This window comes from Cryptomeria japonica, chromosome 11, assembly GCF_030272615.1.
Source record: "Cryptomeria japonica chromosome 11, Sugi_1.0, whole genome shotgun sequence".
Lineage (NCBI taxonomy): Eukaryota > Viridiplantae > Streptophyta > Pinopsida > Cupressales > Cupressaceae > Cryptomeria > Cryptomeria japonica.
In genome coordinates, this window is record NC_081415.1 from 269,028,901 (window position 1) to 269,173,079 (window position 144,179).

Sequence of the window (144,179 nt, forward strand, 5' to 3'; positions counted from 1 at the left end):
AATGGATGGTTTGGATTGAAGGATCTAATCAAGGGTCAGGATCGAAAGTTATCAATCCATGTTTACAATTTCCACCAATGAAATGGTGACAACTGTCAACATAAGACTGCTTGAGAGGAGAGGAAGGAAGCATTAAATGCTTGAGAAGACCTCACGGTTACCTTAGAAGGTAAGGGTTAAGGTTAGGTTAAGGTTATCCATTGGATAAAGCTTTTACCCAAAGGATAAACTCTTGTGCAAAGGTTAAAGGGATAACCATGGTCAAAGCAATAAATGCTTGATGAGACCCCTGGGCTAGAAGAGGGTTGGGTTAGGCAAAAAGTTTCTAACCATGCCACTAAGGGTTAGTTAACCATTAATGGTTTGAAGACTTTGGGGACAAATTTGTAAGAGTCCTTCCAAATTTGGGACATTCAACAAGTTAGCTTGTTGAAGGCATAAAGGCTTTAATGCCTTTTGAAGACTTTACTCCAAATTTGAGAAGTGACCTCCTCAAATTTAGGGAAAGGGGATAATTGATGGGTTTAGGCTTAATTGATTAGGATTAGATAGGTTCTAGAAGAATTTAGGAAGGGGGTTAGGAGGCAAGTGGGAGATGTAGGATTTTGCAAGTGGGTGGGGAAAATAGAATTTAATTAAAATAAATTAATTTTTTTCAATTGTGGTTGCAACTTGCATTTGTAGGATTTTGCAAGTGGGGGGATTTAAATAAATTAGATTTATTTAATAGGGGTGAACTATTTAATAAAATGTAAATTTGATTAAAAAGTAGAGAGAAGGGATTTAATTAAATAAAATGATTTATTCAATTAAATGATATAAAAGGGCTTAAGTGAATTTAAATAAATAAATTGAATATTTTATTTAATTATATAGAAGAATGTGGGTGATTTAATTAAATTAGATTTAACTAAATAGAGGAATGATAATAAAATGAACATTAAATATTAATTTAGGAATATGGTCATTTTTATATGTCTACATTTTGCCCATCTTTGAAGTGACGTGTGTGCACATGTTGATTCAAAGAAAATGATGTGTCATCATGATTTGGTTGTGATTAGTGTGATGTCGTGTCGAGATATTCATGTCGTGCCCCAGATTTAATAAATGATGTTGATAATGCCCCCTTAGGAGATGAATCAAAAATTTGAAAATTTGAGTTGATAAATTTGATTGCATTTGAAATTTTGTCTATGTTGAATGCAATAATTTGATTCATCTCCCAATAATGATGTTTGTTAGGGTTAGAAGTGAGACCACGAGCAATTTTCATGTTCCACCATATAACCCTAATTTCCATTTACCCTATAAAAAGGTAAAAAGTGATTTATTTTGTCTCATTTGTTCTTGTTGACTTGGAGAAAGTGACATTTGGAGAGAAAGTCAAGATGTCGGTTCCCTTTGCTTCTCATCGTTTTGAGCGTGTTCAGAGGCCCGCCATGTATGGACCACCGATAAGTCATCATTTTTGACCCCTGTTTGATTTTTATTTTGTCATTTTTAGGCACGTTTTTGAATTTTTCCACACGGATTTAATGGTTTAGCGTGTCGGGTAAAAACCGTAGCACATACGATAAGAAGTTTAGTGCATAGTGTTTAATGAAGCAGGGTAGCGTCCGAGTAGGTTAGGATAGCTTGGCGGTGGGGTAGGGTAGCGCATCGAGGGCACAGGGTAGCACGTAGGAAAGTCCTAGCGCACAGGGCTAGTGGGGGCTCGCATGGGTAGTGTAGGATAGCGCGTAGGTATGACCTAGCGCTTAGGGTTAGGTTCGCAGCGTAGGGCTAGGGTAAGATAGCGCATGGGGGGTTTTAGCACTTAAGGTAGTTTAGCAGAAAAAATTGGGTAAAGCATGATTTTGGATGAAGAAAAATAGGTAGGTTTTTGCCAGTTTTGTTAGGATGGGTGTGATAGTTAGTCTGCGTGTCTGCTGTCATTATTTTGATAAGTCATCCAATATGAGTTCCAATATGGTTTTTGGATAAATAACTTGATTTGATTTGCAATGTTTCAAGTTGATGTTGATCTGATGTTGATTTGATATGATGTGGATTTTGATATGGATGTTTGACATGGATGTTTGATATGAACTTGATTTGATATGCATTGTTTCAAGTTGATATAAATGTGGAACTTGAGTTGTTTTACTAGTTGATATGATTATGGAACATGAGTTGTGTTACAAGTTGATGCGAATGTGAAACTTGAGTTGTCTTACAAGTTGATGTGATTGTGAAACTTGAGTTGCGTTACAATTTGATATGAATGTAAAACTTGAGTTGTGTTACAAGTTGATATGAATGTGAAACTTGAGTTGTGTTACAAGTTGATATTGATCTGATGTGGAACTTGATTATATTTTCAATGTTTCAAGTTGATATGAATTTGATTTTGGTATGAATTGATATGATGAGGTAGCTGATATTGGACATGTTTCGTTTATGACATGAGCGCATTGAGGTTGTTCAGTCGCGAGAGCGATTTCCGAGACCGTGGTCGTTGATACCATGATTAACATAGGCAGACATGGATATTATTGAGAGGTGTGGCCTATCCTCTTTGTTAGAGATGCCTCGTTCTATCATTAACCAGGTTTGTTGACAGCTTTGGCCGAGACGTGGCATGGTGACACCAACACCTTCCATTTGGCGACAGGTGAGATCATAGTGACACCTGAGGATTGCTACTAGATCCTGTAGATTCCCGTGGTAGGTGCACTTTTACCTTATGAGCAGATAGAGGAGGGCAGGATAAAGGCTCTTCATTGGATATTATAGGATGATACGGTTTGTGGATACAAGATTTCCTAGTAGGAGTTCATTGATTTGGATTACGCTCCTCTACCATCAGTGCTGGCAGGGTTCATAGGCGGTTTCTTATGTCCCGACCGTAGGTCGAAGGGACTGGCAGTAGGATGGGGGTTGGTCTTGGAGGACATGGTGACACAAGGTCGTCGATTTGCATGGGGGTCTGCTATGTTGGCCCACTTATACAGGGATCTGCATCAGGTGGTTTACTTAGGGTATAGCAGTCTATCCACTGGAGTTACACTACTACAGGTATGGGCGTGGGAGCATATCCCCGCAGCCAGGCCACTTGCGGACAGAGATAGGCCTGTTGGGTGTGCTTATGCCTATGGATACCGAGGGATAGTTGTCCAGTGTAAGCTGGGCAAACTAGAGCATTGGAGGCAAGTGCTAGATGATATCGATACGGTCGTCTAGAGACCGTATATAGATTGTGAGGTATGGGAAGAGGATGGGATGGAGATGCCCTATGTCTACATATCCCAATTTTTGATAGGGCGAACGCCCTTTGTGATTGAGAGATTCCTGCACAACCGAGTGTTGCGGCAGTATGGACGACAGCAGGGGGTTCCACAGGGAGCATGTTTGTATACTCGATGGAGACATGATGTACCTGAGTGGGGACCCACTATTGATAGCGCAGTGGTGGTCGAGGAGTTCTTACACTTAGCCGACTAGATATGGGACTACGTCTATGGAGTAGTGGAAGCAGGGATGACGGAGGAGTTCGCCACACTATTTGTGGCACATGCAGTGGCTCAGATCCAGCGGAGATGATTCCCGATTTTTATGATGAGGATGAGCAGCCCGAGAGGCTAGGGAGACGGGAAGAGGATGGAGAGGAGCTAGATGAGGGAGGTGGGGATGGTGGAGGTGATGACGGTGGAGATGATAGAGGATGTGGCCAAGGTCGGCGAGGGGATAGAGGGAGAGGAGATCAGTTTAGGAGAGGAGACAAAGGTGGAGATCGAGGGAGGAGAGGAGATAGGGGTGGGGATGGTGGTGATAGAGGGATTCAGGTGGAGAAAGCAGTGCAGCGAACTGTGGTGGATAGAGGGAGGGGAGGTTTAGCTATTGGAGCCGGGGGTGAGGAGAGGGTAGGAGAGGTGATAGCAGCGGTGGGAGGGACAGATGACTTCAAACGACCGGCCCAGAGGAGGAGGTCAGATGTTTTACCCCCACCATCACTGAGGACAGGGGAGGGATAGGGGGTACCACTTCACATGTACCCATCCAAATGCAAATTTCGACGCACCAGGAGGACGTGTAGATTAGATCTTTGTAGTTTTCAGTGCAACATCTGCAGACACAGTTGTTGGCGCATCAACGTCAGATTACTTAGCTTACCACAGAGCGGGATACAAAGAGAGAGCATCAGGGTCGAGCAGAGGAGCTTGCAGAGAGATTGCAGAGAGTGACAATAGGTACCCCGATGCGAGACACACTAAGGGAGATATGACATACTACCATGGCGGTCGAGTACTATAGGCAGTTGTATGAAAACCTAGTCTCTAGAGAGCAGAGAGCCCCTAACTTTAATGCTAGTCGGTCATCTCGGAGTCAGTCAGGGATAGAGAGTAGGGGTGTGACGGGGCCACCTCGACAGGATCCACCTGGAGATCCAGGTGCTGGGACATCTGTTGTGAGATTGTCACCCTCAGGAGATAGTCATACCTGAGAGACGTTGTCTCTATTGTATTTTGTATTTGGATCGTTTTGTTGCATTTTGGGACAGACATGACATATTTTGAACATTTGATAATTTTTGAGATATATATATATATGACACCATTTTCCTTGATCCTCATGTGATGTGTTATGGATGATGCTTTCTATATGATTTTGATGCTTCTATGATGATGATGATGATGCAATGCTTAGATGTATGTGATTTGATATCTGATGAATATAATGTGTTAATGCATGAGGTTATAAGATATATCTTGAAAATGAGATGTATGATATGATATGCTGTGAGATGTATTTTGAAAAAGAGATGTATGATGTGTTATGATGTGAGATGTATTTTGAAAATGAGATGTATGGTGTGATATGTTGTGAGATGTATTTTAAAAATGAGATGCATGATGTGATATGCAACTAATTGTAAAATGATATGCAACTAATTGTACAATGATATGCAATTAATTGTAAAATGATATGCAACTAATTGTACAATGATATGCAACTAATTTGAGCATCCTCATTCTTATGTTTGTCATATTTGTATAGTCACATGTTTTTGCTTTCTTTGTAGTTATCATCATTGAGCATTGATTTGTTGGGATATGTTGAAAATTTATACAAGCATAATGGTATAATTGAACCATAATGACGAGAAAAATTAACATGATTTTTCATTTTGCAAGATAGCACAAGCGTCAAGGTATAATTGAACCAGAATGACCTAAGTGCGGATTGCGTATAAATAGACAAGATTAAACCATTTGTATGCGCAAAGTGGAATCATGTCTTCAGTGATATACTTTGAATCACGTCTCAAGACAAGTATTTGCACAATACAAGTGATTGCCTCACAGACAAAAAACTAAAAAAATATTGGAGTCCCCATGACTTTCTCTATCTCGATGCATTGTTGAGAAAATGTAGAGGATCCAATAGTTCAAAAAGTTCAAGCGCAAAAATAGTCAAAACTTCATGCAAGATGCAAACATTTGATAGTTCAAAAAATCATCCATCATGCGTTGTGAATCTTTTTAAGTGATCAATGTTTGTTTTTGTGATTTGTTGATTTGTTTGCTGGATACGATGTTCCAAGTTTACTGCAAGTTTTGATCAATGCTGCCCCTAGCTGAGTTTTCATCTTAATGCGGATATGTATAGTGATTACCAAGCCATGGTGGGATATGATGAAATGATATGTGGATAAACCAGGATAGTGACTATGCTAAGTATGTCCTGGATAATGCGATAAAATGTCGGGCAATGGCTAATAGTGTTGGACTGTGGATAGAACGACTTGTTAGTAAAGATAGATAGAGGAGTTGTCCCTTCGCAGTAGCGCCTATTGCCAGGTTTTCACCAGTTGCTTTTATTGTACCTTTTTATTTTCTTTTTCTTGATTTTTGATATTTTTTGATATTTTGATATTTTTGACTTTTTTTGTGCATTAGACTGCTCAAGTGTAGTATTTCTTTAGATGGATGTTGTTAGTTGGTTCGTCGAGCACATTTCCTTCTGAAGTTGTTAGCTCATAAGCACCTGATCCATAGGCTGATACGATGACATAGGGACCTAACCAATTAGGTTCAAATTTCCCTTTCTTTTCCTAATCTTGCTGATTTCAAGGATTTTCCTTGAGTATTGGATCACCAATTTTAAAAATTCTAGGAATAACCTTGTGATTGTAGCTTCTGCACATGCGTTGCTGATATGCTTTGAGGTGAGTATAGGCATGTTGGCATTTTTCATCTAGAAGTTCTAGCTCTTACAATCAGTTGACTCGATACTCTTCATCTAGAATGAGGCCTTTCAAAGAGACTCTAAGAGATGAAATTTCTACCTCCAAGGGTAAAATTGCTTCTGATCCATATACCAATGAATATGGTGTAGCTCCCGTAGGTGTGTGGATGCTAGTTCTGTATGCCCAAAGTGTTGGATTGAGTTGTACATGTCAATCTTTGCCTGCATCATTCACTGTTTTCTTTAGGATTTTCAATATTGTTTTGTTGGATGCTTCGGCCTGACCATTCCCCTGTGTGTAGTAAGGTGTAGAGAAACGATGTTGGATTTTGAATTTTTCACATAGTTCTCACACATATTGGTTTTTGAAAGGTCGTCCACTATCTATGATGATGGAACTTGGAATGCCATATCTGCATATTAGATAATTAAGAATAAAAGAGGCAATTTGTTTCCCAGTCACTATGGTCATTGGGACCGCTTCAATTCATTTGGTGAAATATTTTGTTGTAGTTATAATGAACTTGTGTCCATTTGAAGATGAAGGATGTATTTTGCAGACTAAGTCCAGTCCCCACTGGCAAAAGGCCCAGGATGTTGTGAATGGTTGTAGTTCCTGTGCTGGTGCATGTATAAGATTGCCATAGATTTGGCATTTAGGACACTTCTTTGTAAAATGGTAAGAATCTTTTTCCATTGTCGGCTAGTAATATCCCATTCTTAGAAGTTTTTTAGATAGAGTAGGACCACTTGAATGTGTGCTACAGATACCTTCGCGAAGCTCTTGTAAAGAGGATTCAGATTCATTACGATCAAGGCAACGAAGAAGAGTACCATCTAGACCTCGACGATACAAAATATCAGTAGTGAAAGTGTAACGGGCGGCTTGCCAAATAAAGTTATGTTTTTGGTTTTGAGATAGGTCAATTGGTAGGATATTATTTTTAAGATAGTCATATATCGGTTCGTATAACAGAGAGTTAGAACTGGTCAAGGCATAGACAACATGGAATTCAAAATGGTCATAGGCTGGGGAGAACAGTTGCTCTACCAGAAACTTGTAACGACTTTGTTGCTCTGGAATTTATAGTAGTGAAGCGATAGTAGCCATTGCATCGACTGCTCTGTTGTCAAACCTTGGTATTTGATTGAAGGTGATGTGTACAAAATATTGTTTGAAATCATCCATCATTCATTTGTATGGTAGCAACTTGTCATCCTTCGTTTGATAGTCATTGTTGATTTGATTGATGACTAGTTGTGAATCTCTATAGACTTTTAATTTTGTGATTCTCCATTCCACGACCATTTTGATGCCTATAACCAGTGCCTCATATTCAACAATGTTGTTTGTGCATGGAAACATGAGCCTATAAGATCTTGGTATGGTGTCCCTGTCAGGAGTGATGAATAGAATGCCAACACCGGAGCCATGTTGAGTATAGGATCCTTCAAAGTACAGGGTCCATTTTTTGGTGGAAATAGCAAGAACATCTCTGTCCGGAAATTCAATCTTCATTGGTTGTTTTCCCGGTAGCGGTGCTTCAGCGAGATGATCTATAATTACTTGTCCCTTGATAGCTCGTCGCTTTGTGTAGTGGATATCAAATTCACTGAGAATCATGACCCATTTAGCCAATCTGCTTGTAAGAGCTGCTTTGCTGAGCAAATATTTGAGAGGATCAATTTTTGCGACTAGCTTAATTGTGTGAGCTAGCATGTAATGCCAGAACTTTTGAGAAGCAAATATCACTGTTAGACAAGCTTTCTCAATGAATGTATAGTTGAGTTCATATCTGTTTAATGTCCTGCTGATGTAATAGATACCTCGTTCCTTGCCTTGTTGATATTCTTGTGCTAATAATGCTCCTAGTGATATATCTGTTGTTGAAATGTAGAGAATGAGTGGCTTTCCTGCTATTGGCGGTACTAGAACTAGTGGGTTCATTAGATATTGCTTGATTTGATAGAATGATTCTGTACACTTGGCTTCCCATCTGAATGGTACATTTTTATGTAGCAAATGATTGAATGGTAGACATTTATCTGCTAGTTGAAAGATGAATTGCCTAATTGACTGGAGCCGTCCTTGTAGAGATCTGAGTTGGCTAATGTTCTTTGGTGATGGCATCTCCATAATGGCTTGTACCTTTGCTGGATCCACTTCAATGCCCTTTGTTGAAACTATGTAGCTTAATAATTTGCCCGATGTAACCCCGAAGACACACTTCTTAGGGTTGAGCCTGACTTGGAATTTCTCCAATCTGTCAAAAAAAATTTCTAAGATGCTTAGATGTTCTACTCAGGTAAATGATTTAGCTAGTAAATCATCCACATAGTCCTCCATGAAGGTATGCATCATGTCATGAAAGATTATTGTCATTGCTCATTGATAAGCTACCCCAACATTCTTTAAGCCAAAAGGCATGACATTCCACTAATACATTCCCCAAGGACAGGTAAACGATGTTCTATCTTGATCCTCTGGGGCTATCTTGATTTGATTATAGCCCGAAAAACCATCTATTAGTGATAGCATTGCATGGCCTGCTATGAGGTCTACAATTATGTCGATACTGGGCAAAGGAAAGTCATCCTTTGGATAGGCTTTGTTGACATCTCTAAAATTGATACAAATTCTGATACTACCATCTAGTTTAGATACTAGTACGATGTTGGAAATCCATTCAACATAGTCGATAGGTCGAATAAATCCGACGTCTAATAGTTTCTTCAACTCAACTTTGACCATGAGTTCTACATGTGGATTCATCTTTCTCAATTTTTGCTTGACGGGCTTAGCTCCTGGAGTAATGGACAAGTGATGCATGATTAACTATGGATCAATCTTGGGCATATCTGCATATGACCAAGCAAAGTTGATTTGCTTTTCTTTGAAAAAATTGACAAACTCTGATCTTTCTTCCTCTGACAGAGATTCTACTAGATGTATGTTTTTGGCTGCTTCTGTTGTACCAATGTTGATTGATTGAGTAGGCTCAATCAATATGGGCGATTGCTCTTGATATTGTTTGGGAAGAGTGTCAAGTCACCCATCTTTAGGTGCCTTAAAAAGGTTTTCACCCTCAGATGCGTCCTTTATTTTTACTTTTTTGTGATTTATTGCTGCCATTGACTGGTTTTCAGCAGTAGATCCTTTATTTTGTTCATTTTTGTGACTGAGAAACTTGGCACTCCCCTGATTGTAGATGTCGTTACTTCGTTCATTAGTAGAGTTTGTTTCTGGGTTGATGGTACACAAGTAATGGATAATGGATTCATCATTTGGGAAAATCGGTATGTCATGATTTTCAGGTTCGTCCTAGTCTATGAGGTCAGGAAAGATAAGTGGTAAAGAGTCATTAGGTGGATCAAGTTTAGCTGCTGTAAGTGTCAAGATGGAGGTATCATCGTGGTTGGTCGGGATATTAAATAAGTTAAGGATTTCGTCGAGGTCTTCGATGGTATCATCTTCTATGTAGACTTTCTCGTAATGTCACTGCTCATTTTCCTCAGCGTCATAGATATTTTGTGGACCAAATTCAAGTAGTCTAGGTTTTGTGTCGTGTTCTTCTTGAGAGATGGGTGTATGACTGTCATTTGTAGCAATATCTTCAGTAACATTAAAACAACGACCCCATTCATAGTCATTTGAATTAGTCTCGGAGGTATTATCCCAGATTTTGGCAATGTTGTGGACGGGTATGTTGTAGGGTGAAAACAAGTATTTGATGATTGATACAAGTCTGATAGTTTTCTCTGATTCTGTGTCAGATCCTGCTTCCACTTTTTGCATTTGTTCATATATTGTCTCTCCTCGGGGAGGAATGATGTTATCAGGAGGTGATTCCTCTTTGTCGGACACGGGTTCTTGAACATGATGTACTTCGGCAGTAGATGCTTCCTTCTTTTGATTGATGGGCTTCTCCTGATGTTGCTTTCTTTCTTGATATTCTCGTTCTTTACGTATTGTCTCTGTTGATTCAAATAGTGCTTCCTACTGTGAGTCCTCCTTGTATTTCTTCTTTGCTTTCCACTGAGGTTTTTGGTATTTGCTTGGTGTCTTCCTGGGTGGTAGAGTGTGTTCATAGCCTAATCCTGTTTTGTCTTTACTGAATTGTGAAGGAGGATCTAATGGTTTTGTGATGCCTTCCTGACCCTTGCCGATAGGTTCTTTACCATTGTATCCCATTTGTTGCATGATTAAGAAGCCTTTTCCATACAGGTGTGTTGGTATAGCTACTTCCATAGTAGTTGCTCAGTCTTCTTCCTCATCCTTGTATAGCCAACTAAGGATGTCCTTTTCCTCCGATTCATGTGCTAGAGTGCCTAGTTGGACAAATTTGCCATCAAATTTGGTGATGGGTTGTGTTGCTTGATGTGTTGATGTTGTAGGTAATCCATGAGATTTAGGTGATGCTGGTAAGTTGGCCAAACACAAGGGTTCCAAAGAGTATTCTCCCATGCCTTGCTCTTTTATTTTTAGTTTCTGTTTAAAATCCATAGATAGTGGTTTAGACTTTTCTTGCTAGAGATCTGGTGTTGAGGAACTTTGTTTTTCTCTATTATATGGAACCAAGCCATCTTTGGCTGCCCCCATAGCATTACAATGTTGAAAAGGGTTATGATTTGCTGATATAGAAATCTCTTGTCCATTGTAGGGGAACTTAACACACTGGTGATAAGTAGAAGGTACTACTTGCATTTCATGTATCCAAGGTTGACCCAATAAGATATTATATGTGAGGTCTATGTCTAAGACTTGGCACATAATGTCCTTTTGTATTGGTCCTACTTGAATTGGTAACATTACTATTCCTTTGGATGATCTCTCTTCATCATCATATGCTTGGATAGTGATCTTTTTGCGTGGATCAATAGATTGCTCGGAGAAGCCTAATGCACAAATAAGTTTCAAGGTACAGATATTGAGTCCATCTCCTCCATCTATTAATACTCTTTTAACTCGATGCTTGTAGACCAAGACTTCAATGTGGAGTGGAGTATTGTGTATATTATCATGCTCATAAAAGGTAAGGTTATGAGGCCCTGTAATATGAGCCACCATGGTTTGGAATTTGTCAGCATCCAGATCTTGAGGTACATTTGTTCCCAGTAGAGCTTGTTCCAAGATGTCTTTGTGTTTTGGCGAAAGTTTTAGCAACTCCAGTATAGATATTTGAGTAGGAGTTTTGCGCAGTCGACTGACTAGATCATATTGCATTTTGGGTAGGGTGTTGGTTGTTGACGTATGCCCCTTCAAGACATATTTTTGAGCTCTGGTGGTTACGTTGATGGATTCATGTTCACACTTATCTTTGATTGTGATGACATTGACTTGATTGTCCTCAGCTGATATATGATTGATGGTGTTATTGTATATGCGAATGATACGAGCTCCACGTGTATCGTTTGAGGTTGAAGCTCCATCCTTGTTGTAGTTTGGAAGAGGATTCTTAAAGGCTCCATGGTCACCATTTGTTTTGAGACCATCGACTGTTAAATCACCTCTATCAATCATGTCTTGAACAATGTTCTTCAATCTCATGCAAGCATTTATTTGATGGCCTTTGTTGCGATGGAAATCACAAAAGTGTGAGTCATCCCACCAGGGTGGTTTGATTTATGGTTCAAAGTTATTGATTGTTGGTAAGGAGATAATTTTGTTTGCCAGGAGTTCTTTGAATGCTGACTCCAATGATTACCCTAGCAGTGTGTAAATGCATTTTGGAAATTTGTTGGTGTTACCTCGTGAGTTTGTATTAGGTATTGTTGGTGTTGGTTGTGTTGAGATGATCTTGATTGGTATTTGGTGCATAAGTGTTAGTACATTGGTTAGCACCTGTTGGATTCTTTGTAGCTTGAGGATTTCCTGATAAAGCCAACACTGGTTGCTTGGATTTCGTATCATTAGGATCGTTTCCTCCTTCGTTTCCAGTGTTTTTGTTTCGGGTCCAGAACCTAGATTTGTCTAAGTTGTTGTTGTTTTGGTTATTGTAATTAGATGAATTTGCCCCTTCTTTGAAAAATTTCAATGTTCCCTTTTTGACACATGCCTCTTCTACTTGGATGCCATTCTCAATCAATTTAGAAAAAGATGGTATGCATTGGATTTTGAGCCTGTAACTCATCTCGCTATTTAAATTGTCGATTAAATTTTTCATCTTTTCTTTTTCGTGCACATCTCGAGGATATCTCGAAACCATATGTCACCAACGTTGAATGAATACCATGAATGTTTCATTGTTTGTTTGTTTGGTATTATAGACATATAGCATAGTGATAGCATGTTGAATGTTGTAAGAATATTGAGTTATGAATTTGTTGACTAATTCATCAAATGATCTTATAGGAGGTTTGATTTTGGATAACCATTCCATTGTTTGTCCTCCCAAGCTTCCTGGGAATAACCTCATCAACTAGGTGTCATCATGGGAAAATTCAAGACTTATGGTACAAAATTCTCAAACATGATCACGAGGATCGCTTTTCCCATCATATTTGTCAAATTTGGGAACATCTAAGTTTGGGGGAAAAGGTACCATGTTTAACCGTCTCTCAAAAGGATAAGGACAAATTTCAGTCAAGGAGTACCGTACTGTTGTCCCTTGTTGCATGTCTTGCATTTGTCTTTGCAACATTTGCATTTGTTGAGTGAGAGCAATCAAAGGTGCATTTGCCTATCGAGGGAAGAGTTCTTCCCTTGCATTATTTCTAAGCTGAAATGGTGTGTATTGGGGTATGTTTTGCTTGGGAAAATTTTGTTCTGGTAGATTTTGCTCAGGTATGTTTTGTTCAGGGTCACGTGCTTCCTCCTCTCTTTATCGTTCTTGATAATCATAATGTTGAGACCTTATTCTAAATATGTTAGTATCGAAGTCTTCAAGGAGTTTAACTCCTTTGCTTGTGAGCATGAGTAGATATTTTTCTTTGTCATTTTCCATGAGTCTTTCCACAAGTTTTTGGAATGAAACATTTTCTTGACACTCTTGGAGGAGTTCCTCATAAATATTGAGGTCTTCTAGATTTGGACACTCGAAAGGATTTGATAATCTTCAATCCATGCTGGACTTTGGTTGCATTTCGCTTTGTTTGTTTCGTTGAGAGTGAGTAACAATGGGCATCTAGTAGAAACTTTATGTGACAAAGAGAACGAACTCTTCTTCGATGTTTTGCTCAGGGGTTGGTGGTTCAAATTGAGGTATATCGTAAGTGATGCACACTTCAGGAAACAAAGTTAGGTTGAATTTTCTTCCTTGATTCAGGTGTTGACTGAATACTGATTTTTGACAGAATGCTCTACTCCTTAATGGTTCATTGTCAAATTTGTTTGTTTTATCTTGAAGATACAAGCACATATGACAGAGGAATGTTCGATGAGATTTGAAGAGTTGGCGATTGATGTATACAAATTTATTCCGTTTGACAAGTTTCAGAGAACTGGGTTGTTGTTTCCTTAACTTAGTGTTATGATAAATACTCTTTCTTCTCAGAATATGAGGATTAGTCATGCATAAGTGATCAATTGTTTCCTTTGATTTGTTTTGGATTGAAGATACATTGTTTGGAAACTTAAGTTTTTATTTATCAAATGAAGGTTTAGATGCCCCCTCATGACAAAGCGTGTCAAATGATATGGAATAAGAGCTTTCCCGATATGGAAACTCGATTTGACAACTTGGAGTTTAAAACAAGTATGTTTTTGGATAAAAATCCATTTGATTGAAGGACCTTTTGATACATGTGATGATGTTTCCTGATTTTGATAGGAGAGATGTGTTTTACCTTGCGACTAGTTTTCAGATTTTGACAACTTTGTTTTACGGAAAACTTGCTTTGGGAATAGTTTTCGATACTCTGTTTTGATTCTCTATTTGATGAAGTTCAAGTTGAGGAAAGAAAGCTTCTTAAATTGTTTTCATATTTTTCAAAAATAGCCTTTATTTTGCCCCCTTGTTTTCTTAGTTTATGCTATGCGCTAAGATAGAAACCCAATGCGCTACTGAATTTCCTCAACACGCTATAGAAAAGACTCCATGTGCTAAGATGCCCTTTGTGACGTGCTAACTGGTTGTTTTGAATTTCTTTTGGTCTAAAAGGTTATGTGCTAATACGGGTTGCCAATGCGCTAACTGCTGGTCTCTATGCGCTAATTCCTGATCCCCACGTGCTAAGTTGTTGCTTCAACGCGCCAGAATGTTTTCAAAAAATGCTAAGTTTAAATTGCTAGTGTTGGATTTTGATGACGCGTTAAAGTTCAGAATGAATGTGCTAAAGTGAAGTTCAAGTGCGTTAAAGGATGGTTTCTATGCGCTAAGAAGTTGTTCTTACGCACTAGACTGCCCTGATAGTTTGACTTGGTGGTTTTTCTGCAATTTTTGGAACTTTGTTTTCAATGATGATGGATGATTTTCTGAAGTAATAAATGAAAGCATGACACAAAAGAAGCAACCATTTTGCTTAGTCTAAACAATGAGTGTATGTTCTACGAGGATGTGTTCAAATCCCCAATGTTTTAATAGGTTTAGATACAACAACATATAATTTAGTTAGACTCTTTATTCAAAGGTCATAAGTAATATCATAGCCCACTAGTCTCGATACTCCGTCAGCTCAAACAACCTTGTCACCCCCTAGGGGGTACCCATTTTTTGCCTTTTGCCAGAAATTAACCCAAAGTGAATTGCTTCACAATTGAGTAGTTATCTTGGGAGATATATGGTGAGCGATCTTGGGGGTGGATTCTTCCCCACCCTTGCACTATGATATTACAAATGTTTGGATACTGACTCGGCTCAAAATTTCTATGCTAAAGTTCGTAATCAAGCTTCCTATTCGACTGTCAGTGATAAAATCCCTTAGGAGGCTTCCCGACCTTTAGAACAAAGGCTTTATGTATCTCAAGGATATTGGGGGAAGGATAATCGCTCCGCGCAACCGTTGAAAAGGACTTTCGTCACTTTCCACTTTTGATTATAGTGAGTCGGAACACTTGGCGTCAAAGCCATTTCCCACTTAGGTCGTTCCCTTCACACTGGCCAAACAATGACTTTAAGAGTTTTTCAACCCCTCGGGAAGGCAGGCCTGCTAAAGGATTTAATGCAATAAACACTGAAAGCGTAAGAGTGGTCTAGCTTTTTGATCACCCAGTTAAGGGGAGAGCATATTCCTTCCACTTTCGCAACAAAGCAAACAAGTGTTCTTTTTAACTTTTTATTGCAATGATTTGGTAAAATCTATATGGAGATGTTGCTCCACAAAAATATGGTGTTCTTTTTATCATTTTAAAGCAATGATTATCTGATCTAGTAAAGGAACTTGGTCAACCAAACAAAACTCCGATTTGGCGTCAACAAAATAAAATCGGCAAAAAGGGAAGAACTTCCCTCTTTAACTTTGAACGAATTTGGACAAATGAAGTTCTTTTACCTTGAAATTTTTTTAAAAGTCGATCCTTTTATGCACCAAAGGATGGTGAGGTTCTTTTTAAAGCTCTTTGTTTGCAAAAATAGAAAGATTGTCTTGTTCTTTTTAGAGCCCAAAATGAAAAATTTTCTCCTAAGAAAGCAAGAAAGATGTTTTTGCTGTTCTTTTTATTTGCCCAAAATAAAGATGAGTTCAATTTTATCCAAACAAGAATTAAAAGACTTTAAATTTTTAACTAACTTAGCTAAGTTAGTAAAAAAAATCAAACTATTGTAACTCTTAAATAAAAAATGAGATCCACCTTGCGAGAAATTGTCAGAAATCTTGCAAAATATCAATCAAAACAGTTAGAAAAACCTTGGCTTTTGAGGACTTCTACAAGTCTAAATTTAATCTCTGTTACAATTTAATTTTTGCCTTCTGTCTGTGATGTGCTACAGAAAAGACTGTATGTGCTACAGGATAACTGGGATGTGCTCTCGGATAGACCCAATGCACTGAGATGTTTACCGAATGCATTGCTATGTTAAGATATCGCGCCGAGACCTACAAGAAAAATGTTAAAAACTGTATGCGCTAAGGGATGGTTTGTATGTGCTAGGAAATGAGTCCCACATGCCAAACAGTAGGACGGATGCGCTGGAATGTTAGCCAGATGTGCTAAGGGATGTTCCCCCACACGCTGATTCCTGTTTCCCGTGTACCTGCAAAAGTGGTTAGATTCAAAAACCGATTTGATTAATGGGGTTGAGCCCCATGGTGGGTGCCAGAAATGTGTGCGGGAAAAGCGGGGCGATGAAACTCAAAATGTGAAAATGATGTTCAAAGGGCTTGTCCACACACACCCACATGACTTCTTGGTGCAAGTTATGGAGTCATGAGGAATGACTCAACTTCCCAAGGTAGGTTCCATGGTTCTCTATCTCACAAGGTCCCTCAAGCCAATGCCTTTGCTCTCATATCACTGAACAAAGTGACTTAGGGATGACGATTGCAAGAACGAGGGATGCTTTAGATTGATTTTAACATGAATGCATCCTATTTATGCATGATTCTACAAATGAGCTAAACTAGATTATAAGATGACAAGGTTAGTAGCAATACTATCCTAACATGATATACTAGTTATATGATTTAAACTAATGATAATAGAAATGCTCTAAAATGCTTATTACATCAATTCCTATTACAAAGAGAGGCTAGATGTATTGATAAAATTGAGCATAAATGAGATACTAAAAGCTTGGATCCTTTAAATGGAGGAATGAGGGCTCTATTTATAGAAGAAACAAGGCAATGGATGGTCTGGATTGAAGGATCTAATCAAGGGTCAGGATTGAAAGTTATCAATCCATGTTTACAATTTCCACCAATGAAATGGTGACAATTGTCAACATAAGACTACTTGAGAGGAGAGGAAGGAAACATTAAATGCTTGAGAAGACCTCATGGTTACCTTAGAAGGTAAGGGTTAAAGTTAGGTTAAGGTTATCCATTGGATAAAGCTTTTACCCAAAGGATAAACTCTTGTGCAAAGGTTAAAGGGATAACCATGGTCAAAGCAATAAATGCTTGATGAGATCCCTGGGTTAGAAGAGGGTTGGGTTAGGCAAAAAGTCTCTAACTATGCCACTAAGGGTTAGTTAACCATTAATGGTTTGAAGACTCTGGGGACAAATTTGTAAGAGTCCTTCCAAATTTGGGGGTATTCAACAAGTTAGCTTGTTGAAGGCATAAAGACTTTAATGCCTGTTGAAGACTTTACTCCAAATTTGAGAAGTGACCTCCTCAAGTTTAGGGAAAGGGGATAATTGATGGGTTTAGGCTTAATTGATTAGGATTAGATAGGTTCTAGAAGAATTTAGGAAGGGGGTTAGGAGGCAAGTGGGAGATGTAGGATTTTGCAAGTGGGTGGGGAAAATAGAATTTAATTAAAATAAATTAATTTATTTCAATTGTGGTTACAACTTGCATTTGTAGGATTTTGCAAGTGGGGGGATTTATATAAATTAGATTTATTTAATAGGGGTGAACTATTTAATTAAATGTAAATTTGATTAAAAAGTAGAGAGAAGGGATTTAATCAAATAAAATGATTTATTCAATTAAATGATATAAAAGAGCTCAAGTGAATTTAAATAAATAAATTGAATAATTTATTTAATTAAATAGAAGAATGTGGGTGATTTAATTAAATTAGATTTAACTAAATAGAAAAATGAGAATAAAATGAACATTAAATATTCATTTAGGAATATGGTCATTTTTATACGTCTACAGGTAATATTGTTCATGGAATTTTAGATGTAGTTCAAGAATATACAAAGCTTTGTGTTGAGAAAGTCTCACTTACTAACTTTCACATTTCTCTTTTTGATCATAGAATAATTTATATTTCTGTCAATATATATTTTCCCTAAACTATCAATGGTTTTGTATAATTTCTTAATACTACAATTACATAATCTTACGATGATGACAATGTCTAAGACTATAATGCTATAAGTTCATTCTCACCATCCATCAACATATATGACCAAAATGACCATTATTTATCACATGAAAAAAAAAAGAAAAAAAAAAAAAGAAGAAATAAATTGATAATTTTTTTTAATTAATATGAAATAAGATCACTTCCATTTACATACCCTACTTAAAAAATAAAAAATAAAAACTGAAAATAACACTATAATAAATATAAAACACTAACCTTCCCTCCGAGACCATCCCAAAAAAACCTTACTACCTATTGTTAAATAACGTATAATTTCTTTTTATGTTGTAGAATCGAAATATATTGTTGCTACAACTTTCAGCCTTTTAAACCTATATCGTGGCACCCTTGCCATTAGCCCCCACCTCTCCCGTGACCATGGCCGTATGGTTCTTTTACGAATTTGTTTTACATTTATTCGTCACTGTGAGAGAGGTTTATGCAGGGTCCAAGGCTCTGTAAATGACAGTCTACTCCAAAAAGTTAAATGGGTATTGCCAAATTGGCTCTTTTGCTCGCCAAAAATAACAGTAATCATCTGCTGAAGTCTATAGCAGCACCCTCTTATGGATATCTCACAAGAACAATTGCAACAAATGCTGCAGAAGAAAACCCACCTAATAATATACAGGAGGAAGGCTTAGGTGCCCGTTTGAGCTTTGTAGTACAGGCGTTGGAAAACATACAGAAGCAAAAAACAGATAAACTAGCTTCCCATGAGAAGCTCAGGGCATGGAGAGAACGACACACAGGCATCCTTAGTAGTAGTGACAGTACTAGTAATAATACGAGTATCGAGGGTTCCGTTGAAGGCCGTGTTCAAATTGAAAAAGATTTAACTGCAGCAGGTCAAGGCTTCGATAACCAGTTGATTGTTCCAGCTTCTTCTGGCGAAATAGTTCACCCTTGGCCAGAGTGGATTGACCTAATAGAGCGCCTTGCTAAGCAGAGATATTTTGATAAGACAAGATTCAGAAAGGAGGATGAGGATTATGATATTTTGGAGAATCTCTCTGCTGGGGAATGCAGTAGCAGTGTTAGTCATAAGGATGACGAAAATTTGGCTGCTCTTAATGGGGATTTTGATGTTTTTAAGGATATCAATTCTGTTCGGAAAGCTTTCCTTGATTTTGGCCGCGATCGATATGACATTCTTAGGTATTACTCGGACTCATTCTGATAAAATGTGTTTTTTAAAAGGTGAATTGTAACATTCACTCTGCTACTAATTAATATTGTGTCAAATTTTGCTTGGGACTTGCACCCAACCTCATCAAAAATTTGGCCCACCTTAACTAGGCTGGGTTGCTTTACCATAGGCAGTAAGCAGGACACGGCAGCGCTTGAACCTGGGTTATTTTTATGACTGTCATTCTGCACTGTTGCTAGATAATAACCAGTGTATCCTGGGGATGTGTCCTTGGGTTTTACAGGTGATCCGCTGAACAGGAAGTCCCGGGGACGGTGACATGAAAATTCCCCTCCGCTGTCCCTAATGCCCGACCATCTCCACATTTTTAGTGCTTGGTAAAATTTCTACATTTCTAGTTCTTGAAAAATGATCTCCAAGACCAAATCATAGTGATATAGTTCAATTTATAGTCCATTGGTCTTCTGATACTCGTATGGGATATCTTTTCCATTTTGCATTAGAATCCCTATAATACCATCAATTCATACTTACATACAGCAATTCATATCTGAGAAGATTACTGGAATTGTCTTAGCTGGCACCCACTCCCACACAAAAAATACTTTGGAATTTTATAGCGTCAATTTCACAGCGGAACCATTGATAAGTTAGTCTGGGGCAAGAAATTAGTTCTTCGGAAAAAAATGAAAATTATTGGAAACATTTTAGTCAGGTTGGAATTTTCTGGTTAGTAGAACAAGCAGAAAACAGATTTGCACAGCAGGAATGTTTCCCTCTACGTATTTGTAGGAGAAAAAAAAGATAAAAAAAAATGATTTATCATTTATTTACGTGGCTGTTGAATTTTGTTATTAAATGCTTGCTTTTGTATGTGGAATGCTTCTGGGAAAATAATTACTAGGAATGTTTTCATCTTATGGAAACGGTTCTGGCTGTTAAATGCAGATTTAGGGACATTTCTATAAAATATCTATTTCTATTGGAACCCTTCTACTTAAATTCAGGAACCGTGCCAAACTTGCACCCAAGCTATACTGCAAAATCTTAAAAGTTTCATTTGGTGAGAAACCTTCTTTATACTTGGTCTTTTCCCTTCCTTTGCGAAGACCTAATAGGATGGACTGTTTTTGAGAAAAGTCCTCAATTTTTTGTAGTAGATGGCAAGTCTCAGAAATGAAACTCGCATTTCTAAAACATTCTTCAGTGCGTGCTCTTCCAACATGGGTTTAATAGAGAATGCTATATTTGCCGAAGACATTGTTAACAACATGAATGTGGCAAGCGCATTGTTGAGGAGTTGGTTTAAATTTGTACTGCCTATATTAGTTGCGTCATCATCTTTAAAGTCTGAAAATCGTATAATACTTTAATGTGTCACCTCGTTGGGCGATAGGTATATTGCTGTGTGGATTTGCTTGGTTGCTTCTACGCAATGCATAACCTAAGAGTGCCACGCTTTTACTTGACAAATAACATCTGTGATTTGGACGTGAATCTCCGGAGTGTTTTTTATAGCTGCACATCAATTTATTTCAATTTCTGTACCTATATTTTATAATGTGCTCTTGGAGCTGTTTTACAAATGAACAGCATGCTTGATTTTTTTCCCTTGGTAACAATCATGGCTCTTGAGAATGTTTAAACGAATATATTGAGAAATATCGAAAAATCTAGTTTTTGAGCTTTAGCCTCCTCTAGATGATGAGATTTCTTAGGATTAATCTTGGGTTTTCTTTGTCATAGGTGCAATAAAATTTGTGTTTATGGTACTTAATTTGTCTTTGTGTGGTTATAGATCCTTAACTGTCACATGACATATTGTATCATCATGGGTTATGTAAAGTGGTGAAAAATTAGGTTTTCCACCACAAGAAGGATGAAAACCACTAATTTTTGCTTTGGGACCAATTACATTTAAAAGAGGGTTTGAATCCAATAGATTTAGTCACAAACCAGCAAGGACAAGGGCTGAAAATATTGATTGGATTCAAAGTGTGAATTGGTTTACCCTTTTTTGTGAGTTGAATTGCTGAAATTAGGGTAAAGTGCTGAACATGAGAATAAAACACAGAAACAGTGAGCTACAATTATCGGATTGAGGCACACACCTAGATCTGAGAAACATAAGCAGACTCGGATTTGATCCCTGAAGGAGCTCCTGATTTTTCGGGACTGTGGCGAAATTAGCCTTGGCCCTCCGAACTTTTCGCACACCAAAGGGGGATTGATCTGTCACTGTTAATAATGCTTGTTTTGAAGATCGCAACTTTGTACCTGTTTCCTGCACAAAAAGAAGGGGAAATAGGTTGGGAATAGGGGTTTGCCTAAGTCAAACCCTGGTTGAGGAAATCAACTTTGAATGAAATGTTGCAAATACTGAAATAAATAATGAAAAGATATACCTCAGATCTGCAATGACTGATATTGATGCCTTTCTTCTTGAATGTAATCACATATGATGTATGAAATGGAATGGATATGAAAAACCCTGATCACACACACATATGCTTGCATATGATTGATGCAATGTTGCTCCCTAATTGATGAATGAAGAATGCAACCTTGAAGACCTCTAGAAATGCTTGATGATGAATACTTGAATGCTTGAATGCCTTGTGATTATAATTTCGCCCTTCTATCTTCCTTGTATCTCTATCTATCTTCTCAAAATGAGGGGAAAGCATCCTTATATACTTGCCCGTCGAAAAACATGATAATTTTCTGACATAGGCCGACATGGGGCTAGGTTTCCCGCTCAAATTTGGAAATGCTCAAGGGGTTCAAAGGGGGGCCCAAATAGGGAGGACCAAGGTGTGGCACCATGGTCCCAATGAGGACCAAGGTGACACGCCCTGGTCCCACCCCATTTTAGGGCTGGAATTAAGGGGCCACGTGATGTATAAAGTGAAAATAAGGCCATATTTGCATGATGTAAGCATAATTAGGTCTTAATTAAGCATTGGGGTACAAACACTAAGGTGAGGGCTCCAAATGTGAACCAAATTGTAAGGGAGTACAATTTAGGATGCTACAAGTTAAAACTTAATCTGTTGCATTGCCAACATTTGGTGCTCTTTGCAAGTGTGAATTCCTAGTGTGCATATTTTAATATCCATGACCAATAAGCCTATAGACAAAGTGAGAAAATAAGTAATGCTTATTTGTCCGCATAGCCTAGACTGTGAATGCCAAAGCAAGAGTGAGTAGTATCATGACTCTATCATCATGTACACTAGTTACAGTTGAAGCTAATAAAACATGACGACCCTGGTAGCTCAAATGAGTTGGAACAATATAGTAATCAGTAGTTACCCTAGTCTATCCATGATATGCAGGGCACCTAAATAGAAACTAAACCTATGGATGGTGGAATGATTAAGAGAGAAAATAAAAGACTAAACACATTATTTGACAACAATCTGTGAGAGGAATAGCACAAGATTCCATTTTAGGTGTCACTAGTGACTTAAGCGGGAAAAAATGAACAAAATACTTGATACAGATACATAAACAAACCAGAGTAAAAAAGGAGATTTATTTATTTTGGCTATGACCACTGCATTATGCTCTTGAAAGTAGGAATAAGCAGCTATTATATTTTATAAAAACATGGGTAGATTTTAAGTTTTAAACCCACAAGGAGGCTGGCATAATAACGTAAAGTTATTCTATCACAATTTATCTGTGTGGATTCTAGATCCTACAATCCATTAGAGAACTTATATTTGTAATTGCAATTGGTGCCTATATGATACCTGTTTGAGGATGCCCTAAAACAGGTAGGCTAGGTAGTAGCTCATGACAGCCTATACTCTTATTTCATTTCTCTAGAGAGTTTCACATTGCGTTGCATGCCTTAATAAAACCTAACTACTAATATATACTTAATGATTTCTGTTTAGCAGTTTGTGCTGCTACGTGCCTCCTCCCCTTCTTGGTGAAAATTTTTGTGCCTCTCCAAGATTCACAAAACATTTTGTTTTGTACGTGTTCACTTTCTTTATAGAGTTGCAAGTTGGCTCATAAAATTTTACAATTTCTCACATTTCTCTACTCTACTTTTCAGCTAGTCAAGATTAATTTCTCTTGGGTCGATCAAATCAGTAATTTACTTTGCTTTTGCTTACATGATTCTACCTTTATTCATCTAGGCACGATTAATTCAGATGGATATGTTAGAAACAATGTACCATTGAGAGGGGGGTGAATCAGTGGTTTCCAAACTTTTCCTTTTAACTATCCTATGTGAGTATACCGGTTATCAGATCTAACAAAAAGCTAACTTACTGGTTAGAAGGGAGATTGACACAAATGCAATCACGCATGAAAGGGACATCACATAACACCAACATATACGAGGAAAACCCAAGATGGGAAAAACCTCGGTGAGAAATGTTGCTGGAGTCTACTGCTCCAATCCAGCCTCACAATGAATCTCTAATTACAATGTTTAGGGCACCAACCCAACGAGCACCAACCCTGATTTAGGGCACCAACCCAAGCAGCACCAACTCCTGATTTAGGGCACCAACCCAAGTAGCTACAACCCCTGCACTGAGCTCCAAATCAGTGGTCTACTATGAGAATATTCAAATGCAAAAGTAATAGTCTTGTTACAAATGAATTTTGTAACTCTTCTACAAATCTCTCTACTGGATCTTCTATCCAGTTCACTACCGGTTCTTTGCTCAACCTCTCACTGCTGCAACCTTACTCTCTATTGCATCTACACCGGTTCAGTTTCTTCTTCTTCTTTGCCGGTTCTCTCTCTGCTGGTTCTCTCTCTGCTGGTTCTCTCCCTACTAGTTCTGCACTCTGCCGGTTTTGCTCTCTGCCGGTTCTCTCTTCGCTCAACTACTCTGCTGCTCTCCACCGGTACTATCTTCTGCCGGTTCTCTCTTCGCTCAACTACTCTGCTTCTCTCCACCGGTACTATCTTTTGTCGGTTCTCTGCTTGCCTTCTCTGCAATCTTCTGCAATTCTTCTTCGTCAATTTGGTCACTGCCGGTTTACTCCTCTGTCAGACTCAATGGCTTACTGCCGATAGCTTCACGGTTACCGGTTGAACACTTCAACCCTGTTCTTCCTCACACTCAGTCTCTTCTTCTTCTTCTTGATGAGCACTTGACTGTTTTCTTCTCACATGCAGCAACACTCTCCCATTCAGCGGCACCCTTCTCTGATTTTGGCTTGCATATTTATAACTTGGTTTTCCTGCCAAAAGCCAATTCAAATTCCAGGCGGTTAGGGTTTCCTCATCGACCTCAAGGCAAACCAAATCCAATCAGATCTCATGAGATCTGATCACCTTGATTGATGAATTGTAACTCATCAATCAATCCCGCCATTGTTGTGCATTCCTGATCACGCCTTCTATTTTTAGCAATCTGCTTTTAACTTGTGGGCAGATATCTTGGTCGATCACCAAGAATGGCTTTGTGGTTTCCTTCACTTGCCTCAATTTGCTCAATCAGTCTGAGCTGGATCTCTGTTGTCCTCCTGGCCTCAACTCACAAACCTCTGCTATGCATCCCGTGAATCTCGCAGTCAACATAAATGTCGACCTGTCACCATCTACCTCACCACTTGACACTTCACCGACTCAACATGCCAACTTGTGCATGATGCCACTTCACCTCCACGTGGCCTCTGTGTCGGCATCCACCTTTGCAGGATCATCTGTGTCGATATGGATGGGATCACCGACCAACTCCATTACCGGGTTCATCTACCGGCTTACTAACCCTTCCTGTTAAACCCTTAACTGGTCTGTCATCAACCTTGCACCTCTCTTCTCTTCCGGTGGAACACACAACTGGTCAGCACATTTGCTAACCTACCTTATGCACATCTTCATCAGATGGGAGTCTTCTGCATCTGCACCTTGTTGCATTACTGGTGGACATACTTACCGGTAAAACCCTTGATGACACCATGTCATCAACCTTCAACTATTTCCATCTAAGACATTTGCAAGCCGGTTGCCCTCTCTATCTACAGTTGCTCAGTCTTGCCTTCTTCATCATCACATCGGATATCATCTCAACCGGTTTGTCAAAGTGACAAACCCATCACTCTTCATTTATCTCGACAACTCATCATGCCTTCTCTGTCGATCCAGTGCATATCCTTGATTTCATGCACTCGAGTCATCCTTTTGTTATTCACCAGTAGATCCGGTGTGAGCCTTCAAACACCTGCCCTTACCACTTTTGTTTTATATCACGGAACTATGATGCACACTTTGCATAATAGGAGATAAGCACCACTTACCGGCGGCAGTGGATCCTTGTCATCTACATCCTGTAGTGCACTCATGTGGCTTCCTTGCTTGTGCAACATATTTTCATACAGGCACATGTGATCCGGTTGGGGCACACTCACTGTTAGTCATCTCTTCACATGGTGACTGCATCTTTATTTGGTGGGAGTCCTGCTGTTCTGCATCCACACAGTGTACCGGTGACCTGTACATCCTTCTCCTCCTGTGTTGATGTGATTTAGGTAACATTCCGCCTCTTCATCATAAACAACAGCTCAACATCCTGCTCACCTTGCTTGTACACCGGTCCTAAACTTGCTGGTTTGTAACCACTCACTTGGCTGATTTATCTTCTCCATGTCAACACATGCTCACTGGTTAGCAACTATACATTGTCAACACATCACTTACCAGTTGACATACTCTCTTTACTGGTGATAGACTATGCTGGTAACTTGTCAATTTCTTTAACACAAGTCAAACACTAACTTGTGTACCGGTGACTCCAGTGGACATTGTACTGAATGACATTCTCTCTGGTATGCAACAATGACAGTGCTGCACATACATCTCTTATACCGGTAGCCTGCCTATACCGGTTGATATCAATGACAACACAATGCCAACAATCTCCCCCTTTGGCATTGATGTCAACACATGTAGTATCCGGTATACTATATAATCTCTCTTCCCCTTTGTATAATCCATTGGTTCTCACACATGTAGTATGCGGTATACTACATAATCTTTCTCCCCTTTTGACAACAATGGCAAAGGGCACTGTTAGGGTTTCACTCCTCCTTGTATCTACCGGGCACTGATATAAATCTTTCTCCCCTTTTTCTTTATCGGATACATCTCCTCCTTTGATAGCAATTGGTACAACTTTTCAAGTTACAACACTTGAGATGGAGGGCATAACCATCAACAGACAACAATTGAGCATACTAATCTGATACCAATTGTTGAAGCACTCAATTGCAGAAGGATGTGTTAGTGACTACTACTTACCTGCTGGTTAGACTGCCTCACTTCCTGTTTGATCCCAAATTTCTTTAGAATCAAGTGTGATTGTACTATGAATACAACCAACCAAAAGAAAAGTAGATACTCGTAATCATGAAATTCTCCTGGGTATTCCTATAGCAATTTCCATCATCTGCAGTTTAGGCAGTCAGTACCATCACAAGTTCAAGTATGCCGACTCTGCTTCATAAGCACTTGAACTCCCCCTAAGTCATACATCTTAGGTCCTCAATTCCTGTCAGGTCCAATACCGGGGCTCCAATCATCTTCGTGTACCGGTTGAGCTGTGCAAATGTGATCATTTGATGATCTTTCAACTCCATTATATCCACCATAGCCTATGACATGATCTTGGATGTACACAATGCCATACAATATCATTATCATGCCATAAATCAAACCGATTAGCCCAAAAACATGCATGCATGCCTGCATGATCAACAACTGGGCCAATCATATGTCATTCAAGTCTTTTCCAATACCACTCGAGACATAACTTCCTCATTTTATGCTACCGGGGCTAATGCAATGATCTCTAACCTCATTGTCTTATGTAACTTGCAAGTACCTGTTAGTATTCATACTGGTAACATCCTGTACATACCGGTTTCCTGTACCGGTCCATCATCACTATCGGAGCACCTTCCTGTAACTCCTGACATTTTGTGTCACTTTGCATCTGATTCCAATTGTTAATCTCCATCTATCAACACATGCAGTAGTTATCCATCTTTCATTTGTAGGTTTGTAGCCAAGGCAACCTCTACACACTTATCTTCTCATATCCATCCTTCATACCGACAACAGCTTGTTCTTCCATGTGTCCTTCACTGAGGGGGTGAATGATAAGTTCAGTGTACTACTCCCCCTAAGGTACTGCATCTCCTTTAAGCCTTAGAAGATATCACTTGTGCATTGAATGCACAGTGCCGGTCCATGGTTGCATCCTCTTGCTTCTTCCTCCATACCTGCTTGGTCTCATTCTTCTTCCCATTTTCAGTCTTGGGAGTAGGTTTTACCTTCTTCTATAGATTGGTCCTTGCTCTACCGGATTCTTCCACATGACTGGGAGCAGTGCTATAGTATCACATAGCCACCATCCCAAACTCATGATTGTGGAACCTTCTCACATACCGGTTTGACCATCTTCTTCTGGTCATATTGTTGCAATTGGCAACCGAAACCAATGGACCTCTTAATCTTGCAGGGACATTTCTCCTTTGGTTCCATGCAGGTCTCTGACTTCCATATGCTTTGTATCCATTTCTATGTTGAGCATAGCTGCTATATCGGCTTCCGTGTGACTGCAAGTCCTTCTTCTTGCATTCATAACTTCTATGGCCTGATCTATTGCAGTTATAACAAATACTATTTGCATAACCGGGAGAAGGGATATGCATGTATCTACTCCTTGACACATTTTCTCATTTGCATGAAATCTATGAGATCCTAGATTATTCCCTTTAGATCCCTTTCTACATTCTTTTGCCCTATGGCCATGACCATTACATGCAAAGCAATAACTAGGGAAGGAAGATTTATAACTTACAAACTTATTTTGCCATGCATGGGGAGATCTTACTAGTTTAGTATCTCCATTTCTGCTTCTCCGGGAATGGATCCTAGGTTGTCCAGGCTCTGCAACTCTTCCATCTGTTCTCTTCTTTTCCCACACTTGCTTTGTCTTGTGGGCGGTAGCATTTCCTTGTCCTCTACCGGTAGGGGGTCTTCTTTGCTGTCTTCTTATGTTCCTGCTTCCAGTGAAGCTATCTTCTCCCATCTTCCCTTTTCCTTTGGGATCTGCATTGTTCCTCCTTGCAACACCGCTCTTCATCCCTGTCTGCATGCCTTCACTAGATGTGTTTAGATCAACCTTCTTCCGGGGAGCATTTCTAACCGTGTAGGTTTGTCCGTTGTTGTCTCCATTTGAGGAGGCAAACTGAATGTCATTGTGGGGGACATTCTTGTTGGTGGAGTATTCACTGACACCACTTCCTAATCCTTCAGTGTCCTTGGCATGCTTTTTTTTTTCAACATTTTGTCCAAGGCATCACTGCTGCCATCAAATCGGATTCTCACCTTGAGGTCATCTTGACATTTCTCAAGGTCATTTTGGAGAATCTCCATTTCTTCAAGCAGCTTCTGATATTCTTTATCTTTTACTTCTAGCTCAGATGTTAGATCTTTGCACCGACACACTTTGTTGTCTTCTTCTTGAGTCTTCAACTCTGAGATACATTTCTCAGATTCTTCAAGGCATTTTATCAACCAGTTCTACTCCACTACAGCAGCATTCTTGAATAACTTGTATTCATTTCTCACTCTACTAAGCTCTTCAAGAGCATTTACAAGTTCACCTTCAAGATCAACTTCTGCTTCATCTTCTTCTTCACCTTCACTATCACTACTAAACACATCTTGCTGGTAGGAGTGATCTGCATGATCATTCTCAGATGTGTGCCTCTCATCTTTTGATTCTTGAGCCATGAAGAGGTGGGTTCCTTCTTCATCATTGCTGTAGCTGCAAGCAGATCTGCTTTCATCATTTGTAGATACATGAGATGCATTTCTCATTCTATCTTCACAAGCCGGTTTTGCAGTAGTAGGCTCATTTCCATAGAGCTTCTTCAGTTTGTCCCATAAGCTTTTTGCCGATCTGCATCTGTCCACCTGAGAGGAGATATCATCTGATAACCCACAAAGTATTGCCTTCATTGCTGCATCATTGCACTGGTTTCTTCTTTCTGCATCAGAATTGGTGGGAAGACTGACTTTACTAGGGCAACCATTTACAACAGACATTCACACATCAAACCCTAGGGAGGACAAGTAGACTTCCATTCTGCAACTCCAAATGGAATAGTTTGAGCCATCAAATACTGGAGCAGGGATTGATACTAAACAGACCATTGTGTCCTTAAGCTAGAATCTACCCAAGTTAGAGAAAGCTTATCACCCGGGAACCTAGGGCTCTAATACCAATTGTTAGACACAATGTACCACTGAGAGGGGGGTGAATCAGTGGTTTCCAAACTTTTCCTTTTAACTATCCTATGTGAGTATACCTGTTATCAGATCTAATAGAAAGCTAACTTACCGGTTAGAAGGGAGATTGACACAAATGCAATCACACATGAAACGGACATCACATAACACCACCATATACGAGGAAAACCCAAGATGGGAAAAACCTCGGTGAGAAATGTTGCTGGAGTCTACTGTTCCAATCCAGCCTCACAATGAATCTCTGATTACAATGTTTAGGGCACCAACCCAAGGAGCACCAACTCCTGATTTAGGGCACCAACCCAAGGAGCACCAACTCTTGATTTAGGGCACCAACCCAAGGAGCTACAACCCGTGCATTGAGCTCCAACTCAGTGGTCTACTATGAGTATATTCAAATACAAAAGTAATAGTCTTGTTACAAATGAATTTTGTAAGTCTTCTACAAATCTCTCTTCTGGATCTTCTATCCAGTTCACTACCGGTTCTCTGCTCACCCTCTCACTGCTGCAACCTTACTCTTTGCTGCATCTACACCGGTTCAGTCTCTTCTTCTTTACCGGTTCTCTCTCTGTCGGTTCTCTCTTTGCTGGTTCTGCACTCTGCCGGTTCTCTCTTAGCTCAACTACTCTGCTTCTCTCCACGGGTACTATCTTCTACCGGTTCTCTGCTTGCCTTCTCTGCATTCTTCTGCAATTCTTCTCTATTGGTTTGGAGACTGCCGGTTTACTCCTTTGTCAGACTCAATGGCTGACTGCTGGTAGCTTCACGGTTACCGGTTGAACACTTCAACCCCGTTCTTCTTCACACTCAGTCTCTTCTTCTTCTTCCTGATGAGCACTTGACTGATTTCTTCTCACATGTAGCAACACTCTCCCATTCAGTGACACCCTTCTCTGATTTTGGCTTGCATATTTATAACCTGGTTTTCCCGCTAAATGCCAATTCAAATTCCAGGCAGTTAGGGTTTCCTCATTGACCTTGAGGCAAACCAAATCCAATTAGATCTCATGAGATCTGATCACCTTGATTGATGAATTGTAACTCATCATTCAATCCCACCATTGTTGTGCCTTTCTGATCACGCCTTCTATTTTTAGCAATCTGCTTTTAACCTGTGGGCGGATATCTTGGTCGATCACCAAGAATGGCTTCGCGGTTTCCTTCACTACCTCGATCTACTCAATCAGTCTGAGCTAGATCTCTGTTGTCCTCCCGACCTCGACTTGCAAACCTCTACTGTGCATCTCGTGAATCTCGCAGTCGACATAAATGTCAACTTGTTACCATCTACCTTGCCGCTTGACATTTCACCGATTCAACATGCCAACCTATGCATGCATGCAACTTCACCTCCACCTGGCCTCTATGTCGGCATCCACCTTTGCAGGATCATCTATGTCGGTATGGATGGGATCACCAACAACTCCATTAACGGGCTCATCTATTGGCTTACTAACCCTGCCGGTTAAACCCTTAACCGGTCTGTCATCAACCTTGCACCTCTCTTCTCTTCCGGTGGAACACACAACTGGTCAACACACTTGCTAACCTACCTTATGCACATCTTTATCAGATGGGAGTCTTCTGCATCTGCACCTTGTTGCATTATCGGTGGACATACTTACCGGTAAAACCCTTGATGACACCATGTCATCAACCTTCAGCTATTTCCATCTGAGACATCTACAAGCCGGTTGCCCTCTCTATCTGCAGCTGCTCAGTCTTGCCTTTTTCATCATTAGACCGGACATCATCTCAACTGGTTTGTCAAAGTGACAAACCCATCACTCTTCATCTGTCCGGACAACTCATCATGCGTTCTTCGTCGGTCTAGTGCATATCCCTGATTTCATGCACTTGAGGCATCCTTTTGTTATTCACCATTAGATTTAGTGTGAGCCTTCAAACACCTGCCCTTACCACTTCTATCTTATCTCACAGAATTATGATGGACACTTTGCATAATAGGAGATAAGCACCACTTACCGGTGGCAGTGGATCCTTGTCATCTGCATCCTGTAGCATTCATGTGGCTTCCCTGTGTGTGCAACACATCTTCATACAGGCACATTTGATCCGGTTGGGGCACACTCACTGTCAATCATCTCTTCACATGGTGATTGCATCTTTATCCGGTGGGAGTCCTATTGTTCTGCATCGACACAGTGTACTGGTGACTTGTATATCCTTCTCCTCCTGTGTTGATGTGATTTAGGTAACATTCTGCCTCTTCATCATAAACAACAGCTCAACATCCTGCTCATCCTACTTGTACACTGGTCATAAACTTGCCGGTTTGTAACCACTCACATGGTTGATTTATCTTCTCCATGTCAACACATGCTCACCGGTTAGCAACCATACACTGTCAACACATCACTTACTAGTTGACATACTCTCCTTACCGATGACAGACTATGCCGGTAACCTGTCAATTTCTTCAACACAAGTCAAACACTAACTTGTGTACCAGTGACTCCAGTGGACATTGTACTGAATGACATTCTCTCTGGTATGCAACAATGACAGTGCTGCACATACATCTCTTATACTGGTAGCTTGCCTATACCGGTTGACATCAATGACAACACAATGCCAACAGGGTAAATGTGGTGAAGAGGTTTAGCAATTGTTTTAGCCCACTTCCTCCATGCATAATAAGGACTGCTATTTATTTCCACACGCTAGTCGAACTTTTAAAAGAACTAGATGTCCCGCTCCTATTGACAATGATATGATCAAGGTCAAAATAGAGAAAAATGAGTTTAAGAAAGAACAGGATAGAGCAAGCTTTTGCCCCAGTTGATTATGTTACATGTGAAAAATATGTTTGGTATCCTTGGCTTGTTTTGGAAGAAAACAATTTGATGAAAAATGGGAGGGGTGAGGCACCATAGTAGCAACTGTGGATCATTGGTGTAGACTTCTTAATGGTCTCTTTTTATTGGAAGCAGTAAAGACATAAGACTATAATAATCAACCCAATTCATTCTTCTAGCATCCTTTACAATACCATATATCATTATATGGTTCGGTTTTTATATGCTATAAATTCCTTTCCTAGGGTTTGCTAAAATAGATCGTGGCAATATCAAAAGCACGGTAAACAGATTTGTTTTTGATTAAGGCAAAAGTAGGTTTTGAAGGGACCCGAAACCCTTTACAAACAGATTTTGAATGCATCTGGAACCCTCAAGCAAAAGTTGTCACAACTAAAGAAACATGAAAGCACCAGACAACCAAGGACTAGAAGCCCTAAACATGGGTTTTGAAAGTAGGCTCCCACAACCTAAAACTAAAGCTGCATCAAAAGACAACTAACAGCCGGCCTAAGACCAGCCCCCACAATAACGAGGGTATTACAGGCACCCCCAGCCAGCACAGGGTTCTTCCAGCTCCCAACCGAGCTCTTGCCAAACCAAAACCAACAATTGGCCAGGCTGGGCCCTTTAAAACGAATAGCATCCAGACTGCCCGTGGGTTTTACAAGGCCCCCACAATCTTTCGCAGACCCTACAAGGTCCAACAAACTAAGCATTAAGAAGAAAACAAAAACAGGGGGGTTTTGAAAGGCTCCCCTAACCTTCAAGTTGGGTTTTGCTATGGCTCCGAAAACCAATAGAATGAAGCCACCAAACAAAAAGAATCTAATAGTCACTCCCCTTCCAGCAAAGCTCATTAACACCTCAATAGGACAGGGACCCACCTCTATAGGGGCTGAGAAGACGGATACCATCAGCAGAGAGAACATAAATTCAAACCACATAGCTTCAAACCTCAAGACAAAGTCCAGCCACCAAGATGCATCACCACAGCGCTTAGCTGGAACAGCAAACATGGGGTTTTTTCGGGCTCCCCCAGACCCCATGGGTTTTATCATGGCTTCATAACCATAAGAAGCCCAGACAAAACATGGTCCAGAAATTGGGTACCAACATTCACCCACCAACAAATCCCATTCTCCAACGCAAAGCCAGACTTCGCCTCAAAAGGAGAACAGTTATCCCCAGCAAAATCCATCTTCACCTCTAAAGAAGACAAAGCCACCTCTATAAGGCAAGCCAAAGACAACCAAAGCTACAGGGAGAGGGCCAACCGAAAGATGAAACTTGCAAGACCACAGTTGGAGTAGAGAAGGTAACCCTTTAACAAGTAATCCACAAGGACCAAAAGAGATGGGAAGCTCTATCTAAGACCACAAACGGTCTTTGAAAAAATTAACCCGACCAAATCATCAACAAAGCCCCCTAACAAAGCAAAAACCCGTTCCCAGCACATCAAGAGATAAGCAATAAAGCTTAGGCCGAAGGGAAAAAGAACAAAACCCTCAAAAAAGAGTCGATCTGCCATAGCAGCTCCATTGTCAGCAACACCGGGCACAGGAACTCCAGGTCTGCCATTAGGAACAGCAGCAATACACTCCAAAAGAGCTCACACCCAACCTCCACCGTCTCTTTCGCCACCCCTACCACAGATTGAGCGGAGGGGCCCAGAAAAAAATGGGGAAAAGAGGGCCCCGAAGCTAGAAACATATGATCCGATGCTCAAAATGATCCCCAAAAGCAACATCACCATCCTTCACCATCATACACTCGCCGTCCTTACTGACCCGAACAAGCTAGCGCCGAACCTCACATGCAACTGTGAGTGAGAAAGGGAAAGAGATGAGCCCCAACACACAGGGTGGAAGGAGCGAAGCAGCATCACCAAGCATCCGCCGAGCCCAAAAGGACGCCGCACCCACTGCAGCCGAGAGCACCACCACATCGCCGTCCGCCTCATCCTCCTCCCCCTTGTCTGCATCCTTTGTCGAGGAAACCCTACCTCCGGAAGACTTCCTGCTCCTCGTCATTCTCAATTAATCTATGTTTGTTGTTAATGTTAATATTTACTCTTTTACAGTATAAGCTCAGTTGTAATAGTAGATTTAGTTGTGTGTCAGATCCGAATTTTCAGGTATCCATGCTATGTGACTGGCATGGTCTTCCTGTTATGCAGTACGGTAAACAGATTTGTTTAGCATGCATAAATTTTTATTTTGAGGGCTGTCTATAATGCTAGATGCTAAGTATTTTGAAATAGCAATTTTAATGGAGATGTGAATGGAAACTGTAATAATGGGTACTTGTATGTAATGGAGTGGTGGAGAAGAGAGGAAAACAGAGCGTAGCAGAGCATAGGGAGAGATTCACAGATGTTTTCTAGGAGTAGAAATCAGAGAGAGGAGTTTGGTAGTTCCACATCTCTTCTCAGCGATTGCTACCTTTTGTTAGCTTTTTCTCAAACCAATAAAGTGGTTAGTTCCTATCTTCAGATCTGTTCTCTTTTGTCTGAATTCTATCTCCATTCATTCACAAGTCATCTTGTAATAACTCTGGAACCATGCCCATATCATCCTTTTAATTAACTGCCTCTATCTATAACACATCTAGGTTTGACCAATTTAGTGTGTTGGCCACCTGGTTGCCAACCAAATCTGGATCACTGGCATTATATCAAGTTTACTATTGTCTAGCAGTGGTGTGAGATCAAGCTACATAACCCACAGGTCCCACATTCTGCCCTGTGGTCACAGACTAAGTGACTACTCCCAAACGAATGATGAAAGTTTTTCATCTGCTGCAAGAGGAGAATCAAGAGTTGAAGGATAAGATTCAATGTCTCAGAGATGAAAATCAAGAGTTGCAGAATGAACTCCATACAAAAGACAACATGCAAGCTTATTATCTAGAATTATTAACAATATTCCAAAAATAAACTTTAAGCAGATATACATAAGAAAATAACCTGTACCAACACCCATGAGCTTTTTAATCATAAAAAAATTGATTACATCAAATAATCTTTTAGCCTTTGATTCGCCCATCACTCTTTGTTTTGTTTTTTTGATCAGTCAAGTGAGGGTTAGGGCCCTCTTCGTTTATTTTATATCAAAAAAGATAAAAGATTACAATTGAAGCCTTCCAGATTATGTCTATGAAGCATTGTTTCCACAGTGATACAAGTCAATCAGGGGGAAATAATCTAGGCTATCTAAACTGCATATGGTCCCCAAATACCTATTCCAGATAGGCAAAAATTCTGCAAAATGCCCGTTTACAAACTTTACCCAACCCCCCATGAACCAGACCATGAGCAACAGCTATTTCAAGTTTCAACAAATTATCAAAGTATTAAGACAGCCTAAGATTGGTACAAAGTTCATTGCCAAAAAAATTCCTCCACACGCCATACCAGAGACTCTAGAAGATTCAGAGCAGCCCGCAGTGAGGCCCAAAAGACCCATCTTCCACTTTTACCAAAGCAGCCCTCCTTGTCAGGAACTTTGCAGCTTTCTTGGTCTTTGCTATGTTAAAGCGCTCCTGCCTTGGTGAAGATTTTTCCACATGCAGGAGCTCTAGGATGTTATACTCGGGGCGGTATCACAAGTAACCAAACCTAACATGTAATATCCCTGCCAGATGTGAATGAAATTCTCAGTCATGAATAAACATGCAACGAAAAGTAATTGCCAGTTATACTAATGAATGAAGGCCTAGTCATAAGGATCAGGAATAACTACAGAAAAACAGAGCACAGTCCTCAAAACATTGAATTTAATCATCACCACCAGCTGCCTATATTAATAAAAGGAGCGATTTAGGAAACTGCGCCAATTAAGAAATCACATGAGATAATAACTAAGGCGATTAAAAGAAATAGGAGATAACAGTTAACACTTAAGGGAAAGTAGTGCTAGTTTCATACTAGCGATTTAGAATAACCATGGCTAGATTAAAAATTAATTAAATAAAAGGGCAGCATTTGCATGAGGAAAAAGTCGACTCCTTCAAGGGCAGCATAAGAAAGGTTTTGACTTCTTCAAAAACAGGACATAAAGGGAAGGACATTCAATGATAGGAAGGCATCAAATGATCAAAAAACAAGTATAAAAGGATTTAAGGAATCAGGAACTGAACTTAAGAGCAGAAATAAATATTTAATAGCAGCAAATAGATTAAAAGATAAATTCTGTGAATAGAGTAAATCATAGGCATATGTATATGTATGCGTTCATGCCATAGTGATACTTGCAGAAATGATTGATCTTTGTGAGTAATCTAAGCTTCTCTTCATTATAAATATGTGATAATAGATTCATATAATTATCCATTTTGAATTTAGAGAGACAAATTGCAAATAGGAAGGCTGGCCAGCCTTCTGAGTTCACGAGAGGTGAAGGAAGACCGGCCTTAGTACTCTTATCAAGTATGCCACCCCGAGTATGGAATGGACGACCAGCCTTACATGCTTGTGGGCCAGGAGGTGGAATGGAAGACTGGTCTTCCATGCTCTTGGGCCTGATCAAGGAGGACAACCAGCATCCAAGGTGGACTGAGGGATGTAAGGGTGACCCACCTTCCATGCTCTTGCAATACAAGGGTAACTGTAATGTCTTCTTTTGTAATGCCCTAGTTTTTGCCCAGATTATTTGACAAATGTTTCAAGGGCTGTATGCCTTAATCTGATACCTTATATCAGAACTGCTCTTATTTGACGCTTCTTCTTTTGGACGGACTGCTGTTTTTTCCTGACTTTACTCAGATCTCAGAATTCTCATTTGTTACTCTTATCTCTGTTTATTTATTTAATTCCTAGATGCTCAGGCTTTCTGATTTTCATTTCTTATTCTATTCCATGACATGCCATGCCCTCCCATTCCATTCTTTATTTCCCTTTTATATTAACATGTCTGCATCTAAGGGAGGCGTGTCTTTGAATGAAGGTGACTCTAAGAGGGACGTGTCTCTTTTGACATATCACTTACTGCTTCTAACATAAGCTTAATTGCTGCTTCTATTTTTAATGTTTATGATAATTGCTGCTTATTATTTATTAAGTCCTCCTTGTCCTAATACAAGTGCTGCCTTTACTTATACCCTTCACTGCTTATTAATACTTATTGTGTGCCATTAATCTGGGTGTCAACAATAAGGTCAGCTAGATGGCCCAGTAGTGAAGTTGGCCTAGAACTTATTTTTTTGTATTTTATTTATTCTAAACCTCTTTATAGGTGATTACATCCAATAAGTTGGCCCTAGGCAAGCATATATTTAATTTAACTTGATTGCCAATTAGGCTGGCCAGCAGAGATAATGAATTCAGTCGGCCTTGCATTTATTAGCCGACTAGGTCAGATTATTTACTTATTTACTTCTTATTATTTCTTCTCTGGTCGGCTAGGGTATATTAGGGACAGATCTAGGGTTATTTATAGATGTAGTTTGTGACTCGGTTTTGGCAGAGACATGACGGTCCACCCTTCCCAAAATTGCTTGTCCTCAAGCAATAGTGGAATAATCATGGAGTCGTATTCGTAACCCACCTTTTGCTGCGCTACTCTGATATTTCATAACTTGTAGATTCAAATTAAGATAGATATGTTTTCTCCTTTGATTCAAATGTGGGTTATAACCAATAGTTGGAACTGGCAAGGATTAATTTACGACAAGTTTTCTCTCATCTTCTAGGGAAAAGGATCAAGGCCATCTTGTAATTGTATTAGGTTGGCCATATGTTTTTAAGTTGTATATCCTTGTGAGTCAAAGCGAGGGTGAGTCTTTCCATATATTAAGACGAGGATTAGAAACATAACACACATTTATGACCTTAAATGCAATGTTCTTTCCTAAAAAATTCATAGTTCACTCTTGTTATTCTCATATTCTAGGTCAACCAAAAACAGGAATCTTCAAGATGATAGGAATACATTTATAGTAATCATAGATATTCATGGAGTGGACATGCCAAATGTGGAGTATACACAAAAAAACACGAAGTATACACATGCATACATGTGAATATATGTAGACACGAAGCATACACGAGAATACATGCATTGTTAGATCCCTTCTCTTTGACTAGAATGTATCCATAGATTTACCCTAGTATCCAAACATATTAGGGAGGAAACACGATAGGTCCCCCTGGAGCCATTCCTACATTAAGCTCAAGAGTGTGGAATCGTCCAATTATGGCAACTCACCTCTTTTCCCTCAAGTGGCAAGAATGCCCAACTATGACCAGCTCCAGCCCTTGGGGTAACCATTATTCCACAAGCGGTAGGAATACCCAACTATGACCAGTTCCATCCCTTGGGGTAATCATTATTCCACAAGCGATAGGAATGTCTAATTATGACCAGTTCCATTCCTTGGGGTAACCATTATTCCACAAGCGGCAAGAATGTCCAACTATGACCGGTTCGGGTAACCATTATTCCACAAGCAACAGGAATGTCCAACTATGACCAATTCCATCCCTTGGGGTAACTATTATTCCACAAGCGGCAGGAATGTCCAACTATGACCAGTTCCATCCCTTGGGGTAACCATTATTCCACAAGCGACAAGAACGTCTAGCAATTACCAATTCCATCCCTTGGGATAACCATTATTCCACAAGCAACGTGAATGTCCAACTATGACTAGTTCCATCCCTTGTGGTAATCATTATTCCACAAGTGGTAGGAACGTCCAACTATGACTAGTTTCATTCCCTGGGGTAACCATTATTCCACAAGTGGCAGGAACGCCCAACTATGACCAATTCCATCCCTTGTGGTAATTGTTGATTTTAGTGATCAGATTAGCAGTATAAAATGGAAAATCAGAATGCAAAGTAAATCATACGCATAACACACATATACCCTGGGAAAACCTCCCTCTCGAAGGAAAAACCCAGCAACCAAAGATCTCAGATCTGATTAGATTAGATATAGCAGCAGATTACAATTTAACCCTTCTAGGGTACACATCAACTATAGCAAAACTTATCTGAATCTGGAAGATAGAGTGTATATGCAGGTCACTGTCAATCTGAGACAGAATTCGGCATCCTTGACCTACTTCACAAGCCCTTGAACAAGTTCGGCAGTCTAGAATGGTATTCGCTCAACCTTGAGGATGATCGCCCAGCTTGAGAACTCCAATTTGCTGCCTTAGATGGATCTGCCAGTGCAGATATAATTCGCTTTTATATGCAACAGTTCACTGACCTTGATTGTACTTCGCTGATCATAGAAGTAGTTAACTGATAGGATATATTCGCTGAGTGAGAGATGTGTATGAATAATGATTGATGCCTTGTATTTATAGGCGACTTAGCCCTTTAACTTTCCCAAGTGGGCTTGCAAGAATATTATGCCAAGAGTTTTACACGTTACAATTATATAGGTCAAGGTCTAATTACAAGCTACATATTTGATAGGTCTTGCCCCATAACAATTACATAATACATAAGTTGGACGCCCAAATAGGGCCTGCCCTATTATTATAAGTTACAATGGGGCCCAACCTAATTACATGAATAACTTAAACTAGAATCCGATCTTAGCTACATATTTCAACACTCCTTAGCTAGAGAGGATTCTATGAATAATCAAGTCACATAGAGGCTACCACCATGGCTACTCCCATGGATGAAACACATGATACGTTCACCATAGCTACTCCCAGAGGGTGAACGAACCCATCATGAAATTTCTTCCATGATACCCACCATACCTACTCGCAGAGGGTGGGACCACAATGCCTACTTGCAGAGGGTGGAATTTCTTCGATGATACCCACCATACCTACTTGCAGAGGGTGAGTCCACCATGCCTACTCGCAGAGGGTGGAACGAGGGTTCTAACCTCAGACTTCTCCCAGAGAAGAATGCAACACCACCATGCCTACTCGTAGAGGGTGGAATGAGGGCTTTCACCTCAAACTTCTCCCATAGAAGAATGCATCAACCAAAGAATGCGGCTTCCTCTGAAGCTAAAAGAAACAGGCTCCCTCTGAGCCTAACAAGCTCCCTCTGAAGCTAAAATGTCAAGCTCCCTCTGAAGCTGAAACATCACGCTCTTTCTGAATGTTATAGCCTTCTTTTTCCGAGAAAACATCTTCAGCCACCAACTTAGTCTCATGGCAGCAAGCTGCATCTCCATTCTTCAGCCTGCGTGACTTTCCCACAGGATGTATCGAGTTCATCCACCCTAGAATGCAATCTCCGTCCTAAAAGCATTCGAAGGGAAATATTAATGCTGGAATCATACATGGTTTGCTATAGCATGAATTAATAACTATATGAAGAAATTCATGAACATTATTCAGCCATGGAAAATACTTATCTCTTTATAGGTTGGTCCACCAATGTTCTTCCTACTCTTGCTCAATATTGGAATTTCCAACCATACTTAGCATCTACTGATGATGGCTGCGTGGCCTTCGGCCCTCGCCATCACACATCGCCTATCTTCAACAACAATCATATTTACACTTAGGGATTGCTCAAAACTGAGAAGCTTTCCAGAGATCATAGAGTTCAGTTCTATGAATCACTAAAGAAGGGTAAACCTAAGGCCATCAGCCCTAGAGGAAGGACTCTCAAGGAACTTTGCGAGGCTCGTCATATTTCGCTCCATATCAATTTTTGGCAGGTCGGGCATATGTGCAACCACCTTGAAGCCAACATCTTTAGCCAAGCAAAATACAGTCAGTTACTACAGCTACAATGTGACCTCTGAAGGTGTCATGGGCAACATCCTCATAAGTGCTCTAAGATGGACTCTCCTTTTGCCATCTTGATGTGAATTTGCATGCTCCATCCAACCTATCTTCAACCTTGAGACTGTGCATCATCTTGAAGAAGTGATAAGAGCAGAAAGAAGATAAATAATTACAGTCAATCTGATTACACCTAATTCGAACCAAGCTCTGATACCATGTTGATTTTAGTGATCAGATTAGCAGTATAAAATGGAAAATCAGAATGCAAAGTAAATCATACGCATAACACACATGTACCTAGGGAAAACCAACCTCTTGGAGGAAAAACCCAGCAACGAAAGATCTCAGATCTGATTGATTAGATATAGCAACAGATTATAATTTAACCCTTCTAGGGTACACATCAACTATAGCAAAACTTATTTGAATCTGGAAGACAGTGTATATGCAGGTCACTGTCAATCTGAGACAAAATTCGGCAGCCTTGACCTACTTCACAAGCCCTTGATCAAGTTCGGCAGTCCAGAATGGTATTCGCTCAACCTTGAGGATGATCGCCCAGCTTGAGAACTCCAATTTGCTGCCTTAGACGGATCTGCCAGTGCAGATATAATTCGCTTGTATATGCAACAGTTCGCTGACCTTGATTGTACTTCGCTGATCATAGAAGTAGTTCACTGATAGGATATATTTGCTGAGTGAGAGATGTGTATGAATAATGATTGATGCCTTGTATTTATAGGCGACTTAGCCCGTTAACTTTCCCAAGTCGGCTTGCAAGAGTATTATGCCAAGAGTTTTACACATTACAATTATATAGGTCAAGGTCTAATTACAAGCTACATATTTGATAGGTCTTGCCCAATAACAATTACATAATACATAAGTTGAACGCCCAAATAGGGCCTGCCCTATTATTATAAGTTACAATGCGGCCCAGCCCAATTACATGAATAACTTAAACTAGAATCCGATCTTAGCTACATATTTCAACAGTAATCATTATTCCACAAGCGGCAGGAACATCCATCTATGACTAGTTCTATTCCTTGGTGTAACCATTATTCCACAAGTGGTAGGAACGTCCAACTATGACTAGTCCCATCCCTTGGGGTAACCATTATTCCACAAGTGGCAAGAACATCCAACTATGATCAGTTCCATCCCTTGGGGTAATCATTATTCCACAATTAACAATAAATCTCTTCCACAAATCTGCTGTAAAGTCTTCTAAAATCTGATCATAGGACTGTCATAAAGTATTCACAATCTCCTCTCAAAAGTTTGTTACAAATTCTTCACATACGTCACTTTAGATCTTCATATAATATTCTCTCTTAATCTTGTGTATAAATTATATACTTGATTGTCTTCTTCACGCACAATACACCCCCTTCTCTTTCATCATTCAACCTCACAAAATTAAAGTATCATTAACTGTGGATTAATATGGTTCGGATTTGGATCTGATTTCTATTAAGAAGACTGTGGATCTTCTTCAATTGCCTGCTCCTTTGATCTATTCCATTCTCTTTCTGCCTGTATTCCTTGCTGGATATGTTTGTCCGATTCTTCTTTCATATATTCAGAAAATTGTGAAGTCCTATAAATAAGACAATTTTCTGAATATATGAATGCCTTACCATATATGATTTCTACTTAATATTTCTATTCCATTTTCTCCCTGTATGCAGATTAGATAGGTTAGAGTTTCTGATTCTGCTGTGGGTAATGTATATAAATGTATATCTAAGTCTGTTCTCCCTTCTGTTCCCTCAGGCTGGCAGGAACTGTGCTCTGATACCACTTGTAGTGTCCCCTTTTGTAATGCCTTAGTTTTTGCCCAGATTATTTGACCAATGTTTCATGAGCTGTATGCCTCAATCTGATACCTTATATCAGAATTGCTCTTATTTGATGCTTCTGCTTGTGGATGGTCTGCTGTCTTTTTCTGACTTTGCCCAAATCTCACAATTCTCATTTGTTACTCTTATCTCTGTTTATTTATTTAATTCCTAGATGCTCAGGTTTTCTGATTTTCATTTCGTATTCTAGTCCATTCCATTCCTTATTTCCCTTTTATATTAACATATTTCCATTGAAGGGAAGTGTCTCTTTGAACGAATGTGACTCTAAGAGGGACGTGTCTTATTTGTCATACCACTTGCTGCTTCTAGCATAAGCTTAATTGCTGCTTTTAATGCTTATGATAATTGCTGCTTATTATTTATTAAGTCTGATTTTAACACCCTCCTTGCCCTAATACAAGTGCTACCTTTACTTATACCCTTCACTGCTTATTAATACTCATTGCATGCCTTTAATTTGGGCGCCTATAATAAGGTTGGCTAGATGGCCCATTAGTGAAGTTGGCTTGGAATTTATTTGTTTATATTTTATTTATTCTAAACCTCTTAATAGGCGATTACATCCAATAAGTCGGCCCTAGGCAAGCATATATTTAATTTAACTTGATCACCAATCAGGTTGGCTAGCAGAGATAATGAATTCAGTTGGCCTTGGATTTACTAGCCGACTAGGTCAGATTATTTATTTATTTACTAGTTATTATCTCTTCCCTGGTCAGCTAGGGTTTATTAGGGACAGATCTAGGGTTATTTATAGATGTAGTTTGTGACCCGGTTTTGGCAGGAACACGACAGTGACCAACCTTGAGATTGCGGTTTGCAAACTTTTCGATGAATTCCTAATGAGATTATTATAGGAATCCACAATTGAATGGCTGTTGCCCTAATTAGATTTTAATATGAATAATGTTTATATGATATCATGATACATACTAATGCTTAGTCAAATTAGATGTTATCTTTGCTTATAATCTAATGTCAATTTCCAGTGATTACTGTTGTGTGCAGGATTTAGACTAGGAACTCTATAATAAAGGGCATTCCAATTGGTAAATTTATATTCTAAAATGTATTACATTTCTTATTTTGAATTGGAATTGTCGTTTTAGGGCAAAATTTAGGAATATCCCAACAGGGGACATTACAATTGGTATCAGAGCTAGATCTTGCTAGCCTGTGAGATCAGCGTTAAAGTTATGGGTGTCTCAGTTGAGAATAGGGCAAATTATCCCAACAATATTTGGAGATTGAAATACATTATGAATTAAAGGAATTATTTTCAGGCCTAAAAATATATTAGTGAGTGCTCCATTGCCAATCGCCATGCAGTAGACAGACATCATAAAAATAAGAAATATTCTCTGTGCCATTTAACTCTTCTTAAGCAGTTCCTTTGTCAGAGATTGCTCAGATTAATTCATTTTCAAAACTGTGTCAAACTAAAATCTGAACAACCGTTGGAATTGTTTGCCAGCATTTTGCTCCACGTTTGACATTTTGACACAAGAATTTATATAAAACATCTGTACCTTCTGATCAAAAGAATGCGAATTACTAACTACATTTGGCAAAGTTTGAATTATGCTAGATGTGGACACAAACATATATAAAAGACCAATTTCTTCAAAATTAAAACAGGTGGGGAAGAGGCATTTGTAAATCTGATTCCAATAATATATTTCTTCCATTCTACTTTGCAACTGACCAGATACTCTATCAAATTGCCTTCCCCCTAAGACCCTGAAGTTGGCAACGGAAGGCTGAGTGACTTCAAAGCACATTACAAATCATGAACCTAAAAAGCCGTAATCTTGCATCCAAATTAAAAAATGGGGTGCATGTTTAAAACCAAAATTCAATATCTAAATCAACCAACTTACGGGCCTGGTTAGGGTGGAACCTCATACGGATGATTGTGATTTTGTCAAATTTCTCCCTGTGGAAAGACACAATTTTGAAAATGTAACATTATTCAAGGTAGGTTTCATAGAGTGGCAAACTTAGTGTAATCCCTTTCTAGGCCCATACATGAGATGAAACACTTTATCTGTTTAATTATTTCCCCTCCTTGTATTAAATTTCTCTATTCTAATTATATGTACAATGCTTATGGTCACATGTACACAACACAAGCGAGGGTATGCCATGAGATTGATTGTAGAGAGCCAGAATCTTGTAAGGGCAGCCTAGTCAGTACGTAGTGATTCCCAAATACAATCAGCTTCTTTGTCTTCGGTTGATAACTTGATAGGTCATTCTATACTTCTTTGTAACTGCCAAAATTTTGTAGTACAAAATTATCTAATTTTTTGTACTCAAACACAAAAGAACTCAAAAGCTATAGCTTGCCACTTGTTGGTTCACCAGTTTGATTCCTCTTGCGTGCTCTGTCACAAAATGACTGCACAGCTGACATATACATCTGTAAGATAAAAACAACAAAGTGTCACATGGTTACACCGTTTGAAGGCTTGCCTGAAATTAGAATGACATAACTATAGAAAGTGAATGAAGCCACTTTGGTCCAGTAAATGATATGTAAAGTTGTTTCATTGATACATAGTGGTATCAACAATTAGCAATAGATATTTACTCGAGGAGATGAGTTGGACAAGTGTTGGCAATAGTTTTCGATTCTGCAGAATTCTTGAAGCAAAAGATGGTTACTGATTGAGCTGGATCAACCAAAAGGTTGAAAATATTCAATTCTTGGTGGAGTTGAATCAAACAAGAAATTACTGTTGTAAAGAAAATGTGTGGAAAAATTGAAAACCCCCTACAAGCCTTATCAATAGTATTTAGGTATCAAGCTTCCATGTTTCCCTAAATTCTACCCTCAATTTGTTTGCTTAAAGTCTTAATCAATAACATGGCAGGTCCAGGTTCTTCATCTAGAAGAAATGATACATCAACCTAAACAACCAAGCAAAATAGATTGTTTGAAAAGGCCATGGCTATTTATGACAAAGATACTCCTGACAGTGAGGAAAATGTGGCTATCATATTCCATGGGAAATCCCCCACCGAAGTGAAAGGGGCATTATGAGATTCTAATAGATTACATTGAGGCAGGACAAGTGCCTTTCCCACATACAAATCTTCAGGTTCTAACAATGGGGAGTGTTAGTTTTTAGTGATCAGATTAACAAATAGGTAGCAGAAACAAAATACACAGTAATGCAAAGCGCACAACACAAATATACCTTGGAAAAACCTCCCTCTTGGAGGAAAAACCCAGCAACCAAAGTCTCAGATCTGAATATTATTAAGGGCAGAAACCAGTTACAACTTAGCCCAGCTAGGGCACAAATATGAATGTCAACTAAACACACTTATCTGATTTCCTGATCAGATCTGAATATGATCGAATCATTCAGAATATTGTGTGCAGACCCAGACCCTGAAGTGAAATTCGCTGGTCCTAATATGAATTTGTCAGCCTTGAATGGAAGTACACTCAGCCTATATGATGTTCGCCCAGCCTAGAAGATAGCTCGCCAACCTCATATGATAGTTTGGCAGCTCTTGAATGCCTTCGCTCAGCACATGAATTGCTTCGCTCAGCCCTTGAACAACTTCAGCAGCCCTTGTATAAATTCGTCACACTTGTAGATTCGCTGATGTTGCATATGCTGATCATGTAACAGACCTAGTTCGCTTAGATAGCAGACCTTGTGTAGCAGCAGTCATAAGTTCGCTTGCTTAGATTGTGTTTGTGATCCTCAAGTCTCCTTACATAGAGGAGATTAAGCATAACATAATACTCGGTCGGCCTTGTGTATTTTGCCGCCAAGTTACAATTATTCAAATGTATTTCCTATGCATTACAAATAGGCCTTGACCTATATAGTTTACAAGTTACAAGCTACATGTTCAATAGGGCCCGACATGTTGAGTTACAAGTTACATAAAGGATAGGTCTTGCCCCATAACCATTACAAGTCACATAAATTGAGCGCCCAAATAGGGCTTGCACTTTCAATGTTCACAAGTTACATTAAGTTCCATTTGGGCCCAGCCCAATTACATGATATAATTAATCAATATGCAAGTTACATAAGCATCCAAATTGGGCTTAGCCCTATACATTAAATTATTACATCAATATAATTAATTTTAAGGCCAAGGGCCACATTAAAATTAATTAAGCTAGGCATTCGACCTAGCTACATTTCAACACTCCCTCTTAGCTAGGGAGGATCCCTTGAATAATCAAGTTACACTGTGACCATGCTTCATGGACTCTTTCCATGATATCCATCATGCGTGCCTGCAATGGATGAATTCAATATACATCATGGACTCCTTCCATGATATTCATCATGCATGCCTGCAGTGGATGAATTCAATATACATCATGGGCCCCTTCCATGATATTCATCATGCATACCCGCAGAGGATGAATCCTAAGTACATCGTGGACTCCTTCCATGATACCCATCATTGTTTGCCCTCTCGGGTAAACGGTTAAATGCAGAAAGTAAATGCACAGAACATAATGGAAATATATTAAATAATCAGCCTCTGTATTAATTCCACAGTCCATGTACAATAAGTGCTTATAATATTACATATGACACAACTAACATGATCCTACTTCGAAGAAAAGGTACACAATATATAATACCCGAAGGGGTACGACACAACCGTCGCGACTCCAACTACCTACCCGTCGGCTAACTAACTGACCGCCGTAACTCATTATTACCGACGACAACATAAACATAATATAACAACATAACATAACGATTATTCTCGGCAACATCATCCCCCCCAAGAAAAGAAGTCGACTCCGACGACTTAATACAAAATAGAGATGAACGGTAGGAACTACTGACGCCAGTCAGGCCCGGATCTTATACACTTGCTGCGTCCTCGCCTAAAAACCCTTTTTTGCTACCATCCGATGCTCAAGTGCAGATTTCACCAATATTACTTCCTTTGCCATCACAGTCCTCCTGTGCCTAACCCAAACTTGTTTGCAAAACACGTTTTTCAATCTCAGCTTCCACCAACTGCTACTCAAATGATATTGTCTCCCTAGCCAATTTGTCCTCGATAGCCACCTGTGCTGCTCTCCCGGCATCCAACTCTTGGGTACGCTGAACTAAGTCTCATGCGACTATTGCCTCCAACCTGGTGGTCAGCTCCTCCCGAGCCCTCTGTGCATCCACCAAGGCAACCTCACGTCCAGCCGAGACACACTCCGAGTTCCTCAAAGCGTACCAGTCATGCTTGGAGGTGGCCACAATCCGTTGGCACAAATGCTAGGAGACACCTCAAATCCTCCATCATACTCCCCAAAGGCTAAAAACTGAACTGAATAACTCCTTGGTGTCATACAACTGCGCGGACCTGTAATGCCTTCCCTCAAACTCTGTTTGTTCCCAACCTCCAAATCCGTCTCCCTCTACAGCTTATGGCTTCCCTGCCAATGCTTAGCTGCAGGCTTCTTTCTCACAGTACGGACAACTACAACACTTCCCGTGGTATTCTGTAGCTCAAAAATAAACTAGGGGTCGAGGGGCAGCGCCCCCGCCGCCAACACCAATTTACAACCCTCAGAACCATACGAAAGTCCATGGCGCACAGCATTTCTGTGATATTTTAAGCTGTGATATTTTAAGATGCCAAAAACCCTTCTCCACTTTGAATTTCTAGGAAACTGGCTTCCAACTCCAGCGAATCATTTTAAATCTGGTCGTCGTCGTTTTTTTTTTTTTAATTTTTATTTTCTGGCACTATAATATCTCCGATGGCACCCTGGCCATACAACCTCCCTATACGGTCAACAACAGCATTGGCACCTCCGATCGTGCGGCCACCTTCCCATGCGGTCGACACCCTTCTTATCGTACGGACACACCTCCGGTCAACAACAGCACTGGCACCTCCAATCGTGCGGCTGCTTGGTCTACCTGTGGCGGTCGTTTTGCCCTTACGTGGCTGTGTGGATTGTGCGGGCTTGGTCTCTTTTTTTCTTTTTCCTTTTGCGGCTGTTGCGCGTTGGTGTGCGTAACCCTTGCTGTGCGTGTTGATCGGGCCGTGCGGTGCGTGGTCGGGCCGTGCGGTGCGTCTTCCTCCTCCTTTATCCCTTGCTGTGCGGCGGTGTTCGGTGTTGTGCGGTGTGCGGTGGTGGGTTCATGTCTCGGCAACAACCTTCGGTGGCTCCCATCGCACGGTGTGACCGCCGCACAATGGTGTCACCGTCGGTGGTTCCACCGCACGGTGGTGTCACCGTCGGTGATTCCACCGCACGGTGGTGTCACCGTCGGTGGTTCCACCGCACGGTGGTGTCACCTTGGTCCCACCGTATGGTGGCCATTTTCCCTTTTTTTTGGGTACCGTACGGTCGCTGTCGTACAACCGTGCGATTTTTTTCATTTTTTTTTTTTTTAAAATAAATTTTTGATCGTACTGTCGCCTGTCATACGACTGTACGTTTCTTTCTTTCTTTCTTCCAACCGTACGGTGGTGTTTTTTTTTGTTTTTTGTTTTTTTTTTTTATAATTTTTTTTTTCGATTTCCTAATTTAGTTGTCTAGAGAGTCTTCGGCTCGGGTCCCCTGTCTCTGGGATCGCCCTTCATCCTTCTCAGTTTGCCTCGCCCGAGAGTCTCCCGTTTTGGTCCTGTGCCTGGCGAGTCGCCTGCCCGGCCTCTCGAGTCCCCTTCCATCCTCTCGGGTCCCCCTCCGGACTCTTGGGTGTCCTTTCGGCCTCTCGGGTCCCCTATGCGCTTCTCGTGGTAGGGTTTCAATTTGAACCTATTGTTGGCAAGTTTATTTTCCATGGCCATCCGAAGACCTGGAACCACAAATTCTACAGGGACCATGGTCTCCTTCCCGTACATAAGAAGAAGAAGAATAATAAATATTTTGAAGACTGCGGTCTTCCACACAAGGTTCCAATCGTTGCCAACACTCTTCGGATTATCTATGTCGCTAGGTTTTGGGGCGTCTCCCTTCCAATATTCTTTGTATTCCGGCAGGTACACCTTTGTTGGTTGCTCTGGTTCCTCTACTTCGAGCCTGTAGCTTTGGAACATTTCGTAATCTTCCATCTGCTAGTGGAAGAGCCCGTTAAGTGAGCATACCTCATCTTCAGAACATCCCTCCAATTCGAGCACCCCTTCATTGTTCGGCTCCATCGCATTCTTGCCCTTGCTTTCATCGGGACCCCCTTCCCCTTTATTAGAGTCCTCCGAGTCCGAGTCGGAAGAGGCGAGCTCTTCGCCAACATCTTGGGTGTGTAGGTCAATGGTATATTTCCGCCCTCCCTTCTCCATGGAAAGTGTATTTTTCTTCCAATTGTGGTTTACCCTCGCGTTGATCAACCACACTCTCCCCAGGATGGCGTCATAGCCTTTCTTCTTCGAGGGAATAACCACGAAATCTAACAAGAATGGTTGCATACCAATTGTCACTTGTTGGGCCATCAACAGGCCGAGTGGCTTAATGCCGTGTTGGTCCGCTCCCACCAGTTTGAATGTGGGTGGCCATAGGGTGGGCTTCCCCAGCCGCTTCCATGTTTCTTCTGGTAGTACATTCACCCCAGATCCCCCGTCCACAATGGTGTCCTTCAGAATGGTCCCACGGATACCCATTTCTACCACAGCTGGGTGTCTACCACTACTCAAGGCTAGTAACATCGGGTCAGTCGAAGGGTTGACGGAAACCTCCACCTGTGGTGTACTCTTCGAAGCGGTGGCGGAAACCCCTACCTGTGGTGCACTCGACGATGCGGTGGCGGGAACCCCTACTTGTGGTGCACTCGACGATGCGATGCTTTGCACATTGGTGAGGATGGCAGTCCTCAATTGTGGCATAGAGTCTAGAAGGTCTTTTACCTTTATCGGCACCTCTATCTACAAGATTTGCCCAATGATGTTATTTTCCACTTCTGTACGGGATGATGTACTCGCCACCTCGTTGTCCCGTCGTTCGGTCGTCATCTCACGTTCAATATTGGCCTTTGCCTCCCGTAATCTCTCCTTCTCCGTACGTGGGTCGGGATAAGTGGCTTTTTTCATCTGGGTGCGGGTGATCGCCAGTACTTCTTTCTCACCAGTCTTCTCAGCCTTCTCAATGTTGAGGAGATTAACCCCTGCCTACGGGCAATTTGCATCCTCATGGTCGCCTGGCCCACACCAACGGCAAAGGTGCTGAGGGGTGGCTTCCTTCGTGCAATCACAGGCGAAGTGCCCCCACTGATTACAGGCCCTACATTGGATAATTGGCCGGCCCTTGGCGTCATACTCGATACGGCTTCCGTTATTGTTATTGTTGCTATTCCTTCCGCCGCCACGTTTGTTGTCCCGGTATCCTCCAGATGATGCCGTTGTGTTAGTATGTTGGCCGGTACCCGCTGGTGCGGATGTTGTGGCTTGCTCTGTGAACAGCACTTGGTTCATTTGCGTACCTCGGGTTTTCATGTTGTATGGGCACTCCTTGGTGGAGTGTCCCATCACTTGGCAAATCTTGTAGAATGCCTTCTTTTGGCAAGTACCCTTTGTGTGCCCTTCCTCTTTGCACTCAGTGCACCATATGTCCCCTTCGTTTCGACCAGTGCTTCTCATTATTTTGAATTCCTTTCTCATTCGCTCCATGTCTTTCTGGAGCGCTTGCACCCGTTTGCCAGCCTCTTCGTCACTGCTGCTTTCCTGTGAAGAGTCATCGTCCTCGGATGAGGATTTATTACTTTTCTTCTTCTTTGATGTTTTGTGTTCGCTCTCTAGGTCCATCGCCCTATTATAAGCGTCGTCATATGACGTCGGGGGTACAATTTTCATCTTCCTCCGTAGGGAGGATTTCAACCCTTCAACGAACCATCGTTTCTTCAATCCATCTGCGGGTTGGCTTTCCATTTTACCCAAGAGTTCTTTTAGCCTCCGACTGTATGCCCGTACTGTCTCCCTGGTACCTTGTTTGGTACTGTATATTTCTGTTACAATTTCGTTGTCATCACGGAGCAACCGAAACTCCTCCGTGAATTCCTTCTGTAGGTTGGCCCATGTGGCCACTTTTTGCTTGTCTACATCGGAGTACCAATCTATGGCGACTCCACGTAACGTGGCTGGGAACTGCTGTACCCAGTCATCCTGGTCTGTCACTCCATTAGCAGACCAAATGGTTTCACATGTACGGCAGTGCCGTAAGGGGTCTTCCTTGCCCTCCCCTGTGAACTTTGGCAATTTTTGTTTACTCGCCATCCCACCGCTGGGTCTCGCTCCTCTAATTCCTTGTGTGCTTCTCCCTGGCGATCCTCCGCCTCCTACAACTGAACCTCCACTCGTGGGTCCTCCGGAAAAAGTTGCTGACACCGAACTAAACAAATTGCCTCCCGTACGGTACCCTTGTGCTCCCTCGGCACCTTCAGTCGTACCGTCACCTTCCGGTGTCTCCCTCCGGTTTTCCTCTGAAATGGACAAATTCTTTAACAAGTCTCTGGTAGCGTCGATCAGGTTTAGACTTCGCCTTGTTTGTTCCACCAACTCTTCGCGGCTTCTTACCCTATGGTGGTATTCTGGCGAACTGTAGAGTTCTCCTTCGGCACCCTCCGTGACTCCTTCTGGCAGCCCTACAACAGTGTAGACAGTGTAGTTCTCTCCGTCTATCTCTGCCTCCGTAACCTCCGTGACACCTCCTGGGTTCCCTTCGGGCAACCCCTCGGTCGGTCGTCCCTCAGCAAGCTGCCTTAGCCTACGCCTTCGTTCTATCTGCTGTCTGAGATTCAACGCGGTTTGTGCCACTTCCCATTCGTCACTCTGTATCTTTTTATTTTTGTCCTTATTTAGTCTATTGGGCATAAGTCACTTCCATACATAGCAAACACACGCCATGTACACAAAAAAACTTTTATTATTTTTATTTTTATTTTGCCTTTCGGCCACAATTTATATCAGCAGTGTGTCGGGATTATTACAAGGTTCAATTTCCCCTTCACCTCTTCCCATCACGCTCTGCGTCCCACGACGATTGTTCCCTTTGCACGTCGTCGGCCTCACCGACGGGTAGGCCCGTTTTGTCCGTGCGCCATCCGTGTCTTCCGTTCTCGAGTTCGTCTAGGCAACGGCGCCAAATGTTTGCCCTCTCGGGTAAACGGTTAAATGCAGAAAGTAAATGCACAAAACATAATGGAAATATATTAAATAATCAGCCTCTGTATTAATTCCACAGTCCATGTACAATAAGTGCTTATAATATTACATATGACACAACTAACATGATCCTACTTCGAAGAAAAGGTACACAATATATAATACCCGAAGGGGTACGACACAACCGTCGCGACTCCAACTACCTACCCGTCGGCTAACTAACTGACCGCCATAACTCATTATTATCGACGACAACATAAACATAATATAACAACATAACATAACGATTATTCCCGGCAACAATCATGCATACTCGCAGTGGATGGATCCACCTTGGATTGCCCGCAGAGGGTGGAAGAGGTCTTTCACCTCAACTTCTCCCAGAGAAGAATACAACACCACCTTGCATTGCCCGCAGAGGGTGGTTCCACCTTGCATTGCTCGCAGAGGGTGGAGGATACAACACAATGTATCAAAGAAGCTGACACTCCCTCTCAGCCAAAGCACACTTTTGAAGTATTTAACCTCATTCAATCAAGAGACTTGCTGATGTACTTCAACTAAGTGGCATCTATCTTGCAAGAAGTCATATTGCTTCCTTCGAAGCCTTCCTTGATGCAACATAATCTACTTCAGTACTCAATGCAACTGAAAATTGTTACTACATATAGCGGATGCTTCTTCTAAGGAAGCACTTCAATCTATAGCCAATGCATAACAGCTATCTAGAGTTTATCAAGAGTCCCATCAATTACTAGAACTCAGTTGGATCTGCAAAATCAGAGTTAGTTGTAGAAGCACAGCAATCCATTATTCAAGATATCAATTCATTGGATCCTTGGCATACTTCTAACTCTAGAGAGTAATGCATTAGGCCTAGTTTTATTCCAAATTCTGAAACCAACTCTTTCTAGTTAGAAATCATATGTAAATCAGAATTAGCATTTCAACATTAAACCGATAGGATCAACATCATGCTTACAAAATCCTAAGCTTATAGAATATTGTCAATTCTTTCATCAAAGCATTTTACAGAGGATTGTAGGGAACATAGAACTCTCTCTTAATCCTTAATATAAAGCTGTGACAACCAGATCTTATGACGATTACATAATATAAGAATCCACTAAGGAAAGCAACCATCATAAGTTTTCATAAGTCAAAATGAGAAATGCTAATTTTTCTTTTCCCTTACTTTCACTTTCTACAAAAAGGACCCATAGCACAATCATTATGAACATGGCATACCTTCAACCATCTTCTCAAGTGAAGGAATGAGCTGAAAGCTTGTATAGGCTCTCATGTCTATTCCCAAGCTCCCTCTGAAGCTTGAAGCATAATAGTTCAAGACTATCTCGAAGAGAAACATCAATTAAACATGATTCAACATCCCAATAGAATGAATTAGTAATAACATAAAAATTCATGAACATTATTCAAATATAAAAGAACTTATCTCTTTATTGGCTAGACTCCCACACAACCCACCAACGTTCTTAAGCTGTTCCATTTTCAAGCCCGTGGATCTCCGATGGTTGCGTGGCCTTCAGCCCTTGCCATCACATATCATCTACCTTCAGCTCAGCGACAACATATTGGAGTTACACGCAAGGATCACTTGGAACTATTGGCATAACAAACTGTAATATTTCGATCATACACAAAGATTTCGGGGATTATGAGATACTAAGATTACTACCAAAATGTAGTCATGCATTTCATCTTGATTGCATCAATATGTGGTTGTTTTCCCATACAACTTGACAGCTTCGAGGTAAAGGGTTTTGGTCAAGAATGGATTTCATTTTCCCTCAACATGTTGTGACTATATACAATTTGAACTCAGGTTGGGTAATGACCAAATACAAATTGTGCCATAGATCGCTAATTCTAAAATCAGAATCGCCCTTACCAGAGTTATTGACTGTCAAACATAAATCGATGTGTCCATGATTAGTTTGCTATGTGCATGGAGATGAATGCGCAAATAACCTTCACCCTTCAACCTTGTGAATTGCCTTAATTCAAATTTGGTGGCTCTCTTTGGTTGATAAATTTGATATGAATTCAATGTTCGAGTCAATATATCCACTGACTTCTCAATGAGAGAAAACTGTACATCGCTAGTCCAAGGAATATGAAGATGCTCATGGTCATCAATCGCTCTTCCTAAATGAGGTCACTATGATATAATATGATCAATTCGCATAATTCGAATACCTTCAATCATAGTATAAAACTACACAATATTCTTTAACGGAATGTAAATTGTTTTCCAAATATTGAACAAATAACAGTAAGATAACCGTGCCTGTGCAAAGAACTGAAAATGTCATATGTTGATCACACTTGATCATATTATTGTATTATTGAATTACAGTTAAAATAATGACTAATCAGAAGAACTAAAACAAGTGTATGTCTTCAGTAAAACAGTTACATTAGCCAAGTTGTCTTTCCAGCCAATGCGTAAAACTAATCAGAAGGAATGCAGGATAATTATGTAAGCACCAACCACTCAATTGAAGAGACACATTGTGTAGTTGAGCACAAACATATGATTGATAAATACCTAAAAAAGAACCGAGGCCACAAAATCTCCATGGTGGGAGTGCCCACATCATTCTAACTGAATAATGTTTGTTCAATAGGTTGGATACTTCTATTTTGCATTGTTCTTAGGTTTCATCATCAAGAAATTGAACAAAGTCTCAAGTATATTCAGCTTTAATGATAAGAAAGCAAAAACTAATCAAGCATTACGATTTAATAAATGTTTACTTCAAAATGTAATAGGAAGTGTTCCCCATACAAACTAAATACCAAGCATATGTGCCACGATGAATGAAGAAGAATAGACCACTATATATTATATGTTTCCAACTTTATGATATATTCAGATCACCGCATCAAAGCATCATCAATATTCAGATCAATAACATCATTGATATCTGGATCATTGCATATTCCTCATAGCAAATCATGAATTTGGGTTAAGAATAATGTTGAGGTATGCATACTCAGAGTAACCGAATACCAACTTCCATAACTCGAACTAGTGTTGGAACAAATTCTTAACACAAAGACAAAGCTCGAACTAGGGTGATAGTCACAAACCCTAGGATGACAATTATACAAACCCTTAATAAAATACAAGGAATACTAGGGTTTGAAGCTAGAAGAAAACAAATGCACAAAACCAACATATCTTTGATGAGATAGTTAACAAACAAGAAAACCCTGTGCTCTAGTTAAGACCCCAAACTAGGGTTACAGAACAAAATGCTAAAAGAACTAATACCAATAACAACAAAGCAAACAGATACAAATCCTCAAACTAAGCGAACCCTTCTTAAAAGAAGTAAACAAATGAGAGTAGAGGAATAAGGACACTTGTATTCTAAGATTTTATTTGAAGCCTTCATACTCTTGTTACGGCCCCATCGATGCCCTCAATCTTCAAGCTGTTATGTTGTTGTAGAACTATCTGATACAATCGATTCCCAATCATTCACGCTAGACTTCTTCAGCCCCAGTCTGCAAAAAAGAATGCAGGATCTACCTTCAAGCTGTTAGGCTTTATAGAAAGAACCTGCCCTGATACCATGTTAGTTTTTAGTGATTAGATTAACAAATAGGTAGCAGAAACAAAATACATAGTAATGCAGAGCACACAACACAAATATACCCTGGGAAAATCTCCCTCTTGGAGGGAAAAAACAGCAACCAAAGTCTCAGATCTAAATATTATGAAGGGCAAAAACCAGTTACAACTTAGCCCATCTAAGGCACAAATATGAATGTCAACTAAACACACTTATCTGATGTCCTCATCAGATCTGAATATGATTGAATCATTCAGAATATCATGTGCAGACCCAGACCCTGAGTGAAATTCGCTGGTCCTCATATGAATTTGTCAGCCTTGAATAGAAGTATGCTCAGCCTATATGATGTTCGCCTAGCCTAGAAGATAGTTCGCCAACCTCATATAATAGTTTGGCAGCTCTTGAATGCCTTCACTCAGCACATAAATTGCTTCGCTCAGCCCTTGAACAACTTCAGCAGCCCTTGTATAAATTCGTCACACTTGTAGATTGGCTGATGTTGCATATGCTGATCATGTAGCAGACCTAGTTCGCCTAGATAGCAGACCTTGTGTAGCAGCAGTCATAAGTTTGCTTGCTTAGATTGTGTTTGTGATCCTCAAGTCTCCTTACATATAGGAGATTAAGCATAACATAATACTTGGTCGGCCTTGTGTATTTTGCCGCCAAGTTACAATAATTCAAATGTATTTCCTATGCATTACAAATAGGCCTTGACCTATATAATTTACAAGTTACAAGTTACATGTTCAATAGGGTCCGACCTGTTGAGTTATTAGTTACATAAAGGATAGGTCTTGCCCCATAACCATTACAAGTCACATAAATTGAGCGCTCAAATAGGGCCTGCCCTTTCAATGTTCACAAGTTACATTAAGTTCCATTTGGGCCCAGCCCAATTACATGATATAATTAATCAATATGCAAGTTACATAAACATCCAAATTGGGCCCAGCTCTATACATTAAATGATTACATCAATATAATTAATTTTAAGGCCAAGGGCCACATTAAAATTAATTAAGCTAGGGATTCGACCTAGCTACATTTCAACAGGGAGGGCATATGTATGTACACTCATTTCTTTGCAACCATTTTATATCTTAATGAACATCATTAAGAAAATCCAAGCTTATATGCGACCCTCAGTTATAATCAACCTTTGGAATGCATGGCATCATTGGAAGGGTTCCACATCAGAGGTAACATGTCATGCAAATAAGATTACAGGGTGCTAATATGAATTATAATGCACAAAAAGCCACCTTACTGAATCCTTACTGCCCAAATTTCAAATGCATAGCTTTGCAGGCTTATGCCCGGAAACAATATTTTATTATATAAAGCATCATGCATTGAATACAAGCATCTAATAGGGAAGATATTGGGAATTATTGAACTCTTGTAGCATGAGGTTCCTAATGCAATCTGGATGTTTTATTCCTAGCAAGACATCCCAGAAGTCGGATGGTAATCCAGTCATGTCCTAGATATCGACAGGGAATCCAAAGATCCCATCATGGGCAAACACTAGAGAAGTCAGAGACACTCTCCAATCATCTACCAATGAGTATCAAACATTACTATATTATGAAAGTATACAAACACAAAGAATCCCATGAACTCCCTGTGATAGTCTAATTACTACAAATTATTCTAAGTTACAGTCAGGAATTTTGCTAAAGGTATGTATTGTTAATGAGTAAACATTACCCCTTACACTGCTGAAATGAATTGACTTCATTTGTTTATACAAGGACATCATTCTTATAGAGTAGTCATGATTATCACCATTCTCAACAATCCAATCGACAAAGCCCAAATGCTCAAATGTAGGAAGCAACATTCTTCTGGATCATAAATCATGAAAGGTCACAACAGCCACAAATTATAAAAAAACACTGAGCTTTTTGGACCTGTCAAGAAGACACATACAGATTTCTGCACTCAATCACTCGACTCTTGTGAATCCCTAAAGCATATATGCTTGTAAGCTAAATAAAATGAAGTAGTCAAATCCATTGCCAAACTGATAACGTAGGATGTACTCAAATGCAACTTTGGAATGTCCCCAAAATCTGTATCCAATATCCCAATTACAAACTGGCATGTCCAATTGTTATATGCTACAAAACATATCCACAAACTGTTCACTCATAACCTCAAGATCTGGAAACATTTTATCCAATCAATAAGGACTGATCTCAACAGCAAAATTTGAAATGTGTCAACTCAAAATCTCTTTCCTAAGGTTCCTCTGTTAGATGAAGGGAAAAACCTCTTCATAGAACCCTCTGGAAGGAAAAGTGAGTCCAAAATACAAACACCAAATCAACAACTCGGACTTATCCCATTTGTAAATAAAATGTAGTTTGCATAATGATATAACTAGGGGATGAACTTTTGAGAAGTTTCAGTCAAGTTGCCCTTTGGAATCTTCAACTTAATAAAATGATTGCACCAGCAAACAGATCACAACTCTATGATCCAGATTACCATACCATGGTAACATGTCTAAGCTAACATAATACAAGATCTATCCTAACTGTAGATCATTTATCAAGGTACCCATTGTCAATTCAACTACGGTCCCTACTACAAATAAGGCAAGATTGAGAAACAAAAAAAGACAGTTCCCAAAACCTTCCTGACAGAGAACATTGCATAGATGCGTGTCATGCTTCTAGTCCTCATCTTAATATGTGGAAAGCTCGCCCTTGCTTTGACTCGAAGAGATACCTATGACATACAATTAATGCTATTACAAGTTGGCCTTGTTCCTTATCTCAGAAAGATGAGAGAAAACTTGTCTTAAAATGACAAACCTTGCAAGTTTCCAATTATTGGTTATGTTGTTGGGATAACTCACATTTGAATTAATGGAAAAAAATGTCTTAGTTCGAATTTGTAATTTGTGATAATATCAGAATAGTGCAGCAGAAAGTAAATTCGGAAATAGATCCTCATAAAGGCAAAGTTAGAAGTTGCATAGATCAAGCCTTTTTCCTATTGAAGGTTGTGTTGAATGATTTAAAATTGCTTGAGGACAATCAATCTTGGGAAGGGCGGACTGTAATATCCCTACTAGAAGTGAAGGAAAATCTCACTCATGAATAAATACGGAAGGAAAAGTAATCACCAGTTATACTAATGAATGAAAGCCTAATCATAGGGATCGGGAATAATTACAGAAAAACAGAAGCTGTCCTCAAAACTTTGAATTTAATTATCACCACCAGCAGCCTTTATAAGTAAAAGGAGCGATTGGGAAAGGGTGCCAATTAAGAAATCATATGAGATAATAACTAAGGCAATTAAAAGAAATAGGAGATAATACTTAATGGAAAGTAGTTCTATTTTTATACTAGCGATTTAGAATAAGCATAGTTAAGTTAAAAATTAATTAAATAAAAAGGCAGTTTTTGCATGAGGAAAAAGTTGTAACTCATTTAAAGGCAGCATTAGAAAGGTTGTGACTTCTTCCAAAACAGGAAATAAAGGGGAGGACATTCAATGATAGGAAGGCATCGAATGATCAAAAAACAAGTATAAAAGGAATTAAGGAATCAGAACTGAACTAAGAGTAGAAATAAATATTTAATAACAGCAAATAGATTAAAAGATTAATTCTGTGAATAGAGTATATATATGTGTGTGGATATTTTTTCATGCCATAGTGATACTTGCAGAAATTATTGATCTTTGTGAGTAATTGAAATGCTTCTCTTTTTTATAAATATGTGTTAAATGATTCATATAATAATCCATTTTGAATTTAGAGAGATGGATTGCAAATAGGAATGAAGACCGATCTTCACACTCTTATCAAGTATGCCACCCCGAGTATGGAATGGACGGCCAGCCTTCCATGCTCGTGGGCCAGGAGGTGGGGGGACTGTAATATCCCTACCAGAAGTGAAGGAAACTCTCAGTCATGGATAAACACTAAGGAAAAGTAATCGCATGTTATACTAATGAATGAAGGCCTAGACATAAGGATTGGAATAACTAAAGAAAAACAGAACACTGTCCTCAAAACATTGAATTTAATTATCACCACCAGCCATTAATATTAATAAAAGGAGCGATTCAGGAAAGTATGCCAATTAAGAAATTGTATGAGATAATAACTAAGGCGATTAAAAAAAAATAGGAGATAATACTTGAGGGAAAGTAGTGCTAGTTTTATATTAGTGATTTAGAATAAGCATAGTTAAATTAAAAATTAATTAAATAAAAGGGCAGTGTTTGCATGAGGAAAAAGTTGTGACTCCTCCAAGGGCAGCATAAGAAATGGTGTGACTTCTTCAAAAACAGGATATAAAGGGGAAGCATTGAATGATCAAAAAACAAGTATAAAAGGAAATAAGGAATTGTAACTGAACCAAGAGTAGAAATAATTATTTAATAGCAGCAAATAGATTAAAAGATAAATTCTGTGAATAGAGTATACATGTCTGTATGTATATGGATATGTTTTCATGCCACAGTGATACTTGCAGAAATTATTGATCTTTGTGAGTAATCTAAATGCTTCTCTTTATTATAAATATGTAATATAAGATTCATATAATGATCCATTTTGAATTTAGCACGACAGATTGCAAATAGGAAGGACGGCCAGCCTTTTGAGTTCACGAGAGGTAATGGAAGACTGACCTTCATGCTCTTATCAAGTATGTTACCTCGAATGTGGAATGGACGGTCAGCCTTCCATGCTCTCGCAATACAAGGGCTACCAACCTTGAGATTGTGATTCGCAAATGTTTCGATACATTCCTAATGAGATTATTATAAGAATCCACATTGGAATGGCTGTTGGCTTAATTAGATTTTAATATGAATAATGTTTATATGATATCATGAAGCATACTAATGCTTAGTTAATATAGATGTTATCTTGGCTTATGATCTAATGTCAATTTCGAGTGACTAATATTGTTTGCAGGACCTAGACTAGAAATTCTCTTATAAATTGCTTTCCAATTGGTAGATTTATATCCTAAAATGTATCACATTTCTTATTTTTAATTGGAATTGTGGTTTTAGGGCAAAATTTAGGAATATCCCAAAGGGGGACATTACACAACAGGCAAGTGTTTCTGCATGGCAGCCACCACCTTGACAAGCTTCTCCAGGTGATTCTCCAAATTCTGCACCATGCAGACTGAGGCCAGCCCTCTGAATTTAAAACCTATCATTGGAAGGGAGGAGAATTGTTCTATCTTTGCACTGTCAATTGTCTCATCGAAGCCAACTGCAAATTTTTCCCACACTAATTATCTTTCTAAAACATTTTGTTAAATCCCTTATCCCCCATCAAGACTGGGAGATTTTCTACGAACATTGAAGATATCTTGGAATTCACTCTGTGCCTTACAGCCCTCTATACAAAATCCTTTCCCAAGATTTCCTTGATGGCTTCCTTCACCTCCTGCTGGTAGGGAAAAACCTTCAAACAGGATGGATAAATTTCATGTGGAAAGGCCTTTTAACTGACGGTTGCACCTAATTGCAGGGATGGCTTCATGATGTCAAGCCTCTGGCTCAGTGAAAACAAAAGACACAAAAATGAAAATGTGGGTTTCGAGAAATTTCTTCCAACTATATGTACACCCCCATAATGGCAAGTACCCTCACATTGTTTGATCATGAATATCTGCCTGCTACTACCCCTAAGGAAATCAATTCTCAATGGGTTTGCAATCATTGTTTATAATTGTTTGAAGTGCTGGCCAATGTGTGAGATTGGTCTCAAATAATTCTCCGTTTGCTTTATTCCTTGATTAGATAAATAGTCTGCCACCTTGTTTACTTCACTAAAACAATGCATGATCGAATAGCTTGGGATGTCGTCCAGAATATTCAATGCTTCTTTTAGAACATTTGTTTATCTTCCAATTCTTTAAATTTCTATTTCTCAAGTGAGTATTACAAGTTACAACCATTGAATCTCCCTTAATGGTGATGTTCTATATATTGCAGGATTTGACTGATTGAACGTCAAATAAGGCCTTTGCTTCCGCTTCATTATTCGTCACTAGCTTTATTTTTTTTTTGCTGCCACTCTTTATCATTTCTTTGAATTGTGGATAATGCAGCCAGCTTTGGATTGGTCTGCATTTCTCTGCGACACACTTTCAAAATACAATTTCCAAGTGCCTTCATTGGGTGGGGTCCTTGTGATATGTGAATGATCAAATGCGGGATGAGTCAGATTGGAACACCCATGAACTTTGGGGAGGGAGAGAAAGCTTATTCCATTTTTTATTTTTAGTATTTTTTACCCCATGAGGATACCTGTTTCCAGGGTGGTTTGGATATTGCACAACACATTGTGACCTTTGTGATGGCAATCTGTAGCTTGGGGATTACTGTTTCTGAGCTTTTTTTCTATCCTTGAAAAATTCTGTGATTTCATTCCTACCAAATCATCCGTATCAACATAAGCATGAGAAAGCAACATCCGGTTATCTTTATGCCAATTTTTAAACAACAATAGCAGTGAATCAGGAAGGGGGAAATTACCATTCAGCTTATCGATTAACTATTCCCAGCATTTTCTGTGTGAAGGAGCATTTTATGAATAGATGCCCATTTGTTTCCTCCTGCGAAACAAAGAGGGCACTGAAAGGGTTCTAGCCAGTTTCTGAAGTCTATCCTTACCCCTTACTCTTTGGTGACTTAGTCTTTTTTATGTATATTGAATGTGCATGTGACTTAGACAGTTATACCCCAGGGAGAACTCAAGAATTAATTTGTCTTTAATCTGCTTCCTGGATCTTGATTTGCACATAACAGTTTGATTGTCAATACGCCGTTTCTTTCCAGTTAGTCTTCTTTGTATGTTTGATGTCTTTCTATATTTTTGCCATTTCCCTTAGAAAATTTTGATCTTGCTTGCTAAACTTTATCTGCATACTAATTACTGTCTATCAGATTTCTTGCTTTTTGCTAACTATCAACTTACAAATAAGTTCTACATTACATCCTTTTAAGTATATATGCTTGTCATATCTGTACTGTGTCGACTGATGATATACTTAATTTTAAAGATAAGTGGACTAACTAGTTTCCATGATATTGAACGCTTGCAAGACATGCATATATGCAAAGCTTCTGAAATAGGGAGACATTATGGTTTCAGGTTTTGCATGATTTTGTTAACTTGTATTTTAATCTAACTTTATTATGATTTTCCAATAAATGTGAAGGTTAATTTATCTTTTTCTTTTTTTGGTCAATAAACGGCTAAAGCCAAGATGTATATTAATAATGATGAAGTTAGATTTTACAGTAATCATCAGAAAAACTCTCAACATTTAAATAAATCCGTTATCTATACTGTCAACACTAAAAAGTATCAAATTCTTCACTAAACAAGTTTAAAAGCTTTAGATTCATATAATTTTTGCTTCCTTATTTCTAATGCACTGATTTTTCTTTTCTTATATGTGCTCCTATTATTTCATTCTTCTTTTCCTTGGCATGTACCCGTCTTCTGTCTGCACACTTCCTTTGCCTTGTCTCTGCACTTCCCTCTCTCCAAATTATGCTGCTTCCTTTGTTTTGTGCAACCCTTCCCTCTTCTCAATCTCACATTTATAATGAAAGGTGCATCTCTATGTGATGAATTTAAGACCCCTGAGCTGGAACATGTAACTCGATAAGGCAGACCCATTGCAGCAATCAAATTTGCCTGATAACCTCCCAGATTCTAATAATCAGCTTACTGTGAAATAATTACTATACCGGGCAACTTGTCCTTTCAGCTTTCTCCAACCATTCCGCCAAAATCTCTCCAGTTCTGCTATTTTTCTAATCATTCTCTTGTTAGCGATCTCCTTTTATTTCTAATCCAATCACCTTTTCATTTAATCCCCTTGTAATGACGCTCTTGCTTGCTAAGACTACTGTCCTCTTTAATGTTTTCTTCTAGGGCCCTTGTTATGAAAAATGCCTTTTTTGTATGTGATTATTCCTGATTTTAATGTGACCTTATTCATCCAGCTTAGCTTTACTGCCACCACCTCACCTCTTTATCTTCAGCTGCGAACTTTGATAATTCATCTGCTTCCATGTTTGCCTCCCTGTATACATGATTGATTGTAAAACAATCAACATATCCAAGAATTGCCAGTATTTTTTCCAATAGGGCTTTGAGTCTCCAGTCGGGTGTTGCATACGTTCTCACTGTATTGATAGTGATAGCCGAGTCTCCTTCAATTTCTACTTGTTTGATTCTTTTTTTTGGCATTCAGTCAGCCCTATTTTTAAGGCGGTGAATTCAGCTATATTATTTGTGTCCTCTTGAAGGGGAACAACAAATTTACTTTTAATGGAACTATTGCTGTCCCTGATTATACATCCTGCTCCAGAGGGACCAGGATTACCTCTTGAAGCCCCATCAAAGTTCAATTTCATCCATCCTTTCTTAGGCAGTTTTCATGTTATTTACTCTCTCTTCTTATCCCTTTCCCCCGAGAACATGGGAACTTTAAGTCCAGCCCAAGTAAACCTCATTTTTCCATCCCACTGAGTAAAATCTCCTTTAGTCATGAGTCTTAGTGCTATTTTTCTATTCATTGTTTCCACAATGGAGCTTTCTATCATATTAATCACTAATTCAACTGGTTTTGATTTGTTGTCAAAAATACCCCTGTTCCTTTCTTTCTATATTTCCCATAATATGGTTGAAGGGCTGATTTCCCATAAGCCACTGAGTAACCCATCCTTGGTTCTGATAGGCCAACTTTGAAATAGAGATATTATGTCATTGGGCAATGCTGTTACAAATCCTAACTTGGCACAAAGCCATCTCCAACATTTCGCTGAGTAGGGACAGTTCAAGAGTAGGTGGTCATTGTTTTCTTCATGATTTTTACATAACACACATCTTGAGGGGCTTTCAAAGCCCATTTTTCTAAACCTTTCTGCTGTTAGGATCTTTCCTCTAGTTGCTAGCCAAGCAAATACTCCTGTTTAGAAATTTGCTATATGCATATTGAAGGCCACTGATTTTGTACCATAGAATGTGCAAACTAGAGGTAAAAGTTTGCCTGAAAAATCCACGAAATGCCTATGAGTGGATTCCTATTTTATGAGTAAACACTGAAATAGTTCCAGATTACTGAAAATGAATTTTCTCTGTTTCCAGGATTTTTTGTTCTAGAAATGTTCCTGGTCACAAGAGTTTCCAAACCTTTGCTTTTTTGTATGAGTCAATGCACTTTCTAAGTTGTAAAAGTGAGGTTTTGCCTTGAACCAAGTTTTGGAGTTTTGGGATTTCAATATTTAGATATCAATTATTTTCAATTTCTGCTCACTACTCAATGCTGACAATGACTATGCAACTTGTGTGTATGGATTTGATTGGGAGTATGCTAATCTAATATGAAATGTCTTTGTTTCAGATATTCTTGAGCATTTTATAATTGGAACTCCCCAACTGCAGAAAGCATATAGATAAAGCTTTAGTATTGTCAGTGTACTATATGTCAAACATTTTTTGTATGGCTCAGAGAATTCCAATTAAATTTTTTTTAGCACCATCTGCTTACTAGATTTAGATGCAGAATTCATGACAATGACCATGTAAATTTTTTTTAAAGAGTCAATTCTATTTATTAAAAGTCTTCTAATTACAGAAGAGAATTTTTATACTGATATACATGCATCTTCTTTGTGCCATTCTTCTAGTAACATTTAGGATATACAAATCTTCATTGAAAGAACAAAGTTTAATAAGCAGTCCAACAAATTAAATCCAGCATACATTTCTGTCTTTCTATTACTCATGTTTTATGATCATAGTATCTTCTCTGTCTATGCTCATCAATTTAATTATTCAACTCCTCTACCACTTAACAGGAGTGCTTTCAATTTATATGTTTCATTTATTTAACCATAGTTGTCATAGTACAAGGTTCTATTTCATTTCATATTATCTTTTCTTGATATTTGAACTATTTAGATTTTACATTTATCTGAACAATATGTGCACTATTGCTATTCTAAATGATTGTTTGTTGAGCAGATCTTTGTCTCGGAAGGATATTCAGATCCTTGTAGGGTTTGGATGTCCAAGTTTAGACAAAAAGGTGGTTCTCTCAGGAAAACGCTTGAGAGCATATGTTCACCTTGATGAAGGAGATGTAAGTAATTTAGCGAAAACTTTTTAAAGTTTGAATTTTTATGGATAATGAGTTGTTAGATTAGTCCTTTAGAATGCAGTTGTTTTATGATCTTTTATCTTTCTTTTTACTCTTGTTTGTTCTTAAGAAAGTCAGCTACGGCCGCAAAAACAATGTATACTCCTGCTCCTCCTCCATTCTTCCTTCCCACTGGAATCTACTTATGCATCTTTAGAATCTGACTGACTATTTTTTAAGCTCCATTTCCCTTCTTGTGCCTCACCTCAAGCTCCTCTCTGTGGAGCCTGCACCTGTTCCCAAGAATACACACATACATTACATTCCCCTAATGCCATTTTTCATGTTTTCTCTGGCCTCGACTCCCCTAATGCCATTTTTTCATGTTTTCTCTGGCCTTGACCTTCGTTGTTGTCATGCATCTAAACTCCCCTAATGCCATTTTTCATGTTTTCTCTGGCCTTGACTCTCCTAATGCCATTTTTTCATGTTTTCTCTGGCCTTGACCTTCCTTGTTGTCATGCATCTAAATTGTTTTCAATTGTTGCTGCATTATTATCACCCATATTCTTAAATCAGCCATGCCAGAAAATTGTCTCTCAAATTCTATCCTTATTAAATTTCACACTGCCTCAATTGTTTTTTTCTTTTTCTTGACAAATGGTGTATTCTAGCTGATTATTAAAATGTTTTTCTACTTGCATCTATATTTTTTTCACTTTTTTGTCTTAAATCTCTTTTTTTCTTATGATCTTTGTGAGCCCAAATAAATTCTATTGAGGTCTGTTATGAGCAAATGAGTTATCTTTTCTGAGTGCAACTGATTGTTTTTCTATAAGAGCTGCCACCTGTGGCAGATGGCACCATGCTGTTCTGGTAACTTTCCCTTTTTTAACATATTTCTCAGGTGTGTAGCTCTTGTAAATTAAGAAACTCTTGTGTGTCTGCCTACATTTCTCCATCTCAAGAGGACTTTGAGGCTCGCACAATGGATGTCACGCGGATTTTAATGATTTATGGGTTGGATCCTCTAATTAATAAAGCGGAAAATAAGCTACACAAGAAAAAGGCAGTGAAGACAGCTATTTGCAGGTTGCTTAAAGAGATTTTCAGATTAAGTGCAATACCACTTGATCCAAACTTTCCGAAGCCAGTTTTTAAAAGGCCTCCTTCAAAGGTTAAGGAGCCCCAACCTCCACCAAGAAAAAGAGTGGGCCGTGATGATGTTGAAATGAAGAAAGGGGATTGGCTTTGTCTAAAGTAAGGATCCTTCCATGTTATATCATTTTTTTTGTATTGCAATTTTTATTCAAGCCTTAATATTGAAGAATTTATGGAGCTAATTTTATCTTGCTTGGTTATCTGGACTGGATTTTAGGTGCGATTTCTTGAACTTTGCAAAGAATAATGTTTGCCTGCAATGTGAAGCAGAGCGTCCCAAAAGGCTATTGAATATTGGGGAGTGGGAATGCCCAGGGTAAGTGTATAGTTGCATGACTGAATTTATACTATGATGTTTTATCAAGATTCAACAGCATAATTTGAGTTGACTCATTGAACCATATTTTTTGAGTCAACTTGTGACTGAAGTCATAGTTTAAGTTGATGGAGGTTTCTGGTGATTGCAAACTTCTCTTTTGATTTACTACTTTGCATTTTTGTTAATCATCTCTGAGAATAATAGCAAAAGATGGCCTTGCTTTATGAACTAATTTCAAATTCATCTGAAATGAATATATGATTTTGCAGGTGCAACTTCCTGAATTACAGAAGAAACATGACTTGTTATAATTGTGACCGAAAGCGCCCTGAGGATGAGTACACCAAAAATGTTGGAAAAGTTAGGGATGATAACAATTTTCAGCAATCTAGATATCCAAATGCAAGGTTGGAACGGACTTTTAATATGACAAACTCTATGAAAGCTTGGAATGATGACTTTGATGACGATGAGTCAGATGGAGCAGATGTTGCCGCCTTTGAATATGGAGATAGTTCTAAAAGCATGGAGGCTCCTCTTACTAATGTGAGTGAAAATAGAAGGGATAGATGCTATGATGATGACTCTTTTGACTTTGATAACTTACCCATGCGTGGGAGAGAAAGAGTGAAGGGACAGAAAAAGATGGAAGGTCGAAAGACAGAGCAGCATGTTAATGATTGGAAAATGGATGTGAGGCTGGTGTCACCCATCGATAGGGTCAAGGCCTTTAATGACTTTGGTGACTTTGATGAAGATGAGGAAGGAGATGCCGATCGCTCTAGCCTGAACAGAGTACAGAGTAGGTCATATAAGAGAGAAAACACATCTGCTACTTATTCTAGAAGAAATGAGAGGGACTACGATTCTGATGAACATTTGAAAGATCATAAAAGAATGGACTCTAAGAGTTTTAGGAGACCATTACAAATAGGAAGTTCCAAAGAGATCTATGACAGTTCTGTTGAAGAAGATGATGATGACTCATTTGAATCAGAATCTGATGATGAGCCAATGAAATGGAAGAACAACAACAAAGGAAGATCTGTGGGGAGGAGAGGAGGAGGAGCATGGAACAAAACAGCAAAGGGAGATTCTTTTGAAGCAGATCCTTATGATTCTGATGATGAAGACCAACATCTGTCAAGGAAAAGTCGGAACAGAGATGAGGTTACAAAATTTACTGGGAGGGATGCATCTGTTAATTCTAGGGGAAGAAAGGGGTTTAGAGATGATTTTGAGCATGACCATGGTGCAAAAAGGAATCTTGGGAATGCTAATGGACGTAAGGGAGTAGAAAGAAATTGGAATGAAGGAGGTCAGGACAGTTCTTCCAGAGAAAGGCAACATAATTCTAATCGGGGCGAGACAATGTTTGGTCCTAGAGTGGGTGGATTAAACAGTGATACTGGCTATGAGGATGAACGTCGTAATCAAAGAAACTATGGGAAGAATGATGGATTTATAGGGTCAAGGGGGAAACAAAATAGCCATAGTAGAAATAGACATGACTTTTCTAAAGAAAGTCCAAGATCTGGTAGGGAATCATCACATGGGTCTAGAAGAGGAAGGATGCAAAATAACTATGACTTTGATGAACCTGACAAGGAAAGGTATAACGGGAGGACTAATGAATCTCAAAGGAAAGGGAAAAGTGGGATGGGTCAACGGAAAATAAGGGGTAAATTTTAAGTGAGCATTGTGTATTTTTTTAAAATTATTTTGGTTTGATCCAAGGGTAACTATGGTTATTTATTGAAGAGGATCGTTGTAAGTCCCTTCTTTGTACCATATCTCATTTCAAGAAAAGGCTTAGAGGTTTGTATCTGCTTTGACGAGTTCCATTGAGGACCTTAAGTAGGTCCGAGGGAAAAAAAGCTTTGAATTTTGTACCTTCTTTAATGATTCCTAGGCCTTTTATTTCTGTCAATTTACAAATTAATTCTGCAAAATCTAGAAGCTTCAGTTGGAAAAATGCCCTAAAATATAAAAGATCTATACTTATGATTAAAAAATATTTGAAATAATAACAATGCATACCTATCAGTGTACGAGGAAATCTATATTTTCAATGTTTTTGTGCTCGAGATTTCAAAGACCATGATATATCTAAAACCTCATGGTGGGTTAGCTTTTCATAATTGAAGACCTGCAGTGTTTGTATAGTGCAAAAGTTGGAATTCGATGCCCTTGCATAACTGTAATATAAAATGTTGAAATGTGTTTGATTTGGTGAAAGCGATTGAGCTGCATAAATAGTATGCAAGAATTTTTCGACACATTAAATTCGTTATGCTAAGTAATTGTAAAACAACAATTCCAATATGGCCTACAATTGCATAATTGATCTTTGCATTTGTGGCTTTGACCCTAGATCTACAGAAGTGATCCTCTATTATGGCTCTGACCTATGCATTGGTGACCTCCAAAACTTATTTGCCTTAACATTTTGAAATTGGTGGCATCTTTAGATACTATTGGAGGTTGTGCAAGGAGTTTTTCTTTGATCAATCCTCATGGATCAGTTTTAACTCATGGATCAATTTAATAGTTTAAATAAGCTCAAGGATAGTAAAATAGTCGTGCAAGATAATGATGCATATGTTGATGGTAGCTGAAGATGCCATGCTCTGAAAGTGATAATGTGAAAGTTGAACAAGAGGTGGATTGATGCCTAAAATTGAATTTGAGTTTGTACTTTTATACAACACCTTATCTTGCAATTTTGAACATTGTGCTCAAATTGGCAATAACTTTTAGTTGGAATGGTTTTGGCATGGGTCCATGGGGATCAAATCTACAACAATGATATAATTAGGTTCAAATTTGCTATCATAAATTCAATTTAGATTAGGGAATGTGTAATTTACAAGTCAAATATGTATCCATGGAACATGTGAAGTCAATACGAGTCATGGCTTTGGTTAATTGCTGACTTTTATGTAGAATATGACCATTGTACACTATGTTGAAAACATTGTTGCCGTTGCACCAAAAGATTGACTTGTTAATGCTTGATACAACTACGAGATTCAATGAATCCACGAGAGGTGGTTAAGCCATGTTGCAAACCCGAGCGTTGTGCTAGACAACACAAGGAGATCAAGGGCGTACACCTTGCAACAATCCCGCCCCCAACCCCCCAAGCGCAAGAGGGGTTTGGACCCTTGATCCAGGCTCTAATACCACTTATTGCAAACACGATTGCCATTGCACCAAAAGATTGACCTGTTAATGTTTGATACAACTGCAAGACTTAATGAATCCATGGGAGGCGGTTAAGTGATGTCGCAAATTCGAGCGCTGTGTTGCACAACACAAGGAGATCAAGGGTGCACACCTTGCAACACACTAGTCATTACATATGGGACAAAATGGTCATATTGAGTTGTAAACTACTTCGAATCATGAATGGTAAAGTAAACATGTCAACATAAAAATAATTAACATGTAGTTGTCAAAAGGGTATAGATATAGATGAAGATTCCATATATGCTCTTTGTAAAGAATGCTCTTCATGAAACTTAAAGCACAAAATTCCATTAGTAGCATCTAATAACAATTTGAAATAGGCATGAATAACTACTTGATAGGGTCAAGGAAATAAAAACATAATAAAATGAGATATAGTTGTGAAGGATCTTGCAACAAAAAGGTTATGTGGTCGCTAATGAGAATGCAACAAATGTAAAGTGATATAGGGTTGTGAAGTAGCCATTATAACCATGAAATGGTCATTGTAATTGTAATCACTAAATAATGTTAATGCCATTATATGCCCCATTTTCAATCAGTTGCATACAAAATATGCAAGGAACCAGAGGAGAAGAGAAAAAGTAATATGCAAAATATATAATCATGTAAATCTCAATAATTATCTAACAATTGTCATGAAGATCATTGTGTAAGAACCATAGGTAAAATATTAAGACGTAATCATAAAAGCAGATGTAATAATAGACATCAATACACCCCACAATATTGAGGACAAGGATTAACTCATAATAATGATGATGGTAGAGAAAAACATCTAATCATAATAAGTATCATATGTGATATGATCATGTAATAATGTGTGATATAAGTATTTGAGATTGCACACAAAATGATCATCTAAAAGACAAGTTAACATGAAAGGGATGTCCCACGTGGGGAGACATGGCATATAGCATGAGAAATGGAACATGTGAAAGACATACAAGTAAATAAAATACAAAGTATTAAAGGTGAAATGACTACAAAAAGATAACTTATTAAAGCAAAAACTGAACAATGAAAAACATGTTAAAGCAGCACAACAAACATATCTCAATTAAAAAACCAATGGAAAAATGACATAAGATAATAGAAGCTGCAATGGAGGATGAAAAAAAGCATAGTTTAATAAAAAGTCAGTCAAAATACAAACAAACTATGCTTTTAGTTAACATTATGAGAGTGGTTGCTAATCACATTTTTATTTTGTGTTATCCCAAATTTAGAGGGAAAACACAAAAGAAAACGTATAGAACACAAGAAAAAGTGGCATAAACAACATAATATATATTCATAGTTGTGTCAATATGCACTACTAAAGAAGTCTTTGTATCATCCACATTCTAAATAAGAACATAGAAACAATTCAAACATAAAAGAAAAAAGCAAAGGATATGAAACTCAAAGCTTGAAGTCTCTACAAATTATGTGGGAAGATTATATCAACATAAAATAATCCTCATTCCAATCATGAAACATAGTGTTGTCATGTTGGGTCACAATACTAGATATCTCTAATCACCATCAATGCAGTGCTCTTAGTATATATGCCTACGAGAAGTTCAATCTCTTTTTGTATTTTTTAGCCATTGCTCTTTTTTTTTTTAAGGTGTTCTACATGTATATTTTGAACTTCAGGAGCATTTTTCATTTTTCCTTAGTATGAAATTTAAGGACTCTTTGAAGATAAAGTAATTTCATATCTTTCCTTCTTAATTCCTTTGTTCTTTCCTCTTTCCTTGGCACATGTGTAATTGGTTCCTTTTGTGAAAAATTTGTAGGTCCATATATAGAAAAACCGTTATGCTTAGGCACTATAGATATGCTATGCTACTTATGGTGCTTTAGGCCTCACATCTCCTTTAAGTGCTCTCTAATATGAAGGCAAGTTGGTAAATTTTGAAAAGAAATTTGTAACCATAATAAACTATTTCCACATAACTCAAGACAGAAAAATATGTAAACAAATATTCAAAATCCTCAATACAAAGGATAGACAAATACTCCATCACAATGACACCAAATGTACCTTAAAAAATTCCTCAAAGGGAAAATTCCAACCCCCAAAAGCACTTGTACATTCAATGTATTATCTTATTAGCCAAGATTATGCTACACTTGTAGAGTCTCCATGCAAGGATGAAACATTAAACCTCTAGCATTTTCCATTTTATATAAATTAGTGTAGGTTTTGCACTTGGTAACATAAGCTCATTAAATTGTAATATTGAAAATTGTATTCTTTATGTAATATCCACATTATAGTTTATATATATTCTAGGTGGTTCTCATATTTATCATGTTTTGAGGTTGCATTTAGTCAATGCATTAGCTTAAAGGAGTGCCAAATTATGTTAAAATTTGTAATCTTATAGTTCTCTAATGTTTTCTAACAATTTTTGTCATTTTCTCAAACATTTAATCATATTCCACAAATTTTAAAACTATCTCGAATTGTGACATGATCGCAATAGTGTCAACATGATCATGTTGGCATCCTCATATTAGACAAAATTAATAAAGATGGGGGAATCCATAATAGTAAATTTTAGTAACTTTTAAAATTATCCATTATGGCGATTTATCAACACAACTTACTAAGAACATTGCCCATTGGTCTATTACTTGAACCAAAATTTCCTTCAATTGTATTCTTCCATTCAAATATTCTACCTCCCTTCTTTTTAAAAACATAGAACTATGCATTTGAAATTTGAGATAACATATGTTTTTATATTCTAGACTTCTTTGTATATGCATTTGAAAAATAACTATTTTTAATTAGTTTCTCAAAAATAAGGGGGGAAAATGCTCAAGTCTTCCTTTTTAAAGATGTTTCCACTTTGAAATTTAGTAAAAAATATTATATTCACTAAAAAATTGATAGGAATAAATTATATGGCGTTTTATATTCTATAAGTTGCAAAACAAGGGTGTTGTGTTGAGAAACAAGATGAAGAGAGCTTGCAATATTAACTTTATTATGTGATTACAAATATAAAAAGATTATCAAATCTGAAACTAAATATGAAATGAACATGTGATTGGACCATTCAACATAAGTGTAAATCAATCAACACCAAAAGAGACACCAAATTTACGTGGATAAACTGTTTCGGGAAAAAACCCCACCAAAGAATGAGGGCAAGTATACTATTACTTTTCAAAAGAGAGACCACAACGATAATACACTTCACTTCACATTCTCCAAATGATTTTGGAACTACTTGAAAACCTCAAAGAACTATGATTAAACAACTATGCCTTGGCTCCAATTTATAACCAAAAGACAGAGGAAAAACCACTATCGTTTTTGCAAAACAAGGGGCCAAAACCACATGCAAACACTCATGCCTTGGAGAATCAATAACTAATCGAAATTATAAATTAATAAAACTCTTCAAGTGACTCCTCTTTGGGTGCCAAACCCAAAGCCACTTAGACTTCAAACATTCTAAGTGCTCTGTAACTTCTAGTGACTATTCAGATCCCCAAACACCTTTTCTCCTCCTGGAAACTTGGTCTTCTTATGCATGACCCTTCATGCCTCAATATGGATGTGGGAAAGAGTTTATTTTGTCTATTATAATTTATCTTTATCATATCTTCATGTTCACCTCTTGAAAATGCAATTACTAATAACCATAAAGTACAAATATTTAATATTTTTCTCACATGTCCTAGGGAACACTTTCCAAGGAACATGGAGACATATGAATGGCTAATATCACCTCATCCTAACATTCTCCCACTTGACATTATACATTGCAATTTTATCCTAGAGATACATATAATCACATCCTTTATCAATAGTACCAAAGATATCAAACTCATTGTAATTTGAATGCAAAATCCAAGAGCTCCACATGATAGCGACACCTATTCCAAAAGATCATCTATTTCTAATCAAAGACTTTCCATGGCTCACTATACACAACAATCAAAACAACTTACAAACCAAAAACTTGAACTAAAGAAGATAGAGCAGAATATGTAATTGCATAAAGATCCCATTCAAAGTGATATTGAGTTATACATGGCATCATAAACAACATCATTACTAAAACTCCACTAGAAGTGAACAAATCTTCTCATGCACCACAATTGAACAACAATATTGGGTACTCCCAAAAATTATTTTTCTCATTGAAGTCATACCAGTGCAATAATGGTGACCAACAACAAGGCTTACCAAAATGAGGGAAGCTATCAAAGTATTTGAAAGGTTCAAGGTTGTTTTGATGATTTGGGGTTAGAATGATTTGGGGTTAAGATGTTATGAGGGAAGCTATCAAAGTCTTTGAAAGGTTCAAGATTGTTTTAATGATTTAGGGTTAGGATGTTTTGATCTTATGTATACGTCAAATGACACATTGAAGGTGTGAAGGAATCTACTATTTCACAGATAACACATTGTAGAAACAAACAGGCTGTGAGAAGGCAGTATATCTGAATCTTGCATCAAGTTATCTCATCTCAAATACCCAAGTATTTCCAGGATGAAGGTTTCACGTGGTTGTAGCTAAAATATAGAGGACTATTCCAACAAATAATAATGAATCCAAAAAGTGCATGGGTATGTATTTCATAAACTAACTAATATAGAATCTGGAGCATACAAGAAGAATGGGTTTTTCCTTTGCATGTGTATTTGTGTAAGACCACCACAAAATGCAGAAATAGTATTGAAGTCTTTCAAAAGATTTTAGTCCTGCAGAAACAATGCAACTATGCCCGATAAGGAGAGTTGTCTACCACAAAATAAATACGTGTCTGTGAGTGTATATGAATGATAGGTGTTATTTTTTTTAGATCACTTCATAATTCTATGTGGAAACGTTCCTTGTTGGTCTCATGCTCTTTGTATTTTCTAATGTTCACATCTCAAAAAGCTATTTTGAAGGAGGCATAATCTTCACTAGCAAATAGAATCTCTTAAAACAAACTTCCAAATATGATTGTGTTCCAATTCAGCCATCCAACAGAGATGAAGAAAGTGGCCATCAAGAAAGGTTTTTCCAGTAATCATAAAATGTGGACAAGCCATGTGAAGTTTAAATCTATCGTTTCTTTATTGAACTTGGCAAATGACAGTCACTTGGTCAAGAATTCACTACCACAGTTTTCTCATCACTTAGTTTTCTAATACTAAGTAGTATTGTGTCAAACAAAATGTAGGAGGTTGTCCTTGTTTTTGATTAAAAAAGTAGCGTTAATTAGGGTGCTGATCCTTAACAAAAAGCAACATCAAGAAAGATGATGTTGGAAGAGAACCACAGCCCAAAGGTGGAAAGGAACAAACACAGGAACCTAACCAACCAGGGGACAAATCCCACTCGAGGGGGGGACGGGCCATCCAAACCCCCATGAGGGGGGTATGGGGCAGGGGGGAAGATTTCCCCTTATGCCTGCATGCAACCACAAACCAGACAATGCTAAGATCCATCGGAAGGTTGTCCTTATTGTGACAACTGTTTGATAGAAAAATCTAGCAAGTTTTGTCCTCTTGGAATGCAAATATAGCATGATGTGTTCAAAATGGATGTGGTATTGAGTTGAGAGAGATATAGGTACTTTGTTTCATTTATTTAATGGTTGTCAATTTAGGAGCTGACCTGACAATCAATGGTACATACAAATGCTCTTGGTATTTATTCAAGTTTTTTTACAATTCTTATCAGATAAAAAAATATATGGTTGAAAGATCTGTAAATGATCTTGTTTATGTTCAAACTCCTGAATTTGATGGAAATGATTCAAAGAATGTTGATGTTAGAGTTCCAGTTTTCGTTTGAGATTGACAATATTTCAAGGCAAACAATGGCAAACAAATGCTGTTAGTGATAGTAGAATAATTGTTTCAAGGCAAACAATGGCCAGTAGTGAGAAGCATGAAGAGCGATATCTTAAATTTGTGATGCATAATGCTGAGAAAATTTTAAAGAGATTGTGGATGAAGCTCAAATTGTTGTACTGTTTGGTAGAACTTATCAGATCAGAGCTTCTTCAAATTTTGTACGACTTGGACTTCTTCAAGCACATTTGACTCTATTTTTTTGGGAATACATTTCAAGTTTTTTAAATTAGGTAATCCACACCCCAAATAATATAACTGTTTCTAGAAGTTTAGATGGTACCAGTGGAAACCCTTTCATTACTACCGTATCAACAATACCAATGGATTCTGTATCTCCTTCTATTTTTCAAGGTATGACACAATCTACAGAGACTGACATATGGTTGAAAGATACATGGGGTGTTAGTGAGATCCTAGAAGATGAACCGCCATCATATTCAAGGAGAGAAGATCAGATTTTTCTTCCTTCCATCTAACTCTGAACTATTAATGAGAAAGTAATTGGAAGATACAAATGGATATTGACAAATCTAGCCTACTATCTAATGGAAAATGTATAAATCTGCAAATGGATATTGACAAATCTAGCCTATTATCTAATGGAAAAGGTATAAATCTTACAGAAGATCCCAGAAGATGAACCACCACCATATTCAAGGAGAGAAGATCAGAACTTTCTTCCTTCCATATAACCCTGAACTATTAATGAGAAAGTAATTGGAAGATGCAAATGGATATTGACAAATCTAGTCTGTTATCTAATGGCAAAGGTATAAACCTTACAGAATGTACCTCCAACACATAATCACTAAATGCTATCATTGAAAGTTCCAAAGCCAAATAGTGGTGTGATAATATTTACAACTACAAAATAGAGTAACGAATAAGGTCACTAACACCTTCAAAGAGACGAAGGAAGTTGTAACAAGAAAATAGGAAACGTGTCCTATTTTTAAAGCCAGATCAACTACCGAAAGAACAATTGTTATAACATGCAACTATCATCCACCTGTCTTGAAAATAGAGGACGACTGTTGGTCAAACATATTTACTTTTGTGTCGGAGTCAACAATCCGTAACCCCTACGCATCATGTGGAAGTTTGTTGAAGGATTTAAAGGAGATAATGAAGGGAGATGTTTTCCCATGCACTCAAAAGAGTTTTGACTCTATTGAAGGTAGTAAAAGCATTTTATTCCAAAATCACATGTCCTATTTTGATGCATGTTTGTTGAACACAACATATAGTACACCATAGTTTCTGTTTTGGGATGAAGTTCTTGACAATTTGGCTGAGTATTGTAATTGATATGAGTTTTTTCTAGCAAGATTATTGTCTTGTACTATTGGGAATCAGTCTTAGTGGCTGCAAATAAGTTATGTAATATTTTATATTCTAGAGAATGACAACATTTTCTAGATTTGTACCATTGTAAAGAGTACCTTTCATTAAAAAAGAAGAAGTCATATTATTGCCTTCTCGAATGCTTTGTTTTGTTGTAAGTAAACTTGTGATTGATATATTGTCTTGTGATTTGTGTGAAATTATAGTATGTCTCATATCAGCATTTGCAAGTAGGAAATATATGCATTTTTGTGCAGGTGGTAAGTTGTAAGGGTGTGTAAACAACTATTTTTTGTGGAAAACCTCTTTTCGTTCAAAATGGTGAAACAATTTAACCTTCCTATAGAATACTGATGTGTGAATATGCGTACAATTTTGAGTTTTGTAAGAAATGGTAGATATATTGGTTATTGTGTGTCAAAATAGTAGTATGAGCCTAAAGCATTTTGGTGCATCACCTTAGTAGAACGTAGATTTCATTTCAAGTTCCTCATTCCCTTTTCCAGTAAGTAGTAGTACAGGTGAAGTACTAAAAGAAGAACTTGCCTACTCTGGAGATTCACTCTAACCTTCTGGAAACCCACAGGCCCAAGAGTGTTTCCATGTGTCACCGGATAACTGAGTAGACAACTTGGTTAGGGTGCATATCCGTGTGATTACAAAAATCTTGCAATATTAATTTTATTATGTGATTAAAAATCTAAAACTAAATCTAAAATGAACTTTTGATTCCACCATTCAACATAAATGATCCCAAAACTACTTGGAAACCTCAAAGAAACTATGATGAAACAACTATGACTTGGCTCCAATTTAAAGCCAAAAGGAAGAGGAAAAATACTATTGTTTTTAAAACAATGGGACAAAACTGTCACATCCCATTTAATTATCCGAGTTTAATCAATGGATTATTGTATTGATCACAATAAATTTCAAAAGGCAATTAATTATGTTATACATGTCTATTGAAGTATAATGGTGATTATTGATTATATATTATGTTTTCATAAGTGCATTGGCTATTTGGCTATTTAAGAGAGAGAGAGAGAGAGAGAGAGAGAGAGAGAGAGAGAGAGAGAGAGAGAGAGAGAATGCAAATAACATTTTTTTTTGTTTATTTTAATTTTTTTTTAGGGGATAAAAGGCCGAAGCCCATAATAGTATATATTAATAATAAAGAGAAGTATTTACAATACAATATTAAGACCACATCATCAAAGTATGAGAGGCCCAAAAAGGTCTACCTATACAAATTTAGTAAAATACCTAGTGATACTTTTAGATACAATAATGCGATACAAAAGGGAGGGAATTCAAAGGAATTTGAGAATACAAAATATTCTCGTTTCTAGAACTTTCAAAATTGCCTTTTCATGAAAAAATGTTATCCAAATTTGAGGACCTAGAAAGCTCCATCTCATCGCTGCATTCTGATCAAAAGTCTTCGAAGCCCAAAATTATGTCTGTTATAAATAACACCGTCTAGACTGCTCCATTTGTGGATTTTGTAAAGGAGGAGATGTCCGCAAGGATAGGAAAAGATTTGGGAAATTTGGGTGGGTCCACACCGCATGAGAGAAGAGATCCCATAATGCTTCAAACTTGGACCACACCATCGAGAACAAAGGCTCTATTATGGAATTACAATGGGCTTGCATCCATGTGAAGAAAGGCAAGTAAGACTAATAACCCTAGAGAAGCACCAATTCCTCAATTTAGAGCACCTACCCCTACTTTGAGCACCCACTCAGAGAGATACAATCAATTACAATGTGAATTTTGAATACAATGAAATTTCTTATTTCAAGTGAGTCTTGTAACCCTTTCAATATAGAAGTTCACACATTGCTATTCTGATAAGAAATCTCTTGAAGTCTCTCTCCTACCTTCTAGTTTATGCACTTATTCTCAATCTTCTTCTTAATGGTCTTCTATCTTTCTCAAAGGCTTTTCCACTCTAGTGTCTTCACAAGCACCTCCTTCTTGTCATTCACTTAGCTTTGCACTTTTTACTCTTTTGACATTTCACTTGTCTCTGTTCCACAACAAAATTTCTTATTTCAACATGATCACCCTTTTGCATTCATTTATGTACACCCTTGTCCAACAAGTCCTCTTGATTTGATTTCACTCTATTATACTCTCTCCTACTCTCACCTGTTCTTCCACACACTTAGTTGTCCTTTCTCTACAAGATCTCTCATGAAACTCTGCTAGCACATCTGCTATCCTACACCTGTCACATTTCATCAAGATCTATCTAATCAGTCATCTCTATTCATATATTTCTTTCCCTCCAAAATAAATTCAATTTTTAATCACAATGGTCATCTGAGAGATCTAGTCAACAAGCTAATCAGATCTTTTGTACATTCCCTTCAACAATGCAGCCATCAAACATAAATGCATCCAGTTGGTTTTCTTCTACAATCAAATTTTATCTCTGAGTATCTATTTCTAGATATAGCAATCCTGGTTCAAACATTCTTCCTTGAGCTTTGAAAAGGATTACAATTTTTTCTTCATTAAATGCTGCTTTGAATCTCTATGTGACCAACTCGATCACCCCTGATTGGACTAAAAACTACTTCATTTATTTTCACCATTTCTTCAAGCAATATCTTCAGCCTCTTTGAATTTGATTTCATTCATTCTGATTGTTCCATATCATCAACCAATCCTCCAATGGCCTCAAATTAACCCCAGTCAATGCCCACATGGACTAATCCCCAATTGGGTTGCACTGGGAGCCTTAAAACCTTCACATTCAGACAAAAACCCCACTCAGGGTTTTATCGACAAGACTTGGTATTGCCTTAGCGAATTGAAAACTCCCTATTGACATGACATTAAGGGTCACCAAACTTCATATTAAGTCTTGTCGAACATAATAAGTCCCATCAAAAAGGAATGATGTGTCAACAAGATTTCTCTCTAGTCACACCGAAGAAAGCTCATATCGGCAAAAGGTTCACTTGGTTACACCGAAAGGATCATATCGGTGTATCAGTAAGGGGTCGACATGAAAGTTAATATTATCGTGCCGATACATGATGTCTTACCAAAAAGGAAAAGTGTCGGCAAGAGACCCTTGCAGGGTGAACCCACAATAGTGGGTTACACTTTTTTGGACGAAAAAAATTGACTCTTTTGTCCAAAACTCAATTTTAGCCATGTTCTATCGAAACCCCCTGGCGATCGAATGTAAAAAACACATTCGATCGAAACCCACTTCTGATCTAACCCAAAAAAGCATAAAATACAAAATCTGCATTAGGGGGTTTGATATAAGGGGGGTTTGATTGAAACCCCATATGTTCTATTGAAAGTGCTTGGTTTTGGACTCCCCCCAAACCTCTCATGGTTTTTGCAGTTTTTTGGCCTTCAAACCTCAAATTGGGGGCTGAAATGGATGAATTTTGACAAACCCAAATGCATGATAGTAGTACTTGAAGCAAGCTTTCTAATGAGTATTATTTTAATATATAGAGAGTTTATTATGATTTTCTTTTTTAGATTAACTAAACATAGGTTTCATACCTGAGCATCAACTTCCGAGTTCAACAGTTATGGAAAAATAGTAAACAAGTGAATTTTTTTTTTGAAAAATATCTGTGCACTAGGTATTGAAGTCCTCTTTCCAATGAAAAAATAAAATTGAATTTGGATACATACACAACAAGTTATGATAAACCAAATGAACACATGTCAAAATTATAACTAACTCGACTTCAAAACTTAATAAAATATGAAATATTGAAGATAATGTTATGAAACCAATTGGAAACATTAGATATGGATGTCACAAAACTAAATTTGAAAGAATCACATTCATATCTATTTTAGAAATTTTTTTATGCCATACCAAATGAGTATCACTCTTTAAAAATGTTGTTTTTTGTAAAAAACTAGTTTTCGAGGGAGATAGAAAAATGAAAATAAATTGATTCAAAAAATTTTCAAAAAAATATATTTAGAATCTACACGCAAAATGTTACTATCACTAGTTCACATTATCTGCAAATTCCTTATGGTTTAGCAGTAATAAGTGTCCAAATGTGAGGTTTTTTTTGAAAATAAAAATTTAAGTGCCAAAGTTGGCAAAAAAGTGTAACCCACTATTGTAGGTTCACCCTGCGCTCACACCAACACGAGGAACATTGTTGCCCAAAATCCAATCGGTCTCATCGAAACGAAAGCATTTCGATGTAGCAAGAAAGAGGTGCCCAAAGGGAATGAAAGTCTTGCCAAAAGGGCAAGTCATGGCGAAAATCCTTCCCACACTGCAGGGCCCACACATACTGAGAGACCCAACCAACGATCACCATATATTATTAAATTATTATTATTATAAAGAAATAAATTTAATGTTAAATAAATAACATTAAATTTTAATATTAATATTGGAATAATAAAGATATATGATTAATATTATAATTTTTTATTACCTTCCGATATTAGTATACAAGAAAGGAAAATAAAAATATAATCGAAAGTAGTTGTTGTGCATAAAAATTTTTCAAGTGAAGCATTTATACTAAAATCACTAGAGATAAGATTTCAGAAAAGTTAAAACGCGAGTTATTTTCCCTCCACGATCCTTGTCAATGCTTCCTCAATTTGAATGCTTGTCTTCGTGGATAGAGGCTGGAAGGATAGGGGAATTTGGCATTACACCTGTCAGTTGCATTTGTTTGAAGGTTTAGGAAAAAAAAGGATTTTTTGTCTATGTTGGGGTTTTTTTTTTTGTCGGGGAGGAACCTAGGAGGGAAAAGAGTATGGAGAATCCTTAGCACAACATTGATGCTCTTGCTCTAGTTGAAAGATCGTATTTGGTAAAACTAAATACCACCTATAGTTGTTGGAGAAATGTCTAATTCTTTGTCAAAACATTGACCTAACTTCTCTTTGCATACAATTTTGTATGCATATCTCTTATTTAAATAATGACATCCTCTAGGTATATTGTTGGTGTAAACTATGTCTTATAATTACAATTTACTTAAGTTGACTTAGGATAATGCATTCAATATAGTTTGCATATGAGACACTTAGGGAAGTATGCATCTAGGGAAGATGGTTGTAGGTGAAATTCCACCTTTTGTGGTGTTATCTTGTTATCACATTCCACCTTTTTTGGGTGATCCACCTCTTGTGGAATATTTTATTGTTTCTCCTACCTACCCTTGTATCTCATTGAGCCAAATGTCATGATTATGTTCTCTCTAGCCTTGCCTTTATAAGTAGGCTCATTTACATTGTATGTAATTTGAATCCAATTCAATCCAATCCAACAATCAATTCAGTTAGTTGGGTATTTTGCATTATTGATGAGAATACACTTTGTTCTTGTCACATATTTTGTTCTCTCTTGTTTGTGCTATCAATTGGACTCTAGATCTTGGCAAATTCTCATAAATACAAAGTATCCTTTGCACCTTTGTTTGGTATTGAATTTTTGTTGCACCAACACTCTAGTTGATAGATTTTGATTTGCAAGAATAGTCTTAATTTTTTTTTTCATAAAATATAGATTTTAGTTTTCTTACATTATCACATAAACACCCATTTTTATTGATCCATATTAAGTTTAGAGAAGAGCTATATTACTTCTTACATTTGATGTAAGTAATTGATAACTAAACCTTATGCACAAATATATTTGAAAGAGTAAAGAAAAAATAATTTTAACCATATGGTGCTATGAAAAATAGCAATGAAGCTTCATTTGTTGAAGTGTTCACATTAGATTTTACTATCCACTCTGCTTATACAGATTTCCTATGCAATTATTTCCAGCACATCACATTGGCATCTTTGATTGTCAGTGGATAGTCATTATCATTTTTTAGATAAATTTCCTCTCAAATTCTATTGTATGCATAGACTTGTTTACATAATATTACATCTTCATGTAGAATGACCAGGGCCGTCTATTCATGATGTTATAGCTTGCTGTTTAGAAATATTGCAACTAAAATACTATAATTATCCGGTTTAAAATCCCAGATAATCATTTTGATATGTTTATGCTATTATTGTTATTTTTCTTCTTCTTTTCCCCAAATTTAATTGAATATTGTTGTCTCATTAGTGTTTGTAAATTATACCCCTTGTTCATGAGGTGTAGTGGCAATGTTCTCAATTGATGCCTACACTACCATGCCATAGAAAATATTTTGGGGTTTTTTGCAAGTTTGAATCTTCTCTTTCTATTTTAGAGAATTCTTGAACTTCCCTTTAATAACTTTATAAACAATTTAGTGATTTCCCATTTGATGTTTTTCTTTTTTTACCTTAAGGGAATAAATTAGATGAAATCAAAGAACATAGATAAAGCTAACTGTGTAACTTGAATTGGTTGAGAATGTTTATCAAATTCATGTCATATTGATGCGATTTTGAGTTTATGACTGATAAATTAAAAGTATGAAATAAGAGTACTTAATGGTATTTTGGGTTAGATAGGATGATGGTCCATATATTCTATATTCTTGGAAGGATTATGTATTGCAATTAAAATTAGTTTTCTCTTTTTCCTCAAATAGATAAAACTATTTTCATGCTTAAAATTCATATGAGCTAATTAGGAAATAAGAACGATCACAGATCCTTAACTAATTAAACAAACTCAAACATAAACCAATAGAAATTAGATGCAAGAATTGAATAAATATACTATATAGAACTTCCTAATATGCATCGTGGCTTCCATTGTTCTTCTCCAAATTGCTGGTGTAGGTGGCTCTCAGGTATTGCACTGAAATTCCTGCATAAGATGGCAATTGTTTTGAAGAGTGTGATCTAGCTTGAATTGAGAAAATGATGATGTTTATATAGATTTTGATGAGAGAGGGAGAGAGATTTTGAACTCAAGTCTTGATTGGGAGTGAACTGATTTAGATTTATTAGTTAATAGAGTTGATTGATTTGTTAACTCATTTGATTGAGTTGTTAACTAGATAGATTGGATAGTGAATTGAATAGATTGCTCAGTTGACTAGATTGATAGATCAGATGATTGAATGGATTGGAGAGATAAGTGGATTGATTGCTTATTCAGAAAAGGTGATTTGGAGTGAAAAGGGGTGATTGAAGAGTTAAATGAGTTAATTGATTTGATCAATCAGTTATGATTTCAACATGTGCTGTAGGATTTTGAAATTGAATTTGATTTTTATTTTCAATTTTGATTTGAATTTGGAATTTCGAATCCTAAAATGCACATGAAATTAATTGAAATTTAGATTTAGTGATATGTGAATTTGATGATTTGAAATTAGACGAAATTATTTGAAATTTACATTTGGGGAATTGGAAGAATAACTAAATTAATTTAAATAATTAATTAATTAAAGAATAGAAATTAGATAATTAGAAATGTTGAATGATAATGATTGAGTCAATTGAGAAGAAATAATTAGCTTAATTAGATAATTAAAGAATTACTTAATTAATTAGGATGAATAATTAGTGATAATGAAAAAGACGTTTTTCAGTGTCTACATTTGCCCCTCTTTGAGACAATGTTGAGATGACGTTGTTTCAAAGAAAACTAAAAAAAATTCGGCCCCAGTATGCCTCGATGATGCTAGGGTATAATGCCCCCTCGGAAAAAGTAGTCGAAAAATTACGAAATTGAGACCATATTTTCGATACCGTGGTAATGAGAAATCGTGTGAAGTTTCATGCGATTTCAAGGTCGGTTGACTATGCTACAAGTGCATTGAAGTTCACGGGGACCACGAGCGTCAGAGAGGTAAAAAAAACCCTAATTTTGAGCTATAAATAGTGAATTAGGCCCTTTAATTAGCTCATTTGTATTCATTTGATTTTGTGGAGCTGTTCTTGCTTTCTTGTGATTTTGGAGCATGATGGTGGGCCACAGAGCGAGGTTGCACTTGTTCGATCGAGTGTGTTCATACTAGAGACCACCCGACACTGGAGGCATGGTTCTTATTTTGAATATTTTACTTTTTTTGGCCTGTTTTTCCATTTTTTTCGTTTCGATGTTAGAGTTACATTTTTTAACCTATGCGCAATTGTATATCAATTTGTGCACAATTGTTAATATTCATGCACAATTGTTTTAAATGATGCACACTTGTATTTTATGTACGCAAATGTCTTTACAAATTTGCAATTGTAAATTTTGATTCACAATTGCTTTAAATGGTTCGCATTTGTAAATTTTAATGTGCAATTGACTTAATTGATTCACAATTGACTGTTGTTGATGCACATTTGTAATTATCCATTCACATTGTTGATTGGGAATTTTTTTCCAAAATACTTGATTTGATTTTTTGTCGTGAGAATAAAGTATCTGATATTATCTCATGTTTTCGCTTGCAGGAGAACTTTTATGTGTTGATAGGCAGACATACGAGGCCTGATGGTCTTGATCGGCGAGATGAGTTGTCATAGGAAGAGGTTGCTTTGATTAAACATTTGGGATTATACCACATTCTCCATCTTCCAGAAGCTACAACCAATAGGGCCATGATCACTGCTTTGGTTGAGCGTTGGCACTCAGAGACTTGTTCCTTTCATTTGCCCACAAGAGAGGCACTAGTTACCTTGGAGGATGTGTGGTGTATTCTTCACGTTCTGATCTATGGTGCTAGAGTTACATTTGGTTGCTGGGATGGTATCCAGAGTTTATGCGATCTATTTGAGTGCATCGAGAAATATCTATAGATACGGGGAAGATATGATATCCCGTGGGATGCTTTGGGTTACGATGATCCAAATGTTGTGTTATGCAGTATTGTAGCCGCTCCTCTAATTCCTAATAGGAGGACACGTGGATTTCTAGTTGGTTGGGGTAGAGTTATCCATGATATGATCATACACAAACACATTTATGCTTGGATTCCTTTCTTATTGGCCACTTTATATCATCAAATGCATGAGGTTGTTTATCTTGGACAAAAGTCCATTGGCTGCATGATCACATTGCTCCAGGTGTGGGCTTGGGAGAACATAGCTATCTTTTGTCTGATGGTTCATGTCGATCTTGGTGCTTATGATCCCTATGCATATAGATACACAACTAGTATTAGGCATAGGGCATCAGGGAACACCCTTTACTGGAGACATCAAATTGATATTCTATAGTATTTTTCATGGAGGCTATATCTTAATTACCTCAGTTGGGCTGATGATGCACAACATTTGCCATATTGTCATCAGTAGAGATACTTGATTGGTCAGGATGTGGGTACTCATAGAGTTATTGACATTCATCTTCGTGGCCGTGTACTTCATCAGTTCAGGGAGGTACACGGGGTTACCGATGTTACTGCTTATTTTACTCGTATATGTCGAGAGATCGGATATTGGGGTCTTGTGTGTAGCCTCATGTTGCTATTGCAGAGTTTGATTCTCTTCGACCGGAATAGTGGGGTTGGTCCGAAGGGGTTGCAAATCCTAGTGCTACACCTCAGTATGATGCTTGGTGGGTAAATCATATGCCAGTACCATTGATGGATCCTATGATGCTTATCTCTCATCAGCAGATCCGACATAGGAGGGAGCAGGGAGGGAGAGTGAGAGGTAGAGTAAGAAATGGTGGAGGTCAAGATAGGGGCCGAACAAGGTGGGGGCTAGATTAGCTTGATAACAATAGTAGAAGCATCAGAGGCAGAGCGAGAGGATAGTGAGGCTGATGTAGACATCGGTGGAGACACTGAGTTTATGAGCAACTCTAGTCGGGATGGGAGTGGGAGTGATGATTCTGAGACATGATCATCTAGCAGTGGAGGGAGTGACAAGAAGGATGGTGGTGGGCAGGACATTGAGATGCCCCAGGTTGGAGATGTGCTAGCCGCATAGGGAGGTGGTGATGGGGAGGGTGAGGATGAGTAGGTTCTGAGAGCTTGGATTAGGAGCTTGCATGATCTTGTTGTAACATTGTGACAATGATAGATGAATGATAGGGAGCACTTTTGTAGATAATATGGTGCTTTAGAGGTAGAGTGAGATCAGATTGTGATAGAGAGGGATCGACTGTAGGAGGAGAGGGATGTGATGGTGCAGAGGTCTAGATTGATCCAGGATGCACAGGAGCAATACCTTGATCCTGCTACAGGGTCGAGAGATGAGAGACTGATTCATCTTGCTCATGAGTGTACGTATTGGATTCATGAGTACAAGGATGTCTTTCTGGAGGGACAACGAGTTTTGAGTTATAGGAGATATATCTCAGGTAGGAGATCTAGCATGTCTACTAGTCGTGATACTAGTACAGCTAGGGTCATGGGTCCACCTAGGGCATCATCAGGGCATCCTAGGGCAGGATTGAGCATACACCATCCACCTGGAGATATGGGAAGTGTCGGTTGAGACATTCTATCTTGTACTTGATTTGATGTATTTTGACACTTTTTGAGGTATATATGATATGCATTTTGGTGGCGTTCTACATGCCTTGTGTTATTTCTATGATGTATGACTCTAAATGATGTGTCTATTTGATGCGTTATGTGTGTGTTGCATTTGATGATTCTAGTGCTTTCTATTTTATGCAATGTGATGATATGATGGTGTAACTAATGCTTCTATGTGATAATGAATCTAAAATGATATGATATTTATCTAAATGAATATAATGCAATGCAATCTAGATACATTTAAACTTGAGTAATAATGCAATTGAATCTAAGTAACATGCATTTAAGTGATAATGCAATCTAAGTAATGGATGTAAAATGATATGCAACTTATATGATTCTTTTTGTTGTGACAAAATACATTGTTAGTTGTGCCTCTTGATTTAGAAGAAGTGTTAGTAAGAAATATAGACTTGGAAAAGATGATGAAGAGATAGGAGAAGATGAAAAATCAATTGTGTTAACTTGATAGCAAAATTGATATGATATGATAGGAATGATAGTGATGAGTACTCTTCTTTGCCTTATTCATAGTTCAATACATTATCATCATTGAGCCTTATTATGTAACAATGAAGCTTAGTACACCAAGGTATAAGGAACTAGGATGTATAGATATCTCATTGCAAGAAACAAACACACAACAGATAAGGAATGAACCCTCCATTTTGGGAATTACGCTAGGTGTCGAGGTATGTGTGGCATTCACAAGCTGAATACTCCTATCATAGACACCCACTAGAGAAATTGCCCCAAAACTTCATTTGTTCACACCACAAAACAACAAACAAAGTAAAGGATCATACCCATCATGGCTCCCCTAGTCACTTTTGGACACCCTTGAGTAGCATAGAAACATGATCTTCGCCAATTGATAAAAGATAAAAACCAAATTAGACAAAACTCAGCAGGTAAACTGATTGTGCCTTTTCTTTGATTTATTTGATGTGATGGTTGATAACGTCTAGTTTCAGAAGTTTTGGACCCCATTTAAGACTGATTTGTATGGTTTCGAGTGTATCCAATTCTGTCCAAGACATGATAATGATCACATTGATGTGGGTATCAGCGATTGATAAGACTTGATCAGTTTGGTTGCAGATTTTTGATAAGATAGTTATATGCTTTGTTTAACTTTGTGCGAAGTGTTTGTTGGATATCTACTAGGGTATTTGTTTCTCACGAGACATTTTATTACAAGTTTTGATTATTTTCAATTTTTAGTTTGTTTTTGAGTTTTAACGACGTTTAGGGTTTTTGTGGATCATATTTGAATGTTTTTGTTTGATTTTGTTGTTTTCCGATTGTTTATGGTATTTTTGGTTTTTTGATTTGTTTGAATTTTGATTTTTTCGGGTTTTTCTGGTTTTTTCAGGACTTTTTTTTGATTTTTAGGGTTTTTCATGACTTTTAAAGATTTTAAAGATTTTATTTTTGTGTTTTGCAAATGTTTTTGGATTCTTTCAAGACTTTATCCGAATGTTTTTAATTGATTTTTTTTAGGATCATTTTCCAATTTTTAAGATTTTTTTAGGACTTTATACAATTTGTAAGATTTTTTTCAAGACTTTTTATGATTTTTAGGATTTTTCAGTTATGCCCCCAAGTATGCAGACCTATGATGATGACATGATGATCTAGTTGATGCATATGGAGACAATGAATTTTTGATATGAGCTATGCTAATGCTGTATGCAAGATGAATATGTAGTTCCTATTCGAACAAGGATGATCATGTGTGTCTTTCATTCTGAAATGAACTAATTGAATAAAAGGTATGAAACATTTCAGAGATAGGAGCTCAATCTGTTCTCAGAAGACTTTAGATCATCCAATCTCAACACACTTTGTAATCAAGATTTATGAATAAAGGTGCATAAAAATTCTCCATCAATTCTTGAAACTTTGATCTCCTTTTGCCTATGTGTGTGCGCTTGAATTTATTCCGACTCTTATAATCATCAAAGATCCTTGGAATCCTATGTGGCTAGCTATGTGTGTTATTCCGACTTCAAAAGCAACCTGGATAGAGCCTTGCTACCAGCAAACGTTTAGGGCTCCATCGAGGTTATACACCATAATCTCTCGAATATTTCTCCATTTCTAGCAGACGTCCATAGCCCTAATGGAGTTACTCACATATTCCCTTAGACAAGTTTTATTGCATATTTTTGCATGATATTTCAGTTATATATTTGTGTTATTTTGCCTTGAGATGGATATTGGCATAACTTTTTTCTTTTTTGTTTTCTTGCCTTGACTTGTAAGTAATGAAACCCACTTGGGTATGATAATTACAACGATGCTGAAGTAGAATTTTGGATTTTTCACTAGCCACATGACCAACTACGTATCTGTAATGACTTAGAGCTATTGATTAATGTGTGAGATATAGTAATCGATAGATTTTGGGTAACAAGGCTCAATAGTGAAACCTCTACTCAACCATGGATAAAGTTGAATCACAAGGTGGCATTGAAGATGAATGATCAAAGACATCCTAAAGCTTCATGAACAAGTATCTAGGAAATGAGACTACCTTCTCTGCTTTCAGTGTAGATAGGTGAATGAATTAGACAATCTCCTTGCTTTATTGATGCAACTATATGAGAAAGCAATAATGATATGCAACTATATGCTGTGCAATTTGAAATGCAAATATGCGATACAATGTAGTAAAGAAATATGTAAATGTAGTATTAAAAATTTAAATGAACCCATCCCTTAGATGTTATATATTTTTAGGTGTATGTTGTTCATGGGTTTAGAGAGTGGATCTCCCTCCATTGTCATTAAATGATAAGCACTGTTTCCAACTACTTGTATTATGACAAAAGGGCCTTGCCAGTTTTCTTCAATTTTTTCTGGCTTTTCTCGCTTTGCTAAGTTCGTCTTTTTTTCCTCTAAGACAAGGTCTCCTATTTCAAAGTGACGTGGTCTCACTCTTTTATTATAGCTTCTGTGCATTCTATTCTGATAACCTTGTAAGTGATTCAGGGCAGTCTGTCTCTTTTCATCCAAGAGTTATAACTCTTACAACCTTGCAACTTTGTGATCTTCATCAGATATGATATTCTTTAAAGAGATCCTTAGTGATGGTAATTCCACTTCAACAAGAAAAATGACTTCTGTACCATATACCAAAGAGTATGGTGTGGCACCTGTTGCTTTGCGTACACATATTGTGTAAGCCCATAGAGAAGGATTGAGCTGTATGTGCCAATCTCGACATGCTTCATTGACAACCTTTTTCAGAATTTTTAAGATTGTTTTATTTGTTGCCTTTTCCTAACCATTGCTCTGAGGATAATATGGAGTTGCAAAGTGTTGTTGAGTATGAAACTGTTCACAAAGTTCTACCACTTCGTGGTTTTTGAAAGGTCTACCATTATCCGTTACAATGTGCATTGGTATTCCATATTGACAGAAAATGTAGTTTAGGATAAACTTAGCTATTTGCTTGCCTATATTATAGGTCATAGGGATTACCTAAACCCATTTAGTGAAATATTCTATGGCAGTGAGAATGAATTTGTGTCTATTAGATGAAGTAGGGTTGATCTTCCCTACTAAATCAAGTCCCCATTGTGAGAATGACCATGGTGATGTTATTGGTTGAAGATCTTGTGCTGGTACATGGATTAGGTCTCCATGGATCTGACATTGTCTACATCTTTGCACATATTTCTATAAATCTTTCTCCATTGTCGGCCAGTAATAACCTATTCTCAACATTTTTTTAGTTAGAGCTGTGCCACTGAAATGGGCGCCACAAATACCATCGTGAACTTCTTGTAGAGATGGTTGTGCTTCATCAGTATTGAGACATCTAAGTAAAGTTGTATCCAAGCTTATTCTATACAACATGTCTGCAATGAGTGTGTATTTAGAGGTCTGCCTTATGAAAGTCTTTCTTTGATTGGATGAAAGGTCAGATGGCATATATTGATCATGTAAATATGCATATATCTCTTGATACCAAGGATATTCAGGTCCTACTATTTCACAAACATATTATGAGGTTGGTGTTTCATATGAAGGTACCATCAACTGTTCCACTACGAACTCAAATCGAGTTCCATTGTTTGGCATGTCAAGGAGAGATCCCATAGTTGCCATTGCATCCGCAACTTGGTTATGTACTCTGGGGATTTGCTCAAATGTGGTATTGGTGAAATATGACTTTAGTTCATCTATCAACTATTTGTAAGGTGTCATATTCTCATATTTGGTTTCATAATAATCATTTACTTGATTTATAATGAGCTGAGAGTCACCATATACTTGTAGGTCCTTTATTTTCTATTGCACTGTTGTCTGAAGTCCTATGACCAAGGCTTCATGCTCGGCTATCTTATTCATGCATGTGAAGCTTATTCTGAATGACTTGGGAATAGAGTCACCTTGAGGTGTGATAAAAATAATTCACTCTCCTACTCCATGGTTCGTATGTGAGCCATCGAAGAATAAATTCCACTCATTGGACACTGTGACTGTAAAGACAAACTCATTTGGATAGTCTATCAACATAGGATGGTGGTCTAGCATTGGCTCTTCTGCCAACTGGTCTACAATAATTTTCCCTTTGATGGATTTCCTATACACATATTCAATGTAAAATTCACTAAGGATCTTACCCATTTGGCGAACCTTCCGGTCAGTGCAGATTTGTTTAAAAGGTACTTGAGTGGATCAAATTTTGCAATGAGTTGGATCTTGTGACTGATCATGTAGTGTCTTAACTTCTGGGAGGCAAATACCACTGCTAGGCATGCATGCTCAATACTAGTGCAATTCAATTAATAGCCTACAAGGGTTCTACTAATTTAGTAGACTGCTCGTTCCTTCCCTTGATCATCGTGCTATGTTAAAAGAGCACCCAAAGCTGAGTTGGTGGATGATATATACATGAGTAATGGTCTTCCATGGACTGGTGGTATAAAAAATGGTGTAGTCAATAGATAGTCTTTCAAATCTTGGAATGCTTCTTGGCATTGTTTTGACCATTTGAAAGTAACACCTTTCTTTAAAAGGTGTTGAAATGGTTGGCACTTATATGCCAACTGTGCTATGAAGCGCCTGATGGATTGAAGTCAACCTTGTAGACTTCTGAGTTGTTTAAGTGTTGTTGGTGTTGGATTTTATAAGATGGCTTTCACCTTTGCAAGATCTACCTCTATTCCTCTATTTGATACTATGAAGCCTAACAACTTTCCAGCTGTTACACCAAATACACACTTCTTTGGATTTAACCTTATCTTGTATTGTTCGAATCTATCAAATATTTTTGCCAAGACCTGTAAATGATTTGCTCTGGTTTGTGATTTTTTATAGGATATCATCAACATAGTCTTCCATGAAATCATGTATCATATCATGAAACAATGTGTTCATAGCTCTTTGATATGTTGCTCTTGCATTTTTGAGACCAAAGGGCATCACATTATAGCAGTAGGTACCCCAAGGATAGGTGAATTCTATTTTAGCTTGGTCTTTTGGTGCTATTCTGATATGATTGTAACTAGAAAAATCATGCATAAGTGATAGCATTTCATTTCTTTCTGTAAGATCTACAATTATGCCAATATTTGGGAGTGGGAAATCGTCTTTAGGACAAGCCTTGTTAAGATCTCTGAAATTTGTATAGATCCGGATGCCCCTATAATGTTTATTCATTGGGACTAAATTGGAAATCCACTCTGCATAATCGATAGGTCTGATGAAGATCACATATAATAGTTTCTGCAATTCAATCTTGACTAGTAAGGCTATATGAGGATGCATTTTTCTCAACTTCTTCTTGTATGAATTTACTCCTAGTAAGAGAGGTAAGTGATGCAATACCAACTCAAGGTCCAATCCTGGCATATCTACATAAGACCATGCAAAATTGATGGGTCTTTTCTTGAAGAAGCTGATGAAGTTCTCTTTCTCCATAGGGTTTAGAGATTTTTCTAGATGAATCTTTTTTACATTTTCTGAATCTCCAATGTTGACTTCTTTAGTTTCCTCCATAAGGAGTGCTGATTGTTCTTTATCAATGGGAAGATCATCCAGTCTTCCTATAGTCATTGTTTCTGTCTCTTTTGATTCATCTGGATTCAAGGATGAGCTAGCCTCGCCAAAGTATGTTGTTCTATCCAAGTCTATTGCAAATCCTGCCTTATGATCCCCATAGGGAAACCTTTCTCTAACACCAAGGAATTCTGCAATAGCTTCATCATTCTCAAACCAATCTAGATTTGGTGATTCTTCTTGCCCCCAGTCAATTAGATGTGAATGTACAAGGGGTAAATATTTTCTTTTGTCTACTAGAGAAGTGTCTAACACCATGCAAATCTGGTTGTTCTTTTCATGGGTAGTGTCATCATTAATGAGTGGTTGATTGTCACATGTTTTTGATTACAGGAAAAACAGGTTTTGAAGGGATCCCAAAACCCTTTACAAAAGATCCTTAAAAGACAATAGCATTAAGAAACAAGAAAAAACATTCTGCAAAAAAACCAACATAGTTCTGGGCAAAAACCAACATAAAAGCCCAACAAAACCAACAACATCCAGCCATAATAGAAAAAAGACAAAAGACAAATTAATTAATATTTTTAAGGGCATTATCCAAATTTCTGCTAATCCCTTGCAAATCTTTAATATTATCCCTGAGCATAGGGATTTCCTTGGAAGAGGCCAAAGCAAATTTTTTCATACTCGCCCTTGTCCTTTTTGCCGCACCACCAGGAGCACTTTCCACTGCCCCTGCCTCAGTAGCATCCTCATCAATATATAGGTCCACAACAGGTTTGGAAGTGTTGGAGCCATCAAAGAACTTGTCAATTTCCTCTATATTCCTAGTCACGGAGGTAAGGATATCCAGAATCATAACCAAAAAGTTTTTCATGGTAGTTTTTCCTTCCTCCAGTTTACTAATCCGAGCTTCTAGATTCTCCACTTTTTCCTCCATACCCTTTTTCCACTGCTCCTAGTTACTTTCATTTTTCTTTCCCTACTCTTCCTGTTGCTTATCATTTTTTTCCAGATTCTTGATTCTTTCATATACCCACCTATCAAAACCCATTCGAGCCTCAGACTGGTTTTTGAGTTTATCTAGAATAATCCCATCTCCAGCTTTATCTCATTCCCTTCTCATTTCCTCCTTATCCTTCGCTTGCTCAATTTCCATTTCCCTTTCCTCCTTATTAATCTGATTGTCCTGCTCCTCCATTGGCTGGCTGTTAACATTACCAATACTCACGTTGTGGGTAGGGCTATTCTGATCAGAAACATCCTCAACTCCTCCTTCCTCTTCCCCCACTTCCTCTTCTTTCCAGCTCTCCTCTCTGTCAGACTCATCGGTCTCCATCTCGCTTCCATCTTTTCCCATGTCCTCAGAATCAACCTCCATATCCTTTTGTTGACCCATGTCCACTTGAATTTTCTCCACAGTAGTTTTACACCCCTTTTGCTCTGTATCAACTCATCCTCGCTGGGCCCACCTTCCTCAATCTTCCTCTTTCCTTTCCCTGGCGACATCGACAACCTCTTGTTTTCATGGATAGCCAGAATCTTGCAATGCTCATAAATGAGCAAAATAAGGCTGTAATGAAGCACATGCGAAGAAGGGTTCTTGCTATTCTTATTCAAAGACTGCAATAGAGACTTGAAAAGGTAATAGGGCAGAGAAATCCTCTTCTCATGTCTAAAGTGATTTAAAAGCACAAAATGGTATGTGTGGACCCTGGTGAAATGACCCTCCACAGTAATATATTCCATAATTGCATTAAGCACACAACCCTAGATTTTCTTGATATTAGAAGCATCATAATACCCCCCGTAGCTTTTCCTAATTTCCCTCTTTCCTTCTCTTTATGCGGAAAAAGCTTTACTGCATTATTAGACACTTTCAAGTCCCTAAAGAAGTTAAGACCAGAATGGGGCATACCTGTGACCATCGAAATGAGGTTCGCATCCAGCTTAAACCTAACACCATGAATTTTGAAGGAGCCATTTATCCAGTTTTCAATAACTTTGGTGACCACTAGGTTTACTCTACCTTTATCATAGTCTACCAATTTTTCCATGAAATGCATCATGAATCCCTTCTCTAGCTTTGTCCATACCTTAGGCATCTCCCGCCATTTGGAAATATTATCAGGTTCCTCCTTTCTTAGATCCCCCCCCATTTTAGATTTCGTTTTACAATTTCTCTGCTTCTACAACTTCAGAGCTTTCTTTCAAATGACACTCGGCTATTTGAAAATGCACACCCACAAAGCGTGCAGAAAATTAATATTCTTGTTTAGGACTTTACCCTTCTGACGTGCCATCATCACCTTTCTAAAAATTTGAAGATTAATCATTAATACTTCCATGATTAACGTGCAATCCTTCTTTCCCCATAAATATGTCCTTTATAATGAGTTCTTCAATATTAAAATCAATATTAACTTCCCCATTCCATATACTTTGAGATTCAGAAATTACGCTAAGGTTCGCAAGGCTATCCGCTATGACATTTTTTTCCCTGAAAGCATGTTCAATAATAATTGATTTAAAGCTTGAAATAATTTCTCTAGCTTTAAAAATAATATTTTCTATAGTCCACGAAGGCTCAATTTCTCCCTTAAGGCATTTAATAATGTTAAGTGAGTCTCCCTCCAACCATAGATTATCATGATTGAGATTTTTTGCTATAATCAAAGTATTCAGAGCCATCGAGGCTTCAACATAATGATTAGTTTGGTTACCCAAAGGGCTAGCAACAACCACCAAACAACTTCCAGCAAAATTCCTGACAATGCCCCCATAACCAGCTTTCCTAGGATTTCCCTTAGAAGCCCCGTCAAAGTTGGCCTTAATCTATCCCTATGAAGGAAAGCACCAGAAAAGACCATCCCTACCCTTATCCTTACTGTTTCTGTTATTGGAGAGGTTCCAACTTTCATTAAAGTCTTCTTTAGCAGCTAAACCATTATCAATTCCATATAAACATTCAAAGATCCCTCTATAGATTTTATCCACAACCACTTCAGGGTTCACACTTTTATCCCTAAAAATCCTGTTGTTGCACTCCTTCCAGATGTTCCATATGACAATAGGGAGAGTTAGTTTACACAACTCAACATTCTTAGAATTGGAACTAGGGCAATACCATTACTCCCAGAACTCTTCCAGAGAGTTCGGGAAAACTCAACTCAACTTCCACCTACTAAAAATAATATTCCAAATTTCCTGACTGAAATTACACTGGTAGAGGATATGACAAGCAGACTCCTCCTCCCTGGAGCAAAGAGAACACCTGTTAGGAAAAACAAATCCATGCTTATGGAGATTATTAAGAGTTAGCACCTTATTTTGGATAAAAATTCAAAAGAAGATATTAATTTTGGGTGTCAACTTCTTTATCCAGACTTTATCCCACAAAGGGATATCTTCCAGAACTTTGTTATGGATAGACACTGCTGAAGACACGAAATATTTCCCATCAGAAGTTTCCCTCCAAATCAAACAATCCTCAGAATTGTCCATAAAGATTTTGAAAGAAAGCAAGATCTCTAAAAATTTTAATCCCGGACAAAGCTGGCTGAACTCAATCCACTTCCCATTTCTCTAGTAGTTTCTAACAAAGACTCCATACCTACTTTTAAACCAATCTTTCCATTCCTTAAGAATGGGGATTTCCTCCAGCGGCTTATTCGTTAGCCATCTATCCTCCCAGAATCTAATAATTCTCCCATTCCCCAATTTCCACTTTCTACTAGCTGTAGCTCAAGCTTTAGCGGTGTGAACTGCATTCCAAATTGCAGAGCCTTCCACAAAAAAAGAATTTTCCATAAATTCTTCCTCAGATGGTTGCATGTAAAGGTATTTATTTTTCCAAATTGAATTCCATTCCCTTTCCTCCCCTTTCATTCTCCAAATTTGTTTAGCTAACAAGGCATTATTCATAGTTATAATGTTCCTTAATCCCAAACCCCCAAAAGCCTTAGGAGTACAAATATTATTCCATGCAATAAGGGGGATTCTATTTTTATCTTCCACTCCTAATCATAAGAATTTTTTTTGAGTTCTTTCAATGGCCTCAACAAACTTCCTGGGGATTTTGAACAGACTAACAACATAGATAGGAAAATTTTGAAGGGTAGCTTTAAGCAACGTTACCTTACCAGTTGGCTAAGGATGGCTCCTTTCCATCTAGCCAGTTTGGAATTGAATCTATCAACCAGCTTCATCCAAAAATTCTTCGAAGGCTTTAAGCACAGAGGGAGACCCAAATAAGTAGATGGGAACTCAACAATTTTACATCCAAGGATTCTTTTGATCCTTCTTTGTCTATCCACATGGTTATTGATGAAGAACACAAAACTCTTATCCCAATTTATTTTTTGACTAGAAGCAGCTTCATAGGAATCCATAACACTCTTCATGTTTCTTGCTTCCCTTATGGTAGCATCTCCCATAGTGATAGAATCATCAACAAACTATTCATGAGTACAGGTTAAGTTGGACAAAGAAGGTTTAAGGCCTTTGAGTTTCCCTTCTTCCACACTTCTCATAATAAATCTACCCAAACTTTCAGCCATAATAGTAAACAAGGTAGGAGAGATGGGATCCCCCTGTCTTAGGCCTCTAGAACTTTTGAAGAAACGGGAAGGGGATCCATTAATAATAACAACAGAGGTTGAAGTGCTAGTCAACTGAGAAAAAAACTAAATGACCTTTTCCCCAAACCCAAAAGATTTCATAATTCTGAAAAGGAATTGCCAATTCACTCTGTCATAGGCCTTGGACATGTCCAACTTAAGAAAAAAGCCCTGTTTTTTAGCAGTAGTTAAAGAATGAATATTCTCATGAACAGAAATGTTAGAATCTAGAATTTGTCTGCCAGGGACAAAACCATTTTGCTGAGCCAAAATAATGCGAGGGAGAATATCCAACATTCTAGAAGTAAGAACCTTAGATATAATCTTGTAAACAGAATTACAAAGACTGATAGGTCTGAATTTATTGAGAGAGTTAGCTCCAGAGATCTTAGGAATAAGAATGGTAAAGGTAGCATTGAGTTCTTTTAGAAGCCGCCTTGAACCAAATAATTCTTTAGCTCCATTACAAATATCAATCTCCACAATATGCCAAAATTTTTGGAAGAAGAACATAGGGAATCCATCCAGACTAGGAGACTTGTCTCCAAGAAAGGAAAACACAACCTTTTTGATTTCTTGGTTCGAAGGGATCTGAGAAAGATTTTTGTTGTCATCCTCATTTAAAATGGAAGGGATAGCTTGGGCTAGAAGGTCTTGATTTTTGATATCCAGAACATCCTCACCTCCCAAAAGATTACTAAAGAAATCCTTAGCTTCCTTTCTTATTTCATTTTCATTTGACAAAATCCCCCTGTTGCAGGATAAACTGGAAATCTTGTTGGCCGCCCTATGCTTAAGAGAAGTCATGTGAAAAAACCGGGTGTTTTTATCACCTTCCTTCAAATACAATGCTCTTGATCTTTGTCTCCAAAAAGTTTCTTCATTAGAGATAATTTCATGGTATTTGGACAATAATCCATTTTCAACATTCCTCAAATCCTCAAAAAGCCCTTCCCCTTGAATTTTATCTTGAACTTCTTTAATATTTGTCTTAATGTGAGCTTTCATTTTAAAGATACCTCCAAAAGTCTTTTTGTTCCAGATTTTAATTTTGGCTTTGATGATATTAAGCTTTTTGGCCACTCTGAATAAGGCAGTTCCCTCAACCTCCAAATTCCACCATTCAACAACACAGAATTCCAAAGACGGGTGGGACAACCAAGCTTTTTTAAATCTAAAAGGAAAATTTCACTTTGCAGAAGTTCAATTGGCAGTGAAAGAAATAGGGTAATGATCAGAACCAATCTTAATGATAGATTCCAAAGAACAATTATACTTAGAAAGCCAATTGGGAGAAATCGGGGATCTATCTAACCTGACTTGGATAAGATCAGACCCAGTTCTTCTATTGGTCCAAGTGTAATTAATCCCTTGGAGATCCACATCCATCAAAGCTTGATCATTAATAAAATCCATTAGGTCTTGTCTTCCCTCCAACTGCAAAGGAAGGCCTCCCATCTTTTCATCCTCTTTTAAAGGGGTATTGAAATCTCCCATAATCATCCAACTTTTATCAACAAAACTTAGTCTATCTTTAGCTAGGCTCCTAAAAAATTTAGTTCTTCCAGCTTTAGAATTAAGTGCATAGATATTAGTGATAACCCATACAAAATTATCCTTAATATTCTCAAGCAAAACTGAGGTCCTATTAACCCCTGAAGCAATTTCCTTATCTTTAATAGTATTTTGATTCCAAAAGATAGCTGTACCTCCAGAGGCACCCTCCAAACTTGTTCCAATTACCCCATTACTTTTGAAAATTCTAATCCTTTCCACTTTATCCTTACACATCTTAGTTTCCTGAATAAGGACTACATCCGGTTTATGATCTCTTACAATATTATGCAACATGTCCCGCTTATGGGGGCATTCAACCCTCTAATATTCCATGAAATTATCTTCATACTTTAATCAGGGATAAGGCTGACTCAATGGAGCTCTGTGTTCCATTAGCTTGGTTCTTCCAACTTTCCTGTTCCCTTTGATTATTTAGAGAGGGTCTCCCCTGCTTTTTGCTATGACTTCCAACATCTGCCACCTTCTTATTCTTACTTTTGGTTGAAATACCTCCTTTGGGTCCTCCATTATTTGACTTGCCTTCTTTAATACCAAAAGTCCTAATATTTCCCTCAAGAGCCACCGTTTCCAAACTTTTAGGAGTTTTGCATTGGGAGTTCAGGATAATATTTCCAGTCTGCTTAGGGATTCCATTGGTTAGTAACAACAAAGGCACAATATTCAAAATATTACAGTCCTGCACTTCATTAAAGTCTTTCTCATTTTCCTTATTATTAGATGAAGCTGAAGCATCATCATAGGAAAACTCATCAACTTTACCCTGGATGATAGGACCTACCTTCAAATCCTCTGATTCAGATTTTTGAACCTTTTCTTCGTTCCCATACTCTTCCTCCTTGTTACTTTCTTTTTGACTGTTAGGACAGGCACAAACGGATTTTTCATTGTTATTATTCACACCCTTCTTTTCCTCTTTTTCCATCTCGGTCACTTCCTTCTCAGGGACAATCTCTGAGGGTGGATCATCATTCTTCCCTTTCATTTGCCATTTCTGCTTCAAGTTGCTATCATTTTCACCATTCTTACCCTTCTTGAGGGGACAAGATTTCACCCAATGACCCCTTTTTACAATGAAAACAAACAAACAAGAGAGAATCATATTCAATCACTTGGGTCCATTTCCCCAATTTGGACAAAATCTCAATAGTTTGAGGTATATCCATCATTTGATTAACATTAACACAAATATGAGCAAAAACCAACCTAGATTTAGCCGCAGTCATCGGGTCATTCGATAAAAGTTCACCAAATGATCCTGCAATCCCTTTAAAGACCTCCTCATTCCAGAAATCCAATGGAAGGCCAGGAAGATGCGTCCACACAAGTGCCGACACAAAAAATGAATCATCCAAAGGGAGGTTAGGAGCCCATTTCTGTAAAGCCAAGGTTGACTTTCCAAACATCCATGGCCCCTCATAGAGCGCTTTATTCATATCATCTTCATTGTTAAAAGCAAAGGAAAAACAACCCCTAGGCAAAGCCGCCACATCCACTTGACCTTTGAGAACCCATTTTCTCCTTATAAAGTTCCTTATGACACTGATGTTAGGTCTAAACCTAGCAAACCGTCTAGCTAAGGTCATAGCTAAGCCAAACATAGTGAAATCAACCAGCTTATCTAGTACAGATATAGCAAAAAACCCTATCACCGGATCAGAAAGATTTTTAACTTCCGGATGTCCAGATTGCACCAAAGGCCTGACTCCAAAAAGAGCCGACCATTTCTTTTCTTTACCTCTATCATGTGGGTCCCTAGTTTTGGAATCTTTATCTTCCACTGATTTGATTGTCGCCTTGTCCCCCTCAGTACCCTGAGAAGGCTGGGGACTTGCATGATTACTAGCTCCACCCGCAAAAAGACCGCCATCCCCATGAGTTCCACCATCCCCATGTTTGAAATTTGAATTTCCCGCTCGCCGCTCCGCTTGCGGCTCATATTTTCATATGTTGTATCTATTGTTCACAGGCTATTGTCTTGAATAGATAGAAATTCATAGTCATGAGAATCTGTCACACTTTCTATATATGTCCCACTGTCTGAGGCTGTGTCGCTTATCTCATCTTTCTCTTGTAACATAATTTTTTCTTGACTTGAGGATCTTCTTTGTGTGTTGGGAACTCTTCTTAAACCTGGTATTAGATGTTGCAATCTTTCTTCATCTGACTCATTAGGTAGAGCTAAGATTGTTTCCCTTGGTAAAAGTATTGACATAATCCAAGGATTAGGTGCATTTGTAGGTGGTGATCTAGTTTCTGCTACCATATTTGCTTGTGAAGTTGTTTTAGGTACCATACTGTTAGGTGGTGTCTCATTAGTTTCTTGCAAAAGACATCTGAAATCTTCACCGTTTGATTTTGTACTAGGATATGTTGTTGCTTGCTCACTTCTAGGGAGTACCTATGTTGATAACTGATTTTGGGGTATATATTCGGATGCTAGTCTTGGCTTCTTCAGTATGTCCAGTTTTTTTTGTCTTGCTTCTATTATCTTTATAACATGTTTATACCCCAACCCTTGATTCTTTGGGTTTTCCTGAGGTAAAACATGTTCTAATCTTCCTTGTTGCTGTAATCCCAAACCTGTGGTACCATCATACCCATGTTTATGTAGTATTTTAAAACCATTGCCATAATGATCTAAGGGTAAGTGGGCTATTGTCATGTCATCTTCTTCTCTATATAATCAGCGATTGACATCTTCTTATAGGGATCCTTCCTCTAAGTCTCCCCATCTAATGAATGAGCATGAATTTGATTATTTGATTATTTCATTTCCTTTATCTTGTCTCATCACAGTATTATGAGGTTTCCCAAAAGATCTTGGAGAAAGAGATACTTGTTTGAAATTTGATGTACTAGAGATAGAGTATTCCCCACAACCAACATCTTTAATCTATAAAGAAAATGTTGTAGGTGTATCTTTTTGTGCTTCTCTGATTGTCAATGAGTGCATTTGTGTAATAAATAGCACAACTAGATTATTTGGGACTTGATTGTCTGCGATTTCTCTTAAAGTATTGTAGTGTTGAAAGGGGTTAGGATCTCCACCCACAGTTGTTTCTACTCCTTTGAATAGGAATTTGATGCATTGATGAAATGTGGAAGGTACCGCCTTCATGGCATGTATCCATGGGCATCATAAGAGCATGTTGTATCCCAATTTTTTTGTCCAACATTTGGAATTTGATGTCTGTAGTAATTGGTCCAATTTGTATTGGCAATGTGACCAATCCTTCGGAAGGATGTTCCTCATCACCATAGGCCTTGATGTTGATTTTCTTGGTTAGGTCTATGTGAAATTGGGAATAACCTAATTCCTTGATCAACTTAAGGGTACATATATTCAATCCTGCCCCTCCATCTATGAGCACTTTTCTTATTCTCTTGTTTTGAACATAAGCTTCTAGATGTAAAGGATCATTGTGCCGGATCCTATTTGTGGGGATGTATTTCTCTATGAAGGCCACCCTGGATGAAGCAGTTATAGTACCTGATGAGCCAAAATAATGGCTCTATTTTGATAGAGTTTTGATATAATACTCCTCCCTAGGTCTTATGATTAGATGGCATTTGGATTATAATACTTTTTTAAGTTGATACCTTTTAAGTGTTTCTGAAACTAGTTTAACTTATACCTATGGATGTCATGTAATGATCTATCTATGCAAATATTTGAAAATAATTATTAATATGGTTTGCATTATGTCATGTTAGCATTAGTATATACACATGTTTGTTGTGCATTAATATCATGATGCAGGGTTAGCAAAGGCGAAGTAAGGACAAATGGCGGTTCAAAAGATCATCAAATACATAACAACAACACAGACCTAGCTAGAGAAATGCAGTAATGATCATAACCACTTGATCGGTTCTTCAACAAATTGATTTATGAACATTTAAAATTGTTCTTAGTGGAGCTTATATCTAGGAGGCTAGTCATGCTATATTTTCTCAGCTACAAGACAGATGTTGTTCTATTGTCCTACGCTGATTTCTTCTCTTGTTAATAAATCCTATTCACCTATTCCATAGGAATGTGGTCAATCAGTTAGAAGTTTGTTATAAGTTTTCCTATAAATAAAGGGATCTCTCTCCTCTCAGGGATGTCAGAGAATGACCTTAGTATCTTGTAATACACAGTCTTTTGATACTATTTTATGTATTTTGGATAATTAGATAATTGTAATATGAAGTTCTTGAGATACTCACTCAAGGGGGCCCACTTGGTGAGTAATCCTTTGTATGTTTTAGTTAGTTTTATATTTCTGTAGCAGTTGTTTCTGTAGTTGCCTCTTCCTGCAGCCATAGGAAATAGTTCCTGTGTCTGTTCCTGTAGCCACAACAACAGAGTAGTTCCTGCTGTCCGCCAAAACTTTATAATTTAAGAATAGTTGTTTAAATTAATTTCCAATTGTAAGATTAAAATATTAGTTCATTTGAGATTCTATGTGTTTACTTTGAGAAGAATTCCCTTTTCTACAATAAGAAAAGATGGTTGCAATATGAACTTGGTGCACATACAGTGCTGTCCCATTTCAAGTTTATGTCCCTGGTTGATAACTAAATGAGCCTTTGCCACAGGAAAAGTTAGCTATTTAAGAATATTCAATCTCAGAATTGTGATTTATTACCTAGTTACCATTCCAATTGTGAGGACCAACATTTTTGGCGCCGTTGCCGGGGATGGTGCCAAGCTAAGAATCTGTTGTAAACCATCAATTTTAAGTTTTATTAATTATCTCTTTGAATGTCCTTCATTAATTTGCATGCATAGGAGGAGAAGAGATGCATTAGGAAGATTTCTTCCCTTGCATTCTACTCAAGATATAAGATTAGATCAAGCACCTGAAGTAAACCCTTTTGCAGAAACCTATGTGCTAAATGGTAGTGTCTTTAATTTGTTAGAAGGAGACCTAGACTTCCTGAATGGATCCCTTGAACAAAACATTTTACCTCTAGTTATTTATCAGGGACCAATGGCAGCAAATCCTCCACCTCCACCTGTAAATCCAACATTTGAGCTCCCCATTCCTGATATGCATGATAATGCAAATTTGATAAATATACCAGCTTCTTCACTTCCAAAATCTCATGGGTTGGTAACAGAGGATACATACACCTTTCTGTTTGAATTTGGCTACCCAATTGGATACACTGTACGCAAAGAAGAAGCATGAGGAGGTAGAGGCTATGCTTGCTGAATTTTGTCCTCATTATCGACAAAAGAAGAAGGGCTATAGATGCAAAGTGTTAGCTAAAATTGATAGCCAACTGAGTTCCCCAGATTTCAAGCCTGTTTACGGAGATGATGAACAACTTTTTTATGTTGCACAACGAAGGCCTTGGCCTCTAAGACAAGGTATGCCATAGGATCCATTTTCATTTTCTAATTCTTATATGAATTTGAATGCACAAAACAATAAGTGGCAACCACCATATTCCCAAAATTTTAGAAATTATACTCCCCATTCTTAGAATAACTCTCAGAATCCTTGGCCTATAATCAGAATTCCCCATCTCAATGGAAACAACCACAAGGGAATTGGTCTCCCCCTCAAGGTAACTGGTAGGAGTTACCACAATGGAGGGGAGGACAATAATGTGCAAACCAGTCATCAGGTTTCCTACAACCACATCAACAGCCCCAACTACCAGCTTTAATGGCACCAACTCCTACTGCCACTTCATCTAAGCCAACCCAATTGCCAACTCGGCCTGTTCTAAATCCAAATAATAAACCACAACAAAAACAACAAGTTTTTTCAACCGATCCTAATAACTATCCTGCATACTCTCTCAACATAAGTTATATTGATTTGAGATCAGGGACAACATTGCCCACTCCATCTCCTCTAGTCATAACAGAGTTACCAGCAAAGGAGACTTCTCAGGAAAGCATATCTGATAAATCTAGAAACCCTGAGTAGGTTCAACATTTTGAAACTTCAGATATACCTGTAAGAACACCTTCGTTTCCTCAGAGATTGCAGCTAGAAATATCTAGGCAACAAAATAATATAGCTTTTGATCTTATTAATCAGTTAAAACATATATGTGTTAAAATTCTAGTGTTTCAAGCTATTAAAGATATTCGCATATATGGAAAAGCTATTAAGGAGGCATGTTTGAAGAAACCAGGAAGGAAGAAAAAAGATCCAAAAATAGTGCATGTGGTAGGACAGTTGGCTGATATTATGTTGGGAAAAATTGCAGGCCCTAAATACTCTGACCCAGGTAGCCCTATTGTCAAGGTAGTTATTAATGGAACTCAAATAAAAAATGCCTTGATAGAACTAGGAGCAACAATAAATGTGATGACTAAGGATGTCATGCAACAACTCAACATTACTAGTCTCAGATCAACTCCAACAGTCCTACAGCTTGCTGATAGCTCAACTATTAGGCCTGAAGGAATGGTTGAAGATATTGTTGTCACTTTAGATTCTTGGGAATATCTTGCTAATTTCATAATCCTCTCTCCCAAGGCAACATTAGGAGAATATCCAATTATTTTGGGAAGACGTTGGCTGGCAACAACTAATGCATATATAGGTTGCAGATCTGGAGATATGACAATTTCAGATGGTATTACTACTAAAACATTTGCACTCTATTCTCCAGCACAACCACAACTTGATCAAGAACGAGTAGTGTGGCCAGACATAGGAGAAGAAGCAAAGGAAATTAACTCTGTTCAATAACTAATGATGTTATCAAGGGATCCTTTCATAACACTTCAAGAGGATGATACACTACTCTCTAACATCATAAGGAATCATTATGGAGCAGCTCAACAGTCAGTGGGTATACCAGTAAGTCCTTTGCATACCCTTCTTCCATCTACAAGCTTACTAAATTCTCCTGTAGCCACAAATATGTTTCACACACTGCTATCATAGGAGATTCAAACCTCTTGTATGTTTGAAATATCTTATGCAAAATCAGTAATTCAAATAGAAGTTGTTGCAGGGAGAAATCTGAATATAAATAATCAATTGGCAGCAGATCAAAGATTGTCATTAACAAAATTACTCAAAGCCCAATAACAAGCTTTTGCATGGGATTATCAGGACATGAAAGGATTAAATCCTATATTGTGTACCCATAAAATTTATATCAAAGAGGATTGTCAACCAATTAGATAGCCTCAACAAAGGATTAATCCTACTTTAAGGGAAATAGTTAAAGAGGAATTGCAAAAATTGTTCATGCAGGATTCATCTCCCCTATTTCAGATAGTCAATGGGTTTCTCCTCTGGTTATAGTTCCAAAGAAAGGAGGAAAATGGAGGGTTTGTGTGTACTATAGGGAGCTCAACACTGCTACTAAAAAGGATCACTTCCCACTTCCATTTATAGATCAAGTGTTAGACTCTCTAGCAGGTAAGCAATAATTTTCTTTTTTGGATGGGTTTAGTGGTTATAATCAAATTAGAATAGCTCCAGAAGATTTGGAAAAGACTACCTTTACCTGCTCTTGGGGCACATATGCCTATTTAGTCCTTCCTTTTGGTTTATGTAATGCCCCTACAACCTTTCAAAGGGTTGTCCTTAGTATATTTTCAGACATATCTCATGACTGTATGTAAATCTACATGGATGACTTTACTACTTATGGAACTACATTTAAGGAGGCATTAGAAAATCTGACAAAAGTATTGTAGCAGTGTGAAGATCACAATTTATCCTTAAATAGTGAAAAATGTTTTATGATGATGCAAGAAGGTATAGTGTTGGGGCATCGAATCTCTCAATTAGGTATTCAAGTGGATCTAGCTAAAATAGAAGTAATACTTGATCTTCCTGCCCCTGTTAAGCAAAAGGATGTGAGAATATTTCTAGGCCATGCAGGGTACTATAGGAGATTTATCAAGGACTTTAGTCAAAAAGTAGGGCCATTATATTATTTATTGACAAAGGAAGCTGAGTTTGAATGGACAGTTGCATGTGAAAAATCATTTTCTCAATTAAAAGAAGCCATAACCCAGGCCCCTATGCTTAAAGGACTTGATTGGTCAATTTATTTTCACATTCACACAGATGCATCCAATTTTGCAATAGGAGCAGTTCTGGGGCAAAAGCAAGGAGTTTTGGAAAATGCAATTTATTACATCAGTAAAAATTTGCAAGGACCAGAACTTAATCACACTGTTACTGAAAATGAGATGTTAGCTATCATCTATGCCCTTAATAAGTTTAGACACTATATAACTGGATATCAAATATTTGTACATACTGATCATGCAACCATCAAGTACCTCATGAAAAAAAGATCCATTACAGGTAGATTGGCAAGATGGTTATTATTAATGCAAGAATTTGATATTACTATCATTGATAAACTAGGAAAAGAAAACGTAGTGGTGGATTTTCTATCAAGGATTCACACACCAGACAATAAGGAGGTCATTAATGATTCCTTTCCATATGAGAATTTGTTCTCCATCATTTTAGATAGTCCATGGTATGCTGATATAGCCAACTACCTTGCAACTAACAAGACACCCCCGCATTTCTCACCCAAAGAGAAAAGACTGCTAGTAGAGAAGAGTTTCAACTTCTCATGGATAGAAAATTGCTTATTTTATACAGGGCTAGATCAAGTGACGAGGCACTGTGTAAGGGAAGATGAGACATATGATATCCTTCATGCCTGTCATGATGAACCTTGTGGAGGTCATTTTGTAGTCAAAAGAACAACTCTCAAGCTATTAACTATAGGATACTACTGGCCAACCTTACACAAGGATGCAGTTAAATACACCATAAAATGTGATAGATGTCAAAGAATGGGCAGACCAACTTAGTCTTATGAAATGCCTCTCCAACCTTAGGTGGTTGTTATACCATTTGACAAATGGGGTCTAGACTTTGTTGGGCCAATTGATCCACCATCAAATGGTTGCTCTTATATTCTTGTTTGTACTGACTATGTTACTAAATGGGTGGAGGTCAAAGCCTTCAAGCATGCTAGAGACAATAAGGTGGCAAAATTCTTATATGAAGAAATCTTCAATCGGTATGGAGTTCCTAGAGAAATAGTGACAGATCAAGGAGCACGGTTCACTTCTACTATGATCACAGCCTTAGTTAATGAATACAACGTTAGGCATAGGAAATCCACTCCCTATCATCCACAGGCTAATGGTCAAGCAAAAGTTACTAACATAGAGCTTGAATCAATCTTGACCAAAATAGTAGCACTCAATAGGAAAGATTGGTCTAGCAGATTATTTGAAGCTGTATGGGCTTATAGAACCACCTGGAAAACTGCAATAGGGTTTACACCATTTGAAATGGTATATGGGACAAAAGCAATGATGCCTATAGAGTTTGAACATAAAACTTTGAGAACAACCATTTCTTTAGATATGAATTTGTCTATAGCACAAGAAGAAAGGCTCCTGCAGCTTAATGCTTTAGATGAGATAAGGAAGTTCGCCCTATAGCATACTGAATCTGTTCAAAACCAGTGCATGAAGTGGCATGATCGCTATATAAAGGACATATCATTCCAGCTAGGAGATTGGGCTCTACTCTATGATTCTAGGTATAAAGATAATTTGGGAAAATTACAGACACAGTGGTTAGGACCTTATGAAATAATTGAAACATTTTCTAATGGTGCTGTCAGATTATCTACCATAGATCTTGTTAAGTTTAAAACTGATAGTTAACGGTCATCGGTTGCACCTATACCATAAACCTCTGAGCAAAGATGACTTCCTGTGATAGTTTTCCACTGCCAAGCATGTCGAGATTACTGCAGCCACTGCAGATGGCCTTGCTGTCACCACTCCATCCTAATATCCTTGTTGCACGATCATAATAAATACTTCCTCATCTGGCGGGAGTACTTTTCTGCATCATAATTATTTCATTCTGTATTCACTCATTTCTTTCCTTTCACTCCATCCATTTCCGCATCATTTTCCATGCATGATGACTCAAATATCTTCAAGCTATAGTCATTCTCACATGATCTCAGGTATGCTCATGTGTATTTATTCTTGTTGCATGTATATAATTAAACCATATTAACTCTAATTATGATATTTTGCATACTGTCCTTTCTTCGTCCTCCTCTGCATGTGTAGACACCTGTCAAACCTTAGGTTGGGGGGGGGAGTACACTGATAATTACTCTAGCAGATAATTTTGATGTCCTCTCGGATTGTGTTTTATTTTTTTCAAATTTCTCGTTTGATGTGATATCTTGCATTCTGCTTGTCTGTTTGCTTAGAGTTATTTTTAGACTACAGCTAGGTTCCGACCAAGTAAAGACATTGAGTATGCTATAGTGTAGAATGTAGTGTAGAAGCTGAGCAGATTTACACCATTTTTAAGTTGAAAGTGTTATTGCTGTATGGGTGGTCCACCTATTCGACATGAGCCGACAGTTCATGAAGTTCTCCTTTCGGACCAGGATTGTGAACCAGTATTTAGGAACAGTGGATGGATGGATTATTTCTTAAAGTTGACGAAGTTTAATGAAGAAATTGCGAGGGAATTTACCCACATGCTGTCAAATGGAGAAGCTCAGGTAAAACGTTTAAAAGTGGTGGTTATAGAGGAAAGGATATCAGAGGTAACTGGGCTACCAACAAATGGGGAGAAGTACTCAGAGTCCAAGGATGCACGTAGTGCAAGAGAAGAATTTACACATCCAGGAGACCCTGCATTAGTAGTAGATAGGAAAGGAGCTAGGTGAGAATCCCTTCCGCCTGAATGGAGAGCAGTGCCATTGTATGTTTTAAAATATTTAACCTGCGAAGGAAGGTTTTCATGTCTGCATTCTCATCACTTCAAGCTCCTAAGTCATCTGCGCCATGGAAGAAGGATGAATGTTCCAAGCCTATTATACAACCTTCTTTCTATAAGTGTAATAGAGACCTAGAAAGGTAGGCCTCACTCTGTTTCTCACCATTGTCTAATTAAGCTTTTAGTTGAAAAATCCTTGAGAGATGTTTCTCCAATGCTCTGGAATGAATTTGTTGAAACCAGAATGTTTAGGGTAGAGAACATAGTTATAGAGGAACAAATTCCATCTCAGGAATAAGAAAACCTTGTAGAACTTGGTTCCCCACTTGAACCCTCATCCTCGTTACAATCCTCAAAACAAAATCTTCCTGTAGCAGAGGAACCCTTACAAAAAGAAGCTACCGCAGGGGTTCCTCCTCAAGGTTCAAGAAAAACTAGGGCTGCCACACGAAAGGAAAAGGGCAAAGAAAAAAAAATTGATATAGAGCATAAGGAGAAGAAAAGTAAAATTGAGAATGTACCCCCTCTTGCGGCCAAGAAGAGAAAAATTGTAAAACTAGTTCCTATAGTAACCGTTGAAGTAGTTGAAGAATTGGCTACAGGAAGTAGTCCTACAGCCGAAAAAGGGAAATCTCGAAGAAGTAGTGGGAGGCCTCGTGAAAATTTTAAAAGCCGAGACCAACCCACAAAGCCACATATTAAAATCCTAATTGACTCCCCAGAACAAAACAACACAGTCCACTCCATGATGATATCCCTCCTTCTCCACCAAATGAACCTCAGAGAGACCATGAAGAAGAAGAAGAACCACAAAATATTGAGGAAGAACATGAATTACAGTTTTAGGAAGAAGGGGAACTCCAGGATATCATGATGTCATATTTTGAAGAAGGGGAACTATTGAATCTTGCAATGCTTTGTCCAAAATCGCTCTATGAGTTGTTGAAATTCCGAGTAACTCAAAGAGTGAGATTTGAGCGAGAGTATTTTTTAACTGATCCACAACATTAAAGTTGCTTGCTTGATGAGGTGCCTGAGAAGCTACTCCTTGTAATGTGACTTTGGCTCTGCGGCTTACCACTACATAATATGTGTTTCTAGGGTTTATGGAGATGGTTGCGACCATTGTCTCCCCTTCACTAATTACATTGAGTGTATAATCATATGCAACCTTGGTGTAATTAGCCGTATTGTCCTTTCCTTTTGATGTAGATGCTTGTCCTTGATTATTATTTACAAAAGGATCTTTGTATATGATATGTGCCTGGTTTATTGATTCTTTATCTTTATCTACTATTAGATCACCTTGGTATATGAGGTCCTGGATGAGGTTCTTGAGCTTGTAACAACTAGATTTTTTGTGTCCCTTGGAGCAATACATCATTATCATTCCACCAAGTTAGTTTGAATGGGCCTTGTAGTCTTACTTCTGGCATTGTGATCATGTTTGTTTGTATCAACTTCTTTAGAGAAACATCAATAGGTTCCCCCAAAGTTGTGAAAATGTTTTTTGGTGCCACATTTCTTGGAGGTCTAACTACATTGGATTGGACTACATTGGTAGTAGCCATAGTTGCATTATTTGCTTGTGACTGATTTACATTTTGGTTTTGTCTTTGTAATGATAGTGTGGGTTGGGCTCTATTGACCACTCTTGCATCAACCACACCATCATTTGTAACATTCTTGTTCTTTGACCAAAATTTGGTTTTATCTGCATTTTCATTGTTGGGTGTTCCCGAATCTTAACCATTTTTAATGATACCTTGATCCAACAATCCCTTCTCACATTTGAGACCTTTTTCTGTGATATCCTTGAATGTATCAAAACATTTCATTTGTAAAGGATATTTGATTGGTGGAAGGAGATTTTCACTGAATATGTCCACTTGTTCTACCTTTGGTATATTGCTTGGATACCTTCTATATAATGACCTCCATCTTTGCAAGAACGTAGCAAAGGTCTCTGTTTCTTTCTGCTTCATGGTGCACAAATCTATCAGGCTTATTGGATTATCTATATTATGAGAGAAGTTTGAGATAAACAACTCTGCTAGCTCTCCCCATAAAGTAATTCTAGGAGGTAGATGTGAGAACCATTCCAATGCGGGCCCTCCAAGACTTTTGGGAAATAGTCTTAGTACATAAGTGTCTTCTTGTGTCACTTCTATGCAAGATGTGAAAAATTCTCTTATATGATCTCTTGGATCACCCTTTCCTTTGTATCTATCAAACCTAGGTGTCTCAAAGTGGGGAGGAAAGGGTGGCATGTATAGAGACCTATCATAGGGATAAGGTCTGAGATCTTCCATTGTGTAGCTTTTCTTGTCCTTGCTTGTTTGCATGCTCACCATTTGCTTTTGTAAGTTTTGGACTTGTTGAGTCAAAACTTTTGTTTGTGTCAAAGGTATGCCTGATGTGAACATGTTTGCAACATATGGAGAGGTGGTGGTGTATAATGGTGTGGTTGAAGATGCTTGACTTTGTACTGTATTGAAGCTACCACTAGGTTCTATGAAGTATGTAAAATGAGGTGCTATGTTAGCCTAAGTAGACCCAAAGGGATTGGTATGTCCATGTTGTATCCCTTGGTTACTAGTTGCAAATCCAACTTATACCGATGTAGTTGCTTGTGGAGTACCAATGGCTTGTGAGTTGAACATGGGAATTGATTGGAACCTTGTTGAAGTAGTACATGACATTGCTGTAGAATTTATATCTTCTTGTGTTGTGCTTAACTGAGTTGGGGCCACTTGTGTGCTTGGAGTAACACTTTGTGTAGTAGTTGTTGCTGTAGATGCATTGGGCATCTATGTCACATTTTGAATCAAGAGAGATAAATACTTGTCTCTATTGTTGTTGATAAGGGCGTTGATTATCATTAAGACTTGAGGGTCTTGCTGAGCTGCCTTGATTTCCTCTTGTGTTAACCCTGTTTGCATCTCCTTTATTGTTGGTAATCTATTGGAATCTATTGGTATCAAAGTTCTATTTCTTGATTGAGAACTTGATTTTTCAATTGTGTTCATGTTCCAAGTTGGGTTATAGTATGGGTCACTATTCGGATCCATCTTATTTTTTGCCTTTTCTGATCTTATTATTGTCATGTGATCTTGACACTCTATGACTCACTATGATCTCCTAAATGTAAATGATAGATTGATATGAATGCAAGACTTATGACTTAACTATGTATGCATTCTATGAATGAGGACACCCTAGTAAGATTACTAGCAAGAAATAGGACTATCTGCCATAAGTTTTTTGACAGATTGTTGAAATTATTTTTCTTCTCTTTGTTCCTTGATTTCTTTTGCTAGTTTTGTATCAAGGCGGACAGATTTCTAGATTTCATTATCTATGATAGCTTCTACTTCTTCATATTGTGGAAGATCAATTCTTACTTCCCAAGCAAGATTGTCCAAACCATCAATTATCTCTAATTGATCATTGTTTGGTCCAAGATTGGGTTGTTCGAATGGAAATTCACCGTCTCCTTTTAGACCCATGCAAAGGATATGTTCTTGAGACCTCTATGATGAAAAAGAATATGACAAATGTTTAATGAAGACTATGCAAAGATGATTTGGGTACCAAGATGAGATGTGTAATGTAAGGACTCTATTTATGAGGATTGTGAATGGTGGACTCTATCCTAATTTGAATGCAAATGATGGACTTTAAATTCCTAATTGTGAATACTTATGCAAGATGTGAATGAAAGACTTAGACTATGGATTTCCCATATGTGTGAGGACCTATTATTACTTGAAGTATAATTTTATTCCATACTCTTGAATTTTAGCAAAATTTGTTGAATTTGTTGGATATAAACACTTGGTTGTTCTCTTGAATTTTTGGCTCTTGATTGTAGAGTTGAGAAACTCTTGGTTGATGTTGGTATTCTATTTTTGTTGGTGATTTTTTGAATATTGAGATTGTAACAAAGACAAAGTAGACACAACAAAGAATACAAAGTCATAAAACAAATGCTTGTTTAAGGAACCTTTTTCAAATTCCCATTGATGTTGGACTCTTTTTCAAGGCCCCATTTTGTTTTCATTGTAATTAGTCAACCAATTCACAACAAGAAGATTCTCCTAATAGTCAAAGGTCACAAATATTATCACAACCCACATCTTGATACTCCATCAGCTCAAACAACCCTATCACACCTTAAGGTGCACCCATTTTTTTGCCTTTGTCTAGAAATTAAACAAAAGAAGATCGCTCTTCAGTTGGCTCGTTATCCTGGGAGATATATATGGTGAGTGTCTTGGGGGCTGATTCTTCCCCACCCTTGCACTGTGATAGTACAAGTGTCTAGTTACTGAATCGACTGAAAGATTCTATTTCTAAGGCTTTTAGTAAAGGTTCCGTTCGGCGTGGCAAAGATTAACTCCCTTAGGAGGCTTCCCAAACTTTAGAACAAAGGTTTTTCACATCACAAGGATACTAGGGAAAGGCTATCAATGCACACTGCCATTGGAGGGGATTTTCATCAACCTCTACATTTGATTATAGTGGGTTGGTAAACTTGGCTATAAAGTTGTTACCCACTTAGGTTGTTCCCCTCTCACCGACTTTATGGGCTTCTCGGGAGGACAAGCCTGCTAAAGGTGTTATCCTAATGCAAAAAATGAAAGAAAGCATGAAAAAGTGAGTCTAGTTTTTTGATCACCCTGAGAAAGGGAGAGCACATACCTATCACCTTACATATCAAGAACAATGATTCCTTTTAGACCTTCATTGCAATTTTTTCTAATCTATTGGAGATGTTCCTCCAAAAGGCATGGGGTTCATTTTGGCCGTCATAGTAATGATCTAAGTTGTATTATTCTTTATTAAAAGCACCAAAAAGAAATTTTTCAATAATCAAAGTCCAACTTCCTGCAAGAAAACATGAAAATGGTTAGCACATGGTGGGCTTTCTAGCCTACTCTTTTCTTCGGTCATAATTTTGACTTCTCTGTCCTGTGAATAGAAAACATATTTATGACAGAGAATTATGAAAAACTAGAACAATAATGCTTTGTTGACTCCTAAAAATTGCGCATCAACCACTGCACAATTGCAAACTAATTTAACTACAATTGCAAACTGATATGATAACAATTGCGAATTTTTGTAAACACAATTGCAAATTTTTGACTAAACAATTGTGCATTACTTAAACCTACCAACTTTTGGAAATTATTTGAAAATAGAGGAAAAAGATAGAAGCAAGAAGTCAGTCAATTCTGACATGGATCGAATCCATTATCAGGTTTCCCATGATCTCAATGTCATCAGATATGTTGAATTTTTTGAGATACTTATGCACAATGAGATAATACCAGGATAAGGCAACTGTTTCTTCAAGATTTTGAAGTCTTTTTTCTATTTCTATCCACTATTGGTGTGCTCTTTTTTGTCTCCTGTGTTCCTTCCTTTTTCTGGAACTTCAAATATTGAAAGCTACCCTTCTTGCCATGGGGTTAGGAACATTTTATGCATAGAAATAAGATTTTCTAGAATTGAAATTTTTTTCTGGGTTAGCAACGTAAATGTCAGAAACACAAAAGCGATAAAGAAAAATGAAATTGTGACATGTAACTATAATTGCGAATTAGGATTAAAAATTGCAAATTAATATAACTACAATTGCGAACTAATGTAATAACAATTGCACATCAAAATGAATAACTGTGAATTTCTATCAACACAATTGCGCATCATATTTTCTTGTTCCATATAGGACTTGCAAATCATGAAAAAAATAGATCAAAAAGTCAGTTTAGGCCGGGTTCACCAATTGTTCTCATGCTTAAAAGTCATATGAGCTAACTAGGAAATAAGAATGATCACATATCCTTAACTAATTAAACAAATTCAAACATAAACCAATAGAAATTAGATGCAAGAATTGAATGAATAAACTATATAAAACTTCCTAATCTGCATCATGGCTTCCATTGTTCTTCTCCAAATTGCTGGTGTAGGTGGCTCTCGGGTATTGCACTGAAATTCCTACATAAGATGACAATTATTTTGAAGAATGTGATCTAGCTTGAATTGAGAAAATGATGTTGTTTATATAGATTTTCACGAGAGGGGGAGAGATTTTGAACTCAAGTCCTGATTAAGAGTGAATTGATTTAGATTTATTAGTTAATAGAGTTGATTGATTTCTTAACTCGTTTGCTTGAGTTGTTAACTAGATAGATTGGATAGTGAACTGAATAGATTGCTCAGTTGACTAGGTTGATGGATCAGATGACTGAATGGATTGGAGAGATAAGTGGATTGATTTCTTAGTCAGAAAAGGTGATTTGGGGTGAAAAGGGGTGATTGAAGAGTTAACCAAGTTAACTGATTTGATCAATCAGTTATGATTTCAACATGTGCTGTAGGATTTTGAAATTGAAATTGATTTTCATTTTCAATTTGGATTTGAATTTGGACTTTCGAATGCTGAAATGCACATGAAATTAACTGAAAATCAGTTTTGGTGATATCTAAATTTGATGATTTGAAATTAGACAAAATTATTTGAAATTCACATTTGGGGAATTGGAAGAATAAGTTAATTAATTCAAATAATTTAAATAAAATTATTTAAACATTAGAAATAGAATTAATTAAATTTTTAAGATTATTTAATTAAGGAAATTAATTACAATTAATTAAATAATTAATATTTGAGAAAGGTGGTAAATGATTAATTAATTAAAGAATAGAAATTAGATAATTAGAAATGTTGAATGATAATGATTGAGTCAATTGAAAAGAAATAATTAGCTTAATCAAATAATTAAAGAATTACTTAATTAATTAGGAAGAATAATTAGTGATGATGAAAACGATATTTTTCAGTGTCTACAGAAACAACTATGGTTCATTCAAAATTTAGCTTCCTTGATTGTTAGAAGCTCAAATTTAGGGTGTACTAAATTAATTCATTTGACCTTCCATTCATATTGTCTTTCGATGCGAATCTAATTCCAAGAGACAACATATGTAAAGACTACTAGACTACCACAAACTTATTTAGATTTTGAGATCTAATCATTTAATCATGGAACCAACATTATTATTTGTTAGAGTAATATTTTATTAGCTAATAATTATTTATTTAATTATTAGTCTATTATACTTTATGCTTAAGCTAAACTTAGGAATCTTATAATTCTTTAGGTTTTTTCTCCTTTAGGGTTTTGAGTATCCTCTTATAAGGATTCTCTCTTTGTATTTTCATAACAACTGTAATTATTGAATTGCATTCTTGTTGCACAATCAATATGACTCCTCTTTTCTGGATCTTTGAATTCTGGCCTCAATAGCTTTTTTGCTTCTCTCTTTTTGTGAGAGGTTTTCATGCAGGTGATCTTTGGGAGATGTAGAATTATTTTTTCCTCAACTCCAATATGGTGTCAAAGCTCCAGATCTCCATTCCCCTGTTCTCTTCATGAGTGATTTTGGGCCTTGTTCTTTAGATCTGTGTATTCGGGGGTTTGTGTAATTGTTTTTTCCATTTTCTAGGGGTAGCTGATTTTTTAATAAATATTGGTGCCAAAAGGACCTCATAGTTGGATTTTGAAGGCTGATTCCATGAATTTTGATATATAATTTGCCTATTTTCGATGATAGAGGCATGATTTTTTATTAGCACATTTTTCGAGGCATGAAAATCTGTACAGCTATACTTGCAAATGCGTCAGAAAATTTTTGTCAAAAAAAAATTAAAAAATACCCTCTTTATGCCCTACAAGAGTTTTTTTTTCTTTTGGCCGTAACTTGGTCATACGAAGGCGCTTTTTCAAAAATATCATATCGTCGGAAAACTCTTTTTGAGTTCTATCCAAATCTTGAGGTTTAAACTTTTGATTTTGCTTTTTTGATGGTGTTTTTTGCTGTCAAAACCAGAGGTTCCTTTTTGCACTCCGAGAGACATCACTTGAGCATCCGAACTCCGTTTTACGAAAACTTTATATTGTTGGAAAGATTGTTTTGTGTACTTTCTAGTCACATGAGTGTTCTTTCTAGATTCTGCTCTAGGTATATTTAATTCAGTTTTTTTCTTTTTAGCACTCTGGTAAATATGTTGAATGTTTCAGGTCCTAGGATCTCTTTCTTTGAGTAGGATGTCTCGTCTTTGGCTTTTTGTTTCCAGTCTTCTGTCTCTTCTTATCATTGTAGCATTTTATTTATGCAAACACACTAAGTTAAAGTGCCACCATGCATTGTATAATTGGGATCTTGCACATCTTGTGCCTTATTGTACATGCACTACTTATAAAGTGCTATGGGGGGGTTGATGTTTGCTTTTGTTTTCCATCTACCTTTGTCACGTGAGTGTTCCTTCCATGACATTAGCCTCATGATGTGTGTCAAGTGAGTGTTCCTTCCATGACACTATGTACTTTCTCTGCACCTTTGATGTTCCTGGTTCTTCATCATGCAGTTCTTGTTGGTCGTTTTTTCCAGTGTACCTGTCCCTCTCCCTTTTCAGCATTATGGGGAGGTTTGTCCTGTTGGTTCTAATTATTCCTTGGTTCAATTGATTAGCTCTTCAAGCTTTGGTGTTTCATGCCATCTGTATCTTTGAGTTCAGTTGTTTGCCTTTGTTTGCCATCTGATTTGAGTAGTGTCATTTGAGGACACTCATGCATATTACAGTCTTCTCTACCTAGTCATGTTCTATTTCAGTTGAGGTTCTTCAGATCAGTAGTTACTCTTCAATAGTGTTTGTAGCTATTTCTTGCTTTAGTGCTGTTCTTCATGCTCTTCATTTTTGTTCCTATCTTCTGAAACACTCTTGTTTGGAGGCTTCGTAGTCCTTCACTTGAGCTTTCATCTCTTCTTGGAGAGGATTTTCGTTCCCATAGGGTTTTCTCCTTTTTCTCCACTTTACAAAGATTTTATTGTACTTGGGTACCTCATCAGGCCTAGTTGTCGGGACCCATTGTTGCTTTCCTACATTTTTTACATGTTTTTTAGTCCTTAGTTATTTTTAGCTACTCCCTAAGTTCATCTTAAAGGGGGGTGTTAGAGTAATCTTTTATTAGCTAATAATTATTTATTTAATTATTAGTCTATTATACTCTATGCTTAAGCTAAACTTAGGAATCTTATAATTCTTTAGGGTTTTGAGTATCCTCTTATAAGGATTATCTCTTTGTATTTTCATAACAACTGTAATTATTGAATTGCATTCTTGTTGCACAATCAATACGACTCCTCTTTTTTGGATCTTTGAATTCTGGCCTCCATAGTTTTTTTGCTTCTCTCTTTCTGTGACAGGTTTGCATGCAGGTGATCTTTGGGAGCTGTAGAGTTGTTTTTTCCTCAACTCCAATATTAATGAATGGTGCCATAAGATAAAAACCTTCTCTTTGTTGGAAACCAACAATTGATACATGTGGTGCTCAAACAATTGACAACTCATTAATAAGTTGATTGAAAAATATCTATAACTTTCAAACAGTATCACATTTTTTGAATCTGAAAGATGAGTCACATTATATGGTTCACATACTATATGATTAAAAAAAGAAAAATTGAATTTAATAAAGCTTTGACCAAGTTATGGTGGTCAAACATACAAGTTTTTATATTTTAAAAAAGTTGCAGTTAAAAATTCATAATTAATTAATTATTTAAAGAAAAAAAAAAATGTGTCACATCTAGACATGAGTCTTCTACTTATATCTAAAATCTTATAAATAAATATTATGATTTGATTATGGACAAGGTGGTTAGACAGACACCCACTTCTTATCTTTTTCTTGATATTTTAGTACTACTACATTGAAATTTGAAATTTTCCTCAAATATATTTCTTTTTTCAAATAACAACTAGTAGCCTAGAAATTGTAAGGAATTTAAGTAGCAAGACAACTTCCTACACTTACCTTGAGAGGAGAGTAATGCAAAAAAAATTCAGAACATTACAATAGTTACATAAAACATAAATTTTAATAATAACATTCAAACCATAACATAGTGATTTACGTGGGGAAAACCCTTTCGAGAAAAAAACCCCACACTCCAAAAGCCACCCAATATTTTGACAATCAAAATAGATTACAATATACTTGTAGAGAAATCTCTTTGAAGGAGTAACACTAATCAAAGATTCAGAGGTAACTCAATAGCCATAAGACTCTTTTACACAACCTCTATCTCACACACCTCATATAAATGAGATACAATACAAGAAATCGTCAAACGGTATTACAAAACCATGGGCTAAAACCACCCAATAAGGTGTAGCCAACCTTATCTCCCTTCTAGATGCCTTATGATGTGTTAAAAAACACATCAACACGTGTCCCTCCCTTTTACAACTCATTTATGTGTTCAATGTATTTTATATTTCCTATTTTAGGAGTACAAACTTCTGGAGGCCATAACTTGTGAACTGTGTGTTTGATTGACGAACTGTTCGAAGCCCCGAAAATCTCGCGAAGTGTTCTAATGCCTCATAAAACACCATACCATTTATGCCCACTTTTCAAGAAATTTTTGGGCCTCTCAATTCCTCAAAATAAAATTTAAACCTTTCATTGAACCCCTCCAAAACAGAAAATTTAATATCTTCAAAACTAGCTGTGATCTTGCGACGTAACTTTACCAGAATGCTTATCTAGCCAATTAGAAGCTTCAGGGAGAATTTTGCACCATTTCGTGCCCAAATGAAAACTTATTATAAATAGTAACCTTATGTAAATGCAAGGTTGAGACACCATTTTCCCAACAAATCTCCCACTTGTCGAACACCTTGCAAGAGTAAAGGGAGTATCAAAACAATAAATCAATTGCTAGGGGCCATGAGGCCCACAGAATCCGAACACCATTTGAACTTCTCTATGCTCACAACCTTAGTTAAAACATCTGCAACAATCATCAAAGTTTCTACCTTAACCAGCTTCACCCTCCCAGCTTCGACCATATTTCTGACAAAATGATACTCAACATCAATGTGCTTGGTCCGGGCATGAAATGTTAGGTTCTTAGCTAGGCAAATCGCACTCTGATTGTCATAATAAACTGTCACGACTCCTTGTTTTATTCTAATGTCTGAACATAGTCTCTTAAGACAAATGGCTTCTTTACAAGCATGAGTAGCTGCCATATACTTTGCTTCAGTAGTGGACAAAGAAACCACAACCTATTGCTTACTCATCCAACTAATTGCACCACCAAATAAAGTAAACACATAAGCACTGGTGGATCTTCTTCTATCAATATCACTTGCCCATTCTGAATCCACATAACCATGAATATCAAGGGAAATCATGTCTCCAACTGAATTACCATGATAACACAAAGAATACTCTGAGGTACCCTTCAAATATCTGAAGATTCTTTTGACTGCATTCCAATGAACTCTACTAGGATTAGACATAATATCAACATAACTCCCACTGCTTGGGAAATATCTAGTCTAGTACAAACCAAATCATAAATCAAACTTGCAACTACACTTTGGTAAGGCACTTTGCTCATGTCTTCCGTCTCCGATGGGGATGTAGGACAATATGCAACAGATAATTTTGTTCCAACTATAAAAGGACCACACAATGGTCTACAATCCTTCATGTTGAACCTCTATAACACTAATTTCACATACTTACTTTGGCCTATCCATAGATTTATGTTCACTCTATCTTTTCTAATTTCCATCCTAATAATGTGTTTCGCTGCACCAAAATCTTTGATTTCAAATTTAGCAGTGAGATGAGGCTTAAGTTCTGATATCATACCTTTCCCTTTACCAATGAATAACATATCATCAACATACAATGCAATGTACATGAAATGATCACAATCAGATTTATAATAAACACAATGATTTGATTTAGAACGCTCAAATCCTAAACTCAACACATATGCATCAAATTTCTGGTACCGTATCCTAAGACTCTGTTTGGGGCCATACAAAGATTTATTTAGTTTACAGACCAAATTACTTTTACCTTTCACAACATAGTGCTCTGGTTGTGTCATATAAATATCCTCCTCCAAATCACCATGAAGGAAATTTTTTTTCACATCCATTTGTTCAACCTCTAAAGCATAAGCAACAACAATAGAAAGCAAAAATCTAATGGATGTCATTTTGGCAACAGGAGAAAATATCTCACCATAATCAACACCCTCAACTTGAGAGTAGGCTTTTGCAACCAACCTTGCTTTATACTTCTCAAAGATTCCATTTGAACCAATATTTTTCTTGAACACCCATTTGCAACCAACAGGCTTCTGTCCTTCAGGCAATGGTACAAGATCCCATGTATCATTCTTTTTCAAAGCTCCCATTTCTTCTTCCATAGCAATCTTCCAAGATTTTGCATCATTCATACCTAATACCTCTTCTACAAATTTTGATTCATCCACATTAGTATTCAAAGAAAAAATACATCTCCAATCATCGGGTGAATACCTTTTAGGTGGTTGTCTATGTCTTGTGAACCTTCGAACAAGCTGAGTTGGAGGTTCTTTGTCTTCTAAAGATTCAGAGCTAGATGAACTCTCCTCAACCTCTTGCCTATCCAGGGGTCTCTATTCAAATCTTTCAGGTGTAGAAGGAAATTGAATCACATCTTCCTTTTTAGTCTATTTTGGCTGCAATGTAACAAAAGGAGACTTAATTTCTCTAAAAATAACACTTCTACTATGAATTACCTTTTGTGAAACACGGTCCCAAATCTTGTATCCTTTCACACCATAACTATACCTGATGGAGATACATTTCACAACCTTGTTCTCCAACTTTGTCCACTTCTCCTTTGGCACGTGCATATGCCTCATAGCCAAAAAATCTAAGTTGTCTCAATGAAGGCTTGTGACCTGACCATGCTACCATAGGCATTTTATCAACAAGGGCTGATGTAGGAGACCTGTCAATCAGGTAGAAAGCAATGGCAACAACTTCAACCCAAAATTTTTGGTCTGGACCAACACCACTCAACATACTCCTAGCCTTCTCCATTAGTGACTTCATTCTTTCTACAACTTCGTTCTGCTATGGAGAATACAGATTTGTCTTTTGTTTGTTAATGCCACAATCTTTATAGAATCTATCAAAATCATTAGAGAAAAATTCACCACCATTATCAGTCCTTAAACATTTAATTTTCTTTCTAGTCTGCAATTCAACCATTGCTTTAAATTCTTTAAATTGACTGAGAAATTCAAATTTACTCTTTAGAAAATATACCCATGTCCTTCTACTAAAATCATCAATAAATGAAACATAATATGTGGATTTTCCAATCAAAGGAACATCTACAGGACCAAACGCATCGGAATGAATAAGATCCAAAACACCACAAGTTTAATGAGAACTCAAGTAAAATTGAATGCGGTTTTGTTTTCGATAAATGCAATGCTCACAGAAATCACAGTCAAGATTAAAATCATTCAAACCTTCAACAAGGTTTTTATTTTTCAAGGTCTTTAGACCCTTTTCTCCAATGTGGCCAAGCCTCTGGTGTCATAACATAGTCTTCTATGTAGGTAGCTTTGCTTCAAAAGATAAAGCACCCATAGGTACCCAAAAACCATTTCCATATGCTGAAGGTTAAACCCTCAAACATTCCACAGATTTACTTTTTATAGAAGTGCTATTACACTTAATAATGTATGCGTCTAGCTTATACAAAGTGCCAAACTTGACACCTCTAGCAATTACCATAGCACCCTTAATCATCTTACATCCTGCTTCAAAAAACATTACCTACACACCCACATCAATCAATTTGTTCACCGCTAACAGATTTCATTTTAATCCAGGGATATGCATCACACCATTAATCCTTTTTATTCTACCATCAGAAAACTTGATTCTAAATTTACGTCAACCAACAATGTCTAAATGTGAATCATCACCCAAGTACACCTTACCTCCATTAAATTCTTCATGTTCAGAAAACTGATCTCTATTGGTAGTCATATAAAAAGATGCACCCGAGTCAATTAAGTAGGCATCCTTACCTGCATGAGTTGCCAAAGCTGCAATAAATGCATCACCATCTTCCTTCTCAGACTCAGAATCAGAAACAATCTTCTTCTTTTCTTCTTTGCAGTACTTACGGATGTGACTTGGTTTACCACAATTCTAGCAAATGACTTTGGACTTTCCAAGAGATTTTGATCTCCCTCTTGATTTGGACTTATCGCGCTCCTTATTCTTTTTGCCTTTCTCTTTAGGTCTTCCATGAATAGTAAGAGCTTCCTTTGAACTGACAGGTACCTTCCTCCGCATCTCTTCACCAAGTAGAGAACCCACCACATCTTTAGACTTCAAAACAACAGAAGTACTACCGATAGCCATAACAAGAGAATCCCATGAATCAGACAAAGATTAAAGAAAGATCAGACATTTCTTCTCTTCGTTCATCTTAATATTGACAGATACTAATTGAGTCACCAACATATTGAATGCTTCCAGGTGGTCTGCAATTCGTCCACCCTCTTCCATCTTTAAGAAATACAATTTCTTCCTCAAGAAAATCTGATTTAATAAATATTTCGCTTCATACATTTCACCAAGCTTAGTCCATAGATTCTTTGCAATGTTTTCTTCATGGACATTGATTAGAACAGATGCCAGGCACAGTCTGATTAGACCTTTGGCTTTTCGGTCCATAACATCATACTGAGTCATCGCAGTAGGATCTGAGGGCCTTTCGACATTCACATAAAAAACATCCTATAGACATCGATCTATTAGCAAATCTTCCATCTTTAGCTTCCACATCTCAAAATTTGTTCCATTAAATTTCTCCACCTCTATTTTCCCTGACGAACTTGCCATTTGAAAATTCCTGTAACAAGATCAAACAGTGTCTTCTGCACAAGCTCCCACTCAAATTTGGATTAGTTCAAAAAACCCAACAAACCACAACTGAAACCAAAGGTGATCAAGCTCTGATACCACTTGTAAGGAAGTTAAGTAGTGGAACAACTTCCTACACTAACCTTGAGAGGAGGGTAATGCAAAACATTTTCAGATCATCACAATAGTTACACAAAATAGAAATAGATATAATAACATTCAAACCATAACAGAGTGATTTGCGTGGGGAAAACCCTTTCGAGAGAAAAAACCCACACTTCAAAAGCCACCCAATATATTATTCAACAATCAAAACAGATTACAATATACTTGTAGAGCAAGCTCTTTGCAGGAGTACCACTAATTAGAGATTCAAAGGTAACTCAATAGCCATAAGACTCTTACACACAACCTCTATCTCACACACCTCATATAAAGGAGATACAATACAAGAAACTGTTAAATGGTATTACAAAACCATGAGATAAAACACACATCAACACGTGTCCCTCCCTTTTACAGCTCATCTATGTGTTTGATGTATATTATATTTCTTATTTCAGGAGTACAAACTTCTAGAGGCCATGACTTGTGAACTGTGTGTCTAATTGACGAACCATTTGAAGCACCAAAAAGATCACGAAGTTCTCTATTGCCTTGTAAACCGCTACGCCATTTACACCCAATTTTCAGGGCATTTTGGGGCATCTAAAGTCCTCAAAATCAAATTTAAACTTTTCCTTAGACCCTTCTAAAATAAAAAATTTAATATCTTCAAAACTAGCTGTGATCTTGTGACGTAGCTTTACCAGAATGCTTATCTAGCCAATCAAAAGCTTTGGGGATAGTTTCACACCATTTCATGCCTAAATGAAAACTTTCTATAAATAGCAACCTTATGTAAATGCAAGGTTGAGACACTATTTTCCCAACAAAAACTACATTCAATTTGCTACACATTCTATTATTACATATATTTTGAAATAATGTTGGCAACTTATTCATTTTTTTACGTCAAGTTGGCTAACTCCATTTCTAAATTTTCATTGCCACTTAAGGGCCTGTTTGGTCCACCATAATCCTACACATACCCATATACTGCCTTCTAGGAAGCATAATGTTCTAAGTCGGCCAAGACAGAGATTCAACATAGGTCAACACTAAATATTCCGATGGTGGGAAGGAATGTGAAGTAGACCATGCCACAACACACATCATCATTTAGATCAACACATTACATCCATTACGAATTTTAGACCCAAATCATGACTCACACGCTGCACCAATGCCGTGTTGGCATTCTACACTCTTATGAGAATATTTGATATTGTCATTGATGGCAACCAACTGAAAATCACCTGGCAACCCACCGATAGTTACCAACACTGGCAATAGACTTCTACATATAGTGGCAGGCACTTCACCAGCAATGACAACAATGCATACCGACACTCAAGCCAACATGGAATAAACTTTTGTTTATTGTTTTATAATGTAATTATCTCTTGTAAAGGTTGACATGGTATATTGTAAAAGACTCATATATGTATGAGATCTTATAGGTCATTTTGATATGATGTTGTATGAGAGAGAGAATATAGATGATATTTTTGTATAAGGTGATATAGTTGACAATGAAGGTTTTGGTTATAGACTGAGCTTAAACTGGTACTGAACCTGGCATAACTGATGCTGATCTGAAGTAGTACATTGTATTGGATTTTGATAATCCATTTTGTAAGTCAGTGAGACTTCCATTTTGTAGTTGAGCAGTGAGCTCTAGGCTGCTAGCCATCCTGCATGTGCAGGCCCCTCATTGTAAGTAATATTTATTCATTGGCCAGTGAGTGAATATTGTGGGTCACAAATCCCATGGAGGTTTTTCCCACACAGAGTTTCCTCGTTAATATCTTGTGTTATGGTGTGTTCTCTATGCTATCTCTGTTATTCTTATTTGCTTCCTTAATTCTTATTTACTAGTACACTATTTTGGGATACAAAGTTCTTAATAAGTTTAAATATTCTGCTAGCTGGTTAGACACTGATTCACCCCCCCTATCAGTGTCTTTTGGACTGTCATTGATTCTAACAATTTGTATCAGAGCTTGGTCCTCTATTTTCAAAAGTCTAAGAGCTTGAGGAAGATTCTGACACCGGTACAGATGGAGAACTTAAGAAAACAATTGGAAGGAGTTCTTATAGATTATGATGCAGAGAAATTGAAGAATATCAAACTTGAAGATGATCTAAGGACTGCACATGAATTCATTAAAGGACTTCAGGAGAACTTTGCTTAGCACAAAACAAAAGAAAAGAACTCCATGAGAAGATGCAGAAAGATAATGATGAAAAAGAAACTCTTAGAGAACTTGTAAACAAGTTGAGACAAGAAAACAGTAATATGAAGAATGGAATACAAGATATGACTATGAGGTTATGTAAAGATATTGAAGACAGGAAAAAGAATGAATAAGATTTGACTCAGAGACTCAATGATGCTGGAAATGAAAATCTAAGACTTAGTCATGAAAATGATATGCTGAAGACAGATCTGATTCACATGCAACATGATAAAATTGAGCTTATGAGACAAAAGGGAATTCTGGAAAATGAGTTGGCTACTCCAAATAAACACAAAGACAAATTCAAGAAAAGTTCAAAGGAGCTTGAGGACATGCTGAAAAGTCAGAAACCTAATGGAGATACTAATGGACTTGGATTTAAAGTTGGAGAAAGTTCCGGTACTACAAACAATCTAGATCAAAACAAACCGGCAAGACAACCTAATGCTTATAAGTTTAATGGAAAATGTTTCAATTGCAACAAATATGGTCATAGAGAAAATCAATGTAGATTTAGAAATAATCAGAATATTAATGCACCCACCGGTCAATGTTCCAAATGCAACAAAGTTGGTCATAATTCAGAAAATTGCAGAATGAATGTGAAATGCTATGTTTGTGGAAGATATGAACATTTATCTAATCAATGCATAACACAAACCATCATAGGATATGGAAAGGATATTCAGAGGAATAATGTGACTTGTTATTCTTGAAACAAAATTGGACATATTGCTAAATTTTGTAGAAGCAAGACTTCACCGACAAACAATAAAGGATCCAATTTGAAAGGCAAAGAAAAGGTAGATGAGGTAAAGCAAGAATTTTCAAAACAATGGAATAGGAAGAGAGATCAGATAGTTGATGAAACTATCTCTATACCGGTAGAACAAAGTAATCCTCCACTGACAAGAGATTCTTCATCCAACTAAAAAGTAACCCTTTGGGTGTTGCAACAAGTTGAAAATCATGCAGATTACCCTCGGTTGATGGTGAGAAGATAGATTTCTTCCTTACCAGCAGATGTGTTAAGTTTTCACTTAACCAATGAGCATTTAATGCGGTTGGTGGAAGAAATGTTATTATAAATCAACTAATTTCCCTCATTTTCAACTCACTGAGCATTCAAATTAGTAGAGAGCATGAAAATTGAGCGAAGGCATTCAAGGCGAAGGTGCGGAGTGATTTCTTCACACATTTAGAATATTTTCAAGCAAGTAAAAGGTATTTTTCAATGGCTTCTTCTTCTACTCCCGAGTTTATTCCGAACCCTACCATTGTGGAAAATGTGAAACACCCTAGGCCCATGTTTAAGATAATTCCCAAAATTACTAAGCAAGATGACTCTATAGGGGCATTTTCAAAAATTCCTAAAGGTGTAGCATTCACAAAAGACCCTAGGATTTATATACATTGCAATATAGAAGAACTAGGTTCTGAAGAATTGATGAAAATATTTACTAAGGTAATTTGTGATGAAAATGGTGATGTTAAACCCGAACACAAAATTATAGAAACTCTAGGTTTTGTGGAGATACTGAACATTCCCCAATTTCTAGAGGAAGTAGTAAGGATTGTACTGAGTAGAGCACATGGAGAATTCTTATGATTGGATTCTGTTTGCAAAATAACCAGACAAGCAATTTGGGCAATAACTGGTTTACCCTCAACCAACAACAGACCTGATAAGACTAAGAAGATTCCTAACAACAAAGTCATGAGCCTAACTGGAGCAACATCTGACAATAGATCACTGAGAGTGAATGATATCAAGGACATCAATGTGAGATTTGTAAGTATGGTGTTAGGGTACAAGACTACACATGCTAACAGGCTAAATTCAGTTTCTAGTCTTTGTATAAACAATGCTTATGAGATGGTTAACAACAATGCAATGATAGATGTGTGTGAATGGATAAAAGATGAACTCATTGAAAATTTGAAAAAGATTAAAGGAGATAAGAAAGGGATATTCCACTTTGGAAATCTTTTGGTATGTTTAATGTTGTATTTCAGTAAGGAGATCCCGGGTACAGGACTTAAAGACTTTGGATATGATATATCGGTAGGAAAGAAACTATAGGAAGCTTTTACTGACATGGGAATTGCTAGAGACAAAAACATAACAGACTACTTCGAAACCTTCCAAGCTAAAATGAGAACTAGAGAAAGGCTACCATAGAGTGTAGTAGACAAATATAACAAAGAAATCTATTTTGTTATCAAAAGAGATGAAACATGGATGGAGGCTGTACTTCCTATGACTATTTGGGTGACTGAAATGGGATATGAAGTAGATCTTACCATTTTGGAGACATATGCTAAAGCTTTACTAGAAGCACCAAGAGAACCATCAGAAAAAGTCTTTGGTAGTGCTGAGACTATTGAAGGAGATGTAAATTTGTTGAAGAAAATGAAGAAAAGAGAAAAATTCATTAGAGTTGCTTCTAAGAAAGTTAAAGAAATCAAGGAAAATGTAATGAACATTAGTGGCATATCAGCTAGTGAACTTGAAGGACTTCAACCAGAGGCACACATTTCACCGGTTGACACATCTTCTGGAACTGATAGTGAGAAACCAACAAAGTTTAAAAGAGTTGAAAGGAGGAAGAGAAAACCTTCACCGGTACCCTCTCCTTCACCTAAGAGAACAAGGACTTTGAGAAAGAAACAACAAGCAGTAAGGGGACCACCCAAGAAACTCACACCAAAGAAGAAACAACAACCTATTACCCCTTCTTTGAATGATTTACTGAATGAGATAACTAATGATGGAAATTTGGCTAATGTACACAAACTATATAACACATTTAATGATTCTGACAGGTAAAGCATTGAGAACAGTATAATTTTACATTTGGACATATATAAAAAGTTTTTAATTGAAGTTGTTGATGATTTACCTAATGATCTGTATAGGAGATTGGAAGCAAAAAGGATAGTGGTGATGGAATTAGATAAGAAACTAAAATTTGAAAAACTTCTAGCTGTACATCCTGTTAATTCAAAAGAAGAAAATGATGAACTGATTTCTGAGGCTAACTGATCTGTTTTTTCCAGTGGACACCGACAAGTAAGAAAGAGTAAAAGAGATTGTAGATGAGACTGCTGATAATTGGGATATATTTTTTGTGGAGAAGGAAAAACAAGAGGAAATGAACCGACCAAAAAAGACATTTAAAGTGTATTAGAAGGACAAGGACAAGGGCGAAGGAAAGATTGGTGGAATTCCAAAAATCAAGATTACTGACAATCTACCGCCACCACCTTTGGATAATGCACCGATACACATAGATGATCCATCGGTTATTGACACTAAAGGTGTTACACATGATGACACAAATCCTGAATCTGAGATACTTTTTACCATGAATTTGGATACTCAGGAAGTAAATATTGTTGTGGATAAGGATATTTCAGAGGTTAAGGAAGACAATGTTGATAGTGGCAACATGGCAGAGAAACCGGTAGAAACTGTTGAGGTTGAGATCCCAACCCAAACAGAGCAACCATTAGAAACTGAAAAACCTACTCAAGGTATAGATGCTGGCACAGGGCCACCAGAGATAGAGATACCGACAGTTGAACTTTTAGGAAAACAATCTGAGGCAGAGGTACACAGTGGAATAGAGAAACCAACAATCACTGAGACATCAAAATAGTTTGAGAAACCTTTGCAGGTTGAGATACAAACCCAGACTGATCCACTAAAGGAAAATGCAAGTAAAATGGTTACAACTGATGGAAATACAGAGGTAATAAAGGTAATTGGTCAGACATCCGACACATTAGCAAGTGAATTCAGACCTACCAATGTTACAGAGGTACTTTTGGATTCAATCAAAAAGATAACGGATTGAAATGCATTGGCCTACAAGGCAATTGATAACACTGTACCTATTCTTAAATTGATTGCACCAAATTGTAACATAGATCATATTAAGGGTTCTTTAAGTAAATTGGACACATTGTCCAAATATATTGCTGACAATGTAATAACCATTGATAAAGTGAATGAGGACACAATAAAGGAGAGAGTTGAAAAAGAGGACAAATTATTTGATGACACCATAAAGAAGTGTACAAAACACCTAAATACATTATTACCGACACTGAACTCTACAATTTTGGATTACAAAGAGCTATACAGGGAACATGCAAACCCCACCTTTTGATGGTGAACATAGATAAGGAGATCAGTAAAACACAAAAGGAAATCGATGACATAGCTGATAACATAATTGGTTCATCCGGTCACATAATAGTTTTTGAGCAAGAAATGGCAGGTTTTGAGGAAAAATTAGAGAAACTTGAGAAAGAAAAGGCAAGGATCAGGTCTAATGCCCAAGAGCTTAAAAATAAACTTGGTCCCAAGTTGGACAATCTTATTTCTCAGAGAATAGAAATATCTAAGGCATTACTTCAGGGAGAGAGATCACTGGAAGATCACATGCATTATATCACCGGCATGATCCAACAGATTGAGGCAACCTTGAATGACAACAAAAGGATCATGCAAAGTCTAACCAGATATCTTTCAGATTGTAACCAACTGGTTACAAACTTTGAGGTAAAAGTTTTGCACTCATTTGACTATTTTTGACAACCTTTGTCATTGATGTCAAAGGGGGAGTAGTAGAGAGAAAAATTGCTTATTCACAGGAGATCATTTTCATAGGGGGAGCACATCTTTTTGGAAACTTTTTGGACCTCTTTTTTTGGAACAGTTTTTGGATTTTTCTCATGAATGTTGCCATCAATGCCAAAGGGGGAGATTGTTGGCATTCTACACTCTTATGAGAATAGTTGATGTTGTCATTGATGGAAACCAACTGGCAATCACCTGGCAACCCACCGGCAGTTACCGTCACTAGCAATAGACTTCTACATACACCAGTAGGCACTTCACCGGCAGCGACAACAATGCATACCGACACTCAAGCCGACATGGAATAAACTTTTGTTTATTGTTTTATAATGTAATTATTTCTTGTAAAGGCCAACATGGTATATTATAAAATACTCATATATGTATGAGATCTTATTGGTCATTTTGATATGATGATGTATGAGAGAGAGAATATAGATGATATTTTTGTTTAAGGTGATATAGTTGACAATGAAGGTTTTGGTTATAGACTGAGCTTACACCGGTACTGAACCTAGCATAGTTGATGCTGATCTGAAGCAGTACATTATATTGGATTTTGATAATCCATTTTGTAAGTCAGTGAGACTTCCATTTTGTAGTTGAATAGTGAGCTCTAGGCTGCTAGCCTTCCTGCATGTGCAGGCCCCTCATTGTAAGTAATATTTATTCATTGGCCAGTGAGTGAATATTGTGGGTCACAAATCCCACTGAGGTTTTTCCCACACCGGGTTTCCTCGTTAATATCTTGTGTTATGGTTTGTTCTCTATGCTATCTTTGTTATTCTTATTTGCTACATTAATTCTTATTTACCGGTACACCATTTTGGGATACAAAGTTCTTAATAAGTTTAAATATTTTCCTAACCGGTTGGACACCGATTCACCCCGCCTCTCAGTGTCTTTGGGATTTTCATTGATTCTAACATCTCGCTACTCATCCTCAAATTTTGGACTTAATTTGGACCCAAAAACCATTGCCCAATACAACAAAAAATAGGAATGAAACTTAGATATATATGAATACAATCGATCAACACCATATCTAATAAACATAAATATCCAGATCACTATCAACTCAACTAATCCATATTGAAACACATCTTCTAGAGCACCAAAGGTTCGAGGGAGCACCAAAGGTTCTGGGGACACATCTTCTGGATCACCAACACCAAGATTAAATTTTGACACCAATGACAACCATTATGTTGACATCAATGGCAACCAATCATACTCAACAATAACAGATTTGTAACAATCTCCCCCTTTGTCATTGATGGCAACATCCATCAACAACAAATAACAAAACTCTCTCTGCACAACTCTACATCTCTCCATCTTCTCTACATCATCAGATAAACAACTATGCATCTCTCTCCCTTTGAAATAAAGGACAAAGGTGGGCATAACTCCCCCTATGAAACTCAATCCTGGCCCCCCAAAGAGGAAGCACCTAGACATCAGTCCAGATATTGATGTATAAGCAGTTAACTAGACAAATGCACACCCAAATATACTTTAGTTCAAACTAGGAAGGGGAAATACCCCTAACTTCTGCCAGAGATACTCAAAGGTATCTTTGCACAACACCTTTGTGAAGATATTTGCAATATGCTCTTTTGTAGGTACATACTCAAGATTTACTTCATTATCCAGCACCTTTCCCTCAAGAAGTGATACCAAATATATATATGCTTTTCTTTGGAATGTTGTATCGGATTCTTAGAAATTTTTATTGCACTAGTGTTATCACACATAATAGAGATGGGTTCATTGAATGTTATGCCAATATCCTTCAAAATATGCTTCATCCATATATAGAATCTATGTGCAACATGAGGATGCTGCAATGTATTTTGCTTCATCTGTAGATAAGGAGACAAAATCCCACTTCTTACTTGAGCAAGCAACTAACCGGGAGCCAAGAAAGAATGCTCCACCACTTGCACTTTTTCTGTCATCAACACTTCCTGTTGAATCTGCATCAGTATAAGCCATCATAGTGAAATTTAAATTTATGGGATACCATAAGCCAAACTCTTTTATTCCTTTTAGATATCTGAAAATTCTTTTTCCGCCACAACATGTGATTCCTTTGGTTCTTGCTGAAATCTAGCTGCCAAACAAACTACATAGATGATATCCGCTGTGGTTGTAGTAAAATATAATAGTCCTCCAATCATTGATCTATACTAACTTGCATTTTCTTTAGGGGAATTATCATCTTTTGTCAACTTGCATCCAGTGGTCATAGGTGTACACACCGGTTAGGAATTATCCAACCTAAACCTCTTCAACAATTCCTTAATGTATTTAGACTGAGAAATGAAAAATCCCTTATCATTCCAATTTACCTACAAAGCAAGAAATAAATTTAACTCATTGATCATGAACATCTAAAATTCCTTCTGCATTTCATTAGCAAATTTTCTGCACATGCCTTCATTTCCTCCAAATAAAATATTAGGAATATTTTATTATTTCTCCTAGCTACCCCTACCTACCCTTGTATCTCATTGAGCCACATGTCATGATGGTGTGATCTCTAGCCTTGCCTTTATAAGCAGACTCATTTACATTGTACATGCAATTTTAATCCAATTCAATCCAATCCAACAATCAACTCAGTTGCGTATTTTGAATTATTGATGAGAATACAGTTTGTTCTTGTCACATATTTTGTTCTCTCTTGTTTGTGCTATCAATTGGACTCTATATCTTGGCAAATTCTCACAAATAAAAATTATCCTTTGCACCTTTGTCTGGTATTGACTTCTTGCACCAACACTCTAGTTGATAGATTTTGATTTGCAAGAATAGTTTTAAATTATTATTTTTCCTAAAATTTAGATTTTAGTTCTCTTACATTATCACATAAACACCCATTTTTATTGATCCATATTAAGTTAAGAGAAGAGCTATATTACTTCTTACATTTGATATAAGTACTTGAGAACTAAACCTTCTGCACAAATATATTTGAAAGAGTAAAGTAAATTTTTTTTTAACCATTTGGTGCTATGAAAAACAACAATGAAGCTTCATTTGTTGATGTGTTCAAATTAGATCTTACTATCCACTGTGCTTATACATATTTCTTATGCAATTATTTTCAACACATCACATTGGCATATTTGATTATCAATGGATATTCATTATTATTTTTTAGATAATTTTCCTCTCAAATTCTGAGCTATATGCATAGACTTGTTTAGATAATATTACATCTTCATGTAGAATGATTAGGGCCATCTATTCATGATATTATGTCGTGTTGTTTAGAAATATTGCATCTAAAACACTATATATTATCAAGTTTAAAATCCTACATTTTGATATGTTTATGCTATTATTGTTATTTCTTCTTCTTCTTCTTCTTCTTCTTCTTTTCCCCAAATTTAATTGAATATTGTCGTCTCATTATTGTTTGTAAATTATACCCTTTGTTCATGCGGTATAGTGGTAATGTTCTCGATTGATGCCTACATTACCATGCCACAGAAAATATTTTGGGGTGTTTTGCAAGTTTGTATCTTCTTTTTCTATTTTAGAGAATTATTAAACTTCCCCTTAAGAACTTTAAAAGCAATTTAGTGATTTCCCATTTGATGTTTTTCTTTTTAACCTTAAGGGAATAAATTATATGAAATCAAAGAACAAATATAAAGCTAACTCTGTAACTTGAGTTGGTTGAGAATGTTTACCAAATTTACATCAAACTGATGTGATTTTGAGTTTCAGACCGATAAATTAAAAAAATGAAATAATAGTACTTAATGGTTTTTTGGGTTAGATATGATGACGGTCCATATATTCTATATTCTTGGAAGGAATATGTATTGAAATTAAATTTAGTTTGCTCTTTTTCCTCAAATAGATGAAACAACTATGGTAGATTCAAAATTTAGCTTCCTTGATTGCTAGAAGCTCAAATTTAGGGTCTATTAAATTAATTCAATTGACCTTCCATTCATATTCTCTTTTGATGCGAATCTAATTCCAAGAGATAACATATGGAAATACTATTAGACTACCACAAACTTCTTTAGATTTTAAGATCTAATCATTTAATTATGGGACCACCATTATTAATGAATGGTTCCATAAGATAACAACCTTCTCTCTATTGGAAACCAACAATTGATACATGTGGTATGATGTTGCATTTATTAATTTTTCAACAATCTTAATCTTTTTTTTTAGGGTCACCTTATCACAAGAGATTCAATCTAGTAGTTTATGATTACAATATTGACATTAGGGGCATTAGAAGTTACTTAAGATATTTTTACATTAGAAACATGTAACTATATAAGCCCATCTAGGTGAAGCTGTTAGTTCCTTACCAATCTTGTTCAATAACAATTAGCATTCAAGGTAGAAAGGTTGTCTTCCTTTGATAAACTATTGATTTGGTTAAAATTATTTGTAAATTTTATCGCACATGTTTGTAATTCTTCCAAATCCATTTACTAGGTATTTCTCTTCATTCTTTCTCCTTTCTGAAACACATTGAAGTTCTGAATTTGGTTGAGAAATGTAAAAGTTATGGCTATTTGAATGTTTACCCTTTATAGCAATCTGCAATTTGGAAATTGTTAGTTATGTTATGGATTTCTATTGTTGGAATCCGAGAACACTGAGAGGGGGTGTGAATCAATGTTCTATCGGTAAAACTAATTCTGAACTTGTTGCTTATGAACCGATTAACAACAAATAAAATTAAAGTGTATAAACCAAATAACACATAAAGAAGCAACACCATAACACCAATATTTATACGTGGAAAACCCTATAAAGGGAAAAACCACGGTGGGGCTGATACCCACAATAACTATTTGTTGGCCATTTAGTGGAATTGATTATGTGTTGTATTGATATTTTGTCATTTATGCCAACACTATCTGTTTGGATGCTTTACCGACACCCTTCTGGTCTCGGTAAGTTGAGTGGTTTCTGGTTGATTTGGATCCAACATGATCCGGTAGGCTCCGGTATAGTTTGGTGATGGAATTGGCTTGTTCATAATACTCATGCTCATATTTGGTCAGTTGGTTTTGGTCTGGTGATCGAATGCTATCCTGCTTGCTTAGAAGCTTAGTTTCTGGTTCCGGCAAGGGTTTCACCAACAGAGCTTTTGATGAAGATCTTTGATGAATTGCATAAATGGTGTTGGTGAAGCTTCTAGTGGAGTTTAAGGATGTTGTTGGTGATCATGTTCGAGACTTGGCAGATGGAGATCATTGTTGTAATGTGTGGACCTATACTGGGTCCCGATTGATCTAGGTTATGGACCGACTTTAATGTAACGTGTGGATTGGACCTCTCGATGTATTTCTGAGATGTCTTATGTGTTGGATATTATTTTTTTGGTCTAAGGCCGACATGGTTTGTAATTATGTAATTGGTTTATTATTTGGTGGCCAACCTAATTGTTTATGGTTGAGGGTTTGTATATATAGAAGTAAGATCTCATTGTAGATCATCATGGTTATGGTTAGAGGTCATGGTCAAAGAATGTAATGTGGAAATAATGTAATATCATTCAAGCAAAGGATTTGGTCGATGATTGGAGATTGAATTGGGTTTATGTAAGAGGATTTAGTCCTCTGATATTGAGCTTAAGCAGAACTATACTCAGGCATAGAGATGCTATCTTTTGCAGTTCAACACTTCTCCGGATTGTAGTCTAGATTTATATGTAGTCAGTGAGGCTCCTTTTGTGATGAGCAGTGTGCTCTAGGCTGTTGGCCTTCCTGCAAGTGCAGGCCCCTCAATTGTAATTTACATACTACAGAAGAATTATCTGACTGTGGGTAGGCTTCCCACCATGGTTTTTCCCTTTACCGACTTTTCCATGTATAAATCTTGGTGTCATGTGGAGGGTATTTATTCTGTGATTATTGTTTATGCTTAATTGGTTCAACTACTATTTTGGTATTAATGTTTTGGGTTCTGGTCTTAAAGTTTAAATTGTTAATAGTTTTGGTAATTTTTGACAACTGATTCACCCCCACCCTCTCAGTTGTCTTTTGATTATCTGAACTGTCTAACACTATATACTTGATCAAGGTATACAAATATTACATAGAGGGGATTGCACATGTAATCAGGCCAACTGCTTAGAGCTCACTGCTCAAACACAAGTCTCACTGAATTACATAACACTACAAAGTGATTACAATAAAAAATGAACTTATAAATTGCATCTGACCATGCTAGATAAGTTCTGGTTCACGCTCTGTTAACCCTCTCTGTCTATTGGTTCACTAATGCTCTGTTCTGCCCTGTTCTGCTACCGGTTTAGACTGCACACGTGAAACTGTGCACTAAAGCTTTCTATCGCTGACCTAAATGCATACCATCAATCTGTTATTAAGTCGCAACCATAATCGCATTCCAAAAACATCATCATATAATCCATCGCTAAAGGATCTCCTTAAATACCCTATTAACTTTTCACCATGTCGGCTTCAATGAAGGATATAATCCCGTTGGCTGCCAGATCACAAGGTATTTCATATATAATCCTGATGACCATGTCAACCTTCACATGCTAGCAAAAATTCTATTAAAAAATAAAATCGGGGCCACAAGATATCTTAGCCGTGTCCCATCCTTAACTAGGTTCCAAATACACGTTACCGGGAATTAGGTTCAGAAGAAATATTGAAAATGTATACAAATGTTATTTGTGATGAAAGTGGAATTGTGAAACCCAAACATAAGGTTATTGAAACTTTAAGTTTTGTGGAAATCCTTGACATCCCGAAATTTCCTAAGGAGGTAGTAAGGATTGTGCTTAGCAGAGTTCATGGTGAATTCTTTTGGCTAGACTTTGTTTGCAAAATCACTAAGGAAGTAGTTAGGGCAGTGACTGGCTTACCCTCCACCGGTAGTAGGCCAGATAAAACTAAAAAGGTTCCTAATAACATAGTGATGACATTAACAGGAGCAACCTATGATAGCAGATCCCCGAGAGTCAATGATGTAAAAGATGTGAATGTTAGATTCATAAGTATGATTTTAGGTTATAAGGCCATCCATGCAAACCGACTCAACTCTATTTCCAGTATTTGTATTAAAAGTGCATATGATATGGTCAATAATGATGCAAAGATAGATGTATGTGAGTGGTTAAAGGATGAGTTAATAGATAATCTAAAAAAGATCAAAGGAGACAAGAAAGGTACTTTTTGTTTTGGAAATCTCTTGGTATGTCTGATGTTGTATCTTACCAAAGAGGTTCCTGGTATTGGTAAGAAAGACTTTGGTTATGATATACCAGTAGGCAAACAACTGTTAGATATCTTTACTGGTATGGGGACAGATAAGGATAACAATATCACTGAGTACTTCCAAGCCTTTAAAGCAAAAATGAAAATAAGAGAAAGATTACCACAAAGCATTGTAGACAAGTATAGAGAATAGTATCATCCTACATCTTGACATATATAAGAAAGTGTTAATAGAAGTTGTAGATGATTTGCCTAGTGAATTATATAGGTGGTTAGATGCTAAGAGGTTAGCAATTATGGAGCTAGATAAGAAAATTAAAATTGAGAAACTTCTAGTTGTACATCCGATCAAATCTATTGAAGAAATTGATGAATTGATCAGTGAAGCTAATAGGTCAGTTTTTGCAAGCGGACACCGGCATGTGAGCCTAATGGCTGGCAGGGTTAATGAAATTTCAGAAGAAACAATTGACAAATGGGACATCTTCTTTATTGAGAAAGAAAAAAAAGAAGAATTGAAAAGAGCTAAAACTTTCAAAGTCTATCAAAAGGACATAGACAAGGGGAAAGGCAAGGTAGGTGGACTACCAAAAATTAAGGTAACTGATAACCTACCACCACTTTCGGTTACTCCACCGGTACAAACTGATAGTACACCAGCTACTGAAAATGTGGATACACCACATGAGGATACAAACCCTGAGTCTAAAATTTTGTACACTATGAACATAGAAACTCAGGAGGTTAACATTGTAGTTGATAAGGAAAGCATAGAGGAAAAGAAAGATGTTGCTACTAAACAACCGATAGATAATATTGAGGTTGGAACACAGGAAAAACACATTGAGATTGGGGTACATGTAGAGAAAACTAAGCATTCAGAGGAACCCTTGGTTAGTGAAATAGTTACTGACAATACCAATGCAAGCCCAAAGAAACCTGTAGGGACAGTAACTAAGATACCAGTAGCAGAGAATAAAGAAAAACCAATGGAGATACCAGTAGTAGATAACACAGTGAAACAAGCAGAGAAACCAACAGAGTCACAGGGATACATTGAGATAGTGAAATCGGTAACCTCAGAGAAACCAAAACCTTTGCTAGTAGAAATGCAAACATAGAATGACCCACCAGAGGTCGAGACAAGCAAAGTGGTTACTCCCATCGGAAGCACACAAACTATAAAGGTAGTTGGGCAGACAACCAGTACTTCACTGACAAAATTTAGACCCACCAATGTGACTGAAGTACTTTTGGATTCAATAAAGAAAATAACAGACTGTAATGCATTGACCTATAAGGAAATTGATGACACAATTCCTATTCTTAAGTTGATTGCACCCAAATTCAATGTAGATAATAAGGATTCTTTGAGTCAGTTAGACACATTGTCTAAATATATTACTGATAGTATACTGACCATTGATCAAATAAATGAGGAAACATTCAAAGAGAAAATGGAAAAAGAAAAAGAGAAATTCTTTGAGGAAATAATAAAGAAGTGCACAAAAAATATTGATACTCTTCTACCGACACTGAGCACAAAAATTACGGAGTTTAATGAGCTGTACAAAGATACTTGCAAGACAAATATGTTGACAGTGGATATTGACAAAGAAATCAGCAAAGTTCAAAAGGAGATTAATGACATAGCTGATAATATCATTGGTTCATCTAAACCTATATCAGTTATTGAACAAGAAATTGTTGGATTTGAAGAAAAATTAGAGAAGAAAAAGAAAGAGAAGGAAAGGTTAAAGGGAAAAGCCAAAGAGCTTAAGTGAAAACTTAGTCCTAAGTTAGATAATCTTATCTCTCTAAGGAAATAAATCTCTAGGGCATTAATTTAAGGACAAAAGACACCGGAGGAACATATGCATCATCTCACTGGTACAATTCAGAGAACAAAGGCAGCTATGAAGTATAGTAACAGGTTTATTTAGAGCTTGAATTTGGTCTTAGCAGACTTATTCTAGATTGTAACCAACCGGTTACAAAGTTCAAGATGAAAACTGCACTCATTTGACAATTTTGAGAACCTTTGTCATTGATATCAAAGGGGGAGTAGTAGGATAGAGAAAAATGGTCATCAGAGGAGATCATCTACTTAGGGGGAGCACACATTTTTGGTAAAATTTTGGACTTCATTTTTGGATACAGTTTTTGGATTTTTCTCATGAGTGTTGCCATCAATGCCAAAGGGGGAGATTGTTGGCATTGCACACTCCAATGAGAATTGAAGGTTATTGAAGGTGTTGTCATTGATGGCAACCTTGCAGCATTGTGGAAACTGACAGACACAGGCACCGACAGGCACTTCACCAACAACGACAACAATGTTCATCGACATCCCAGCCGACAAGAACAACTTTTTGTATTTAATTGTAATATCTTTTGTAAGCCGACATGACATATTGTAATAAGACTCATATATGTATGAGGTCTTGTAAATCATTTTCATATAGATGAGAAATAAGGCAGCATGGATGTAGAAGTGATAAGTGAATATTAAGGCAGATTTTGTATAAGGGTTTATGGTTATAGTATGAGCTTAAACTGGTACTGAACCTGGCATAGAAAATGCTGAATTATAGCAGTACATTATATTGGATTCTCATAATCCATTTTGTAAGTCATTGAGACTTCCTTTCGTAATTGAGCAGTGAGCTCTAGGCAGTTGGCCTTCCTGCATTTGCAGGCCCCTCTTGTAATTAATATCCATTCATTGGCCAGTGAGTGAATATTGTGGGTCACAAATCCCACTGAGGTTTTTCCCACACCAGGTTTCCTCGTTAAACATCTTGTGTTATGGTGTGCTTTCTATGTTGTCTTTATTGTTCCTATTTATTGCATTAATTCTTGTTTATGGGTACACTGTTTTGGAATGCAAAATACTTAATAAGGTTAAATATTCTGTTAACCAGTTAGATACTGATTCACCCCCCCTATCAGTATCTTTGGG

The 144,179-nt window shown here is 37.4% G+C and overlaps 1 protein-coding gene across 1 annotated transcript; it reads left to right on the plus strand.

Moving 5' to 3' along the window:
* The first annotated feature begins 18,449 nt into the window (after positions 1-18,449).
* On the plus strand, positions 18,450-70,261 carry LOC131069733 (uncharacterized). Its single transcript, XM_058005267.2, has 5 exons — positions 18,450-19,309; positions 66,743-66,860; positions 67,765-68,117; positions 68,236-68,334; positions 68,607-70,261. The coding sequence occupies exons 1-5, from the start codon at positions 18,639-18,641 to the stop codon at positions 70,027-70,029; spliced, it is 2,664 nt and encodes an 887-aa protein (XP_057861250.2). The 5' UTR covers positions 18,450-18,638; the 3' UTR covers positions 70,030-70,261.
* The last annotated feature ends 73,918 nt before the right edge of the window (positions 70,262-144,179 follow it).

Coding starts and splice junctions, on each gene's coding strand:
- LOC131069733 (XM_058005267.2), top strand. CDS start 18,639: ATGGGTATTGCCAAATTGGCTCTTTTGCTCGCCAAAAATAACAGTAAT. Junction 19,310..66,742: donor GATCGATATGACATTCTTAG/GTATTACTCGGA, acceptor TTTGTTGAGCAG/ATCTTTGTCTCGGAAGGATA. Junction 68,335..68,606: donor GGGGAGTGGGAATGCCCAGG/GTAAGTGTATAG, acceptor ATGATTTTGCAG/GTGCAACTTCCTGAATTACA.